Source organism: Carassius auratus, chromosome 8 (assembly GCF_003368295.1).
Source record: "Carassius auratus strain Wakin chromosome 8, ASM336829v1, whole genome shotgun sequence".
NCBI classification, from domain to species: domain Eukaryota; kingdom Metazoa; phylum Chordata; class Actinopteri; order Cypriniformes; family Cyprinidae; genus Carassius; species Carassius auratus.
The window spans coordinates 6471843-6616021 of record NC_039250.1 but is presented as its reverse complement, the minus strand read 5'-3'; the positions used below and the strand labels follow the sequence as shown (position 1 = coordinate 6616021).

The window sequence follows — 144179 nt, the reverse complement described above, 5'->3', positions numbered from 1 at the left end:
GTCCTGGGTCACAAATAATAAGGTTGTAAATCTTAGATTACTAGATATTATGTAACAAGAATTGTAACATTTGGACACTATGGGCCATTTGCACTTGTCAAATTACTGGTATTTGTGCCATTATTTAACACCCAAAGAAAGCTTAACATATTTTGCGCTTGAAATGGCAGCAATAATTGTTGCTAGGAGGAGGCACCATAGAGTACAGATAGCACGTATTAGTATTAGTTTATTTTGAATGCCAGAAGATCACGTTTCAGTTGAATATTTACACATTGTTAATAAATCACCTGAATTAAATTCCCCTCCCACTGGCTCTGTTTAGTAAAATTGGCCCTGTGGATTTTAAGACATGTTCAGTTTTTATGAATCTGTCATATTTTTCATATGAATCTGGCCCTCAGGTCAAAAAGTGGTCATTGTGGATGAACTCGAAGATAAAGAATGTCTAGAAGGAGATACCATCACCTTTAAGTGTAGGATCTGCCCAAGTGACTACACTGATGTCAAATGGTACCTCGATGAGACCTTACTCTACACTAATGATCTTAATGAGATCAAGATGATACCTGGTGGATACCACACTCTTACCTTCAAACAGCTTGCACGTAAAGACACCGGCACCATCTCCTTCGAGGCTGGGGACAAAAGATCATATGCATCACTATTAGTTAGAGGTAACTGTCATAAATCCTAACACTTGACAAGATGCCTGTGGCAGATTTAGTGGATAACTATTAAAGGACACCTTAACAAAAGATACTTTGAGATGAAACTGTCAGTTTCTTTTACTGCTTTGTTATTAAGAATAGAAATGTGTGTATAATTTCTGATGTTTAAAAACATCAAAAGAGGAATTTTAGTTCAGAAAGTTATTTTAAAGAGGCTCATATTTAAACAATTTTATTTTATCTTTGTATTGACTACTATACAGTAAAAAAATTTGAAACAAAATGCAATACAGATCATAGTGTACAGCAGGTGCTCCCAACCCTGTTCCTGGAGATCAGCCTTCCTGTAGAGCTCAGCTCCAGCCCTGATCAAACACAACTGAACCAACTAATTAGGATCTGAAGGAGCACTTGATAATTACACACAGGTATGTTTGATCAGGGTTGGAACTGAACTCTGCAGGAAGGTAGATCTCCAGGAACAGGGTTGGGCAGCCCTGGTGTACAGCATACAATTGAAAAATAAGGTAACACTTTATTTTATGGTGTTGTCACAGTGTAATTATACATTTAAGTACTGAGTAATATTAATTAACTGCACATGTTTACTATATGGTTAGGTTTGGGATTACGGTTTGTCTTAGGGTTACTTGCATGTAATTATGCATAATTAATTGTTATTATAATAGTAAGTACAGTACATGCAATATGTGTAACAAGGACACCTTGAAATAAAGTGTTACCAAAAATTGTTTTTGTAATACAACTTATTTGAATTACAGAGAGACGCCCCACAATAACTAAAGCATTGGAAGATACAGAAGCAATTGAAGGAGGAAGTTTGGTGCTGTTGTGCAAGACCTCAAAGCCATGTCATATTGTTTGGTACAAAGATGGCTGTTTAATCTGGAATTCCTCCAAGTTCTTAGTGAGTCGATCTGGAAATGAGGCCAGGCTGGCCATCCGTGATGTGAAAGACAGTGACGGAGGGTTGTACGAGTGCGATGCAGGTTCTGTCAGCACAAAAGCCACCGTGTCTGTTAAAGGTATTTCAAACATCTCTTTTCTGCAATTTACCATGTTTCTACATTTATTTACATTTGGTTGAAATGTGAAATCTTTATGTTTGTTCCACCTTAGTTATTCCTGCTGAGTTTACAAAAGCGCTTCAGAACCAAGAGGTCAAAGAGGGAGAGAGTGTAACGCTGATGTGCGAATACTCTATACCCGGGGTCCAGTTTGTGTGGCGCAAAGGACCAGAGACGCTAAAATCTAGTGAGAAGTACCACATGAGGCAGAGGAAATCTTGCATTTCTCTTACAATACACAATCTGAAGCCAGAAGATTCAGGGAATTACACATGCATTTGCAGAGACCAAAGAACTATGGCTACTCTTACAGTCAACGGTAGTGATATTGATTGCAAAGAAAATTTTATTTTAGAATTCAACCGTGATCTTGTAGCTTTACTTATGCCATTTTATCCATTCCAGAGGTTCCTATATCATTTATTAAAGAGCTCAAGAACCAAGAGATAGATGAAGGTAAAAATGTGACATTACGCTGTGAGCTTTCTAAAGCTGGAATCCCGGTGGAATGGTTGAAAGGTGAACAAACTCTCTTGCCCGGGGAGAAGTATCAGATGAGGCACATAGTCACCATACTAGAGCTGGTAATCAGAAATCCAGTTCATGAGGACAGTGGAACATACATCTGTGTGTGTGATGATCAAAGGACCAAAGCCATTGTTAAAATACGAAGTAAGACTAGATGTTAAATATATACTGTAGAATTCGATTTTCCAGTACTCTGAATGCTGAAAATGGAACTTATAAATCCTTTTGTATTTCCTTAGCTCAACCTGTCACGTTCAAACAGAAGTTAAGAAATCAAATGGTTGAAGAGGGAAACAGTATAATCCTACACTGCGAGATATCCAAACCAGACATCTCTGTGCAGTGGAGAAAAGGAAGCAGCCTTCTCAGGTCTGGGGAAAAGTACAAAATCAGACAGAGAGGCTGCATGCTAGAGCTGAAGATTTTTAATTTGACGCAAGATGATAGCGGAGTCTATAGCTGTACGAGTGAAACTGCTGAGACATCAGCCAACATCACAGTTAGCGGTAAGTTAGTTCAATTCACTAGTAAGTGTTACCAATAATGAAAAAGGAACACTAAGGAGTTAGAATTTTATGTGCTTGCCCAGTCAGTCAAGTAGTTTAGTAATGCTAAAATATAGTTATTGTTGAATTTTATAGATAAAATTATAAGCACATAGCACATAGAGTCATCTGTTCATCTGTTCATTTGCCAAAGTTGAAAGAACAAAAAATAAGGATGCTCTTATTTGTTTCTTTTTATTCTGTAGCTCAACCTGTTACTTTTAAAGATAAACTGAAAAACCTGGAAGCCGTGGAAGGGAACATGGTAACATTGCACTGCGAGCTTTCTAAAACTGGTGTCCCAGTAGAATGGTGGAATGGAGAGGAACTGCTCCAGCCTGGAGAGAAGTATAAAATGAGAGAACGAGGCACATCAGTTGAGCTGATCATCTGTGAAGCCAAGCCTGAAGACAGTGGAGTTTACAGATGTGTCTGTGGAGACCAAAAGACCAAAGCTACAGTTAAAATTGTTGGTAAGGTTTTGTTTCATTGATTTGTTTTCATGATTATAAAATGTATGTCATTATACAATTCATATGGTGGTTTCACAGGTGCTCCTGCTAGTTTTAAGGAAAACCTTAAGAACCAAGAAGCTCTGGAAGGCAAATCTGTAACCCTTCACTGTGAGCTTTCCAAAGCTGGAGTACCTGTGGAATGGTGGAGAGGAGATAAACCGCTCCTTCCAGGGCCACATTACCAGATGAGGCTGGATGGAAAGACTGCAGAGTTGAAAATAACAAATGTTTTCCCTGATGATGCTGGGATATACAGCTGTGTGACTGGAAGCCAAAAGACCACAGCTGAAGTGAAAGTCAAACGTAATTTCGAAAACATGTTAAATATATACTGTTTAGTACCGTTCAAAAGTTTAAAGTCAGTAGATTTCTTTATTACTAATTTTGTTCAGCAAAGCTGCTTTAAATTGACCAAAAGTGAAAGTAAAGGCATTTATAATGTTACAAAAGATCTAGCAAATCAAGACGTATCATACTTTCTGCAAAAATATTTAGCAGCATTTTACCGTTGTGTATATATCATATGGTTACTGCGTATGAGTTCAATTGCTCATATTAAAAGACCTGTCAATGTTTTCTCAGCCCTTCCAATTACTTTCAAGCGAGAGCTTCAGAATCAGATATCTACAGAGGGTAAGAGTGCAGTATTTACCTGTGAACTTTCAAAGCCTGGTGCTCCAGTTGAGTGGAGGAAAGGTAGAGTGATGCTGAAAAGCGGAGCCAAATATCAGATGACGCTTGAGGGGCGATTAACCAAACTGCTGATAAATAATCTAGTTGAGGGTGATGCGGGAAATTACACCTGCAAAACCAAAGATTCACAATCGACAGCCGAATTGACGGTTCAAGGTAAGATCCAATCCGTTATAAATATAAACAATGTACTGCTGAATTTTCTGAGATTATGGATTTCACATGCATTTCATTTTCATCGCCATTTTATTTTTGACTAGCGCTGAGTGATCAAGTTCTTCCATTTCATTAAAAATGTCCATTTCTTCCACAGCTACAATAGCACTCTGTCATGACATTACATCAGCCACATTCACAGGTTTAAGTCATCTTAACAGTGATATAAATCACTATTGGATTTTCATTACATGATTTTCTAATTCATACCGTCAAATTACACTCATTATTTTACAACAAAAGAGTCTTGCTATCTGAAATCCCTTTATTTGTTATTAGTTGATTTAAACTACAGTAGAAAGGTAGGTTTTATTTTTTATCTTGACCCATTCATCACAGCATGGGCTAGTTATGAAGATATGTGGTGTGTTGGTGTACATAATACATTTATAAAATGAACCTCAATAGATGACATTCCTTTGATGACTTTACCTGATGTAATTATTAAAGGTGAATGCTCTCAGGCACAAAAAGTATACACTGGTACATTTTTGCAGCTCTTTGCTGATGGAAAGACCCATTCACCCTTTTGGCTAGTTTATAACCTTCATGAATACAGGCTTATTCAATTCTTGGCTTCCTAAAGGACTCCCTGCTATCTTTAAAACAAATTTGAAGAACCAAGAAACTCAGGAGGGGAACAGTGTCAATCTGCACTGTGAACTTTCTAAGGCTGGAGTTCGAGTAGAGTGGTGGAAAGGAGAAGAACTGCTCAAGACTGGAGAAAAATATCAGTTGAGACAGAAAGAAGCAACAGTAGAGTTGTTAATAAGGAAGGCACAACCAGAAGACAGTGGAGTGTATCGCTGCATATGTGGAGATTACAAGACAGAAGCCACCATCAAAGTTAATGGTATGATCCAAGATGTTTTCATATGCAGGTTCCTGTATTTAAGAATTACTCAATTTGTTGTTAGAAATTCTAAAGCAATTAAAAAGCTTAATCAGATCATGCAACATCTTCATCGTTCTACTGCTCTGTGTAGCTCTCCCTATCACTTTCAAACAAGAACTTAAGGATCAAGAAGGTGAAGAAGGGAACAACATCACATTGCGCTGTGAACTCTCTAAGGCCAGTGCTGATGTGAAGTGGTTGAAGGGAGATGAAGTCCTAAAGCATGGTGAAAAGTACCAGTTGAGACAGATAGCAACTAAAATGGAGCTCGTTATCAGAAAAGCCATACCTGAAGACAGCGGAGTCTACTTTTGTGTATGCCCTGATCAGACATCCAAAGCTACAGTTAAAATCAATGGTACAAAACTTAAGCAATATATTAAATAAATTCATACTTTCAGGTCAAACATTCTGCTTAGGTGACCCAGATATTTTTGCGATTTCTTAGCTCTCCCGATCACTTTCAAACAAAACTTGAGAAATCAAGAAGTGGTGGAAGGAAACACAGTAGCTTTCCGTTGTGAGCTTTCCAAACCGGGAGCTACGGTGAAATGGTGGAGGGGTGAAGAGGTGCTGCAGGGTGGAGAAAAGTACCAGATGAGGAATGAAGGACGGATTGCTGAACTTCTTATTAAAAATGTCAACTCTGAAGATGTCGACTTCTACAGCTGCACTACAGGAAAGGAAAAAACGACAGCGGAGGTCAAAGTTAGGGGTACGCTATAATACTGCAATATCTGATCTTGATCTTTCATTAATTTCGCAATTACGTAGTAACTTTCCTCTTTTGGATCATTCTCCAACTTCAATACATTTTGTATGGTTTTCATAGCTCTACCTGTCACTTTCAAACGAGAACTTCAAAATGAATTAACCAAAGAAGGTGGGCAAGCTGTTTTTAGCTGTGAGCTGTCTAAACCCGGCGCTCAAGTTGACTGGAGAAAAGGAAGAATTATTCTCAAGCCTGATGATAAATATGAAATGAAGCAAGAGGGCACATTCACCAAACTGGTCATACGTAATGTTGAAGCAAGTGATGCTGGGAACTATTCATGTAAAACCAAGGATTCTGAGTCAACTGCTGAGCTAACCGTTAAGGGTAAGGCATGCAGGCTTTTTGCAGCGGCAGCTTGGCACATTTAGTCTTTCTTGGCTTTCTGCTATTGCATTGTATTGATTCTTGTGCTGTAGTTTTCAGCTTTGCTATGCTTTGAAGGCCTGCATGGCTTTGTAGTAAAATAATCTGGCATACCTATACCTTTTTGTTAACATTTCCAGTTCCACCAATCACTTTTAAAGTCAAGTTGAAAAATCAGGAAGTTGAAGAAGAAAATAAACTTGTGTTGCACTGTGAGCTCTCAAAAGCTGGATGTCCTGTTGAATGGAGGAAGGGGGAAGAGCTTCTTAGGTCAGGGTATAAATATCAAATCCAAGAACATGATGTTACAAGGGAGCTGATCATCACAAAGGCCATGCCTGAAGACAGTGGAGTCTACAGCTGCATTTGTGGAGAGCAGAAGACCAAAGCCACGATCCGAGTATTCGGTATGGATGACATTTTTACAGAAAATGTACCTTTTATTGTCGCTTGAGCTCACTATGAGCTAACATTTTACTGTGCAACTCTTCAGCCACACCAGTAACGTTCAAACAAAACCTGAAGAACCAAGAAGCCCCTGAGGGAGGTGTTGTTATTCTGCATTGTGAGCTGTCCAAAGCTGGGGTACCAGTAACATGGTTAAAAGGGGATGAGGAGCTCTGCAATGGGAATAGATACAAGATAAAGCAGGAGGGATTGGTTGCCGAATTACACATTAAAAATGTTCTTCCCAAGGATGTTGGGGAATACAGCTGCATCGTTGGAGACCAGAAGACTACAGCTGAAGTTAATGTTAGGGGTAGGTCCAATGCCACTTTAATAGGTACACACTCTCAATGGGTAAACAAAAGATCGTTCTGATTTTTGAATAATCGAATTCAGCCAAATCTGATTTTGTCATTGCAAATTAACTAATGTTGTCTAAAGACACCTGTTTGTGTCTACACCCATTACCTTGACAACATTTTTACAGGGCTGTAAACAGTGTATGATACCCAAGACCATAAAAGATAGAATGTGGGGGACCAGATAGTGAATTTAGGGGGGTGCCATTTTGATTCATACTAGTTAGGTTTTTAAGGAAAATGAACAGAATTTTGACTCCATAAAATAGCCCCTAAAAGGTGTACAAAAATATTAAACTGTTTTCATTATTCTTAAGTAATATTTCTTGAGCAGCAAATCCTTATTAGATAGATAAATTTTAGAATGATTTCTGATTTCGGATCAATTGACACTGAAGTCTGGACTAAAGGCTGCTGAAAAATCTACTTCGCCATTACATATAAATATAAACAGTTATTTCAAATTGCAATAGTATTTCACAATTATACTTATATTTTTATATTCTATGTATTTATATTACTCTATTTTCTGTCAAATAAATGCACCCTAGGTGAACATAAGCTTCATAATGCTTCTTTCAAAAACTTGAAAAATCTTACTGACCCCACACTTTTGAATGGTTGTAATTGTGTATTTTTATTTGAATAGGATATTGTCAACTCAAAATTGCCCTGGAATAATGAAAAACATTTCTCCTGACTCCTCAGCTAGGGTCCCCCAACTGAACCTCAGCCATTTCCACCATTATTGATACCCTCATGATCCTTTCATGAACCTTGTATGATACCCTTCATGAATCACAGGGTCATACACACACAGTGTCATATCATATCATAAACTCTACCAATTAACATTCCAACATGACTTCTGAATTGCAATTTTTCTCTCAAAATACTTTTGAGCTGTTGTTGAGATCATACTTCTTAAACCTCTCACAGCTGCTGCCTCTGTGTTCTTTGAGAAAGAGCTTGAGAGTCAAGAAGCAATGGAGGGGGACTCTGTCCTGTTTCGTTGTTTGCTCTCTAGTGATAATGCCCCAGTGACCTGGAGAAAAGATATAAACCAGATCACACAGGGAGGGCGATATACCCTCCACCGTAAAGGTTCAACACAGGAGCTTGAAATCAGGAAACTGAGAATGCAGGATGCTGGCATGTACTCATGTAGTGTCAGGGGCAAGAACACATCTGCGACCCTCAGAGTGATAGGTAAGTCAAAACAAACCCACATAAGAAGTTAACAATAAAGTGTAGCTTGACTTCAAACTTAAACACACTCCAAAGACTCAACAGAGGTGTTCCTTTATTTGGTTTCTTTACCAGAGCGTGTGAGGATTGTGAAAGGACTGCGTGACTTGACAGTAACTGCAGGTGAGAGCGCACACTTTGTGTGCGAGCTTTCACATGAGAACATCCTTGACGGGGTTTGGTGGCTTGGTTCCAATGAACTTCAGGAGAACGAGATGAACCAGATGAGTGTCTGTGGTCGAGAACATCACTTGGTGCTCACTATGACCACAACCGAAGAGTCAGGTGTTGTGTCCTTTGTGGTGGGAAATGAAAAGACCTCTGCCTGTCTTCGTGTGAACAGCAAGCCTACAGGTGAGTGTAAAAATCCGTACTGCAAATAATGTATTTACTATTAACAAGAAGACAAACTGATATATAAGGTAAAGGTGAAGTGACATGCAGCCAGGTATGGTGACCCATACTCAGAACTCGTGCTCTGCATTTAACACATCCATAGTGCACACACACACACACACACACACACTGTGAATGCACACCTAGAGCAGTAGGCAGCCATTATGCTACATCACCCGGGAAGCAGTTGGGGGTTCGATGCCTTGCTCAAGCGCACCTCAGTCATGGTATTGAAGATGGGAGAGAGCGCTGTACATTCACTCCCCCCACCTACAATTCCTGCCAGACTGAGACTCAAACTCGCAACCTTTGCATTGCAAGTCCAAATCTCTAACCACTAGGCCGCATCTTTTTCCATAAAATAAACCCCCCATAAGATAAAATAAACTGATATACCAAAATGTAATGTATACTTTTAACTACATACTCAAAAGTGCATTCTCTCTGTAGTTTTGATAGAGGAAAGACTGAAGGACATGACCATTTTTGAGGGAGATTCTGCCACCCTATCCTGTGTGACTTCTGACACCTGCACACCTGTCACCTGGAAGCGAAATAATGTAACCCTGCTCTCTGGGGAAAAGTATGAACCTCTGAAACACGGGAAACGTAACGTTCTTCTGATTCATAAAGTCAGAAAAGAGGATGCTGGGATTTACATGTGTGATACAGGAGACATGCAGAGTAGTGCTACTCTTACAGTCAAAGGTGGGAACAGCTTGAAAGATTATTTCATTATTTTACTGTAATAATAACAATTATATTCTTAATAATAATCTATTATTTTTTATAAAATAATAAAAATAATGATTTTATATATTTATTTAAAAGTGAATTAAATGATCAGTTTTAGTTTGTCTTTGTTTGAAACATGATTTATTTTAAAATTCATACATGCATTCCCTATTTTTAATTTTTTCAATTGATACTCAAAGTACTTCATATTTTAGTTATAAAGTTTTGAAGTATTGTTTTAGAGAAGGAAATTGTTAAATTGTCACATATACCTAAGGGCTCTTTGCTTACTCTCAGAACGTCCTTTGTTTTTCTGCCGGGAGCTCCAAAATCAAGAAGCAGAAGAGGGTGAGACTACTTTCTTGTGCTGTGAATTGTCTCAGCCTGGAGTTGCAGTTGAGTGGAAGAAGGGAGCAATTCTTCTTAGGCCTGGTAACAAATATGAGATAAAACAGGATGGATGTGAGCAGCAGCTACAGATCAATGACCTCACAAGTCAAGACAGCGGGGCCTACAGATGTTGTGCCGATGGCATTGAGACAAGGGCTAGTATTACTGTAAAAGGTAATAACAAAATAATATAAATTTCATTAGATGGTGAGGATTTGATCTGTGCATGAACTGAATGTCAGTGAATGAGTGGAAATATTCAGTAATACTTAATATAAATTGCACTTAGTACTTTATTCATTAAATTGTTTTTTTTTTTTTTTTTTTTTACTGTTTTTCTTCCCTTGTGCCACAGAGCGTCCTTTATTTTTCCATGAAGAGCTCCAAAACCAAGAAGCAGAAGAAGGTGAATCAGCATTCTTGTGCTGTGAGCTCTCTAAACCTGGAGTAGCAGTCCAGTGGAAAAAGGGGGCAATGCTGCTCAAGAATGGACATAAGTATGAGATGACGCAAGAAGGCAATGAAGTACAACTTCAGATCCATGATCTCACAAGTCAAGATAGTGGTATCTACAGATGTTGTGCTGGCAACATAGAGACACGAGCTAATATTATAGTTAAAGGTAGGAATGCACATTAATAATACTGTTATGGAATATATTTAGATTTGTATTAGTCAGTATTGCATGTTTTATTGTTCGTGGTCATACCCCTATTTTTACATTCATTGTAGATCACTTAAAACACTAATAGTTATGGAACATTATTAAATGTAATCTTTAGCAAATCAAATTTTCATAATGTACATTATAATGCTGCAATCCATAAATTCATTTGTAGCATTTAAAACTATTCATTTTAGTTTGTAATGTTTTTTTTTAATGTGAAAAAACTGATCATGTATCAAGTATCAACCATATAATGAAAAACGTGGTAGAGTATTGCGTTAGCAAGCGCAAGGTTGGGGGTTCGAATCCCAGGGAACACATGTAAGGAAATTGTTTGCTTGAATGCAATGTAAGTCGTTTGTGAAGGTCTGCTAAATGCATTAATGTATTCATTTATTTTAAATGTTTCTAATAGAGTGTTGATATAATCATAATATAGGTTTTTAATTAAGGCATGGATATTGGTGACACCATCTGTCATTGGTGTTTAAGGACATTTAGCAAAAAGACTAAAGAAACCATTTCCTGCAAATCTAATTAGCACTAATTTGCTTTCCCTTTTCAGAGCAACCTCTTTTCTTCTGTGAGGAACTCCATAACCAGGAAGCAGAGGAGGGCGAGACAGCCTTTCTTTGCTGTGAGCTCTCTAAACCTGGAGTTGAAGTGCAGTGGAAGAAGGGGGCAATACGATTGAGACCGGGAGACAAATATGAGATGAAACAAGATGGCTGCAAAGTACAGCTACAGATCCATGGCCTGACACGTCAGGATAGTGGCACATACAAGTGCTGCTCTGGAAGCCTGGTAACTACAGCATCCATTGTAGTCAAAGGTGAGAACCGTGAAATAAGGGCCATACCATACCATGATGTTGTGAAAAAGTATTTGCCGCCTTCTGATTTATTGATATTAATATACAATATTACAGTACATATTTAAAAATGAAAACAAAATGAAATAACATAAACAAATTTGCTTATTTATTCAAGTCTTTTGAATTCCTAAAGACTGAATAATTGAAAGATTAGAATTTATTTTTCAGAACATCCTTTGTACTTCATCAAGATGCTTGAGTGTCAAGAAGCAGAAGAGGGCGAAACTGCTTTCCTTTGCTGTGAGCTTTCCAAACCTGGGGCTGCGGTACAGTGGAAGAAGGGATCTGTGCTGCTAAAGCCTGGAAGGAAGTATGAAATAAAGCAGAATGGAAGTGAACTGCAGCTTCAGATCCATGAGCTCACAAGCCAAGACAGTTGTGTCTACACATGCTGTGTTGGTAGTCTAGTGACTTCAGCATCTCTGGAAGTGAAAGGTATGTTATATTCAAATTAGAGCTTCCAAGATCAGTTGTTAGAGTACACATCAATTAACATACTTATTTGCTGCATCCAGAACAACCTCTGTTTTTCTGTGAGGAGCTCCAAAAGCAAGAAGTAGAAGAGGGTGAGTCTGCCATACTGAGCTGTGAGCTCTCTAAACCTGGAGTGGAAGTGCAGTGGAGGAAGGGAACTGTTTTGCTTCGACCAGGAAACAAATATGAGATGAAGCAAGATGGCTGTAAATTGCAGCTTCTGATATATGAGTTCAACAGTCAGGACAGTGGTGTCTACAAATGTTGTGCTGGTAGCTTGGTGACCACAGCATCTATCGATGTGAAAGGTATAAAAATTACACAAAATTGTTAAATCGACTAACACTTGAACAAAATACAGAAAAGTAAAAATGCAACGATTTATGCACTGGATAGGAAAACCTATGGAGCGATCCAGCAAAAAGATTAGCTTTATTTTAGGTAGTAGAAATTGTTACAATTTATTTGGTGTTCTCTAGAATCACCAGTTGTCTTCCAAGAGGAGCTCCAAAGCCTTGAAGCAGAGGAAGGTGGGACGGCCACCCTGACCTGTGAGCTGTCTAAACCTGGAGTTGCTGTGCAGTGGAAGAAGGCAACAGTGTTGCTAAAGCCGGGCAACAAGTATGAGATGAAACAAGATGGCTGTCTACAACAGCTTCAAATATATGACCTGAAACATGAAGATAGTGGCTTGTACAAATGTTGTGCTGGCAGTCTGGTGACAACTGCTTCACTTGTGGTAAAGGGTAAGGGACATAAAAATATTCTGACTTAAAAATCATCATTCAGCTTTTTTTATCTTTCCAGTTGTCTTTCAGTAAAGCTGGAATGTATAATTTTTGTTTGCTTTCTACAGAACATCGCTTGTTCTTTTCCAAGGAGCTCCAAAACCAAGAAGCAGAGGAGGGTAGGACAGCAATATTGTGCTGTGAGCTCTCTAAACCTGGAGTTTCTGTGCAGTGGAAAAAGGGAACAGTGCTTTTGAAGTCTAGTAACAAATATAAAATTAAAGAAGATGGCTGTCAACTACAGCTTCAGATACATGAGCTAACAGCTCAGGACAGTGGGGCCTACAAATGCTGTGCTGGTAGCCTTGTCACAACTGGATCTCTTGTGATAACAGGTACTTCAAATGCCAGTTTTCTACATTTTGTCCTTTGACATAAGAATTGATTAATTTCATCAAGAAACAAATGACACATGAACAGATTAAAGACGTATATGCTTTCGTTTTCCCTCTACAGAAAAGCCATTGTACTTTTCTGAGGAGCTCCAGAACCAAAAAGCAGAGGAGGGTAAGACAGTCACATTGCACTGTGAACTTTCTAAACCTGGAGTTTCAGTGCAATGGAAGAAGGGAACATTTTTGTTGAAGGCTAGTAAAAAATATGACATAAAACAGGATGGCCGTGAACTACAGCTTCAGATCAACGAGCTAACAGCTCAAGACAGTGGGACCTACAAATGTTGTGTTGGGAACCTGGTCACAACTGCTTCTCTTGTGGTAAAAGGTGAGTGAATTATTCAAATAAATTCTTTCCATTCTTTGATTTTTGGCTTAATCAATTAATTCATGAATTAATATGTGCTGTTTTCTAATGAGCATGCAAGACAGAGATATTTTTGTTTTCCCCTTCCAGAACAGCCATTGTTCTTCTCTGAGGAGCTCCAAAACCAAGAAGCAGAGGAGGGTAACACAATTACATTGCACTGTGAGCTCTCTAAACCAGGAGTTTCAGTGCAGTGGAAAAAGGGAACAGTGCTTTTAAAGCCTAGTAAAAAATATATAATTAAACAGGATGGCCGTGAACTACAGCTTCAGATCCATGAGCTAACAACTCAGGACAGTGGGGTGTACAAATGTTGTGTTGGGAGCCTTGTAACAACTGCTTCTCTTGTGGTAAAAGGTGAGTGAAGTTATTTGAATGTGATAGCTGTAAGTATGGTGTTCGGTATAACCATTTTTTGGACTGTTTATGTCAGTGGTTTCCCAATCACATTCTTGGAGGCTCCCCAATACTGCACATTTTGCATGTCTCCTTTATCAAGCACACCTGATTCAGATCATCAGCTCATTAGCTGGGACTCCAAGACCAGAAATGGGTATGTCAGATAAAGGAGACATGAAAAATGTGCAGTGTTGGGGGGCTTCTAGGAACATGGTTGGAAACCACTGGTTTATATGACGAGTTTTTTCTGTTGAGCATGTAAAGATGTAGATATTTTTGATTTTCCCTCACCAGAACATAGCTTGTTCTTCTCTGAGGAGCTCCAAAACCAAGAAGCAGAGGAGGGTAAGACAGCCATATTGTGCTGTGAGCTCTCTAAATCTGGAATTTCAGTGCAGTGGAAGAAGGGAACAGTGCTTTTGAAACCTAGTAAAAAATATGAGATAAAACAGAATGGCCGTCAGCTACAGCTTCAGATCCATGATCTAACAGTCCAGGACAGTGGGGACTATAAATGTTGTGTTGGAAACCTGGTGACAACAGCTTCTTTTGTGGTAAAGGGTAAGTGAATTATGCAAATACCATTTTTCACAATTTGACTTGAAATAAGAATTCATTTATTTATCTGTTCATGTGTTTATTTGTTTTTGTTGAACATGTGACAACGTACAGTATGTTTTTGTTTACCCTCTCAAGAAAAGCCATTGTTCTTCTCTAATGAGCTCCAAAACCAAGAAGCAGAGGAGGGTAAGACAGCCATATTGTGCTGTGAGCTCTCTAAATCTGGAGTTTCAGTGCATTGGAAGAAGGGAACAGTGCTTTTGAAACCTAGTAAAAAATATGAGATAAAACAGGATGGCCGTCAACTACAGCTTTGTATCCATGAGCTAACAACTCAGGACAATGGGGACTATAAATGTTGTGTTGGAAGCCTTCTGACTACTTGCTCTGTTACGGTGAAAGGTATAAAAACATGTTTAAGTGAAAAACTCTTTCCATTTAGAGCACTCTTACAATCACTCTTACAAACATTTATTAAGAGCAAGTGATTTGTGAATTTAGCCACAAATAGTAGAAACATAAAATTTGTATGTATTGCCCCATGTCTAGAGCAACCAATATTCTTCTGCAAGAACCTCCAAAGCCTTGAAGCAGAGGAAGGTGAGACAGTCACTCTGATCTGTGAGATCTCAAAACCTGGAGTTGCTGTGCAGTGGAAGAAGGGAACAGTGTTGCTAAAAGCAGGAAACAAGTATGAAATGAAACAAAATGGCTGTGTGCTACAACTCCAGATACGTGACCTGAAAAGTGATGATAGTGGATCTTATAAATGTTGTACTGGTAGTGTGGTGACAACTGCTTCACTTGTGGTAAATGGTGAGTGATTTGATTTAAATGCAATTTTCCACTTTTTTTTTAATAGTTTAAACAGATGAATGAATTCATTAGTATATTAATTTGTCCACATTTTCTGTTAGGCATATAAACATATTTTTGTTTTCCCCCACTAGAACATCCCTTGTTCTTCTCTAAGGAGCTCCAAAACCAAGAAGCAGAGGAGGGTAAGACAGTCACATTGTACTGTGAACTCTCTAAACCAGGAGTTTCTGTTCAGTGGAAGAAGGGAGCAGTAATACTTAAACCTTGTAAAAAATATGAGATCAAACAGGATGGCCACCAACTCCAACTTCAAATCCATGAAGTAACAGCTCAGGACAGTGGGGTCTACAAATGCTGTGCTGGAAGCCTGGCAACTAATGGTTCAATTAAAGTGACAGGTACACATATTATTTTAGTGAAACATGTATTTACAGTTTCCAACTTTTTGTCCATGTAGAATTTTTTTAATGCATGGAAGGAACCACACTTTTATTTATTTATTTTTTTTGCATGGACAGAGCAACCTTTATTCTTCTGCAAGAATCTTCAAAACCTTGAATCTGAAGAAGGTGAAACTGCATTCTTGACATGTGAGCTCTCAAAACCTGGAGTTGCAGTGCAGTGGAAAAAGGGATCTGTGTTGATTAAACCAGGAAACAAGTATGAGATGAAACAGAATGGCTCTGAATTACACCTTCAAATCCATGATTTAAAATGTCAGGACAGTGGTGTCTACAAATGCTGTGCTGCAAAGATGGAGACAAAAGCTTCTGTTGTTGTAAAAGGTACATTTATGTGCATTTCCATTTTTTCCAAATTTCATTTTTTGCTTAAAACTTTACTTCAAATTCAAAACAAGTATTACTGCATTTTCTATATTTTTACACCAGAATCTCCACCTAAAATTAAAGACATCCCTCAAGCCCCACCAAGAATAAAAGGAAAAAACATTATGGAAGAAACACACAGTGGTCTAGATCATAAGAAACAAGCTGCAGTCATTGAGGAATCGGATATCTCTATCTTCGATCCATCAGAGGTTCACTTCCAGGATCTCTGTGAGAAACCGACAGATGACCAGGAAGTCAAGCCAAAATCATTGGTGCGACAAAAGGGAGAAGATGTGAGTTCCAGTATGGTTATCAGTGAGTCTACTTGCACCATGGGAGAACCTGAAATTTCTTCTCTTGCAATCAATGTACACAAAGAACAAAGAAAAAAGGAGTTGGACACAAATTCAAAATGGGTTACTAAGATTTCTGTGGACCAGCACAATGAAGAGATCTCAGGGCAAGTTCAAAAGAAAACTCCAAGCATAGATCCAGGTGAACAGAGCAAGGAACCACCCAGAGAGGTTCCCCTGCCTCCACCGCGGTCAAAGGGTAAGGCCACACATCCAGATGATTCAATCCAAGACCAGCACAGTGTTAAAGAGCCAACTCTTGATAAGAGAGGCAAGAAACAAGATGTTGTCGTTGAGGCTACTGTGGAGACCACAAAGGCATCAAAGCATGTTGACCTAACAGTGTCACTCCCTAAAGAGAATGTCTCCCAGCTACATGTTGAAACCAAAAGGCAACCCTATGTTTTGGAAGCAAAGATCCAAGATATGGACATAAAACAATGTGTGGATACCACTTTGAAGATATCAGAACATGGTTTAAATACCCCAGTCTTTGAAGAGATAACAGCGAAACACATTGAATCGTCTCATTTAGAACAACCATGTCATTTAGAAGGAAATAATCAGTATATCAAGCAGAAATCAACTGTAAACAAGGAACCAAAGCAAGAGCAAATTGTGAGCAAGGAAACAGAGTTGGAAGAATTTGCCCCGCAAACAAATACAAATAAGGAACCAAAACAGAAATCATTGGATAAGAATGTAGCACATGAAAATCAAAATGTCCAGTCTGAAGAGAGATCAGAAATTAAAAAGGTTAAATCCATTGATGAACATCATGGACAAATAACAAAGAATATTACAGAACAACCAAGTATTGCAATTACAAGCCAGAAACCCAAAAAGCCAATCCTTTGTGCACAAAGAGACTCTTCAATGCCTGTAAAAGATGTCCAGAAGGAATTACAGGCAGGTGAACTGAATTTACCACACATTGATAGTGGAGAACTGAAACATGTCCAGCAGGTTGTGGATGAACATCATGGAAAAGTGCCAAAGCATGTTACAGAAAAACCAAAACAAATTGCCATTACAAGCCAGAAATTCAAAGAAGAAATAATAACTGCAGTTAAAACTACAGCAATTAAAGATGTGCAGAAATATTCAGAGGAAGGTGAACTGAATTTACCACACACTGATAGTGAAGATGTGAAAAATGTGAAGCAAGCTCTGGATGAAGATAAGGTTAAAGTACGAAAGCCTGTTACAGGAAAAGCAACAAATATTGCAATTGCAAGCAAGTTCAAAGAAGAAACAATTCCTGCAGAGAAAGCTACAACAATGTCCATTAAGGATGTGCAAAGGGTTTCACAGGAAGTGGAACCAAACGTACAACACATTGATAGCGGAGATGAGAAAAATGTGAAGCAGGTCATAGATGAACATAACGTAAAAGTACCAAAGCATGTTAAGGAAAAGGCTCCAAGCATTACAAGACCGCAAATAATTCCTCCAAAGAAAGCTGTAACAATATCTTTTAGGGAAGTGCAGAAGGCATCACAGGAAGTTGAGCCAAACTTGCCACACATGGATGATAAAGATCAGAAAAATTTGAAGGAGGTTGTCATTGAAGGACAGAAGGAAGATGTTTCCAGAGGATTGAGCTCTCAACCTGAGGAGATGATGCCAGAGCAGATCACAAGTGTGGATACTGACAAACAGAAGAGTTTAAAAGCAGAACAAGGTGGTCCTGGTATAGATATAGATTCTGAAGATGAGCCAGAGATGCTTGAGGCTGCGATTAAAATACAAGCTGCTTTCAAAGGCTACAAAACAAGAAAGGACATGCGGCCCATCTTTAAAGAAGTGTTCAAGAACCAGAATATTAATCTTGGTGGCACTGCATTCCTGGAGTGTGTTGTAGAAGGTAAAATAAGCAATGTGCGTTGGCTTAAAGATGGAGTAACTCTCAAGCCTGGGGAAAGGCACAAAATCACCCATAATGCCTATGGAAGGTGTCTTCTAGAAATTTCCAGCTTTACAAACAAAGATGCTGGAATCTACACATGCGAAGTTGCAAACAAGTTTGGAGCAGTTAGTTACAATGGGAATGTGATGGTGGGTAAACCACAGAAGCCATCACAAACAATTCAGACTGCACAAACACCAAGTACAGAAATGGTCACTGAGAAAGAGGTTTTGCCCACAATTAACACGGAAGAGGAGTCATTGAGACTCGTCTATGACCTACCGGCAGATGACACCTACAGCAAGATCCAAGAGAAAAGGAGAAGTCTCATTTCAGTCAGCTCTAGTGAGTTGTCTAAATATTCTGTTTGTTTCAAAGTGTTCATTTTACTTTTATTCTATATAATAGAAGCAAGATTAGGTCTGCACTGATATAAACTTCCGGCTGATGCCACTGAAGACAAAAATTATTCCATGTATTATGTCATGTTATATGACTGATTAATGGCAGCTAATCGAAAAATGTAAAAAAAAAAAAAAAATCTGGAAAATGTGATAAGTATTAGAATTTTGCATACCAGTAGCAGATGAACATTTTAGTTTTTTTTGTAATTCTGGCATCCTCTTTAGTATCCTGTTACTCAGATTATGACACAGCCCCAGATGTTGAGACAGACTACCAATCAAGGTAAGTTTTACTTCGTAAAGACCTCTCAAGGGCTCTTAATTATAAAGAATGATGGCAGCATAAGAGCATCTTTCACATATTTGTATTTTGAAATATTACTTTGCAATGTTTTTTTTTAATGAATATTTTCCCAAACAGAGGTAAAGAGGCCAAAGACGGCAAAAACTGAGGCTTCTACTACTCAGACTTCTAAAGAAGAAAACATAATTACTGTACAATCCCCAAAGAATACAGATCAGCTAAAAGTGAAAGGTCAGTTCTATTGGTAATACAAGTTATGTTTTAAAGCTCATTAAATAATTAAAGATAAATAAATAATATGCACATCAATAGCAGTTTGAGAAGCTTGGAGATGCCTATAACTTGTGGACTTCTGTATTGTTGGGTTTATATTTGTCATAGGTGGCAATTCACAGAGCCAGACACCCTCACCCAAACGCATTCATTCCTACAAGTCCTCTGCAAATGCTGAGTCGTTCTCTGAGTCAGATGGAGATGATGATAGAGGAGAGGTAGCAACGTTTTATAATAATTTTACAATAATAATAATAAAATTCAATTATTGGAACATATTGTGCATATTGTAGCTCAGAGTTAGAAACAAGTGAAAAGTAAAACATAAAAAGCACTGATATGGAGTATATGTGTTTGTCACCTTTTAGACCTTTGATATTTATGTAGCCAAAAGTGATTGTCAGCCTCTGGGAGGAAACAAAGAGGCTTTTGTACTAAAGGAAGGTCAGTTTGTGGAGGTCCTGGACTCAGCCCATCCTGTGAGGTGGCTTGTCCGTACAAAGCCAACCAAGCTCACACCATCCCGTCAAGGCTGGGTATCCCCAGCGTACCTAGAAAAGAAGACAAGGGTGAATTGATGGATGTGTGTGTGTATATATAAATGGAATAAAATGTTGTTACATTATTTTAATAATATTTCTTTTTTTCTCTAAGGAAATATTTTCCTTGGCCCATGAAGCAGAGACTAAAGAATCCCCTGAGAAAGGCAAAACAGTTTTTACAAAGGATGAGCACAGTTTGATCCAAAGGTAAATCAGACTCAAGTCTACCAAAAGTTCAAAGTCTGACTGATCATTTTTTAGTTTAAGTTTTCATATATATTGATGTATTTGTATTTTTTGTATTTTAGCTTTAATACTATTTTATTATTTTACTGAAATGTAAAAAAAAAAAAAAAAGTTATTTTATTATTAGGTTTTGTGAAACCCTAAATTGACTAATTGATGTTTTTTTTTTTTGTTTTTTTTCAGTCGCTTGATCAAGGGACTACTTGATGGTGAGAATAATTTTGTGCGCGAGCTGAACTTCTTTGTGGAGCACCATTTGCAATACTTAGAGACAAGCACTCAAGTTCCTCTCACCATCCTAAGTCAAAAAGAGTACATATTCCGCAATATCAGAGATATTGCAAGTTTCCATGAATGGTAAATACATCTATTTTGTTCTATAATATAATATAATACACATTGTGGTTTAACTTCTTTGTCCCTCTGTCCCTCCATCCTCCATCACAGCTGTATTCTCCCTAAGCTGGAGATGTGTTTCTCAGATGATGATGTAGCCCAGTGTTTTGTCAGTTATGCACTGGACTTTGAGATGTATCTCCAGTTCATTACAGGCCTGCCCCAAGCCGAGGCTTGCATCTCAGAAAAAAACACACAGCATTTCTTCAAGGCAAGAGCACATACTGTTTTAAGTTTGGCAGTATGATTTGAAGTATCTTCAAATAAATTAAAATTATTTTTCTACTGTGTTCCAGCAATATGCAAACACAGAGTTGGCACATTTGGATACGCAGGTCTTCAGTGTTAGCACATATTTGCAGAGACCCATGGAGAGAATTCAAACGTACAAAAATGTACTTAAGGTGTGGTAGCTTAATCATTTTCTTTACACACACACATAAACACACACATAAACACACGCACACACACACACACACACACATATGTATATGTATATTTGGGGTCAGTCAGTGTTTAAATATATTCACACACAGACAGCAAAAAACAAAACAATATTTAAAAAATGTTAATTATTGCTTTCAATACATCTTGTTTAGCAGCTTCCATGTTTGTCTTTTTAGGAGCTGATCAGAAACAAAGCAAAAAGCGGACAGAACTGTTGCCTGCTGGAAGACGCATTTGCCATTGTTTCCAGCTTGCCTTGGCGTGCAGAGAACTTGCATCATCTGTCCATGATTGAGGATTACCCTGCACCTCTCAAGGGGCTTGGAGAACCCATTAGACAGGTACTGTATCATTATACCCTGAACATCTGTGTTTGCAGGTTGACAGGTTGACAAGTGTGAGTAAGGATTTGAAGGTATCATTCTGCTAATGATAGTGTCAATGTGTCTCCAGGGATATTTTACAGTATGGGAGGAAATTCCTGAGGTCAAAATCTCTCAAAGAGGACATCACCGCCACGTATTTCTCTTCAAAGATTGTATTGTCTTCTGCAAGCCGAAGAGAGAACTTTGCACATACACCGAGGCCTACATATTCAAGAATAAGATGAAGGTATAATCAGATATGCATTTATTAATATAGAATTTTTTTGTAATACAGAACTTTTACAGTCTATTCTACATGCTGTCCTACTGAAAACGTACTGTAGCTAAATGTCATTGAAATTAAACCAAAATGCAGTTCAATGAAAAGGTTCACCTTACATTTGAAAAGATATGTGTATAGTACACTGCGCATGTAATATCATGTATATCATGGCAGCACTAATCACTGCAGTCCATTTCACATCCATTCCAAGAGCATTTGCTTTCTTCACAGCTGAGTGATATTGATGTAAAGGATACAGTGGAAGGAGATGACAGGTCATTTGGTCTTTGGCACGAGCACCGGGGAATGGTGAGAAAAATCATTCTGCAAGCTCGATCCATCCTCCTCCGCCTCTCCTGGCTCAAAGATCTGAGAGACCTGCAGCAGCGCAGCAAACAGCCCACTTGGAGTAAGTTAGGACACAGAAGAGCAAACTTAAGAATAAATCTGTTTCGACTGCTTGAAATGATTGCATTTTTGCAATACATCTATGTTTTATATTTACAGCTGCCCCATGCTTTGAGCAGCATCTTAGTGACTATCCAGCAAAGCTTGGACAAACTGTAAAACTGGTCTGCAAAGTCACTGGTACACCAAAACCAGTAATAAAGTGGTATAAAGGTGAATAATACTATCTGTGTGTGTGCATAAATATAGAAAGTTAACATTTACATACAGTGTATAAATGGGTTCTGCTGATGTGCTGTTTGCAGATGGTCATGCTGTGAAAGAAGACGAGCATCACATTACATCAGAAGGACAGTTAGGTGCTTGTTATCTTGTACTGACTGGTGTCATAGAGGCGGACTCGGGTCAATACATGTGTTATGCAACCAATCATGCAGGGAACGCAAGCACTCTGGCTAATATCATGATTGATGGTAAGTTTTGAGAAAATTTTATTATGGCAATCTGTTACAATGTTTGAATTTATTTCCATCTACAGTACTGTTCAAAACTTGGGTAAGTAATTTTTTACTTCATTTTATTCTGGAAGGATGCATTACATACATTGATCAAAAACAAGTATTTTTTAATATTTAATCCTTAAAATATTAGGAAGCACATATTTGCAAAGCTGATCATAAGAAAAATTACTTGTGTACTGAAAAAGTATATTAGGATGATACTATAGGATCATGTGACTGAAGATGAGCGTAAAGGCTGCTGAAAATTAAGCTTTGTCATCACAGGAATAATTATATTTTAAAATGTATTAAAATAGAAAACAGTTATCTAAAATTGTAATATTATTGAACAATATTACTGATTTCCTGTATTTTTGATCCTGCAACCTTGATGAGTGTAAGAAACTATCCAAAAATATAAAAATATATTCCTGATCCCAAACTTTTGAATGCTAGTGTTAAGTAATTTTAAAGATGACACGGGAATTGGTTAGCAAAAATTGAGAAAAAGGTTTTTGTTTCCCACAGTACCTCCAAGTTTTACAACCAGACTACAGAACTCAGTGCTTGTAAAGGGACAAGATGTGCAGTTCAGGTGCTCCACACAATCTGCTCCTTTACCATCAATAAGGTACAACTGGTTCCATTCACTCATATTAATGTAATGGAATTTATATTTGATAAAAAATCTCAGACAATCTATATGCACAGGTGGTTTAAGGATGGCATTCAGCTTGAGGATAACAGGAAACACCAGATTCAATCTGATGTTCAAACAGGAATTCTCACTCTCACTATAAAGAGAGCTGAAGAGGCAGATCTAGGTCAATACCAGTGTGAGGTACCAGAGTCTTCTGCTACTTTTTGATGACTTTATATCATATATGGATCCCATTATATACTTCTTCTCTGTGTTTATGATACAGCTACAGAATGAAGTGGGCAGTGCCAAGTGTAAAGCTGAACTCTGCCCTCCAGCACCATTACCTGTGTCAGTCAGGACCCAAAAGCAATCACAAACTACCCCAACTTCAGGTAGGATGAAGAGGAATGTGAACCGCAATTGCCGTTTAAGGCAGAAAAGGTGTATATTTGGCCACTAAGTCTCACCATGTGTTGGTTGGCACCAGTAGGCTTTGAAGGAGCACATACCAAAGTCATCTCCAACTCCGACTTCCCACCCATTCCTCATGTTCTGTCACTGGAACACCAGATCTTCTGAATATCCATTCCACTCCTCTAACAACTAGCTCTGTAGTCTGGAGACCATTTTCAAATTAAAATCATATGTATTAATAAAATGTACTTTTATGTTGTGCTGAATTTCACCAACAGTTTCCCATTTTCAAGAGCTTCTTGGTCTGGAAGAAACCTTTGATGGGATTGCTCAAACTATCAAAAACTTCATCGGCCATCTTCATTGAGGCATCTGCATTGCATTATGTCATTGGAAACATTTACTTACATTATAATATTACATATTTTATATGTACATATACCTTTCAAAATTTTGGGGTCGGTATAATTTCTTCATGTTTTTTAAAAATGTTTTGCTATGCTTATGAGGGCTATATTTATTTAAAATAAAAAATAGAGTAAAACAGTTTTTTATTTTAATACATTTTAAAATTCCTTTTTTTCATGTGATGGCGAAGCTACATTTTCAGCAGCCTTTACTCCAGTCTTCAGTGTCATATGATCCTTCAGAAATGATTCTAATACACTGATTTTTTCAGGATATTTTGATGAATATTAAATTCTAAAGTTGAGAAGAATTAAATTGGTTTGAGGCATTTATTTGAAGTATATATATTTTTTTCTGTTATTTTTTGTTTTTGTCCCTGCTAAATTAAAGTATTAATTAAAAACAAATCTTACTGACCCCAATTTTTGGAACTGTAGTGTAATGTTTCATTTAATTTGTCTTTAATTAATTTGGGTATTAAATAAAACGGCATGCTACTTCATATATCATACGTACAGTATACAGTATCATATCATGCATTTTCTTTAATATACCTTTGTTGGTTATATGTTTTCATTTATACATTAAGTGGTTCAAAGGCAGCTTTTGGACACTTGTCGATCATGTGCATTTTCACATCCAGTTTAACACACTTTCCATCCCATTTCCTTTATAGTCACAGAGCAGGAGACTTAAGATCTGATCAAAATCATCATGTAAGTGTCTTCACACAGATGCCTCAGCATTTTGCATGCATGCTACTTTACCTTCTTCTTGTCTGTTCCACATATCTGTTTATATACATGTTCTCATGGTTTCTCAGTGCATGCTCCGCTAACATGCCACGTCCATCTTCAAAGCTGGTTATGTGCTAAGACTCGAGCCTTGCTGCAGATAGAAGTGGCTCTTTGCGCTGCTTTTGAGGCAATGTGACTGTATACATGTGATCTGTGACTTTAAAAAACTGGTTGGGAAATGCTGTATCACTTCTTGCTCTGTTTGTATGCCTGTCCTTTTACAGGTAAGTGTTTATATTATTTTACAGTTGAGTTTTTGAGAGGCAATGAAAACAAATATTCTACTTCATTCCTTATTTAAAGCTGATGGTATGACTACAGACCTTAATTTAAGTATTTTTTTATATTTTACTTTTTTATGTTTGCATTATTTAAGTACAGTAATTTATTATAATTTTTTATTATTTATTATTTAGTTAAAGTATTTACTTAGGGAATTATCTAAAGATTTATCTGTTTTTTTTATAAATATGATATATTTTTAATAGATTATATATATATAATATATAGTTTACAATACCATTAAAAGTTTTGTGTCGGTAAGATTTTAAAAAATGTTTTTGAAAGAAGTCTCTTATGCTCACCAAGGCTGCATTTATTTGATCAAAAATACTGTATCTGTACAAATAATTTTACTATAATTTAATATGAAATTTTTTCTGTGATCACAAAGCTGTAACTCTGTTCTTTGATAAATGTTACCCTGGACCACAAAACCAGTCTTAAAATAGGCAAAACTCCCCTAGAGTTAAACAGTTGAGTTTTACCGTTTTCAAATGCATTCAGCAAATATCTGGGTCTGGCGGTAGCACTCTTAGCTTAGCATAGATCATTGAATCTGATGAGACTGTTAGCATCTCGCTCAAAAATGACCCAAGAGTTTCAAAAATTTTCCTATTTAAAACTTGACTCTTCTGTAGTTACATTGGGAACTAAGACCGGTGGAAATTTAAAAGTTGCAATTTTCTAGGCTGATATGGCTAGGAACTATACTCTCATTCCGGCGTAATAATCAAGGAACTTTTCTGTCAAACGATCAGTGCAGCAGGCGCAGTGATATTACACAGCACCTGAAAATGAGCCTATTTTCAAAAAAGTGGAGTATTCCTTTAAAGGGTCATGAAACCCCCCGTTTCAGCACTGGTTAGTTCTTACCACAGTTTTAAAAAATGCAAAAAAAAATGTTGCTGTCTCATGAATGCTGAAAATTTTAAGGAAAAGGAAATTTACTAAATATCTTAATGGAACATGATCTTTACTCAATATCCTAATGATTTTTGGCATAAAAGGCGTAGAATGTTTTTTGGGCTATAAAAATATAACCCTGTGATTTAAGACTGATTTTGTGGTCCAGGGTGACAAATATAAAGTGCAAAAGAACAGAATTAATTTGAAATAGAAATCTTTTGTAAAGTAATTTCTAAAATGTTTTATAAAAAGAAAGTTTTTTTATATATATATAAAAAAGGAAAATCGTATTGATCTTAAACTTTTGAACATTAGCGTATGTAAAATTACATAATTTTTTTATCAGTTTGACAACCTAAAATGTTTCCAAACAGATCCCCAGTCAGATGGTTGGTCAAGTTCCTTTGTGAAGAACCTGTTTCATATACTCTTTCAGACTGGAAACCCCGAACCGTAAGTTTACACACAGTCGGTGTAATCGGTGGGCTATAAGTATAATCAGTTTAATTATACTGCATACATGATCTATTGTGTGGTTCTTTAAGCAGTGAAATTCAGGACCGTTAATTATCTCATTTTACTGTCTGTCAATAAATGTAATGCAAAATATGTTGTACTGAAGATCTGCTGCTGGTGTTGAAGATCCACAAACACTTAAAGAACAGGATGACATGGAGAGGCAGGTACAGGTCGCACAGGAAGAGGGACCCGTGGAGCCTGAGGAACACTTTTACTCAGACACAGAGGAGGAATTTCTGACAGGTACAGACTATTTGTGTCCCTGGACCACAAAACCAGCAATAGCCAAAGAACATTGTATTGGTCATTGGTTATAATTTTTTCTTTTATGCCAAAAATCATTAGGATATTAAGTAAAGGTCATGTTCCATGAAGATATTTTGTAAATTTCCTATCATAAATATTTCATAACTTTTTTTTGTTTGGTAATATGCATTGCTAAGAATTTATTTGGACAACTTTAAAGGCGATTTTCTTAGTATTTAGATTTTTTTGCACCCTCAAATTCCAGATTTTCAAATAGTTGTATCTCTGCCTAATTTCATCCGATCCTAATAACCATACATCAATGGAAAGCTTATTTATTCAGAAAATGTATACATATAGGGTGGTGTTGGCGCAGTGGATAAGACACATGCCTTTGGTGTGTGAGACCCGGGTTCGAAATCCACTGTGAGACACCAATGTGTCCCTGAGCAAGACACTTAACCCCTAGTTGCTCCAGAAGCATGCAACCTCTGAAATATATAGCAATTGTAAGTCACTTTGAATAAAAGTGTCAGCTAAATGTAAATGTAAATCTCAATTTCGAAAAATTTACTCTTAAGACTGGTTTTGTGATCCAGGGTCACATATGAGGTTTATAAACAACTTCTGTGAAAAAATTATCACCACAGGAATTTGTCAATCTACTGTATTATTTATTTACTCAGAGCCTCCAGCTGTGCAAGTGGCCATTGAAGACCTGACAGTCCGGCCTGGTCAGCCTGCAACATTCTCCGCCATCATTACTGGCCAGCCCAGCCCAGATATTCAGTGGTTTAAGGTATTATATATACAAAACGGTAACAGTGATTACTGATTTTGTTATGTGATGTTATGTATGATGGAAACTCAATAATCTTTACTTGTATTTATTGCAGTGAAATGTATTTATTTGGTTTCCTGCAGGATGACAAGGAAATCCTATCCAATGACTACACAGAAATATGTCAAAGTAATGCACGTTGCTCTCTCACTTTGCTAAATACTCAAATAGAGGATTGTGGCACCTACAGCTGCATAGCTATTAATAGTGCAGGACAAGCATCTTGCCTCGCCAAACTCAGTGTTGACACAGGTGAGTTGGAAAGCTTTATTATTACCATCCGTTTTATCTTTACAAACTCTAAATGTCTGTGTACAAGGAATAGTGTTTTAAGAAAATCATTTTTCTTCTTCTTTTTCAGGTCCAGATGAGATTGAGGAAGAAAGAGAAGTGGAGTTTGGAAAAAGACGGAAATTACATTCTGTATATGATGTTCATGAAGAGATAGGGAGGTAATATCATCATATAAATCTTGACGTTTATGTAATCTAGCATTAACTCCTTTTTTAAATATAATAGTTCATGTAATATCTGATTTGTTGGAAAACATACCTTTATAGATTTTTCTCTTTTGTTTTATTTCCTGGATATCCAGGGGCACTTTTGGAGTGGTTAAAAAAGTCACACACAAGGCGAATGGTGAATGTTTTGCTGCTAAGTTCCTTCCACTCAGAAGCAGAACACGGACCAGAGCGTTCCAGGAGAGAGACCTACTGTCCCGTCTAGCTCACCGCAGGCTAGCGTGCCTCTTGGACTTTTTCACCACAAGACGCACACTGGTCTTGGTTGTAGAATTGTAGGATTTCATATTTTCATGCTTTTTTCAGTAATTAACATTAGCTTTTTCAATACGTAATAAATATATATATATATAAAAAAAATTATCTCCCACAGATGTTCTACACAGGGGTTACTTGATCATTTGTTTTTAAAGGGATCAGTTTCAGAGAGGGAGGTAATATTGAGAAATCATTGAATGTCATTCACACTTTCATACAGTAATCAAGAAAAAGTGATAATTATTATTTGTTGTTTTTAGGTCCAGTTATATATTCAGCAGGTTCTGGAGGGCATTGGATACATGCACAGTATGAACATCTTACATCTGGATATCAAAGTAAGTGATTATACTTAATATATATTAGTGGGAATTATAGTTCAATCATGACAACTCTGAAGATTTTAGCATGGTGATGGATAGGACAAAGTTAATGTATTTGGTCTTGGCGAAATAGATCTGATATGCTACTGCTGAATTGCTGTAGTTGTAGATTATTGCTGCTTCTGCAAGCAAGTACAGGAACTTGCTACTGCCAATGCATATGGCAATAAGGTGTCGTGAGTTTTTAAGACATACTGCTGCTGCACAAATAGCATATAAAATAACCTGTAGCAGATCTATACAGGTGGAGCTGGGGAAGGTGAAGTGTTTCAGAGAAACTCTGAAAGCACACTGCAGAAATCTTAAGTGAATGCTGGCCAGCCATATAAATGCAAGGCAGTAAGCTTATTGGCTGCATATGCAGCATGAACCAATCAGCTTGTGCTGAATATCATCAGTTACGTTAACAACCCATCAGCCTGCGCCATCTAGAGTTTCATGACCGCACTAAATATTTATATTGCAGTATTATTAGTATTATAAGTGGCATTGTCATGCTAACATTTTGAAAAACTTATTTCTAAACCTTTTCTTTGCAGACAGACAATATCCTAATGGTGTCCCCTGCGAGAGAAGACATAAAAATCTGTGATTTTGGCTTCTGCCAGGAAATTGACAACTCCAGACACCAGTACAGCAAGTTTGGGACACCTGAGTTTGTTGCGCCAGAAATTGTCCACCAAGAACCTGTGACAGTAACCACTGATATCTGGTGAAACAAACTACTGTGGCTTTTTGCAAATTGTGTTGAACAGAATTTATCATATTCAGAAATGCAATTCTGTCCTTTTTGCTGCTTGGTGATTTTTTTCATTATTCATTTATTCAGGTCTCTTGGTGTGGTTACCTACTTATGGTGAGTGCATTGAAGAAATGGAGCAAGCAGATATTTTTCTGTTTCTCTTTCTGGTTTCTCTGTATGCTGCAATTTTGTATAGCCATAAAATTTAGAAATAATTGTACTATTAGAAAATATTATGTGTTTTCTTAAATATTGCTTTTTTCTGGATAGTTTAACAAGCCACTGTCCTTTCTTCGGGGAGAATGACCGTTCCACACTGATGAAGGTTGCTGAGGGCGTGCTGTACTGGGACACACCTGAGATCACTAGCAGAAGTGTGGAGGCACAGGACTTCTTACATAGGGTTCTACAGCCAGACCCAGAGTAAGCTCGGCTTACTTGCATGTATTGGAAATTTTTTGTGAGCAGTAAATGATAAAGTTGCTTTGTTTCACCTTCACAGAATGAGACCCTCTGCATCTGAGTGTTTGAGTCACGAGTGGTTTCAGGTAGGTAGTCATCTGTGTAGCAAACGTAAAATAAGCTTTGTGCACAAATAAGTTAAAATTGACATTCATCAGAAATATAATTATTTTAAGGGCTATTATGAAGATGAAGAACCTGAGCACATAAATACCAAAAATCTAAAATCTTTTATTTCAAGAAGAAAATGGCAGGTAAGATTTTCTTTGCCATTCATTATCCAGGAAAAATGTCTACTTTCATGCCTTTTCCGTGATTCTTGCATTTTCTTTCAGCGTTCCCTGACATGTCTCGGCTCTGTTCTGACTTTGAGACCAATCCCAGAGTTGTTGGAGGCTCCTCTGCGTGACGTTTCGATTACAGCTACAAGGGAAACCCAGGAGCCCAGCAGCACCTCCCTAAGTAGTGGATCCTCCTCCGAGTTTGATGAAGCAGATTCTTGGGACTTCTTCCAACAGGTGAGCCAGGAGGATGAAGATGATCTGGAAGAAGAGGAAGAATATGACCCATATACTCCTGTGTCAAAGATGCCCACAGTTTTAAAACTGGATGAAGAAGATGTGCTTATTGGTGAGGACCGTTTTCACAGTGGCCCACTGGTGATTCCCATGACCGCACCATCAACAGAGCCAGTCAGTTTGGAGAGGACAGACAGTAGCCCCTATCTTCACCTCTCTGAAAGAGATGAAGGATTGGATCCCATACCACGTCGTAGCCTCATTAAGAGCACTTTTTATTGCAGCTCTGAGCAGCTCTCACCCATGTCTGCTCGTCACATGACACTTCGGGATAAAATTCAAGCTAAAAAGCAAGAGCGTGGCCGTAAACCTCTCCGTGCCAGCCTCTCCGGCAGGTTAAATGAGCCCCTCATAGAGTATGTAGAAGATTCCCCAGACTTAGAAGCTAATCGTAACCAAAGAAGAGGATCAATGCATTCATCTATGCTCAAGTCAAGCTCATTTGATAGTGGAGTGAGTGCTGCCCATCCAAGCATACACACCCAGAGAAGAAGCAGGTCATTAGATGTATACACACAGCGCTCTCCAGCTTCAATTGAGCCAACAGTGCAAGGAGAGGAGGATGAGCATGACGTTGAAGAAAGCCAGAAACCAGATGTCACTGATGAAGAAGAGGAAAAAACTGAAGAAGTCCAAGTGAGAAGGAAACTTTGCCGTCGCTCTGCGTTTTTGTCAAAGAAGGGCCCATTAATTGTGAGAAAAGTCAGAGCACAGGTTTGTGAGCCTGAAGAAGGACATCAGCCAGCCTTGCAAAGTTCTTGTGAGGAGGACGACCAGTTGCAGGTCACGGAAACAGACACAAGACATTTAGGTGATGAGGAGAGTGTGGATGGCTCACAGCTTTCGCTAGCATGTTCGCTTGACCACGGCTCAGAAGCTTCTAGCAGGATAGGCTCACATGAAGAACTCTCCCACAGACACCATCATGAAGAGAGCTTGATCGCTGGATCCTCTGGAAAAACATCTCCATGCTCTTTACTGCAAGACTCTGAGGATGAAGACATGGAGAGGGTCCTGAGATCTCTTCGCCAGGACCTCCCGAAAGCCCCGCCAAGACGGCGCAGCAACAGTTCAAGCTCTGGACTAAATGAGATGCGCAATAGGAGTGACGTCCTTCTGAGAAGAAGCTCCTCTGCGGTTCCTGTTCAGGCTGCAGTAGCAGGACGGGAAAGCATAGAGTTACTTCAAAGACATGCCTCAGCCCCAGCTCTTCAAGCCAAACCCCCTAGTGGGAAATCTTCCAAGGCTGGATTCATGAAGATCTTCCGTAAACATTCGTGGGCTAGCCATTCTTCTCCTCAACTAGAAGGCTCGGAAAAGAAGCAAACAGAAGGAGCATCTTCACAACCCAAGAGCCCTCTTCTAACTCTGAGGAAGAAGATGCGAGCTTCAGCCTCTAGCATAACAAAACTCTTTACCCGACAGCCCAGCAAAGAGGATGAAGAGAAGAAGAAAGGCGGTATGCTACTGTTGAAAATACACTATTCAGTTTTCAAAATACATTAGCTTGTGCATAATAATTATATCTCAAATTCTTTCTGACAGGACCAATTGTGAAGAACTCCTCCCCTGTCATACCAGAGAAAATGACCACAGTAATGACCACCTCATCCGAAAGTCCTCAGAAGAAGTCCAAATTGTTCTCGCTGAAAGTGCCGATATTTAAGAAAACCAAAGGTTAAACAACTACATTTAAGTCATTAAACTGTTCCATATAATTGCTTTTTATAGATACACTACTGTTCAAATATTTGGGGTTTATATATGATTTTTAAAGGGTTTTGAAATAAGTCTTTAATTTCATTTATTCCTGTCATGGTAAAGCTGAATTTTCAGCATCATTACTTCAGTCTTCGGTGTCACAGAATCCTCCAGAAATCATTATGATGTGCTGATTTGGTACTCTTATTATTATCAATAATGAAGCCATGACACATATTTTTCAGGATATTGTGATAATTAGAAAATTGTAAAGAATTTGAAACAGAAATCTTTTGTAACATTTATAAATGTCTTTACTGTCACTTTTGTTCAAACTGTTGCATCCTCACCAAAAATAAGCCATTAAGAAAATCTAACCTACCCCAGACTTTTGGATGGTAGAGTATTTCATAAAGTTCTGAAATTGTTTTCTGATTTCAAACCAGAAAGTCCAGTCAAACCATCCAGGCCAGATGTCATTCAGCTAGCAGGGGGAGGAGCGCTTGTGTTCTGGAAACCTGTGCCATCAAAAGAACTTGTCACATATTGTATTCAGTATAGTGTAAATGGTAAGAATACATACTGAGAATATACAGTACATCCTGTATTATGAGCATTGTTTTTCATAGTTTTTTTCCATGGTGCTTCATAAAGAATGTTTTGTCCTTTATATTAGGTGTGGAGTGGAGAATGTTGGCAGAGAATGTTACAGACAGCTGTTTTACAGTAAATGCCCTTCCGAGAGGACCGGGGTATATGTTCAGAGTGTCCCATAACACCAAGAGAGGGTTGGCACCTTTTAGTGACCCTTCACCACCAGCCTTTATGGCCACACCTTATGAAGGTACGGACTTGCTTGGAATTTACCTTTATCCAAAAGTACTTTATTTATTTTATTACCTCACCCTACATATTTAAATATGTACCCCTTAATTATCTTTAAATGTAATGCAATCATCTCTTTTCATAAAATAAATGGAATATTCTCAGAATATGGTCATATGGAGATAGTTTACTTCAAGGAAATTTAAAGAAAGTGAATTTATTGTAAATAATTACGAACAATTTATTTTATTTCATTTCATTTTTGCAGACTCTCACAATCCTCTCATTAAAATGGAATCTATTGGGTCAAAGGTCACTGTACCTGGAGGTCTTGGCACTGAGAAATCTTTCAGCTTCCTTTCTGAAATCAACAGGTACTTGACATCATACGTGTGTGTGTGTGTGTGTGTATTTTGAATATTTATAACTCTTTTATGTAAACTCAATATATGGGCTAGTTCACACTGCCACAACAAACACCTATAAAACAGTATTTGGGTTTTGTTGGATGAGTGTGTTTTAACCCTGCTGGTGTTTGTTTGGGACAGTATGAACCAGCCTTTGTAGTAGTATTTAAGCTGTAATACTATAATATTTAAGCTCTACATTGCTTTAATGAATCCACATAAATGTGAAATGAAAGCAAAATTGTTGACTCACAAAACACTGATTACAAGTATTTCCAATCCTTTTTATGTTGCTCATTTATGTAATTTTTATGTAAGTACATAATTCTGTATCTCTTTTGACAGAGGCCGTTTCAGTGTGGTAATGCAGTGTGAGGATAGTCGCAGCTCTCAGATGTTAGCCGCTAAGATAACACTTTACAGACCAGAGCAGAGGCAGTTGGTTTTAAAGGAATATCAACTGCTTCGCCGACTGAACCACCCTCGAATCGTCCAGCTGCAGTCGGCCATCCTCTCCCCCACCTTCCTGGTGCTTATAGAGGAACTGTGCTCAGGACGAGAGCTTCTTTATAACCTCGCAGAAAGGTGAGAGCAATACGGTTTAAAGGGTTCTGTTCAGTTATGTAGTCCAATAAATTGCAAATTAAATATTGACAGATACTAATGAAAATCATTATCTTTAACACACAGTGTTGTACAAAATTACCTTACTTTTTACTCCTGATGTCCTACAGGACTCTATATTCAGAAACACAGGTGACTAACCTACTAGAGCAGATTCTGAGTGCTGTGGATTACCTGCACAGCAGACGCATTGTACACCTGGACCTAAAGTCGGACAACATGCTTGTGACGGGCCGGAATGTAGTGAAGATTGTGGATTTGGGCTCTGCTCAGCCCTTCACTCCAGGACAGGCACTAAACATTGAACACATCAAAGAAATAACAGATAATAAAGGTATATCGGTGATACTGGATTATGATCTGGAATTTGTGCTGTGTTTTTATTCAGTCAATATAGATTAGTGTTGCAAAGTTTGGAGTCAGTTTAGTCGAATTGTTTAATGCTTTGTAATGCTTACCAAACTTGCATTTATTTGATAAAAAATACATTAAAAAGCAGTAATATAGTAATCGTTTTAATCTGTTTTAAAATGGAATTCATTCTTGTGATGACATTTTCAGAATTATCTGTGTTGAAAACAGTTGTGCTGCTAATTTTTATTTAAATGGTCGTACTTGTTTATGGTTACTTTTAATCAATTTAATGCATCCTTGCTATAATAAGTATTAATTTCTTTTTTTTAAATCGTACTGATCTCAAACTGTTGAATGGTAAATGTACACAGAACTACTTTCATTTTCTGGGCTGCCTGGCATCTTAAAAGAAAAAAAAAGTATCCAGTATCTTATGACCAACAAACCAATTTAGTTTATGAAAGCTATTTTTGGTTCTGTTTGTTAGGTTATATTGTCCTTCCTAAAGCTCCTGAAATCTTAGAAGGACAAGGAGTTGGACCTGAAACTGATATCTGGGCTGTTGGTGTTTTGGCTTTTATAATGTAAGTCCTTTCATTCTGTAAATCCATAACCATTAGGAATAATTACAGCACCATTAGGGCTTCTTTATTTTTCAATCATTATTCATTGATATCCTCTCATTTCTTACATTTTCATCTTAAGGTTGAGTGCAGACAGTCCCTTCCATGCTGATATAAATTGGGAGAGGGATCGAAACATCAAAAAAGGCAAGATCCAGTTTAATCGTTGTTACCCAGGTCTCTCAGAGGGAGCCATCAACTTTATGAAGAACACCCTGAGCAACAAAGCCTGGTAACATTCACAGATGATGCTTCCTTATTTTGTGTTTCAATCCAAACAACAGACAGTGAGATCTCATGACATCGTAGTCGGATGATGCTTTAATGGTAGACAACTAATCAAAACTAAAACCATTATGACTTTCCATCAGTAGACCGAAAATCAATAGTTAAATGTATCCTGCTTCTAATCTTAATGTGTTGACTGAATCAGTTAATATGTGGACATATACGCAGTATTTGATGTGACTTCATGTTTTACCAGGGCAAGACATACAGCTGCAGAGTGGCTCCAAAACCCCTGGATACAAGGAGACCGTCCACCTTCCAAACACACTGACTCTGTGGTCTGCTTCTCAACAGACAAGCTGCAGGCCTATCTCAGGGAACGAGAGGTCAAGCGAGACCACATCCGCACAAAAATTAATCTGCCCTTTCCATAATTAAAGGGACAAACATATTTGGAGGCTGAAATATATGTGTGAAACTGACATGCTTTTTGTAGTTTTCGAAAAGCTGTGCTGCTCTCCCACAAGGAAAGATTATGATAAAAAAAGCTATAATGATAATCAATTATATTTCTTTCGATATAACATTAACACATGCAATCAGGCAATCTGCTCAACATGGCTTCAGTTGTTGCTTTGTAATAATTCAAAAATGACTTAACTTACATAAACACTGTTTTACAGTAGATTAAATAAATGTCATTTATATAGATCAGTGGTAATAGGGCTTTTGCATATCTATCTATCTATATATCTATCTATCTATCTATCTATCTATCTATCTATCTATCTATCTATCTATGTGAATGTAAGATGTAGAACAGGTTATCACTGCATTATACTTGCTTTTTTTGCCCTGTATTGTTAAATTCTGTGGCGCTGCTCTATCAGGGAAAATTTTACAGTATGATTTACATGATGTGGTTAAATGCAGTATTTTATGCATCAATTATATTTGTTCTCATTTTAATGCAGATTTGACTTAATGTATGAGGATTTTATTGAGTTAGAATTTTACTTAATGTTTAAGGATTTTATTGGTTTTGGACGAGATTTTATAAGAGTGGTAAGATCAGTGTAAGGGTTATTGTTGCCTCTCTGTTGTGACGATAATAGTTTCAGACAATGCATGTATGTTTTTTTGTCTGCAAATTGCCATGCACTTACAATAAATTTATTGTAACACTGTAAAACTTGTTTTGTTTGTTTGTTTGACTCTATGCAGTGACAGATTCCATTTTTAAACGCACAAACTACAAAGTAAGGCATTTTATGAACTCTGGTTGCGGACAGTATTGTAGATGCGCTTCTTCCTTTTGTCCGATAGGTGGCGACCGTTTGCACGAGTGTGTCAAAACGCACAGAGGACTGGAGCTGACCATCGAAGAGGAGATATCCATCCGCCGTTAAATATAGCATTTCAGCTATCACTGTCTCGTAAATAAAGACTAGCGTATATTTTAGATACGCAGTCTACCCGTATTTTTATCAGGTAAGATCAAACATTACTTTTAATATCATTACAGTTCATAAATTGGAGTTCTAGAAAACTATCTACGCTCAATACAGTTCCCGACCCTCAGGTAGCACGTAAGCCCATTGATTCCGAGATTCGAGTTCATTAGCGCTTCGTTTATTAGCTATGGTTTATGTCTTTATCCTCTAACGTTATATGCTCAGACAAACCCAGCAGACACTTTTGAACCCTTAACCCTGATGTATTTTCTATGTTAGGTGGTAACGACTGTCAGATGTAGTTCAGCAAATAGTTCATATAACAAAGACGATTCTTATTTTCAAAAGCAAACCAAATACTTCATTGTATATGTGTATTATAGTGTACCTCTTTGCTTATCATTTTGTCTAAACTATTAGTCCCTCACCATGGCGACCGGTGCTGATGTGAGGGATATTCTGGAGCTGGCAGGAGGAGAAGATTCAGGTCCCATCAGCAAGAAGGACATCATCAACTCAGACAAGGTAACATGTCACAGAGGAGAACCAACACCACTGGGCTTTGGACTATAGATGGAGCTTTAAAATGGGTTTTAGATTTTACTGTGACATGTTTGGCTTTGTATTATTGAGACCATTTTCCTTCTGTTTGTTGTTGTAGAAAAAAGCCAAGAAAGTGACAGAGACATTAACTTTCAAGAGACCAGAAGGAATGCACAGAGAAGTATATGCCTTGCTGTATTCAGACAAGAAGTAAGTTGGCTTTCTCTGCTCAGCATTTTTACTTCACTGCTTTATTGCAACTGTTATTATTACGTATTTACATGGCCTTTTTAAAATTGATTCCCATGTCCAATAATGGCAGATAGTTTTGCAGTTTGAATGTATCATTCTTTGAAATTAGTAAAATGACTAGAAAAAAAATAGCATCTTGACCTGCATAAAAATGTCTTGCTAAAAATAATGTAGCCTATATTGTGTTTTGTTGTGGTATTAGTTCAAATGTGGGCAAGTGGAAGTAAAAATCTGATCTAATAGTTTGACCAAATTCAGCATAAACAAAAACCTTTGGATGCTGATACTGTAACAGTGGAAAGTGACAGCATGTAATTAACTTTTGTATGCTTTCGCTTCTTTCAGTCGGGATGCCCCTCCCCTGTTACCAAGTGATACCACACAAGGCTACCGGACAGTGAAAGCCAAACTTGGCTGTAAGAAGGTGCGGCCCTGGAAGTGGATGCCCTTTTCCAATACAGCCAGAAAAGATGGAGCCATCTTTCATCACTGGAGACGTGCAGCAGAGGAAGGGAAAGACTACCCATTTGCTCGCTTCAACAAGGTAGAACAGAGAGGGTCATACTGAACAGAGTAGGAGAAAATAAAAAATGGCATTGGTCGAGGAGAGAAGAGATTGTGTATTATTCTTGTTTTGAAATTGAAATTTATGTAATTGCATTTTACTAAAAAATAGTATTCCTGTTTCCAGACTGTACAGGTGCCTGTGTACTCGGAGCAGGAATATCAGATGTATCTTCATGACGATGGATGGACGAAAGCTGAAACGGATCACCTGTTCGACTTGTGCAAACGTTTTGACCTACGGTTTATTGTTATCCATGATCGCTATGATCACCAGCAGTATAGAGTAAGTTCCTCATAATGATTCTTCATTGTACTTAACATAAAGTAACTTGATTATTCTACAGTTTACTCCCTTCTAATCACATTGTTTTCACTGATTTCATTGATATTATTGTAGAAGCGCTCTGTGGAGGATCTTAAGGAGCGTTATTACAACATTTGTGGCAAACTGACAAAAGTTCGGGCAGGAACAGGCACAGAGCCTAAGATCTACATATTTGATGCTGGTCATGAGAGACGCAGGAAAGAGCAGCTGGAGAGGCTTTTCAGCCGCACTCCAGAGCAGGTGAGACCAAGACTGATCTTTTTCATTCTACATAACAATTTTTACAACAATGATGCAGTGTTTTTACACAGGATTTTGTGAAACTATGGGGAGTGGAAGAAAAATTCATGCATTTTAAATCCATCAATCTGGTGCACTTTAAAAGCTCCCACCAATTTTCAGTGTCAATTAGAATATAATAATGTTGGTATTATTATTATCATCCCTTAACACAAATATATTAGTATTGTAATACAACTCTATCATCAAATACATTTAAATAAAATTTTTATTTTACTGTTCAGTAGGAAAATTGTCTGCTTTATTTTGCATTCATCTTGGTTGAAAACTGCAGTTTCTGTAAATAATGCTCATAATTAATGGGGCACAGTATAGATACTGGTGTAAGTTCGTTATATCTAATAGGGACAAGCTTGATCTCATGTAGACATTGTGCTTCCTTTTCCTTCCTGTAGGTGGCAGAAGAGGAATACCTGATCCAGGAGCTGAGGAAGATTGAGACACGTAAAAAGGAGCGTGAAAAGAAGGCCCAGGACCTCCAGAAGCTCATTACAGCGGCCGACACGACCACAGAGATGCGCAGAGCTGAACGTAAAGCCACCAAGAAGAAGCTGCCGCAGAAACGAGAGATGGAAAAACCTGTAATTATCTCATTATTTACACCTCAAACTGTCTAAAAAAAAAATATATATTTGAATAGTAATAGCGGAAATGGGGAAAATTTATGGGTGGAATAAATGGTATTTTCGATTGCGATCATTCTAATTTTTCACTTTCTTTGCAATATGTGAAGAAAGAAAAATCAGTGAACTTTATTACTTTCTAGCACTTGCTGCTCTAATGCCCTCTCATCTGTCCAATGGCAGGCTCTTCCTGAAACCGCAGGCATCAAATTCCCAGACTTCAAATCTGCTGGTGTTTCACTACGGAGTCAGAGAGTAAGATCAACTTACACGCTTCGACAAAACTGACCCCTGATCCGTTTCTTAATATACGATCTATGCAGAATATTATGATACATCCCTCTTCGCTGCAGGGGCCTGTGGCGTTTAACTTCTCTCTCATTAGCCAGGAGTTGATTGATTCACACAGTCATAGGTAGAGTAATCTACGCACAGGAAGGCATTCCTCTTAAAGAGTAATGAAGGGAGGTCGCTCTATATAAAACACATTAAGGATGGTACTGGGGTAGTGTATGACTCAGATCTGGCTGGTCATCTGTTAGTCAGACTTGGGTGCATAAACATGTTTTGATCTGCCCTCTCTGAAGTGCATTTCAGGGGTATTATGAATGAAAGATGACCCCATTTTTATTCCATTGCTCCCGAGTTTTTTTTATTTATTTTTTATTTTTTTTATAACCATGTAGCCATCTGAGATTAAAGGTGTTAATGTTCCAGCTAGAGTTCCAACACCTCGTGTATTAAGACACAAGTACACAAGCACAACTTAAGTTTACTGAAAATGTATTTGTAGATTTTGTTAACTAATCCATCTGTGTGCATAGATGAAGCTGCCCAGCTCAGTTGGTCAGAAGAAAATAAAAGCAATTGAACAGATCCTGACGGAGCAAGGAGTGGGTGAGTAGCATTTCTGACTTCTACCTATCGTATGGTTCTACTGAAAGAGTTTTAATGATTTCAATTACAATTCTAATTAAAGTGATTCATTTAGAAAAAAAAGATACAAATATTGATTTTGCTAGCGTATGATGGAATTTAATTTTCTTGCATTTGCATTTCTTGCATAAAAATAATTTTACATTGTATTACATTTCTTATGCTAAATTGCTGAAAATCACATTAAATAGTATAGATACTGAGACCTTTGAAGAGGTTTATTAATTATTTCTTAAAGAATCATGAGCATTATATGAACAGGTTCAAAGCAGTTATTTACTTGTGAAATGGATTGCAATGTTTGAGCTTTGTTTTACTTAAGATAACTTAAAATAATAATTTGTGACTTGGACTACAATGCTGTATGCTATTGCATGCTGCCTCTTGGGATAAATCAATAGAAAAATTAATTTATATAAATATTTATAATATATATATATATTTTTTAAATGTTAAAGTGCCTCAGTTCAGACTTTAAACTCTAAAAATATGTATTGTTTTGCCATGGTGCAGAAAACACTTACATAGAATAAAATGAAAGATTGATCATGGAATTTTTAGAATCAGTATTGGGATTGTGAAAGGTGAAATTCTTAACCCAGGTATAGTGTCCTTCATCTAAACCTTTTAAAATCATCAGTTGCAAATAAAAAAAGATACGTGCTCCTGTGGCTCAGTGGTAGAGCATTGCGTTAGCAGTGCAAAAGATTGCGGGTTCATTTGCCAGGGAACACGCATACTGGTAAAAAAAAAAAAAAAAAGTATAGCCTGAATGCACTGTAAATTGCTTTGGATAAAAGCATCTGCTAAATGTGTAAATGTAAATTCTAAACACAGAATTTGCTTTGAACCATCTCATAACATATCCCCTTTCCCTTTCTTCCTTCCTCGACAGACCTCAACCCCATGCCCACAGAGGAGATTGTGCAGATGTTTAATGAACTTCGCAGTGATCTGGTCCTGGTGTATGAGTTGAAGCAGGCCTACAGTAACTGTGAGTACGAACAGCAGATGTTGCGGCACCGCTATGACGCTCTGCTAAAAGCAGGGGGTGCCGTCACACCACAGAGTGAGAGCGGTGGAGCGCCTGACAGTCAATCTTGGCCCGGCGCTGATGACATCAAAACCGAAGCCAAAGAGCAGATTATTGATGTGGTTGGAGCTCCACTCACTCCAAATTCGGTGAGTTTTCAGGAGAAGTTTGTATCTGGAAATTACCATGACATGAAATGATTGGTTTGGTACTTCATATGATAGAACTACTTTAGGGATAGACCTCACCAGGCATCATCATGCAATTTGATTTTAGACAAACATTAGAAATATTTATTTGAATATTTGAAACCTTTGTGAAATATTTGTTTTTTAATTGTTTTAATTTTTTCAAAACTATAAAAGCATAATTTGTATTGAATTAATGTGATTTAAAATGAAACCAATATCTTCCATAAAATTCTATTTCAAGGTTTTCCTCTTTTCACAGCGCAAACGCAGAGAATCTGCCTCGAGTTCCTCATCTATCAAGAAGGTGAAGAAACCATGACATACATGACTTAGTAAACTCTAAGGAAGAGGATTTTTGGAAGAGGATAGAGAGGTTTGTGGAGCTTCTTTAAGTGATTGCCTGCTTCAGGGTCAGAGGGTGAGGTTGTGGTTGTAGGTCATCTGTTATCTGCTCTTTTGATGACCGCTCTCTCTGTTAATGTATTCATCACAATGACTACCCTCTCTGTCCACCACTCCTCAATCCCACCTGCTTCCGTCCTCTCTCCATGCTCCAGGCCAAACCTCTACCATGACACAGACCACCCTTGACAACCTATTCCATTATACCACCTCTTCTGTCCAACCAGGCAGCCCAAACCCAGATGAACTGTAAATTGACAAAGAGAGCTAATCGGCACATGACAAGACAGAAGCAAGTAAACAGTAAAAAAAGAAGTCTGCTTGTCTGTCTGAAATGAATGTATGCTTGACAGATGGTATGAGTGGGTCTGGTTCCTGTTGGGGAATTTTTTGAAAGAGCGTTTGCTTTTCAGCTGCATCTTGAAACAGCAGTCTCCGGTAAAATGTCTAATTGTTTGGAGGTGCCCCTGTCTAACTAGTGTCTTAACATCTGCCATTCTGTTTTGTCTGTTTTCACCTGAAATTCTGCATTTTCTCAGAAGAGCCAGAGTGTCACCTATCTCAAATAGACGCTATTGTATGTGGAGCTTGTTACCTGTAAAATGTCCTTGTGTTTAATAAATGTTTTTTCAAAGCTTTTCGCAATTAATTTTTTAAAAGTTAAATGCAAGGAAAAAAATATTATTTTGTATTCTATCACTGGTTATCCTCTAGGAGCTAGAATATAAATATCATGTGATGATTCAGTGCTGTAATATGATTGCTATTTCTGTTATGTACCTACTGGTTTATATTAAAAAGAATTAGTTGTAAAAACACTAAAATCCAAGGTAAAATTTTCACCATCATTTGATATTGAAGCTGAAAGCGTTAACTAAACACACCCATGCGTTGATTTGTTACGAGCCATCCGTGTATTTCCCTTCGCATTTGTGAGGCGCTCGGTGCGTTTTAAATTAGCTGTCAAGCGCGCGAATCAATAACGTGAACGGCGCGAGCTCTGCTGCTCGTCATCGCCACTTCATGAATTCGTCGCGATAAAGACATCTCCAGTAAATTCATTACAGTATTGAACATGACGGGAAACATTTATAATTTACATGTCAACTCCGCATAACCCGTGATAAATTCATTCGAGACAGTAAAGAGCGGTAGTGAGCCTCCCAACTGAGGCAGTAGCGTAACAGATACCTTCTGACTTAAAGGTTTGCTATTAAAGTAGCCTAGCCTATATTTTATGTGACAAATTTATTTTAATTTAGAAGGTAATGCCTTTTTTATCTGTAGTTGAAAATATATTTTATTAAAATGAATGTATAATTTGAGTAAAACAAAACAAAACAAAAACACCAAGGACAATAACTAACATTTTAATATTTGTTTAATAGGCTATACTTCTGAATATGAGTAAGTTTACACCACAGCTGTCACGACAAATATAACTAAAAAGCTTTAACAATTTGTAGTATATAATTCTATAAAAAATGAGCAGTGGAAGTCCACAGAGAAACGATTTTTTGGGAGCACTTGCAAAATGATTTAGGCTTTCAGAAGGCCCGTTCTCACCATCAATGGTAAGCAAAGTTTTTTTTTTTTTTTTTTATGGTAACTATATGGTTTTCCATTTTAAATGTGCAGGCTCTGTGAAATATGTGTTCTGATTGGCTGTCGGTGTTTTATCGTGTTAATCGTGAAAGTGATTCCAACTGAACTATATCTTTCCTGTGTGTCATTATCGTTGGACCTGTGGTGTGGGCTTGTTCTCATAGTTTTTGTGAGACACCTAATAAATGTACACAATGTCACACAAACGAATGTCTGTTGCGCAATATTATCAGTCATTATGGACAAAATACAGACAGTATATTTCTCTGCACAAAAGAAAATGCCAAAATGGCTTCTAAAGAAACCACAGCATCAGGCTTTGTGGATTGCTATTTCACAGAAACAGATGTAAGTAATTAGTTTTCTACCAAGTTTTAATTATTTTACAAGCTCCCTTAACATCGTTTTAAATACGTGGTAAGTGGTAGTGTCCACTGAAAAAATAATTAATCTTCTTTATCTTTCTTGTCAGCGGCTTCCATAGTAGGCTACCTGCGGAAAGCTAGCAGCTGTGATCTGTTGAGAGAAAAGAAAGTGAAAAACAGTGGTAAAATTTATTCTTGGTGTCTATATTTCATGTTGGAAATTGGCTCGTAAATCCCGACGTATGATCTATGGTGGCCATCCTTGGGAAAAAAAATCAGTAAGTGTGTAATTTCTCCCTTGACAGAACACAGCCGAAAGACGATCCTTCTTTTCCCCTTCTCTCTCTTCCTCTATGTTTCTTTTCATGACTTTGTGATGGCTCCATCTCATTACAGCAAATCCATTTATCAAACATGTTACTAAGCAAATCTCATTCCAAAATTCTGAATGGGCATTTGTGTCATTCTCAGATGAGGATGAAGGTCATGGGAGCAGTATCATGTCTTTCCTCTTATGCTTTTCATGTTGATTTTTGTCTTGAATGCAGGGTGAATGGCTCGCATTCATGTTAATGTGACTTTGGGAGCCCAAACAGGGTCATTGCATTGCTACCCATGTGAAAATGTAAATGGCTGAGCATTCCTCCTCAGTGGAACACCAGACGTAAGGGGATGGAGAGGTAAAAGGCATCGGGCAGAACCCTGGCGGAGTGGTTTATTATCCCGACGAAGAAGTGATGGTGTGAAACGAGAGCTCTTTATCAGAGGCACTGGAGTGGAGGAGAGCTTTTTAATCATGGCCTAAGAGGGGTGAAGGGTTTTTATCATAATTGAAGTCTTTCCAGGGCTAATTGTGGCTATACGTCATTGTCTGAGAGCACGCCTAGAAGCAGATGCGGTAGGGATATGATGGAGAAGAGTTAGTCAAGAAAAAGACGACTTGAGGTCTGTCATCAAGGGAGCGAGGCTTCATACAGTTTTCATCACTCTATCAAAATGCATAGATCTCCATCACAGTCAGATGATGATAATGAGCTTTTATTGAACTCCACAGTAAATGTTCTGAAAGGGTGAAACTCATTTAAAAAATCAAAAAAAAAAAAAATCTGATGACTTTTTTTTTCTTTTGTAATATCAAGGTGAATTCATTTCCAAAAAAAAAAAAAAAAGACGAAAAACATTAATTTATTTGAGTTACAGTGGAGTTTGCTGACTTCAGATTTGAGAATCAGAAGTGGACATCTGCAGGTAAAGGTCAGTGTAGCTCATTTCAACTTCCTTTTACCTATAAGATGAGGTTCCTGTCCCAGTCACCCGTTAGTACTTACGCTTACGGCCAGTTTTAACCACCCCAGACTGCTTTGGACAATGTTTCATTATCCATGCCCTTAAGATGGTTAGAAAAGGATGTTAAATGGGGGACACTTTGTGTCTCTGGAGAAAACTCATTGTTCACTCAGTAGGACACCTTGGTAAGAGTGGGAAACTGGGGACAGACATAATGCACTTTTCTAGAATGTACTGCAGGAACATTTACATTTGTGAATTACTGAATGCAGCTTGTTAACATTTTAATTGTATTAAAATGGCAAGTGTGTGGTAAGGGTTTTTCTTTTTTTTAAAGGGGTCATATGATACGATTCAAAATTTTCCTTTCTCTTTGGAGTGTTACAAGCTCTTGGCAAAAGCTCTTAAAGTTGCAAAGACTAAAATCTCAAATCCAAAGAGATATTCTTTATAAAAGTTAAGAGTCAACCACCTACCTAAAATGGCTTATTCTGACACGCCCCCACATGTTTATGTCATGATGTGGGAAACATTTGCATAACGTCGCCCAAATGTTCATGCAAAGAAAGAAGGCATTACTTTTATTCTCGCTGTTGCCGCTGGCGCCATTTTGTGGAGAGGCTGTGTGTTTCATTTGTTTGGTATTCCAAAAGAGGACAGAACTAGAAATCAGTGGTTAAGTTGTATTTACAACAATTGTTCTAGAACAGTTCAACAGATTCCTGAACCAGTAGCCTACAATTTATCTGTGGGACAAAGGATATATTTTTAATATCAATCAATAAAATCAATCAAACTTTATTTCTAAAGCCCTTTACAGCAGCCTCAAGGTGTCCAAAGTGCTTCACATCAGATACAAATAACACATCATTTGAACACAATATTCGAATAGAGTAGAGAAAATACAATGTTACAAAGTTACAATGTTACACCGCTACTGCGTATCAAATGCCAATTTAAACAAATAAGTTTAAGTTTGGTTTTAAAGAGTACAACGTCTGTTTCAGTACGCATGTCTGGGGGGAGCTTGTTCCAAAGCTTAGGGCTAGCAACAGCAAAGGCCCTATCACCCCACTGTTTATGCTTCGACTTAGTGCATTGATCAGAAGACCGTAAGCGCCGATTTTGTCCACCCAGAGTTAAAAGCTCAGACAGGTACTCAGGGGCTAGCCCATTTAAAGCTTTAACAACAAACAATAAAATCTTAAAATCAATCCTAAAACGCATGGGAAGCCAGTGGAGAGTAGCTAAAATCGGAGTAATGTGTGCTCTTCTAGGAGCACTGGTTAAAAAGCGAGCAGCAGCATTTTGTACAAGTTGCAGACGGGAAAGAGATGTTTGACTCAGACCGACATAAAGAGCATTGCAATAATCAAGCCTTGAACTAATAAAGGCATGTAAAGCTCTTTCCAAATCGTGCCTTGTAAGAAAAGGCTTAACTTTACTAAGCAGACCAAGTTGGAAGAAGCTCATTTTTACTACATTGCTAATCTGTGTATCAAATTTCATGCTGCAATCGAAAGTCACGCCCAAATTCCTGACAGTTTGTTTGGCACATGGAGTCAAAGCTCCCAAACTTAAATTTGAATTTACTGACATGCATCTTGTATTGAAAACAATGCATTCAGTTTTATCTTCGTCTAAAGTAAGGAAATTGCGAGAAAGCCACAGCTTAATTTGATTAATGCAATTTTGCAAGCGGTTTAATGCAACACTGTCATTTGATTTTAAAGGCAGGTAAATCTGCAGATCATCTGCATAACAATCTAATGACAGATTATGCTTGTTTATTATAGCCCCTAGTGGCAACATATATAAAGAAAACAGGGTGGGGACCAGAATTGAACCTTGGGGCACACCACAATAGAGGGGGGCGGACGATGATGAGCAATCTCCCATTGTAACAGCGAAACTCCTATTTGTTAAATATGTCCTGAACCATTTAAGTGGGGAGCCTTGAATGCCTACACAATGCTCAAGACGTGCAAGAAGAATTGAATGGTCCACTGTATCAAATGCTGCCGTTAAATCCAGGAGCACTAATACAGTAGGGTCCCCTGAATCTACGGATAGTGCTATATCGTTTTGAACCCTTAACAGTGCCGATTCTGTGCTATGACGTGATCTAAAACCAGATTGAAACCTCTCAAACACAGAATTATGTTGTAGAAAAGCTTGTAACTGATTAAAAACAAGCTTTTCTAACACCTTCTAAATGAAAGACAGATGTGAGACTGGTCTAAAATTCGACAAAACATTAGGATCAAGATTTGTTTTTTTAAGCAGGGGGCTAACCACGGCATGTTTAAATGCATCTGGGACTGAGCCAGAACTGAGACAAAAATTTAAAAACGTGAGTAAACTCGGCCCAAGAGTGCTAAAAACTTCCTTGAGCAACCAGGCAGGAACAATATCTAAACTACAACTGGTAGGTTTCATATGGTGTACAACCTGAGAAAGCAACGACAAAGAGATAGGTGGAAATTCCCCAAAAACAGCTGATATACATGTTGATACAACAGCTATATATTAAGTTGGGCAGTGCCAACTTTGATAGGACAGTCTGGAGTTTTTGACTTAAGTAATTAAAAAAAAAAATTATTTAAAGAATTTGCCCCTGATGATTCAAATGCGAGTTTGAGCAGTGTAGAGTAGTGCTTGTTTTATTGTCATTTCTCCGATCACAAATGCAGACATGGTTTTATGTTTACACAGCACAATACGCAGCATGATATGCAACACAATGTGTAAAAAGACAGTATAAGTCATTATAATCAGTAATTATGCCCAGACATATAATCAGAAATGTATACAAATGTCTCGTTTGTAAAGGGTTTTATTGGTTTTGTCTCATCCTGACAGGAGACACAGTATGGCATGGGGCATAACATTTCTGTCATATGCTTAAGGTATTCAGCCAATCCCATTGCACTGGAGAGCTGGGCAATCAGCTTACACCTCACTTTTCATACCGATGAGCTTTGTAAAGAAGGCGGGGCATAAAGGAGCAACAATAATGTACAGTATGTGGAAAATTAGTTTTTTTTTAAAACCTTAAATCGCATAAAGACATTGCATTATACCAAATACACACAATAATGTTCTTTTTAGCGATGTCATATGACCTCTTTAAAGAAATTAATACTTTTATTCAGCAAGGATGCATTAAATTAATAAAAAAAACAAAATAATATATATAATATATATATATATATATATATATATATATATATATATATAATTTATTAATAAACATATGTATCCTTTAGAAAGCATTAACAGTATAAATGAAATGCTTTTGAAGTGACACTGACAAGCTTTTACTCACACTGTTAAGTAAAACATTGTTTAGTGCACTGAGAGAATGCTGTTTCTGTCCCGTCTATAGCAGCCAAGCCAATGAACCAGATGACTGTGAGCAAGACCGAGAGTAGTTATTCTGCTCCATCCCTTTGACCAGCACTGCCTCAATTATCAGACTGACGTTTCATTAGCTCCAGCAGCTGATGCCACAGTGGAGGAGCACTGAAGTGTGGTGAGAAGAAGTGAAGGTAAAAACGACTCATGCTAGTTGCTAACCTAGGCTGCTAATTTTAGGAACCATTATATTAAATCCCAAAAATGCCTAAGCCAGGGTTACATTTGCTATCAAAGCCTGTGGAAATTTAGTTGGGGGTTGAAACAGGCTTTGCGTGTGTACTCTGAGAGAGGTTATCGCAGGGCTAAGCCCAGGGAAAGTGGCAGATTTAAAGGATTCAACCCCAAGATGCTGTTGAGCTATCACGGATGACAGGCCTCTCTTCCTCTGCTGTCAATTTCAGTGAGAGATTAAACCCAAGAATAAAGCTTGGACCATAACATTTGCAAGACTTTGGTACCTCTTGTGAAGACTTTGTCATATCTCTGAACCATCATTTGAATTTCACTTTTAATTCCAGTGATATTAATTGCTTTTCTATCTATAAACAGATTGTTGTTGACATGGCCTCGGGTGAGTGAGGCAGACTTATCAATTCACTAAAGGCACTAAAGCGTAATCTTCAGTCCTTCCCAATGTGAGAAAATCAATACGTTCAGCTGGAATCCTGAGCAGAGGGGTTAATTACAGCTCAGGGTGCTTGTAGAAAAACAAGATGCTTTGGGAATGCATGTCACATTGGTTGGATTTATTCAGTGTGTATCCCAACCTTATTCTGGGATAAGGTTGTGTTTAAAGCATCTTTATAACAGTTAACCAGGCAAACTTTCCGTTTTTATTATTATTATTATTATTATTATTTATGCTTACATAAAATCATGCTTTAAAAAAGCTGAAATTATGGCTTATTATTCATAATTATGAAATAAAAGTAAAAACTTATGAAAAAATAAATTAGAAAATTAAAGGGGACACTTTTAAATTTTGGCTATTTATCTCACCATTTAGATTTTTTAATGTCTTAATTGTGGCATTTATATGTCATAATTATGTTTTGTTTTTATAATGTCAATCTTAATATTTTGACTTAGTATTTCATAATCTCATTATTATGACTTATCTCATAATTTGGATTTTCTTTTTTTTTGTGGCAAAGATGGGCTTCCATAGAAACCTCATTAGCAAGTCTTCATCTTTATATTTCACCATTCACAGTCCATTATTAAGCTATTACAAAATGATCACAAAATAAGGATATAATTTGCAATTTTCATATTTTTGAATATTTGACTTGTATTGAATGAGGGCAGAGAGGAGAATTAGAGCTTTAAGAAAGGCTCATAAAGTCTTATTAAGACAGATCTGGAATTGGTTTAATGATGTCTAATAGAGGGCGCAATCACACATTTAATGCAAAGATCCCTTTTGGCACAGTGCATAGAAATGAGTCAATTACGAATTCATTAGTGGCGCAGACAGACTAAGTGCAGTGTGAATTGCATGAAGTGTTTGTCTTGATAGAAATGTTTAAAAAGCTACTAATAAAAACTGTTTTCACTGCCTAAATGCACAGTTTAGAAAGCTGGATGTTTGGGATAGTTCACCAAAAAATGAAAAATAAAAACTGTAATTTACTCAACCTGTATGATATGTTTATTTTGCAAAATGTAAATACTTTTTTTTTTTTGGTAGAACCTCTTTTTGGGGGGTGTTGTTGTAGGACCCCATTGACTTTCAATTTCAAGTTTGTAATGACATAATAATAAGTAGATTGTAACAAAATTGTATTTTTTTCTTCTTTTTTTTTTTGGTGAACTATTTCTTTAATAGACTCAGCATTTTCCAGAAGTGATATCATGTTTCTCTCACATCTAACTGTTCTCTGGAGCTACAAATAGACCCGTTTTCCTGTTTTGAAGAGTGCAATGTTGTTTTGTGTGCTTTAAAAGAGCTTTCAGCTCAGATGTTTCACTCTCTTTCCTCATTCTTTGTCACTTTTTCTATTCCTTTCTCACCGCCCCTCCCTTGCCTTCTCGCGCTGTCACCCTTTACGCTGTCCGACGGCGGCGCACACAATTACAGGCTCTGATTGCTATCAGCCAAGGTTGGGGGGCTTACAAATTAGGGGATAAATAGGATTTCCTACATGCTGGATGGCAAAGGCCAGGGAATGGTAATGAAAAACTATACATCACAATCAGCATGACAATCCTATTCATGCAGCCAGGCATTACACTCACTCTTTATAATAATAGCCAAATGACAGTCACGGCCGTAAGGCAGCAGCGAGATGCTCCCCATAAGCATCTCCCATCTGATCAACATCTATGCCCAGGCTTTATTGTTATACCGTGGTGTGATGCCATTTGCACACTTTTTGAGAGAACTTGATTTATTTCTTCATTGTTATATCCCGTGAGTTTATAGGAGGGCTTTTTCTCTGTTTCTGTGAAACCAGCTTGTGGTTTATTGAAATATAGCTGGATTTGAGCTGGATTTTTATGATTTAGGACTGTTAAAAAATGTGTCTTGTCTCCTCCGGAGAAGGAAAATATTGCCATGTGGCCATTTGTGGTTTCATTTATAAACATTTTGAGTTCTTGTTTGTCACACAGATGCAGGCTAATACCCTAAAACACAGAAAGTGTGACAATATATAAAAAGTTAACTTTTTACACATCTCCTATGGCTTATTTTGAGCTTCAATTTGCATTGCAGAGCCCCAAAACTTAACAGACAGAGAAAGGAAAGTTAACCACTCTTGTTTCTCTGTCACTCTCTCTGAGGGACAGACATTCTCGAGTAGATGAACACTCATTTACTTCCACAATCAGTCGCAGAAGAGCCAATCTGTCCCACAAAACACACGCACACACTCATTCTCGCACACAGAGGTTGTCAGACTGCTGTAGGACTGAATCCACAGACCCACTCAGACCACAATTACTTGCGCTATAATGAGAAACTCGAGTCTGCCCACTTCAGTATCGGACTGCCACTAGGAGGAGATGGAGTCAATTAGAATGCATTGCACTGACAATGCAAACTCATTCACTTAGCCTGCCTATTGACAACCTATCATGGCATCCCTCAGAGAGGATATTGCAGTAATTGGCTCTATTTTTATTTTTGGTAGTCAGTGGTCTAAGAAGCATCACAAAATGTTTTCTGCTCAGGACATCTCCTCAAACTTGTGTAGTTTCTCTCGACTTGTGATTTGGTGAAGATTTCTAGCTTCTCCGAGCCACTCTGAATCTGTTTTAGCTGACTGGTTTTTAGTATGCAGTATTACTGAGTATTAATTGTAGCTAGTGTAGATAAACACCCTGTGTTTAATGACAAGTTCATTAGCATTTACATTTTTCATGAGCAGTTAATTTGCTTAAGGCATTTGAGTTGTTTTATTATTATTATTTTTTTTTTCATTTATATTTACCTCTCAAATATATGGAAGAAGATTAGGGCCAAGCAAACCATCTCAATATTAAAGTCATTATAATGTCTAAACTAAACTAAAAAAGTCAAAATTCTGAGAATGAACACACTTGTGTAATGTTCATTTAATCTCATTGGACAGTGGTAAACAGCATCTGCAGTGGCGTAGGTTGGAGAGTAATGCTTGTGGATGTAGCATATGATGCAATTGACTAGGTTTAAAATCCACTTTTGACCAAACTCGCTCTTCTTCCTTTTCTCATTATATAATCGCATATCGCATAGGAAAAGTGGAAATCAGTTGCCTAACGAGTGTTTAATAATAACATATTAAATGGGTAGGTTTAGGGTATAGGGAGGGCTTTGTTGTCAGACAATGTTTTTATTCTCAGCATTTTATTTGGATTATTTTATAATCTATTTTTTTCTTGTAATTGAATGATTTTTCATCTCACATTATAATGACTTGAATCCCGAGATGGTTTTATTATTGCTTGGCCCTAATTCTCTTTCGTACAAATAGAAATTTCTACCTTGTAAAATATTTTAGCTTGACATAACTTGAGAAAAATGTAAATGAAAATGACAAATAAAAAATAAAAATGACAGTTGAGAGAACAGATTAAAATAAAAATATAATGTCAGTTTATATCTTGGTTTGTGTCTGTTTTAGATTATTTTAAAGTTTTGTGTGTGTCTTTTTATTTTCGATTATTTTAAGCTATCTTTTGGCCCCCTTGGAAGTATGTTGAGTGCCTCTTGGGTCCTGGTTCCCTGGATTGAGACTCACTGGTTTAGACTGGCTCACATAGCTGAATGTATGGTTTTCCTCTCTTGTTCTCCCTGACTAATCCAGTTTTCTACTTGAGTGATAAAAGATTCCCTGATTTTCTTTTTGGGAATCATTTGATTATAAGATGATATAACAATTGCACCTAGGGCCTCTTTAGCTTCTGGCAGCCTCAAGAGAGATCAATCACATTTTATCAAATTCTCCGAGAGATAAAGGGCACATACACACACAGCACAAATACACACACACTTATAATTTATCACCAAGGCGACAAGCAACCTGACAGCATTTCGATCAATACTGCAAAGAGTAATCGGCGATAGAACGGCTTGGGACAATGGCCCGCACTTCCCATTGTGAGGCCATAATAGATTGACTGAGGAATCTGATGCCACCAAGACACTGAAGAATCTGATGGCATGAGACACAGTGAGGTGACTGAGATAAAGGGAAGATAGCAAATATGTCTAGGTTTTAAATCTAGGACAGCAGGGATTTTGTTAAAGCTGTTATCACCGCGATAGATAAAAGTGCTATCTGACGGTTTGCATGGTGAGTGTACAGTATGTGTAAAATAGATCATTTCACCAGTAAAAGCAATTTAAATTGTCATATTCAGGGCAAAAACATATATTTTTGATTAATTGCTATTTTTATTGGAACAGCATTTTGTATTTCAATACCTAAAATCCCAAGATAATTTTTTACTTTATTTTCAGATGCTGTGTGCAAGCTTATTTGTATAGTGCTATCAGTTGTAAATGCGAGTTTAAAATGTGAATGCGATCAGTGTAGTCTTATTTTAGTACGATTTTTTTGTGAATCACGACCAATGTAGTCAGATTCGCGAACAAATGTTTCTAACGAACTGGCTCTTTGTTGTGAGTCCAAAACATAAACGAGACCAGTGTAGTCAGATTTGCAAACAGTGATTCTAAATGAACTGGTTCTTTGTAGTGACTCAAAACATACAATGCAACCAATGGAGTCTGATTCGCAAACAAATGATTCTTGAACTGGCTCTTTGTAGTGAATCTAAAACATATAACACGACCAGTGTAGTCCGATTCCCAAAAAGAATGGCTGTTATGAGTCGGTTCTTTTAATGTTTTTTCTTTTCAAATAGATTTTATTGATCAGAATCCAGTCGGAAAACTGTATTCACATAGAGACAATGTATATGTGTGGGAAGGGTGTGTATTTTGTTTGTAAAAAAAAAAAAAAAAACAACCCTTGGACATTGTCATTGAAACTTACATGAATCAAATAGAGTGCTTGAAAATATAAATTGCATAGAATTTGGAAATATGAATGGTTGCCTAACCCTAATGTCAATGCCATGACTATTTAATATTAGTTAAAATGATTGTTTGTATATTTTCAAAGAGTACAGTCATGGGTCTTTTTCTTTACTAGTTCAGAGCAGCATACTGTCAATACATCTCAGTGAATCATTATTCCATCACCAGTGGGCAGAAAGAGTGCATGCCTGTGTGTAATGGACTGTGGGAAGGGCCAGAGATGAGACTTCTTTCTTGGGTATGTTGGCTCATAGTCTTCATCATATTGTCCCAACAGAGAACTGACTCATCCATCAGATCCCTTCCTGCTCATTCATCAAAAACCACCAACTTACAACCACAAACACACACACCTGACTTGTTCTAGACCACAGGAACCAATGAAGAACAGCGGGGATTGCTTAATGTCACAATTACTCACTTTCACGCTCTCATTCATGTGTGGTGAGATGGATGCAATCGTTATAACTCGTTCTCCTCAAACTGAAATGGGATGTAAACGTACTCCCTTCACTTGTGAGGTCAGGATTCAGCCAGTGGGATGTTCAAAAAAAGTTTTACAGTGCTCTTGGTCATCGTCACCTCGGCTGCCCTACACAGCCAGAAATCAATCCACCAAAACAGTCCACTGAAGAGATGAGCGAACTGGCTAATTCACTATCGATCTGGACATGGAGCGATACTTCTCTCTCTTCAGTTGTTATGGAGTATCCGTTATGGTTCAGTTCTTAAACCAGGGCAGAAAAAAATATGTTGTATTCCACAAAGCAGCTTCTGCTCTTGAAAGTGTCTTTTGCAATCAACTCTCCAGTACACACTTGAGTTAGTAATGGCTATACTCTAGCATTCAGATGTTTGGGCTCAGAAAATGTATTTATTAATCTTACCTAAAATTTTAGTTTTTAAATGTAGATTTATATTGCAATAATTTCACATTCAATCTTCAAATTAATGTAAAAATAACATAAAGACTGCATATTTTTAATATAGCATCTTTTTTATGACTGAAGAGGAGTATCACTGATACAAATATTACTGATGTCTAGAGGAAATTGCCTATTACACTATATGTAATGTTGATTATACTAACAATGCAGTATAATTATTGAGAGCAGGGTTGTCCAGAGGGAGGGAACTTTTTTTATTTTATTTTTTTTAAATGTGTGTAATATTTTATATACAATATAAATAATAATACAGTTATGATATATAACTATACAGTTATATACAATATATGCCTATTTGTTCCACAGGAGATAGACATTAAAACAGGTTTACAATGGCTTAATGGTCAGTCATTGATGACAAAAAAAAAAAAACCTTATATATAATACCTTTAATACCTTATTTGTTTATGCTTTCCATTTTCCAGATTATGGGTCAAAAGAGTCCTGTCATGGTAATATAGATGTGTTGCAGTTATATCAACATATGATCCACCCCAATGACCTTATCTTTGTGAGTTGATGACATCCTGTCTACAATAATTATAACTGTCTCATGTGTAAACACGCAGTCATCCACAACACAGAGGCATGCTCACCTCTGACCCTTCACTGTCACACAGTTTCCTTACAAACCTCAACACACGGCTTAACATTGTAAAGGTAAGGATCAACACCATATGCCGCTGGAGACCGATTTAAGATAAGATGAAGGTAACATTCTTCAGGGATTGTTTCCATTGCCTTATTTAGTCCCAAAGGATTATTTAATCGCTTTGTTAGCAATGGTTTTGAGAGAAACAGGATTACTACAATGCAGCTCATGATATTTGCTTTAGTCCTTAAGTTTATGTTGGTGAAATGGATAACATGTAATATTCATTCTCAGTCTGTAAACATAAGCTCTCTCTCGTCCATCCCTCGCTCTCTGCCTGCATTCGTCTTTGCATCTCACCTCCGCCCTTCTTTCTCCGGTGTCACCTCTATCACAGTCTAATTGGAATTCTGTCACAAGGTAAATGCTTTGTGACCAGTTAGTGACAGGTGAGTCGTCCCGGCACAAGAATCCTGGAGACAATCACCGTCACCTGGACAGCACAGAGCGGGACAGAGGCATTAGAGCCAGAGGGGGGCCATGCTCGGCACTGACCTGACACCTCCATCAGGACAGTGAGACCCAGTTCGGAATGCCAGTGTGCCTGTAATAGACTGTGTGACTGACTGACTGGATTCATACTAACCATATCCCTACTCATTTCCCTTGCCAATTAAATGGAGGAGATGTGATGCCTCGCTACCTCTCACAGCCCTCCCCCTCAACCGCTACCTATCTTGGACACAGGATAACAGGAGGTACTGTGGTTCTCTCTGTTCTGGATTTCTGGCTGCCCATTATGACTTGCATTACACCCACAGGGCAGAGGAACCATTTCTTTTGCTTTTTCAACAATAGCGGGAAAAATTGGAGATTTTGAGAAGAGTGGTTTAAATACCATTCCTGTCAAAGTAATATTTAAAGAAATGGTTTAAATTAGATTTCTTTAAATATGGTAAACTTTGCTGGCGATAACATTCATTTTATCAATGCCAAATCCAACGCAGTTGCTTTGTAATTTAACACTATCATTTAAAAGTAAAGGTTTTAATTGTTCATATTTTGTGAAGTTATTTTAATTAAATACTTCACATTTGTTCTAAATTGATGTTACTTAGTTTAGCTTAAAAATATTAAGGCAAAACACTACAGGCAAAACCATATTTTCTTAATGCATTGGTAGTTTAGAGATTTTTGTCAAGGTGGTGAAAAAAAACATGTTTATTTTATTAAACTGTATACATCTGTAGATTTGAATTACAATACGTAACTGTCAATGACGTTTTCTGTGCCTGATTGCACTATGCCAGAAATCTCCACTTCAGTAGCATTTACTGTATATACCCTTAACAGTCAAAAACTTTACAGTCTTATTCCTAACTGAATTCTTTAGGGTTTTTACAGAAAGATTTGTCCATGTATCATTTACCTGATTTATATTAGACCAACCTAATAGAGGGCAGTCGTGGCCTAATGGATTGAGAGTTGGACTTTGTGGGTTTGAGTCTCAGGTCTGGCAGGAATCATCAGTTGGGTTTAATGAATAACCAGCACTCTCTCCACCTTCAATACCATGACTGAGGTGAGACAATGCACCAAACCCCCAACTGCTCCCTGGGTGCAGGGCACAAATTGTGAGTATGGGACACCATACTTGGCCACACATCACTTCACTTTCTCTAATGCTATCTACCTTTCCCGAAAACATGGTGACTTTTTCTGACTTGTCGTATGATGTTCTTTTATTGTTACTATACACTACATAGTACTCTAATTTTCAAATACATTATAGATTATTATTTACTTGAATAGTGTATAATGTGAATGTGAATTATTTCATGACTGTTAAAGGCTACTCTCACCTCTGGCCCAGCTAAAAACAGCACAGTTGAAACATATGACAACAATTTACTTTTTATTATGTAGTATCTGTTGTCTGATGTTGTGTATTAATGAAGAATTACATGTCAGAATTATATTTGATATGCTACACTGAAGTAAAATATTTTATTTGCATCTACATGCGTGCATAGAACAAGCAGTTTGGAAAATGGATAGATGTGCGCTTTTCAACCCCATGGCTGTCTTGATACCTACATCGCAACTGAGGTTTTTCATGACTTCCCTTAAGAACAGCAGAATAACAGGTCAGAAAGGAGTGTGCCACAAGGTTCCTGACAGTTCTCATTTTGAAACCCCTCCCATCTGTGACTTTGCCTTAAGGCTCAGAGTTTGCCTCCACTAATTCGTGGTGACATTGGCAAAGGTTCAGGGGCTCATAATGACAGTGAAGTGATGTGCCACAGCAGCTTGTATGTGCTAACATGCAGATGTCCTTAGTACTATGGTAATTAGGCAGGAATAGCTTCCCCTTAGGTGGTGCTGCTCCCACTTAACATTTTACACAAGCCTGAAAAAGAGCAGCAGACTGATGTCTGCCACATTAGTCACACACAAATAGAGGAAAGGTTAAAAATGGCTGCGCTGCATCGCTCCATCAAGCATTCTATACATGAATTAAACATTGTAAGGGTTCGCTTATCAGAGTGGACTGCCAAAGCTATTTGCACACGGTGGAGATAATGCATAGCGCATTGTTTTGTGCATGGCTGAATGAACCGTATAATTCGCCTTGTCTGTTTTCATGTAATTCAAATATTTTGTGTCTGTTGGATTCAAATCTTTTAGATCACCTCCTCCTTGCATGACCCATCTGATCTTCCTGCCTCCTGCAATACTGTGGGCCGCCATTGACTCTCCTCTCGCCTTGTTTTGCTGATTACCTGCCACCTAAAAACAGATGCGACACCAGGCGGGAAATCAAAGCTGAGAGGTAGAAAGCTGCAGTTCAGAGACCTTTTCAACTTTGTCTCTCTCTCTCCCCTCAGAGCAGTGAGGAATTTAGAGGCAGACAGAATGTGATTTAACACAGACCCTTGTGCTGTATATATTCTATGAATGTAACTGGATGCATCTATAAAGTGATGATCGGACGATCTCTTCACTGTGCAGTCATGAATGTGTGTGTCCGCATGATTGTATTTTTCCTCCACACATACCATTGTTGCTTTATTGTACAGACCCCAGATGACTTTATTTTGTTCATTGTAATAATATTAATAAAATATTTCATGACTAATTTAATTTAAGTCAAATTCAAATATGATTGGAAATAATTATTGAAATGAATTAAGGTTATTTTAACCTATTGACACAGAAAATAATTTGTGCCAAAAAAACAACAACTATAAAACTGCTTTAGAATAATATTTATTGTGAAAATTGTTATTCAATTTTTTTATTTTTTTTTATTTTTTATAAATCAACTCTCTAGGTATGCCTTCAACTTAATACAATTAAATAATTAGCATATAATAAATTAAACATTTGCTTTGGATTTCATACAATGATCTAGAAGCGAATTTATTTAATTTCAGAAAGAGCATGTTTATCACAATAACTATTTTTCACATTATAAATGGGTTTGTATATGTGAAAATGTATATGACTGCCTTAATAAATTAAGGAAGGGGGTTCTTGCAAAGGAATCATCTTATTTTGGGGTCCTTTGCCCCAAGGTAAGAGGAGGAGGCAGATTAAACTCCTCCATATGGAAGGTTAAGGAAACATGCATATTAATGACAGCGATGTGGCACATGATCAATGGCTTTTAATTGCTTTTCCTGGTTTGTGGAACAAAGTGCCATTAACTATTGATCTGCTGAAGAAAAGGCAACTCACGTGCCAGCACCAGGTGAAGCCTGCCATAATAGGTATCAAGAAGGATACAAGAAGCAGCGGTGTTAACAAGCCATACATCAGTGTCAGTCTTGGAGGATACTGTTGTCTTTTTATGCACACCTGGTAGACTGCTCGACTGCACGCCAACTGCCACAGCAGGTGCTGCTGGGTTATAGAGAGAAATTCAGATGATGTTTATTGCAGCAGCTTGTTATTGCGCTGCTCACAGCACCAGAGATTCACAATATGAAGATACTGCATGATTAAGAATATTATAAACCAAGTACACCAAACGGCTTCTGTTCTGTGGTATTGATATTTTTCAGGTGAGGTATTAGCCAAAATAGGAAATTTACCTAATTTTTATAAACTGCTCATCCAGGATGCATTTATTTGATGAACACACAGTAAACCAGTAATATTTTGAAATATGATTAATATTTAAAATAAATATAATTTATTCCTTTGATGGAAAAGCAGATTTTTTTAGCATCTTTGGAAGTTTTCAATGTCACATGATCCTTCAGAAATCATTCTATAATATGCTGAGTGATTTGCTGGTCAAGAAACTTTTCTTATTATTATCAGTGTAGACAACACTTGTGCTGCCTAATATTTTTGTGGAAGTTTTTTTTTATAGAAATTTTCTTTCAAAAAGTTACTGACCTTAAACTTTTAAATGGTAGTGTCTTGTGTAATAAAAACGTATATTTCATGCTTTCTTTTTCTTTTGCCTCATAGATACAGTCACCAGTACACTGCAAAGAAGATCTGTTGCGCAGGAAAAATATAATACCACTACAAATGTCTGGCCTTCTCTATGATTGAATCAGTATACAGAAACACCCAGCAGCCCCCCCCCCCCCACCCCCCACCCCCCACTTTTTCTCCTTCTCGTCCCCCTTCTCTCTTTCCCTTCCTTGAAAGAGGCTGTAATCAGAAGTAAGTCAAGCACGACAGAGAAACATTTAAGAGGAGTAATGAAAGGAGATTGGGGAGCCATTGAAGAATAACACCCAGGCTGCTTTGCCACTGTCAAATTGCATCAGACTCTTGGTAATAGATTCTCCAGCAGACACTCAATTTCATTCAAAGGGGAGCCCTCTTTATCCCAGTGCATCAAATATTTAAACACTTGTATTAGAGACAGTGTCAGTTCCTCAACTCTGAGCCCAGGCCACTGATCCCCCCGCCACCTCAGTTCTTTTTCACTTGATGTCACCCATTCTCAAGGTGTTATCTCTCGCTCCGAAGCTGCATATATAGGCTTTCATTTCATTCCCGACACTTAAAACGGTATTAGTCCCTTTTTTCGATATTACAGTCTTTGTTGCTGCCTTGACTTTTCGATTTCTTGGCGAACGGCTTAAGGATCTCTGGAGAAAAGGAGATTGAGGAGTCAGGGTGGAAGAGGAGGAGGAGAAGAGAGAGATTGGCAGCAGCGGAGCGTTTGACCAACGCTGTTCAGACTCAGTCTAGCTTGTCAAATCTTTGGACACAAAATGAATTGGCATATCTGCACCCTGCATAGAGATATCTTTCACAGAGGCTGATGCTGCCGAATCGTGGCATGTGAACCGTTAGGGTAAGTGCTGGATAGTCTGAAGTGTCTTCGGCCTAACATTTATCATTTCGGGGATTCGACTCTCTCAAGAAAGTTATTCATTCACCCTCTTAAATCACATCAGATTGAATCTCTCAGCATCAGGAGCTTTCCACTCTCCTATACATTAGAGCCTGCAAATTAGGAGAAGGTGCTAGACGACCCTCTCCTCTTTTCCATCTCCCTCTCTTTTACCACTCCCCCTTCTCATTTCCTCTCCTCCTCCTCCTCCTCCCCCACGCCTCTCCATCTCATCTCCATCTCTCCCAGCTCCGTCTCCTCCGCCGAGGCCCCCATTAGTTTAGTGACCAACGTTGTATGAAAGCCAGCAGTAATACTGTCCCAATCCTCAGCCGACTGTGACAGCCCGAGGTAATGCCGTCCCCCCGGCTGAGTGGATGGAGCTCTTCCATTAACGCCTCTAACATGGTGACACCTAACCCAGCCTGATATTACGCTCACACACTGATTAGGGACCGGGAATAGAGCCGGCGGAGGTCCTGGGCGACGGTAGACTAGCCGAGTGTGGCTTTAACAGAGCCAGACCTGTCTCCGCTGCCCCCGCCAGTCACTCACACAGCTGGAATTGTTTAATTGGGACAGTGGGCGTGGGAGAGTAGAGAGGGGGAATTTGAGTTTTAAAGGGATATTTCACTTAAAAATGAAAATTCTGTCATATTTTGCTCATCCCATATGTCGTTCTAAACTTGTTTGGCTTTCTGTTGGTGTTTGTGTTGTGTTGTCATATTTGATTTGTATACATGAGGTATGAGGTATACATTTGATTTGATTTGATTCGACTTGACGAGAGTGAATGAAGAGGTCAGTTTCAGTCTTTTCATCACACAAAATGATCATGTCACTCAGAAGACATAATACAGGCTACAAGTCATGTATAATATGAATATATGGAAAAAACAACTTTTTTCAAAATATCTTCCTTTGTCTACATAAGACATAAATTCATTTGAGTTTGGAACATGAGAGTGAGGAAATGTTGTCCCTATTGTATTTTATTTTATTTACTTCATACATAATTCTCATTTTGTCAAAACATTAAAAGTGAAAGTAATTTTTTTGTTATTTTTTTGTAGTTTTGTTATGTAGTTTTGTATTTACATTATTTTTTAAATATTTAACTTTTGCTGTTATTTATATTTATATTTATATTTATTTTTATTTATTTTTACTTCTGTTTTAAAGCAATTTTACCTTTTACCTTATTTAATTGTCCACTTGTTTTTTTCAAGTTGTAGTTTTCATCAAATATTTATATTTTATTTTGGCTTTATTTCTGTTAACAGAAACACATTTTATCAGTTATAGTTAGCATCAACACCAAATGGAACTGCAAAAATAATTTGTTTTCAAACTAGTTTTTCCTGTCTTCCATTGGTCTGACAAACAGGAAGTCTCTCCAAACTCGCTCTATTGGTTGAGCCAATGTTGACACAGTATGCTACACTGATCAGGATGCTCAAACAGTGCATGCTTTGTTAGCAAGTATTTAACATTGAAAATATTACATCACCTTTATGCTTTGATATTTTTTTTAGCTCTTCAATGACAAACTGTCCATTCAAGTCACAGACAGAAATTTACACGGCACTGAAAATCTGAAAATAAAGCCCCACGACACACGCACAAAAACCCTAAGGGGCATTAGCATGTGATAAAAATCATTTGTGTTTGATTTAAGAGTGCTGTCCTCGGGCAAGACAGTAAGGTGTTTCTATCACACAGGCTACACCTCATTGCCTGTGATTATTCAACTCTAGGAGAGGCCCCCTCTGCCCCAACACTTTCAGCCCCAAAATAATATCTCATATATGCATTATCCAGCCCCCACGGCAGCCCCCTCATTACTAAGGATCATTCTGGAATTAGATTCCATCCTTCCAATATTGGTTCCAAGAGCTGGTTCCTTTGTACTGTAGTCAAAGGTTAAAATACCAATCACGATAGCCTCGACTGATGGAGCCAGACATTTTAATATTCGCTTAGCTTGGTAATTGTGGAGGGACGTAATATAGTTTTTTTCTCCTTCTCTGTGTCCTAAAGGTAACATGCAGTAACGTCAGAGAACAGAAGTGCGGCCTGGTGTGTCTGTAGGGCTTTCGAAGACATGAATATGGGTGAGGATAATGACTTTTCCCACACGCTTCTCCTACATTTGTGTTATAAAGCAATATATAGTCTGTATTTTTGCTTCCGGTAACTGTATGAACACAATGGCCCAGTATAAGAAAATTGATCACAAATTTGTTCAGTGCATTCCACCTTCAACTTCAGACCATTGTTAGGTGTTTCTGTCTGTAGTAATGCAGGGGTCTTTGTTAATCACTGCTGACAGTGTGAGGAAGGCAGAAGACCGTTTGCGCTTGGGCAAGGAGTGTTTGTTGATCATTATTTTGGGAGTGTCATGTCAATGTCAGCCCTGTGGCGAGGAGAGACAGAGCTTACAGAGGGAGGCAGGGAGGAGGAGGCAGTGGGTTTGGGGGTCTCAGCCTGTCATTGCCTTTCACTGTTACTCACTTCACAGCCCATACACTCCTGTTCAGCCCCCTAAGCTCTGTGCGCCCGCCTGGACTTGACCAAAAAGACATGAGGATTTGCTGCATGTCCTTGTCTGTTTTAGAAACCCTCATGCATGTTAAATTATTTCAGCATGGAGAGAAAGACCGTTTTTTCTGCTGCATTTCTTGATTAGAAAATACTTTATGATGCTGTATTTTAAGACTGTATTGTTTGCATTCTGTTGTGGTTGCGGGATACTCTGAGTGAAAGAGAATGTGACTATGAATTTGTAAACAGAGGTGCTGCTGGGACACTGAGGGGGAGAGAACAGGGGAGTATCATATTTTAACCTTTTGTTTCCTGGTAGCAGGCGCCAAGACTCCTGGGAGCATTTTATTTCTAACTCCTCCAGAACTAAATATATGCAATTTATATAAAGCTTTCTGCCGGTGCATGACATTATTTGAAGCATCTTTACCTGCGACCGAAAGACGCTGCTCTCTTGCTTGTCCTGAAAACTTACAAACAGCAATTAAACTCCAATTAGGTTCATGGCTTTGCAGAATTAACTGAAGTAATTTGATTCACCACTGAATAAATGAATTTCAAAAAGAAGAGTACGACTCAATATTCAAAAACATGCCTTCTAGCATACAAATTTATTCGTTTATTTTCATTTAAGGACTTGGATTATGATGCAAGAGACTTAAAACACTTTGTTAATGATCTTGGAAGTCATAATTAGCGGGTCTGAAACCTCTATTAAACTGTGATTTAATTTACTCAAGCTAATACCTTAGTTCTTTATGAGGGAGTAACTTTATTTTGTGTTCTCTCTCTCTCTCTATACGAACAGTTTCTCATTATGAGACAGGATGGCCAAAGTCTTCAGTAAATGTATGCGTATGTTTGTTTTTATTTATGCTCAAAGTGTTTATAGCATTAAAACTCGCCTGTTGACTTTAAGGCTGCATTTTTTTTAATATATATATATATATATATATAATAAAATACTACACAATGAAAATTCTGTAAATAGGCTAAATGAGATTCAAAACAGATTCAATTTATCGTTCAACTATGTTTGATAACAGGGAAAAGAAGAAGCATTAATCTTACAGTCAATAAGCCACGTTTTGTCACCGTTTTATATTTATGGTAGCTACTGTTTACACTTACACTGTTTGTAATATAATGATTTTCTCTAAAGGATGGCAGATTAAGTGAATTGAATGCCCCGCTAAAGGTGCTATATGTTGTTTAACCAGCAGATGGACACCAGTGGTTGTGTATTTAGTCCTTACTAACTTATACACATAAAAATGGTATGTTTGAGGCATTGGAAATGTTTGGTGTTTATTTATATGCTTCAGATAAATTGACATTCCCTATAGAGGCGCGGGATGGAGGTCTACATTTGACAAAACATCCGAGTCGGACAGAGAGGTAGAAGATGATGAATTTAAAGTTAACAGAGCGGGACGGGCTGAGAGGAGAGAGAGAGAGAGTACAGTGAGCGAGTCGCCAGCATTAACAGAAGTGCGCGCGGATCGGATGTTGACACATCGCGCGCATCTGCATAATCTACATCACAGCGGTGGCACGCGCTAAACAGCTCAACTCTTTAAACCTCCGTGGTTCTTTTCAAAACCGTGAAAAAGCTTTTCTAAGGCGTCTTTTCGCGGTTTTTCTTTTAGTCATTACCGAACTCTTTTGACTGACATCATCTGGTTTCGAGTTGGATAAAATAACAGTTTGATGTCCGACTGAGATAAAGATGTTTGACTACAATATTGTGAGTACTACAAGAAGTCCTGAATTTATTTATTATATTTTTTTATACTATATTTTACTAATGTGATATTTGCTGGACAATATGTCTTTCTTGTTGTGTCATGCTACATGTTTAGATTTTAAATGATCATTTAGTTATACGTTTTGTTGTTGTCGCATGTTGTGAGTGAACTTTTCCGGAGTGTACTAAAACTTTGAATGCAAGAACGTTGTATGATATTACATTTTTGTGAAAGCCGCATAATTACATCTAACGGAATAAAACCTGTGACATAATCAACTTATAACACCTTAAAATCTGAAAGTTTAAGTTTAAATGTAACATCTGGCAGCAACCGAATGCTACTATTTATATCGAATTTAGTCTAAAGCAGATTTCAGATTCAGTATCATCTCTTAAAGGCAATATTTAAAAGTTTGTTCACCGACAATCACTCACACCGCTTATGCGAACTCGTAAAAATAGTAAGATTTTACTTGTTTTATTTTTATTATACAAACAATTACTCTATATGTATAATTAATTTGCTTTTTGTTTAAGTTTAAAAAAAAAATTGATTCTTTATTTATTATTACAAATAATAATTAATATGATGGGCTATTGTTGTGCTATTGTTGTTGCTGTCTTTAGATACGTAATTATTTTATTATGATCGAGTGTGTATATAAATAACTTGTTATTTAAAACAATATATTCAATATGCATTTTTTTATAAAAATGTCTAGTTAAATATTTGATCCATTTAAAATTTGCAATACAAAAAGTTAGATATTTCAAGTGGGATTGACAAAAATAAAATTAAGAGTAATAATAGAGCTTTGATTAAATTTAGCTTCATTAAAAAACTAAAACAAAGGTAAGTGTAGAGCCGTTTAGAATTGATAAAGGCAGATTAATGCAGAACAACAGCACCAGCACCATGAGACAGGTAGTCTAAACAAGAATAAATTAAACTAATCATTTTATATAGTGATTTATTTATTTATTTTTATGAAAATGCATTTCATTATTTAGCTCAACCTTTGTTTAACTTTGTTTAACATAAAGGCTGTATTAAAAGACAAATTTCTGATAATAGCACCTTGTTGTTTAAATTCACACAATAATGTTCATCCTGCACGCATTATTAGGCATTTCTTTAAGGTCTCATTTGTGGTCTAAATATTTTAGCCACTTAATGTTTTTGTTTTTTCAAAGAAAGAAAATTACTGCATGAAAATATAGACTTTAAGGAATTGCTGCCTGTTTTCTTAAATAACTGCTGTTTTTTGTCCACCAGAAGTTGACTCATAATTGTGACTTGCATTGTTTTTTGTTTGTTTTACAGATTTCCGTCAGAGAATGACTGATCTGTAAGACTTAAGTCTATAAGCATTGAGTCGGGTGCTCTTCAGACCTCTTCATCACATTACACTGAGTTTGAGTGGACACTTCATTGCTCAAATGGACCTCCATCGGACTGCCTTTAAGATGGAGAACTCCTCCTACATGCCCAGCCCGCTGACCTCCCCTGCCCTCATGGTTTTGGCATCAACAGCTGAGGCTGGACGAGATGCCTCTGTACCCTGCCAGCCCCCTCGGCCGTTTGGAGTGCCGGTCACTCTTGAAAAGGACATGCACCTCCCGTTCCCCAGCGGCTCATACACCTTTGCCTCTATGTATCATCGGCAAGGAGGCTTTCCCACTCGCGACTTTCCAACCCCTCTGCTCCACCTTCACCCACAGTTTGCCCCACCCAATCTTGACTGCTCACCACTGGGTATGCTCAACCACGGAGCGGTGGGGGCCTTCCGGCCGTTCTCCTCCCCACCCGAGGAGCGTGATGCAGGGGCTTACCAGTCTGCCTTCCTCCCTGCCAAGCGCTTGAAGGGCTGTCTGGAACCAGAGGCATCACCCCACCTCCGCTACAGAGATGTGGAGGGAAAAGATTTTGACTTTGGGGGTGCTCATGTTCCTACTGGTTCACCACACACCCTAAAGGTAGCTGAGGATGCAGGGAAGAAGCTCTTTGGCTTGTCTGGGCTGTTGGTAGAGGGTTCATCTAGCCCAGAGGAGCACAAAGAACCAAGTAAGTATCTAATATCACATGATATTCTGTGTATTTAAATGTAAAAAAATAAAAAAATTATATATATTATATATATATATATATATATATATATATATATATATATATATATATATATATATATATATATATATATATTGGGTTGTTTTGATTAATAATAATAACTAAAAACATATAGCTAACACAGTAAAAACATAACACACCAACAAAACAAAAAAAACACGATTTAAGAAAAAATTAATAAATAGTTATGTTTTTGCAAATAAACTCTCTCTCAAAATATATAAACTTAGAGAGAGCACAAAGACAAAAAAAGCTCCTCTAAATATGTAAAAGTGTAAAATTACTGTTTTATTAGTTTAATGTATTATTATCAGTTTCAAATATATATAAATTAAGTATATTGTATACGTTTATACATCATACAATATTTAAATATTAAACATTATTGTTTAACATTAATATTAAACTAAAAAATTTTATATATTATTTTCGAGGTCTTTTGCCCTTATTAATAGGAAAGTAGTGTGCATATAGATAAGCTGACGTGAGAGAATGGGATTTGGACAGCAGCCTAGAGCTATTATACGTCCTAAGCATGTGCAAATCCCACTGCTTCACATCTATACATATCTACTTTATGATTTATATATTATTAAATAATTAATCGCTGCTATTGGAATGTGTTATAAACAATGGACACATTAATATAGGTCGACCTTGGTGGATGTAATTACACCAAGTACAACATATTCCTGGATCAACATCCATGTTGATCCTGGAACAACATTCCAATCAACCAATCAGAATTGAGATATAACTTTTCAGGTAATATCTGTTTTAGGCTTATGATCAGGGTTCGGTTTAATCAGCTATCATTTCCCACTGATTTTAGGAATAAATTATGGCTAGGGTTAGGTTTAGGGGTAGGGATTGGATATTTTTGGACAATGATGCCGATCCAGGACATAGAACATAGAGGATAGGCAAAATCACGGCGACCGTCTACCTTAGAGGACACTAAGATCTGCGACTATTTCTTGCGTGACTTTCAGAAAACTAAGTTTTGTTTGTGTGTGTTAAGTGTAACTTACAGCTCCTGATTTTGTTATATAAGTCCCATGCAGTCCACATATAAATGCCAAAAGTAGAACTAGTCTACCCGAGTAGGCTATAACCGTTAGGCTATGCACAAAATAAGTACCGAATCACGCACAAATGATCTAGAGATGACAAAGGCGAAGGATTCGCAAATCTCTCAGCTCCAGACAACTTGTCAATGATAACGAGCAGGAGATGCTGCTCGGCAACCGCGTCTCTGAGTGCGACACCTCCAACTCAATATCGCCCCCACGCCATCCATCCTGATTTGTTGACAAATGAGTGGGAGAGAGTGTCAATCTGGGCTGTAAGGAGAACGTGGCTGCTCATTACCTTGCTCTGTAATTGGCCGCCGTGGCGAAGGACCCCACGTTCGTGCGGCACGGCGGGACGGGGAAAAAGACGCGCAGGTTTAAATTCGTAGGACATCAGAACTCCTTGTGGGGGCGGAGGGGTAGAACCTGCAACATGAAAGCCACGACAGAGGGGGCTGATGAGCCACGCTATATCAGAGACGAATGTCAATAGGAAAATAATGACTGACTTTGACAGGTAGAAGAGATATTGCAGGGAAAAAGAGCCCCACATCAAGGCTCTTTTAGAAAAGTTTTCGCCTTATCTAGAAGTGGGTTACCGACATGCTCTTTTTTGAGACAGAGGATTGGGTGCATCCATACACTTCAATATGCCAAATTATACTTGGTTGTGTATGTGAGTGTGTGTATGTGTATGCTTGCATATTGGGCCATATTGTCCTTTCATGTTTATATATAGTGTGTGTGTGTTTGTGTGTGTGTATGTATACATACATATATAAACGTGTGTGTGATTTATTGATTATCTTTGTTTATTATTATATAATATATTATTATTGTATGTTATTTTTCTTTAAGATTCAAAAGAGTTTATGTTCAGTAAGTACAGCTGTTATGCTTGGGAATTATTTAGGTTCATGAACTGTAAATCAGAGTTTAGATTCATGTGGTCTGATAACCGGTACACAACCTCACACACATGCTGTTGTGTCATCAGAAAGAGATTTGTCATTTGTCTAATATCTGACCCCTGGGCCATGACTCTGAGCACTGTGTTATTCCAGTGCTTGTCTCTCAAAAATGTTCAAAAGGACAGAGTATCCTCACAGCTGTTTAAACAGTTAGATCTTTTATATTCTTTTCGAAGGACAGATGTCTTCACTGGGCCGAATCTTGTTTATTTTCCTTCGGGAGGCATTTTACATTTTTTGAGCTGATGAGAAAGAAAGAGCAACAGTAAGTGTGGGTAAATGCCTTGTGCCCCGCTGCTTTCTGGGCTTAGGCGGTGTGTGCTTGGCATAAAGTTTCTCAGACAGTGTATTTGTTGAAATTTGCCAGTTCATACAGCATTGTCAGACTCAGATTGTAAGTGACTTTTTTTCCCGCCGTTTACAGAGCCGTGCCTGGGTTTCTACAATAATTTTATGTATTAATGCCATTCGCAAAAACTCTTGACAAGATTTTGTGGAATTTAAAGAAAAAGGGGCAGAATACTTTTTTGTCAATGCAATGCAATGGCTAGGAAAGGAATGGAAATAGTAAGGTATTTCGGGTTTAGTATGTGCAGTATGTATGCATATACACTACATGGTTTTAGTGAAATATGTATGTACTGTATTTATTAGGGCTGTCAAATCAATTAATGATTACTCACATCCAAAAAGGAAGTTTTTGTTTACGTAATATATGTGTGTATGCTGTGTATATTTATATGTATATAAAAATACACACACATACATGATTATATTTAAGAAAAATTTACACATATATATATGTATTTAGAATTATATTTGTTTTATATTAAATATAAATAAGTATTTTATATATTTCTTAACAGATATGTGTGTGTTTACTTATAGATGTTATTGTTTTTCTGCGCCAGTATAATACCAGGAAGTACCAGTTTCAATTTCCAAAAATTCATTTTAAAATCTAATAATCCAAATAGATTTTAGCTGAGCACAGCTATCTCTGTCCATTTGTCTCTCTCCGTCTGTCTGTCTATATTACACAGGATAAAATCTTCAGTGATGGTGGTAAACATCAGGTTTTCAGTATGGCAGTATGTTGAGGTTTAGTCTGGGATCATATATCAGTGGCGCTCAAAGTCATCAGCAGGCTCTAAACAGAAAGCTTGAAGAAGTGAGTGTCACGTTCTTTCTATCAATTACCTCAAAGTTGAACATGTGTTGAAGTTATGTGTTAATCTGGTCCGGTCAGTCTAAGGGTGAATTTGCCCCTTCTGTTAGACGTGTGATCAGCGAATGTGTAGAAGGAAGAAACATGTAGAAATACATCTGAGCGCTGTTGCAATTGCTGCTTTATTAAAGAAGATTGTCTTAATTTCTTAAGATAATATTAATGTTCCTTACATGTTCCATTGAAATACAGGAGTGCCATTCCATACTATGTTCAGCTTTGGAGGGTTTTCCCAGGAAACAGAGCTGCCAGTGTTTGGAATTCTAATTCTAATTGGTTGTTTGGATCATCCTGCCAGTTTATCTGGAGTGATTCAACGATTCACAGTCAGAATGACACTTTTATCATTTAAGCTATTTGTCGTGTATTCTCTCTGTGCCAGGGACCGCTGTAAGATGTCTGGTTTTCATTGATGTTGGAAATTACATGGATCACCTCATTCAAAGAGAGAGACAGAGGCAAACAAAAGTCAGAAGATATAAAGCTTATCAGTGGGACAGTAACAGCTCCACTGACTGGTGCTGATTTAAAACCCGAAAAACGCCTCTGTTTATTGCTGCTTATTAGTATAGATGAGCCCAAATAAGCAGCCACAGCCAAGGTGGAGGTGTACATCACCTTACCCTGTTGGGTTTGACTTTATTGCCTAGGGTGGTGAATAGAATTTGCCATTGTAAATATTAAGTCTTTTGTTTCTTATCATCAAGCAGGTAGTATCTCTAATCCCCATGATCAAACATGAATGGTAGAGGTGGGGCACATTATAAATCTGTCCAGACCCTTAAAAATGTTATCACTGCATTGCCTGCTCCCTCTGTATGTGTGCCAGGAGAAGTTGATTCTTGTCTCCATGGCAGTACGGTCTTTATGGAGCAAAGTGATTGGCCGGCCTAATTAAGGGTGCCTTCAAGGGACAAAAAGAGCATATGTATGAGCTACAGCTGGCAGATGCTGTAAAATGTGGCTCATTGTGAAAACTGCAGATGGACTGTATTCAACTGGCTGCCACACAGATCATAAATCTGGGGAGATTGTCCAGAGTTGTATTGATCTACTGAATGTTCCTCTCATCCCCACTCAAGGGGATTGCAAGGGCCGTTTTGATATTAAGTTGTGTTTTGTAGAGTATATATTAAGATTTATTTCAATATTAATTAACCAGCAGGTTTTGTACAAAAAGTCCTGTAATAATATAATATAATATAATATAATATAATATAATATAATATAATATAATATAATATAATATAATATAATATAATATAATATAATATAATATAATATAATATTATTTTTGTATGAAGTACAATAATATAATGTAATTAATAATGGATATGTTGAATTTATATATTTTTGCAGGTGAAAATAACTTGGGGGGGGGGGGGTCATTTAGTTCCACTTATTCTGTTTGATGTTAAATGAGGCTAATTTGATATTTTGTCTCCTGCTGCTGAAGTAGTTTACTCTCCTAATATTCTCTTAAGTGGGGGAGCTTTCATCCTGGTCGGGGGCTTGATGTTCTTCTCTTGTTTTCTTCCTAATTCATCTTCTCCGGATGGAAGGAATGTGAATTAGAAGGGAGGTCTGTGTACCACCCATACTGTCTTAAAGCAAACTCCAGTCAGCCCAGCTCAGTTATTTCTTAGTCTGTGTTTAGTTACTGTATCCCTTTTTTTTGTCATGTTAATTTTATTTGATAATTACAATATTTAACACAATGATTATTACATCTGGTTCAGTTTCAGAGTTTATAAATAGGTTTTAAGTGCAATGTTTTGTATTATTTAAACAGACCCTAACCCAAGGAATACTGCTATGAAACTTGAATACATCAAGACTATTGGCATCCTAATAATTTTCTTCAGTAGCATCTTGGACTAACACTTTACCACAAATGCTTCATCAGTTGGAGATCATAGTCTTACCCTTTTAAACCTTTGGTATAAAAAAATTCCTTTTTGTTTTCACTGTTGACTGCAGATCCGATGCATTAACATGCCTAACAAGGAGCTTGTTGGCCCATTACTGGCAGGATCAGCATGCTTGTCGTCTGAGGGCTTCACAGACTCGGGGCTCTCGTTAAAGCAGCGCTACTCCACCCAGGGCTTTTATGTGTTATTGGGAACGTGAGACAAATAAAATAGGGGCTTTAACCCCGGAGGCTCAGTCAGAGCTACGATAACAGTTTCTCGCACCCCATTATTAACAACTTTCTGTGCTTTTCTGCTTTTTTGAAGTAATCCAATGTAGATAAAGTACAGATTCTGTTTTGCATTTTTATTTGGATTGCCTTTTAATCAATTATTACATATGTTAATTACATTTTATAATTACCTATGTCATTATTTACTCATAAAACAAAAACAAAAACAAATGAGATGCAACATATAATTGTAGCGGACAAACCCATTGAAGATACACCACAAAAAGTGGCTTTTGAAGTCAAAATGTCTTGTTTTATTTCCATCTATCTGTTTTTGAATGCAATGAAATGACTTAATCACAGTGTTAATACAACAGCCCATGGGAAATCTTAATTAAATGCTGTTAAATAGTAATTTGGACTTATTTAGGCAATAGACGGCTCTAAAGTACATTGACACTGCACCTGATTGACCAGCACTGTGTGTGCCAAAGCAGCCCTCTCTGATCTTACATCAAAGAGCGGCAGGAAGAAGACTGGAAGCATGTGGGGCAGGCCGAGGCGGAGAGGGAGGGCTGCAAAGACTGTTTGGCTTAGTACAAAACAGCACATCTCGAGTCCCATGAGCCCACGAAGCAGTCAAGCAAATGCAGAGGGCAGATATTTCGGATTTTAGATTAGTTCATGACTGACATATTTCTGTGTACGGAGGTCTTTAGAGAGCACCGATTGGGGCACAGTGTTGTTTCTGTGAATGACCCTTCAAATGCAGTCCACCTGTAGGGCCTCTAACATCTGGGGCTGTCATTAGTGACTGATGCTTGGCTGATGTTTGTAATAATATCCAAATGGCTTTTCAGCCTTTTTACTCAAGTCACACTAAACCCACAGCTAGCACACCACAAACCGTGCGTTTTAGAGGTTTTTCTACACAATATTGAGAAAATATGGCACATGCCACTTTTTTGTGCATGTAATGGAGGAAATTGGTTTCACTTACTCCTGAACCTTAAATGAAAAGCACAGTAAAGTAATGCTGTTTTAATGAACAGCACCGAGGGTTTGTAAGCTCTTCTCATTTAATAGAAAAATGCAGTTTATAGTTCATATAGCTCATATTTTTCCAATTACTTAAATTGAATCCCCAAAAGGTAGGGAAAATACTGGCCATTGCATATGAATATTTTTCAGTATCTACTGTATATACAAATGTAACCTAGAGTAAAAAGTGGCTCATTTTAAACACGTCAAGGTTTTTGGCCTGTCCATTCTCTGAGGTCATGACCTTCCCAATTTTAGCCATTAAAATCATGAAACAATGGTATAATTAGTTAAGTTTAAATGCATTTTTTTTCTAAAATGCATATATAAATACCTATTTATTTTATTCATATTTTGCTGTTTACCACATTATCTATATTTTAAAGTGTAAATTCCTACTGTATTTTTATTAATATATTTGATTTAATTGTGCATGCTAATTTCCCCTAACAATGTTTTTTTTTTTTTTTTAGCAAATCTCAAAATGAATGTCCATTTTATGATGACTAAATTCACTTGCAACATTTTAAACTTTTTTTATTTACATTTTTTTATATTAGAGGTATGCCCTTTTCTGAAACTTTGGCTATGATTTCAAAGTCTTTATAAACATTAAACACTTGATTCAGTGGTTTGCAGAATTTCATGGTTGACCCCCCATGCATCTTGGGATATGTGTGTATTTGCATGGGGGCATGACAGAGCCTGGGGAAATGTAGTTTAAAATCTATTGGGAATTTCTGTCATAACCATAAATCAGTCCTTTGCTAATTGGTAAGAAAACAACAGTCAAGCAGTATATAATGTTTTATGTGCCGCTTATGTTTTTTACTGCGGTACTAACGAGGGTCTGTGTCACAGAGTGGACAGGGAATTAGCCTGAAAGATGGCTGCTGTCCATAAGCTACAGTGTTCTTCAGCTTCTGTTGCTTGAGATGCTCCTGATTTGCATGTGGCAATTAGTATGCTAATTGGCCTAATTAGCCCATGGGACCACACAAGCACTGTGGCATTAAAAGGTTTAGTCTCATTATGACTCAACAATTCCCACGAGTTAGCGGAATCAAACGGCCGTCACATTCTCCAGAGCATATCTGTGGTGAACTTTTTTTTTTGCTGAAGCGTGTTTTGTTTTAATTACTCTTCATCTGAAATTTATTTGAAAGTGTGATGCTTTGTAGGCATTCAGGCAAGACCTTGTCCAATAGAAAGAGAATTTAGCCTCATTAGCAGATGCTAAGCGGGCATTCGATAGCTGCGTCCTGAGCAGATGAGATCGGAGATTGAACTTTTAGCTCAAAGTGCCCTTACTGCTGATTTGTTTCATGACCTGATTGAACAAGAACAGAGACCTGTGGATCTATATACACTCAGCTGGCAGTGGCCTTTGTTCCTCTCTGCAGACACGGAGTATTGGCTCATGGGATTGCTGGGCTATTGATGGGGGAAGGATGAGGTGAGCACACACACGTACACACCAGGAGAATGACTTTGGCAGGCTGGGCAGATGAGGAGCGTCGCCTATTGTGTTTATTCAGGGCTGTGTGAAGGGCTCTGTATGTTTGGTTATCCTTGGCTAGGTGAACAAGGCAGAGACGCTGTCCGGCCATGACCTGAAATAATGTCACCTGTTTACTACAATTAAAAAAGGTAGACAGACGGGACACATTGTAAAATGGGACAAATACATTACCTTAGACTAAACGTACAATATAATAAAAGCACTTAAAAAAAAAAGAATAAATTAAGGCAATAAGGACTTGATTTTTATTTTACTTTTGCAGCAAAATCACTTAACATCAGGAAAATTTTTATTGTGAATCTATTATATGAGCGGTTTTACTCTTCTATTCATTTTACATGAGGCTTGCATATTACAGTATATTGCTTACAATAACCAATAACCATTAAATAAGCATCAAATAAATTAAATAGACAAAATAGGTAAAGTTTAAATAAAATAGAAAATAAAACATGGGCTGTGTGTGTGTGTGTGTGTGTGTATAACTTTTATATATTGCTAGTTTTTAAAAAAATTATGTGTTTGTTTGAACTTCAAACTTTGATTTGGATTTAGTACAGTAATTGTAAAATCTGAGAAAACTGAACAAGATTTCTTTTTCACTTCCTTTAATGCTGTAGAAATGGATGGTTTTACTGCCTCCAAGACAACACAATCTGATTCTGTCACTCTCCCTCCTTGCTCAGAATTTCTACCCTACACTCGTTAGCTGTCTAATTAGCCTTTAGCTACTTAATGAGCTGAACAATGCAGCTTTAGTGGAGCAACAAACTCCGGGCATGTTAGTGGGTTGGGGTTAAGGATGTTTGGATGTTGTGCTGAACTGGTTGCCTGGTGGCCGTGTTCCCATTGGTTGCTTGAATTATGCCTTGATCTGTGGTCTTTCTCAGAGTTAAGTTTTGTAGGGTGATGGTGTGTTGCTTTTGTTTGAGTTAAAATGGTGAGAGGAAGATTTGAACTGGCTTCTTATACAAACTGCAAACATGTATTTATGTATTCATTTAACCATTTTACTTAGCAAAGTACTATCGCATAGCCTGACTTCAACCAATCAAAATAAAGTGTATTACACGGGTTATTCTGGCCATATAAATATATATATATATATATATATGTATATATGCACTTTGTTCATGATGCAATTGGATTCAACTAACCCAGAAGTTGCATATTAATTCATGCAGTCTGATCAGAGCTTGTGGAAGAGGAATACATGGGTTTGTTGCATGTTGTTGCAAACGCAACAATGCATGTAACATATAATTGCATTTATCCGTCAATGTGCCTCTAGGGTTTAAATCTGCCAAGCCACACTGACATATAACGTCTTACGTAAACTGTCAAGAATCGAATTCCCAAGCATACATGAACAAAAGTCGTCCAAAACACAGATGCCGTTTCAGCTCATAATGGGCTTCTAGACGTTCAAGATGAAGTCATGTTTTTCTGTGCCGCAGGAGCTCGTCTGTGTTAAACTCTCTTCAGACTGGGTGGCCCAGTCCTCCCACAGCAGGTGGAAACCAAGAATTGCTATTAAACGAAGGTCAGAGGACTGTCATTAATAACAAAGCGTTTGTTTTTTTCCCTACGTCATGAAAAAAATGGCTACATTTTATGGAAATGATCCAAAGCGAGGTTATGGGAATTTCAACATTAGTCGAAATGGAGTTAAAGGGACAGTTCACCCCAAAATGAATTATTCTATTATATTATTATTATTATATGATCCCCTAACACATCCTCACAATTCGTTTTAAAATGTTTGTTGATTAACTTATCGTTCCAAAGATTTTAAGACCCTCAGATGATTGTTTCATGGCCAAGGACTATACCAGTGCCCTGTATTACATATCTCAGAAATACATATCTTTTTTTTTTTTTTTTTAAATCTGAAACATTCACCCAATTATTTTTGAATCATTTCATCAGCTATTTCCTCTGTGGAGCGCAACCATATAACCATCTTGTCCAATGTTAGACTTTCTCTCTCTCTCTGTGTGTGTTTGGCTCTGGTAGAGACTCCAGTGAGGCAGTTGTGTGCTCAGGCTGACTGTGTCTCGCTGGCTGGCTCTGAACAAGCACAGACCTGTTCTACCCCGGTGGCCAATAAAATTAGAAAATCAACCACTGTGCCACCATCCACAGGCCAGCCAGATAAATACACTTGTCTCTGTGTGAATGTGTCAGCATGGCTATGTCGATCCAAAGATTTCATCCAACTGAACTGTTCAAAGAATGATACAGGAAATCATTAAAGGGATAGTTCAAGCAAAAATGAAAATTCCGTCATTATTTACCCATGTCTTTCACCTTTTCATTCAAGCTGCTTTTTTTCCATGCAATAAATTAATGAAAACGAGAGAATGACACATGACTTCAGAAGAATTCTTAAATATTTTCATTATGGTATATGGAGCTTGAAAGCCCCTGGTCACTGTCCACTTTTCATTACATAGAAAAGAGCAACATGAACATTATTCAAAACATCTAATTTTTTCACAGGTGTTAAATGACTTGAGGGAAAATTCTTTTTTTTTTTTTTAAGTTCCACAGTGCAGAACTGTACTCAGGTGTACATAATCAGGGTAATCAATTTTGCTCTTTCATCATTGGGTTATTATTAATTTTCAAAGAGCTTCCGACTTTTGTGAAAGCCCTGTTTCCCTCTTTGAGGATCCTCTGATCACATCCTCCAAAAGCTGTCACAAAATCTGTGTTATTCCAAAACAAGTTCATCTTCAAAGCATCACAGGCTTTCTTTACCTTGTCAAGGTATCTTTATTTGACACAGCGAGTACTAGGCTATCTGATCTTATCAGCACATATGTGGGAGTTGGTTGCATTAGATTGAAATGGATTATTATGGTCTATCGGCGTCATTAGTCTGAGCTGCTCACACCTGCTCCATAAGAATGTATTGAATGTGGGTGGTTGATACTTATATTGAGGCAAAATAATGACAATCATAAGGTTATTCTGTATTATAAGAACATAGCTTAGCACTGTAGAGATATGTGAGCAATACTCAAAGACCTGCGTTTGTGCATTAATACATGGATTTAAGAATATTTGGTTGTGTGTGCATTTCTAATTGTTTGTGTGTGTATGTGTTTTACAGTGAGGCTTAGTGCAGTTCAGCCCCTCAAGCTCAAGGTTTATGAGGTGTTAGCTGTCACTTCATTGACTCCCGACTGGCCCATTACAGGCTCACATAATACACACATACATATTATACATAAATATATATAACAAGCACATACAGTCGGAAGTATTTTGATTGAGTGTATAGAGTGTATGTAGATTTAGTAGAAATTGCTAATACAATTTCACACAATTACAAAGAAACAACATAACATTGAATTAAACATGAAATTATGAAATACTGAGACATTTTATAAAAGGATTTCCTTTTAAAAGCATTTCATTGATCTAGGTTAATGTTAATTTATAAGTATGCTATTGTTTATTGTTAATACATGTTTGTTCATAATCATGATACATTGATTCTACTTTATATTAGCTGACATGTAAAAAAAAAGTATAGTGTATATATAGAAATTAACCTATCTATATCAATAAATGCTTCAAATGAATTGTTAATTCAAGATACCTAATGCCATAACTATTCTTAATATATACCCAACCTTGTAGAGGATAGTGTGGATGGGCGGTTGTTTGAACACTAACAAAAACCTTAAACTTAAAATTTATATATATTTTTATTATTATTATTATTATTATTATAAATGTTATATTTATATATATAATTTTTTTTTTAAACAAGCTTACATACCACTAGTGGCCTTCTCAACAAAATGTTCCACAATCGCATTAATACCCATGTGTTTACACACACACACACACAGGTGTAGGACACAGACTTCAGTTACTCTGTCTATGTGGACTTTAGACAGGATTGTCTCTCCTGTCCTCTGGTTTGCAGGTGTGGGTCTTCATCTTGGCCAGTTTCTCAGACTTGGTTTATTTGAAGTGTCTGCCTTCACAGCTTGTAACTCCTGCTGATGAGTTCTTGGGGAGACCATAAAAAAGCAGCACCCACCCATCAAATAATGGGAGTTTATCTGAGAGGGGAATGGTGGTCTATGACCATCACATCACAGATGAGTCACGACACAGGGATGGATGAGGGTCAATGAGTGTCATTAGAATATCATGCTGACTGCATCATATTGTTGCTGTGTATTGTGTAATTGTTCCTCCAAAGGTTTAACCTCACACAATCTTGTTCATTTTCCCCCAATGTTATTTTCTTGGGGTTTTCTTGCTCCCTTTTGAACACTCTCTTTCACATAGTGCTCTCTTGCTTATCACTACTATTGATCTGACTGTCTCTGTTATTTAAGATTCCCTGAATGCTCATTAATTAAGCCTGCTGAGAAGATCTAGAGAATAATTCCCACCCTCAATATCAATTACTGTGAAAATAACCTTTTGAAGAGACCCACTGTATTGCTGCATGCTTTGGATTAGCAGCTATAAAGATATAAATATTTTGCTTATAAAATAAAATGGATATATATATATATATATATATATATATATATATATATATATATATATATATATTATTATTATTGTTATTATTATTATTATTTATTTATTTTATTCACAAATTTTTTCAAAAAAAATAAGAACTTATTTACTTACTTAAAAACTTATTTTACTTACTTATATATGCCTTAATGCATATATTTTGAGATTTAGCACAGCACTGGTGGTCTATAGTAAGCTTTGAGTATCTTAAAGGATTGCATGCCTAAATATCTGCTTTTCTTGATGATCTGGACACATTGTATTGATTTTCTGTAGATGAGCCGGAGAGCCGTGGTTACAGAGGTTTGTTAAAAGATTTCTCAAAAGGATAATGCATGTATGGTCACACAAACAGGTGTAATTGTGTTGAGTTATTTAGGAATACATAACATATGGCTGTGATACACAGGGTCAGGATATTGCAATGATCATGCTTCTATATTGTTTTGTGTGTGTGTGTTTGTGTGCATGAAATGGAAATTCAGTTTTTTACGATTCATCTGTGCCACAGTTATTATAGTTCACTAAGACTAAAATTATAAAAAATGATAATTACTCCAAATAAAATAAAAACCTTATTAATTTTATGTAATTGCCAAGGCAACTTTTTTTTAAGTTTAACTACAGCTGAAATAAAAATGAAATACAGTATAACATCATGAAACTGTCAATATAAAATAGAAACTATTTCCACCATTATTGAAAATATAATCATATCATAATGATAGTATAATTAAACGGATCCATTTCATTGGGTTTGTTTACTTATTTGAAGTGTTTATGTATATAGTGATTGGTTGTTTAAATTTGACAAAAAAATAGCATAACTCAATCTTCTGGTGAGACTACAAACTATGCCTGACTTGTCCAGTTAATTACTTTGCGCAAACTCTCATTCATCCAATCACTAACTTAAAACCTACCCCCCCCCCCCCCCCAAAAAAAAGAAGACTTTAATTTCATAAGACATTCACTTGAGTCTGAGCTGAGTGAATCATTTGTATTTGTTGTCACTCACTTGTCTGCCTGTAGAGCTGAACCTGGTCTTGAATGTTTCTCCAGGGCTGAACTCTTTGACACAGCACACAGTTAAAGGCAGCAATCAGCTCTCCGGAGTGATGAGTGCCACAGCTTTATCGGGCAGCTGTATAGATGTCTATCCCTCATCTTTATGGGGACATTTATGATAGAGGGATTTCCAAGACACTGATCACTCTTCTCTGTATCCAGGACCATAACCTACAAGCCCAACCTATAGTTTCATACTCTTCCTGTGCCTTATGTTTTATTACAATAATATATATTGTTAGTAAGAGCTGGAAAAGACATTTATATCAAAATTAAATATTTCCAAGGTCTGTGTACCACCTGCCTTTCTGTTGTTGTTTCATAGTCATGTCAATTTTCCTTTTGACATTTGAGGTGTTTTACCCTGGTTCACAAAGGTGTACATTTTTAGATAAGCTTTCCATTGATGTACGGTTTATTAGGATAGGACAATATTTATTTGGCAGAGATACAACTATTTGAAAATCTGGAAGTTCTTAGCAATGCATATTACTAATCAAAAATGAAGTTTTTATATTTATGGCAGGAAATTTACAAAATCTAAATGGAACATGATCTTTATTTAATATGCTAATGTTTTTCGACGTAAAAGAAACCTCTATATTTTTTATTTTTTTTTTTTTTGGCTATTGCTAAAAAATATACCCCAGTGTCTTAAGACTGGTTTTATGGTCCAGGGTCACATATTTAAATATTCAGTAAATGTTCATTAACGAGACAATGATTGTCCAGTAAACGTATGTGGGGCAGGAACAGAACAGAAGGAGCTCATTGACTTGACAGTAAGGATGTTAATGGAAGCCATTTTCGCTTTAATCTAATGGATCGCTTTATAATATCGAACATGCAAGCGTGCAACATCTCTTTCTCCTAATTGTAGACGAGCTCTAGGATTTAACGTGGTAATATTTTCTCTCTTCCTTCTATTTCAGACATTGATTACCCTCAATAACAGCAAACGTTGACTTTTTTTCCACATGTACCTGGTCCAGTGCCAGAGTGATTATGCTGCTTCTAAGCCGATTAATGAAATGTCTGAATAAAGAATGTCTGAATCAAGAAAATACCTTTTGAAAATGAAGGAAATTACTTTCCACAGCAGATGTGTTGCTACATTGCCTATTATGTTGCCTATTAAATAGCCTTTTTCAATGGCCCATTATTTTCCTCAATAAAAACACTCACTGGAGCTTGCATACTCCTGCACTTCAGAAAGCATATTGAAGGAACGATGAAATCCCTTGTATAAAATGAAACATTTGATGTGTTAAACACGAACCAGACGGGTTTAGGCTACTTGACGGGGCTTCATGGCAGGTGTGGAGTTGGCCAATTCTGTTTTATAACTGCCACTCTCCTCAGAAAGTCTGCCAGGGAACAAGCCCCCTGCCAGTCGCCTGCCTCTCGCATGCCCTCGGATTACTGAAAGGTCGCGCCCATTACAGAGTTATTGAAAGGCAAAATCATGGCAGAAATCGTTAAGGGACCTACCTTTATACTTGGCTTCAAATGTCACTTCTATTCTATTCTATTCCATTCTATTCTAGTTTCCCAATTGAAAAAGTTTCTCATGGATTACTGAACATAAGAAACTGATACGTGATCTCAAACCTAGTTGGCTGTCTGAATTCTGAATTCTGACATTTTGAAAAAGCCATTGCAACCAATACAGTCCACGTCAATCAATTACCAAGAGGGCCACGTTCATCTGGCCTCCAGTAATATGACTGTTTACCCCTTTGCATGCGGCTCTGTGAAATACAAGCCTCTTGTATTGTCTCTTTCGGGCTTGTGACATATTGTCGTAATGTGACAGAAAGCCAGGATGAAATGTGGCATTTTGGAAAGGTCAGTTCATGGCCGTCTCAGAATTCGTCTCCCATCATGACGGCGGCAGTTGTCATATGGATGTTGGCATGTGCAGTCATCCTATAACTTGGAGAAAAAATTCAAGTGGGACCATCTAAGCATGATGACTTCCTGTTTCCTTCAGACATACTTAATTAAAATTAGTAGCTTTTAAAGTAATTTTCTGTTATTTTTCGTGAGTTTTTTTAGTAAGAGTATGTTAACAATTTTATTTTGTTGTTTTTTTTACAATTCACAATTATTCTAAAAATTTTGGGTGAAGTGATATATATGTATATATATATATATTTTTTTTTGTTGTTGTTGTTGTTGTTGTTGTAAATTAATACTGTTCTTATGAATTTTGTTTCATGCTTTCCACATATGTTAAGGAGTACATTGAAAATAAGAAATGAAAAAAACTCACAAGAATAACTGAAATTAAGTATTTTAAATTATAAAAGTTATTTTAAATTGTGTTTATATTTCACAATATTAATGGTAGTGTAAATATAATTAAAGTTTAAAACAAACAATATGGGGGGGGGGGGTATTTATCAAATCTTTAGCAATATAGTCTAGATATAGATTATACAACATAAAATATCAGAATTACAGAATTAATATACATTTTTTCCCACTTTGATTTATGCAGCTACACATTGGTTTAGGTTTAAGTTTTTCCATGTATATTAATTAAGGCAGTGTATCCGTGTTAAGGTATAACATTATAATTTTGGAATTTCTCTGAAATTCCCCCGATGAGATTCCATCCAGCAGGAGGAGGGGGAAAAGACGTGCTTGTCCCAGAATCAAATCAAATTCCTCTTATCATCTTGTTATTTGCCGACGTTATCGGTGCAGGTAATGTGGTTATAAATTCAATTTCAGCCATGGGATTTCATTGTTTACTGATGCTGGTTGCCTTTAGGCAGAGATGCAAGCAGTTAGTACTTGTCACTGAATTTATTTGAGCTGCACCGTAGATGAAATTTAAAAGAGAGGGGACTCACAGGGGGCCGACTGGTAAGGGCATGGCTCCAGGTGACGTTTACATGCAGATCCATAGTTTATTCGCATAGTTTTATTAGCTTTCATTTGGCCACTTGTTAGCCTGTTATGGCCTCACTTCGAGACAGTTTATATCTCTGCAGTCAAGTTGATAAGCTTCTTTTAAGTGACACATCTGCCTGGACTAGATGATTTTTATCATGTATAGAATTCTATTTAATGCTCATTGTTGGTTTATAATAATAAAGCATGTCTCTTTTGTCTCTCCCCTGTCTCCAGGTAAAGTCAAGGCCTTATATGACACTCAGACGCCCATGTGTCCCATCTGTCATGCTGTGCTGCGGCCAGGAGAGCTGCAGGAACATATGGAGCAGGAGATGGAGCGACTGATGCAGCTGCAAAACAGGTACATCGTCCACTTCATCCTCAACACACCATTGACAGCAGTCATTTATATATATATATATATATATATATATATATATATATATATATATATATATATATATATATATATATATATATATATTATTTTAGGGCTAGGCAAGTTACATGCTATTATCATCTTAACGCATTAATTAATTAATGGCGACAATTATTTTATCACCCATTAACTCAGTTTTATTATTATCAATATTTTGAAAGTTTGTTGCTCACTTGCTCCTACATATATATATATATATATATATATATATATATATATATATATATATATATATATATATATATCCATGCATAAATTAATGCATTTTATTTTATATATTTATTTATTTTATTTTAATTTAATTTATCATTTAAATCGAATACTTAAATCGAGAGTATCCCAATGGTGACCCAAATTTTGTGGCTTTTGGATCCATTTTTTTATAATAAAAAGAAAAACCGAACAATAACTTGATTTATTTGTTTATGTAAACCATTTTGAAATAAATAAATACATTTTATCTGATCATAAATACATTAATATCTAATATTTAATTATTTAAATCGAAAAATAAAATAAAAATATTATAATATAATATAATATCCCAGTGTTGTCTCAACTTTTGCTTATCTTGAATGTATTTTGTTGCCACAATTAAAAATGTCTAAGAAAATTCAAACAATAACTTTATGTAAACCATGTAGAAAGAAACTAATACATATAGGAATATATTGATATCTAATATTTAATTATTTCAACTGAAAAATCTAAAAGAAAATGATATATATATATATATATATATATATATATATATATATATATATATATATATATATATATATAAATTTTGCCCCCCAAAAAATTAGTTATTTATTTAATTTGCTTCGTTACTATAGTTGTTAACCATATAGAAATAAATCCTCCCAGTCATTAATTGTTCAAACGGCTTGGTTGCGGGGATGATGAAGCCTAATGTAAATGCAATAATTGTATTATTTATTATTTTTATCAATACTAGTTTTATTTAACATTTAAATAAATAAATCTGCTATCACACTCTTTCCCCCCTAATTCTTCACCTGCAATTCTTATGGAGATGACAAAATGAAACCTGTCATGTTCCTCTGTAATAAACAAGATACAATCCATATAATGACTGAGACAATCAATAATCTATCAACCTCCCTCAGCTTCGCTCATGTCTTTTGTTTTTTCCATCCATCCAGCTCAATCTGAGATCATCAGCCGATCAGTTGAGAGTTGATTTGATTTTTTTTGAACTGCCTCAGTCTCTTTGTGTCGGCCGGAGCATGTAGACCGTAAAGTGCCGCTGACAGTCAGCATGCTCTTCTGTCACTCTTATTCAAATCTCATCCAGGCTCATGAAAATGCATCGCTGCCCATAGTAAAGAGATCAAAACTGGAGACAAGAGCAGGAGAGATGGAGGAAGGGCAGAATTAAAGCAGATTGAGCCAATGAATACGTACACACACATGCAAATGCACACAATCTCCCTGTAGCCTGTCCCTTCCAAAGGCACATTAAATGCTTCCAGGTCTTGATGGCATATTTATCTACAGCCTCTGGGCATGTGCACCATGCTTCCACCCTTCTCCCTGTCTCCTCCATCATTGCAACATCACAAATTACAAGCTGTTACATTGTTCCTGACATTTCACAGCCAGTCAAGCTCAAGGCAGTCCCTGTGAAAATCATAGCAAGCTAATAATGCGTTTCCTCAACGTTTGCTATCAGCATCAGACGAGGCAGGGCGGCACATTAGCCACTCTGAACACATGAAAGATTTCTCCAATAAAGAAATTATAGCCATAATCTGCTTAGTGACAGAGCTGTGGACAGTAATTGTGTCAAATTGAACTCAGCCCCAGGGTGTGTTAGAGCCTTCCTGCTGTACAGGACCTGAGTGGAGACAGCTTTTTTTATACACTATTTTTATTTGACTGTGAAGGAAATGTTGTTTGAGAAAAATATGCAAACTGATCCTTCGTTTCTGAGCATTATTCTCATTATTCTCATTATTCTCATTATTATCTTGCATATTCTGATTCTGAGTTTTGTATTTAATGGGATTGTGGTGATGAAATATGTGTTAATAACACTCTCTCCTGTTTACAGTCAGGGTCCTGCTCAAAAGGAGTGTTTCGCTGCTGGGCCACATAAGGTACAGACTCTCCAATGTACTTCACAACACTTGTTATATACAATTTATTTATGTCTACAGGCAATAATAACTGCTCTACCTCTCTCAGTCTCTGTTCTCTATGCACATAAAGAGAGAGGGTTCCTCCTCCGCCTCTTCTCCTCGTCCCGCTGATGAGGCAGTGCACTCCGACAGGTACCAGGTGAGCACGAAATGCACGTTATATACATCTAACTTCATTAGCTTGCACTTCTTTTGAAGAGCATATTGAAATTTAATCCGTTTGAGGTAGAAGAAAACAAATTAAAGTGGACTTTTCCCCTTCCTGATCTACATGTCAATCAAAAGTTTGAGACAGACCTCAGTGTAGTGCTGCCATCTATTGGACTTTAATTGAATTCAAAATAATATTAATGTTCTAAAAATGTTACATTATAATTTTAATCTACTTACAAAACTTGAAATTCACTATAGCATTTATAAAGACCTTTCAATGTGGAACTAACCACAATTAGACGGACCTTCTCAAACCTTGTAAACGGTAACTTAAACAATGCTCGCACTCTTTTTGCTACTATTGAGACACTGTCAAACTCCCAAAGTCAGATTCCTCTCTGAGAGCAAATGCAATTTGTTTTCTTTCATCTTTTCTGAGAAGATCAATAATATCAGAAAGGCGATTAACATCCTCAAGTTATGCAGAGGTCAGACAGATTCAACCGCAATTTCAAAAATAAGTTACTGTCTGTTTTTTAAACGATTGATAGCAACATTTTGGAAGAAATAGTACGGCACCCTAAATTGTCAATTGCTATCTTAACACACTTCCCACATCTTTTTTCAAAGGTGTACGTAACTGTTTAGATGCAGATCTCTTAGAAGTGAACGCCTCACTACTTTCTGGGACATTTCCAAACTCCCTGAAAACTGCAGATGTTAATTGATGTTTTGTTTCCAGTCAAGACTCTGAGAAACTTGTTCATATCACATCAGTCCTCAGGTCCTTACACTGACTTCCAGTTACATTTAGGATTGATTTTAAAGTACTTTAACTTGTTTATAAACCACTCAATGGCCTACCTAAATACATTGCAGATATGCTCACTGAATATAAATCTAACAGACCACTCAGATCATGAGGATCGAGTCAGTTAGAAATACCACGGGTTCACACAAAACAAGGAGAGACCGCTTTTAGCTGTAATGCTGCCCGCAGTTGGAACCAGTCTCCAGAAGAGATCAGATGTGCTAAAACATTAGCCACATTTAAATCCAGACTCAAAACTCATATGTTTAGCTGTGCATTTATTGAATTAACACAGTGCTACGTCTGAACTGATTGTACTGTATTTTATATATAATAGTTTTCTTTTTTTTACGGATTTAAATTAATTTTAAACCAATTTTTAAACCATTTTAAATGGTTTAAAATTCCTTGTTTTATTTTTTATTATTATTTTAATTTATGTAAAGCACTTCAAATTACCATTGTGTATGTAATGTGCTTTATAAATAAACTTGCATTGGCTTGACATGCCTTACTTTCTAAAGACTGCTGATACATTTTTCTGACAAAAGTTTTATATAATTTATACAACATAAAACCTAAAATGCATGATATTTATTCTAAACATTATATATGATCACTTGATATTTTAAGTTGTTTCAGCTTTAGTGCAATGCCTGTATAAGTCAAATATATAATTATTTTTTTATTTTTTTATTTACTATATACCTGAATTGTTGTTTATAACCAATTTTCCACAATATGACATTTGTGAAATTGGATATTCTGTGAGAACAAATGCTGTATGATGGCTTAAAGGCTTATCCTTTAAAATAAAATGTTGGGTGTAATGTTTTATGAGATTATGGATTTTGAACCTTCCTTTTTGTTTTGTTTTCATCAGACATTTTTGCGAGTACGAGCAAACAGGCAAACAAGGCTCAATGGTACGTTGTCAATTACTTTCAGTATCTCAAAATGCTCTCACTGTATTAAGTTTTTTTGTATATATATATATATATATATATATATATATATATATATATATATTACACAAGTTCCATAATAAGACATTCTTTGAAAATGACACACAGTTATTAATTACAAACTCTAACACAGTTTGAACATTCAAAATTAAAGCACCACCCCTGACCTTTGACCTAGCACCCTCACAAGCAGAGCAGATTATTGACCTTTAACCTTTTTATATGTTAACAGTTAAGGAGCTCTGCTGGTGCAGGTGCTACGCCAAACAGAAAGGGAAATCTGTTCATGTTTGGCCTGACTGTGGATTCCCACATTTATCTTCTTGCCCACTGTCTGGTAAGCTGTTCTCCACGCACTGCACATGACGGCAACTCAACTCTTTATAAATTTATTTAAATCAAGTTTTGCATTTTTTTAAAATTAGGTATGTGAAGAACTTTATCTAGAATGCCAACCAGAACTGATTTAAATTCATCTTAAAGGAGAAAATGACTTTAGAAACTTCTACAGATGTAGAATGAGATGATGAAAATTATATTTAGTAAATTTATATTTAAATTATATTTATATTATATTTAATTATATATTTAAATTATATTTAATTATTATAGTATTTAATGTAATATTATGTCCTTGACACAGTTATAAAGAGTATTGAATCTCTGTACTGTGAAATATTGATACTCTATCATGTTGAATTTTTGATAATTTATCAGGACTGTTAATTTTTATGTTATTTCATTAACATCTAAAAAAGTTGCATTGGACGATTGGTCACAGCTAATTGATCAGATTTTCTCTCTAATTAATGATCCCCTCTCTGTTATGCTCATCTTCATTGTGATTGTAACCGCCTCAGCTCTGTTTCTACTGTCTTCTTTGACTATATTATGAGCTGAGACTCCTAAAGATTAATGTCCCTTAACATCATTAGCAGCTCGGCAAAACAGAGATTTTAATGGAGTGGTGGATACCGTTCCACAATGCTGAATTTGACTTCTTCTCTGTGTGTGTGTGTGTGTGTGTGTATTTGAGAGAAGATGCAGAGAATTCTGTATATCTTGTATTTGTCTTTATGTTATAATCAGATAAACAGATCAGTCCAATTCCCTTGCCATTTATTTATCTTTTGTAGTCCATAGAGGCCTTTCTGTCTTATCAGTTTATGACAGCTTGAGATCGTATATATTTCCATCGTAAAACTGCCACTGGAGAAAAATCAAATCAAAAAATGTATTTATGCTTAATATTTTTAGATAAGATAATATGAAAGTGTCAAGCATCAGTAAAAAAATCAGTTGTTGTTTTTTTTCATAGTTTGTTTTATTTTACAGCACGCATTGGGAAACTTAAAAGACGGAAAGCAGAGGAAGACCAGGTATGATGAAAATGCAGCTTATTTCTCATTGTGCATGTGTTCATTCAGAACAATGAACCTTCCTTCCCCTGAAGTCTGTATCTTCTCTAGATTTGCTTTCACTGACAGATCACAGACTGTTTGTCTGTACTTGACATAAGACCTGTTCTGCTAAGTCAGTCGTATGATGCACAGAATAGGACAGGATGTGGCCAGAAGGATCAGACATAATATTTTCTGTTTCTTTCAGCTGTGACCTAATGCCGAGAGGTATTCAGGGCAGGTAGCAGATGAAAGCTTTGTCTCGAGGCCGGTGGAGACATTTCTACCAGAGATTCTGATATGTGTGTGTTTTCTACAGAGAGACGGCGTGTGTGCTGTTGAAGACGGCTCTGTGCTGTCAGCTGGGAGGGAGTTTGAATGGGCCGAACAGAGAAGAATACAGATGGTTTCTGTTCTCAGAGGCTTCAGAGGTACAAAACACAAACAAACACTTCACAGTGATTCAAATACATGCCAAATCCTCAAATACATCCTTATAAATCAATCCATGTTTATAAGGAGTCAGATTGGAGTCAGGTATCAGATTAGAAAAGCAAAAAATAAATAATAACTAAATAAATAAATAAATACTACAATAAAAAAGCAACTTAACTTAATGAAATCAGTTGCTAACAAGCTCAGGGAAAAAAAAGACAAAAATAATAATGCAGTACTGAAATGTATTAATAGAAATCCGGTGCAAATAAAAACAGATTATTTTATCCGATCTCCATGTGCTACACTGAAAAAAAAAGTGTAGTTTTTACTTTGAAACTATTTTCTCTCAGAAGTAATTGCAAGTAAAGCAATGAATTAAATCGTTTAAGTAGAAATAGTGTTTTCTTGTAAAAGTGTTCTCCAATAATTTAGGGAAAATATTTTTTTACAGTGTATATATTTTTATGTAAACTAGTATGCATCATGCTAAATAGAATAATAATCTATTCAAATTGAATGCAAACATCAAGTCTATATGTAGAGTTAATGCAATGCACTGTGTTTCCAAATTGTTTACCTACTGTATGAGGTTCAGTGAGTGCCTATGTAAGCAGCAAGGCAGCTCACTTAGTTTTGCAAGAGCTTGTGTGTGTGATTAGTTCACAACAGACACGTGAGGTAATGGGAGTGGTGTTAACCTCTTGAGAAGGAGATTACTGTAAAATCACTTAGACAGGGGTCAAAAACAGACTCCGAGTCGATCACAAAGGACTCAAAGGTCATTTAGACCCTTGTGTCCTTAAAAACACTTTTAATTTTATTAGCACTTTGCAGTTCATCAGTAGGGCGCATTTGTATCTCAACCTATTTGTGAATATGATACGCTATTCCTTTTGTCTGTTTTTTGTCATTTAATCAATTCTCATATGAAATCTCTAAGGTTTGGTAAGCAGCACACTGAAAGAACATCAGGACAGCGATGCAGATCTGGATGTGGACGGTGATGATACTTTGGAATATGGAAAAGCACAGTATCCTTGTTTTTTGCTGTCAGTCAGCACAATTTATGGCACAGCAAGGACATGCAGTGATCTTTTTTGTGTGTGTGTGTGTGTGTGTGCGTGTGTGAAAGCATTTTTGATAAATGTTTCCTTAGCAAATGATCTCAGATACACAGAGGCGGATGTGATTCCCTGTTCAGGAAATGAACCCAGAGATGCCGAGGAGAGGCAGGCGTTAAGAGGAGCTGTTTTAAAGTATGCACACACACAAAGAATATATTATTCGTTTTTCTTTGCTACTTTAATAATACTGATTCCTTTTTATTTATTTTTTTCCTTTAAAAGTGGCGACACAACCAGCAGGTCATCTCCAGAGCAAACCAAGTTGGCAAACCCAGGTGAGCCAAATTTTTTTTTAGAGATGCTAATTTAGTGAAAAATGTTTAATGTAGTTGGCTTATACACACACACACACACACACACACACCATGTGTGTATGTATATACATATATAATACATGTGTTCAAATTATTCACAATACTGTACTATGTCTGCAGAAACTCCTACTACAAGCAATGGAGAGTTTGAGAACAAAACAAGCACAACATCTCCAAGAACCTGCAAGAACAGCGAGTTAGAGATGTAAGTATACCTTGAAGTCAGCATAAAAAGAAAATTCATCCTATTTTCTAAATCTAAGTTTTACAACTTATTGTGAACTATTCATTCATGCATGTTTCATTTGTAATTATTTAAATCACAATACAAAGACGGATCTGTCACTACTTCTGTTTTATCATGACTTCAGTGCACGATTTTTAAAAGTGGTTTGTGCATATATTCCAGACACTCTGAGCTGTGATGCTCATGTGAGAGATACACAGGTTAATATTCAAGTGCCTCCACCCATTCCCCTCCATCCTTCTCCTTCCCCACATCCATGTCATTTTCTTGGAAGAGATCTCTGCAGGATCATGATACAGAACTTCCTGTTGGGAAATTGTAACTTCTTTCCTAGTGCACTGGGACAGATTTTCAAACTTTACTAATCGTGCAACTGAGGTCAAGTTTGCTCATGGAAGGGACACATGAGGAATTAATTTATGGGTGACCCTTTCAATAAGAGCACACGAATCGGTTCTTTCTCAACGGGGGCTACATTTTGCCAAGTTCACTGAAGCGTGTTTGACTTATGTTTCGGAGTGAATCATTAATCAGCTTGATTAATCCATCTATCAGTCGAGGAGTGTCATATTGCAGGGAAACTATGAAATACTTTTTCTAAATGTAATTATTCTGAATGTATTATGTGTGAGTGATTTGTATGTATCTGCATGTCCACCCGCAGATTAGAAAAGTTGCATCATCACAAGCGAAAGAGAAAGACTTTTCCCTTTTTCTGTCACACAAATTATATTATATTATATAGGCCTTTATCCCATGGTGCCTCATAATTTTCATATATAATAAAAACAAATATCTGTGTGTGTGTGTGCGCGTGTGTGTATTTATGTGTATATATTTATATATATATATATATATATATATATACATACAAATATTACAATTTTAAATTTAACACAAGACTTCTGTTTTGCAGCATATTTTTGTACCTGATCCGTCACCACTCTCCAGTAGGTATTTAGCCTGAGGACGGGGGCAGTTATTTCATATTTCCAGCAGACAGCTACAAGAGAAAACCAGCATTCATTATGCTTATATTTGGCGGCTATTACATGAGGCATTTTTGATGGATCACTTAAACCCCCTGCTGTCATAGTTCAATTCCTGAGAGCTGATTAAATGGGGATGCGTTGGCCAGGATGTTCCTACCGGGGATTAGGGGGCTCTGAGCGAGTGTTATTTAATTGTGGTGAAGTGGAAACACTCGAGTGAGGAAGGGTTAGTGAGGCGGGAAGCAGGACCGTTCCTGACAAATGACTGTGTGCCGCGGGGCGCTTGCTGCCCGGCCCTGTGTGGACACGCTAATAAAGCAATTACACTGAGACAATGTTTGCACACTGCGGTGACATGTCTGTCCCTCACCTGCTGTGGGAAAGGCCAATACAAGGGGCAATCTTAAGCTGTTTCTGCCCACACTAAAAGTTAGTGGAATTGTATTGTACTTTTATTAGGTTTATTAAGTATGACAATTCCCATAGTACCTTTTTGTGTCTTTTCTTTGATTATTTAACCGATCACACTTTGCATCAGTTTACTTGCACACAGACCTATGCAGTCAGTGTATGCTCTTCATTTTTACTGTTCAATATGGCAATACAATAGGGATGCTGACTCTCATGTATTACAGTGTTGAATTTTGCTTCTGAATGTACCTCATTTAATGATGCAATCTGTCTTCTGATTACCGTTCATGTGTAATTTAGAATTCATAACATTTGGCCTTCAGCGACAAAACCCTCAGCACGCTGTGACTTTCTAATCAATCTCTGATGGATTTGTTCTTTGTTTCGTTTAGCTTACCAGATGACCCCTCCCTCAGTACGCTGGAGGCCCTGAAAACACGCATCAGAGATCTGGAGAAGCAGCTCACGCGAGGGGACAGATTCAAGTGTCTCATCTGCATGGTAAGCTTCACCTTGCATATTAATTCAAAACGGACTAAAATGAAATTAATACACATTAATTACTTTGCAAATGTTTGTGGTCAGTAATAGGTTTGTTTAATGTTTTGGAAAGAAGTCTCTCATGCTCACCAAGGCTGCATTTATTTATCCAAAAATAGAGTAAAAACAGTAATATTGTAAAATATTATTCCAATACAAATAACTGTTTTCTATTTTAATGTTTTGAAATTGCATCCTTTCTAAATAAATCATTGCAACATGCTGATTTGCTGCTCAAGAAACCAGTAACTAACAGAAAAATATTTTTTTCTTGTGCACATCATTTTATTGTGTACATAAACGTTTTTCAGGACTCCTACACAGTACCCCTGACCTCCATCCAGTGCTGGCATGTCCACTGTGAGGAATGCTGGCTTCGCACCCTGGTGAGATGAACATGTATCTTACTATACTTAAAGAAAGCGTTAGCACAGGCATGTGAATTCAACACGTGAAGCCTTTGTTACTATCAGTTGTTATTGATTTGTCAAATTATCTTTCTCGCAGGGAGCAAAGAAACTGTGTCCACAGTGCAACACTATCACCTCACCTGGGGACCTGAGACGAGTGTATTTGTGAAAAGTTACAGCCGTCCTGTCATCTGCCTGTTTGCACTCTACACAGACAGATCATTTTAACTGAGGAGTACCTTTCTGGGCTGCTGCAAAACTTAGAGGACATTTTGCCCAACAGAGTCATTGCCCGAAGGTTCATGTCGGAATGCAACCCAGTTACTGTACATGAAGACCACTGTGTTCATTTCTTAATGAAATGTTAAAGATTTAAAGCAAAGATCTGCCGTAATAATATTGTAAGGACAGTAAAACGATCACCAAATGTTGTTTCTATGTAAAAAAAAAAAACGTTGTTTTATAAAATATTGTTAAGTTATTCTCAAAGAAAATGTTCTAAAGCAATTGGTCAAATAGTTTTGTGAATGTTTACACTGAAGAGTTCTTTTCTAATTTGGATCTAGCAGTGTTAATATTTGAAATCGGAAAGCGGTTAACTTTGAAATCATTCATAAACAGTGTTTTGTGTAGAATGTGCAGAAAAGCAATGAATCTTGTACATTTATTTTCCATGCTTATGTAACTGTAATTTAATAGTGAATGGGATCTTTTAAATATGGTTTAAGATAAATGATAATTTAAGCTGTTACATAGGTGATAGTGTAATCGTTTATATTATGCATTTTTTGTCTCATGATGCCTTTATCCTAAGCATGCGTTAAAAACTCAAAACTCAAAGACTAAATATGATGCAAAATACAAAGCCATTCTCACAAGGTTTGCAGATCCAAAAAGTGCTACTTTTATCAAACAGTACACATGCATAAAATAAAATAGTTTTTACTATAAGGTTCAGCAATGAATATTCTGAGTGGAAGTAGTCCCCTGTGTATTTCTGACCTTTTTTTTTTTTGCTCTTCTACTTCAATGTAAGATGCTGTGTAGATGGAATTGTCTGCATTCTTGTAATGAATTAATATTTAACCCCTAGCAGGTGATTGGCAGGTTATTGTATTGATATGTACTGTACAGCAGAGCTGGACCCTCAGCAGGTGGAATTGATTCTTAATGCAGGATATGGACGATGAGGCTGATCTCTGCTTAGCCTTCCCTCCTCTCCACTGCCAAGCAGAATAAAGGTCTGTTGACACTGAGTTACTATAGGTTACGACATTATGACTCAAGGAACTAAGCTCAGAACTAACAGAAGAGGAGCTCAGTTTCCTTTGTGGTATTTTAGCAATAGTTTTGTTACCGTCTAGACACTCTAGTAAAGTTACTACAGGTAACTGAAAGATCGTGAAGCACTTTTGATAGAACTGAAATAGAATGCAACATAAAACCAGCTTTGTTTTATGATGATGCATTTTGTACAGACTCATCTGTTTTTCTTTGACAAAAAAATAAACTAAAGTTGTTGTCTAACAGATGTCATTGTCAGCCTTAAAATGGTTTTCGTTATATATACATAAGTCACCACCAAGGCACCGGCATTTGGACATAAATGTGAAGAGGTCGTTTATGCATTTTACAGACATTTTATTCTTTAAATGTATAAATTTCATCCGTTATTGTACTGTATTCCCTGGGAATCAAACCCATGGTGCTGGCATTGCCCACACTTCTATTGTTTGAGATGAGACAGTAGCAGACAAAAAATAACCAGCTCTTTCCTTTCGGTCTATTTATTGCATCTGAAGTATTTTAACACCACCTGGCCAGTTCATTCCTGCCATTCTTAAAGATTCCTTTAATGAATGACCTGATAAAAGGATGTCTAAGGCTGATGTCCTGACATATCTCTAATTAGCAGCAGTATATGGACACTCGTCTGTGTGGATTTAGGTTAGCGCTGGATTAGCCCAGCCTTGTGTCTAATGCAAAAGGAAGTGAACTGCTGCACTACTCTCACAGTGTATTTTACTTTAAAACTCCCAAATGCACTCAAAAAATATATATTTACACGTCCAGCTCCAGAAACCTAACTAATGGGATTACTTTTTGGATGCTTTGTAAGGGAGCAGAAATGCCATGACTCTACTAATACACAGCCAGTAGTGAGGTGATGTATGTAGAAATATTCCGCTTTTTTAATGTAATTTTATTGCAGACTCTGTGGAGACTTATGAAGTAATGTTCAACTTTATTTGACAAAATTAGTTTTTTAATTTAGCTATGTGAAATTGCAGTTCATTACTCAGAGTGAGCAATAAACTCAGGCCTACACCTTTAAATAACATTTGGCTGACTGAATTGTATGATATTATATGATAACAATAATATAATTTCAATAATTATTATTTAGCACATTGTATCTTTTTTTTTGTTGAGAAAGATCAGAACTCAAATATGCTAGTGAATCATAGTTTTAAAATTACAGATTGCTTAAAAATACACAAAATATGATTCAAGGTGTAGTTTGAATTTAATTTAATTTTAGATTTCCATAATAATATATTTAGAATTTACAAAATCATTATAGAATTCGAATTTTGCCTTATTTGGTTTATTTACAATGCATTACAGGCAAGACTGGAACTAGTTGTCACAATTTTTAGTTATATATTTATTTACAGTGTACAGTAGTTATTTTATATACTACAGCCTATTTAGATTTATATAACATTTCTCAGAATGGATGTTGGTCTTGTCTACAAAATGCATTTTCACCATTATTTCTCAGGAAAAACAAATGATTATGGCTTTTCTAAGTTTAGTATGATTATAGCCTCTTATCTCTGTCATAACAAAAAATACACTAGACCTGCTATTTGATTGGCTGAGAGAGAGTAAACGGAGGAGGTGGTAACTGTCACTGGCAGTAAGCTGTGGCAGTAAGTCAGTGAGCTAGAAACACACACTAACATACTTCACCATTTAACCAGCACAGAAAAGGTAAGAGCTGTCTTTCCTTTTTTCAGTGTTCAAAATTTAGAGGTCAAAATGTATGGTTTATTGTTATATAAATTACTTTAATAACAAATGGTTTTATTACACAGTAATCAGTCTGAAAGGATACTGAACACATCAGATTTTTATTAATTTAATTTGTAGATGCATATTCATTTGTGCTTTTAAATACATTTTTTAATTAAAATATGAATTTTAGTTTTGAAATTTTATGTTGTCTTGAAAATAAAAGCACACTTTAAATATTTCAATGTTTAATAATTTTATTATTAAATATTAATTTTATTTACATTTTACATTTTATTTATTTAATTTTTATTATTCTTTATCATCATCATAAGACAGAAACACTTGAAGATGCAGTAGCCAAAATATGTCATTATAGGGATATATGATAGAATAAAGAAAGAAAAGTGAAAATGAACAAACTGCTAGTAGGCAACTGTATATTTATTCTAGAGCTGTGTCCAGTGTCCAGTTGGTTTGTCTAGTCTCCAGCAGAGTCCCTAAAAAATAGGCCGGATATGATTCCGGACATGATTCCAGACAGACACTGTAGAAAACATTAAGACAGGCTTTAGGTCAGTGGGCCTTTGTCATTAGGCTAAGGGTAATCCTCTTCATTGGCCTAACCTGACTTCATTAAGATATTTTCATGGCACTTTACATGAACATGTAAATCCTTTTCCACCATGCAAATAATGTAAATGCTTTGCTAAATTGCATTATTATGAAAGACAGACTCTCCAAAGTTCATTTATAACACTTCACAACTTTTTTCTTTAATCTGTTTTAAGCCAGCTGGAACATGAACACATTTAACATTTTAAAGTTATATGATGACTTCCATGGTTCCATTCTGTGTTATAAACTATGCAAAATAACTAAATTAATAATAAAGGCTTCTTAGCCAGGAAATAGGGTTATATTATTTTGTTTTACTTTGTGTGCCCTGTTCTCAATTACAAGACCCAGTCCACAGACCTCAAAACAGAATCACTAATCACCCGGATCAGTGGATTAGTTCCTGAGCTTCTCTCTTGGAGGGACGCAGGCGTGCAATAGGCTCAGTGTCCGCCCATGTTAACTTCTCTAGCTTATAGCACTCTCTCTCTCTCTCTCTTTCTCTCTCTCTCAGCTGAGCACCAAGACAAAAGCATCCTACTTGACCTAATCCGTGCTCAGTATGAAAGGTTTTTGTTTGTTGTGATTGAATAATAAAGGCTTGTATGTACGATTTAAGAAATGACACATCTTTTCTAGCATTTTATGTCAGAGTGCAGTACAATGCTACAGTGTACATTAGAACTCTTAAAACTAAAACTAAATCTCTCTTGAACTATTATGGTTTCATGGTCCTCAGTACAAGTTCATCTGTAATTAATGTGTAATCTATTTTTCATTTTCTTTTACATTTACCTTGTTCGCATTGTGAGGATGAAGCATGTCACGCAACCTACCCGTGTGGGCATCTGTCTACTTGGCTGCTATTGTAGCGACAGATGGATTTCTACCAAAATACTAAGTCTGATTGAACACGTGACTTTTGATGTCAAAATATATGGGTAGCATTTCACCTGGCTTTTAAAAGATGCTATGCCTTTTTAGCTGCATTTAATTACACTACCTTAATTTACATATATATATATATATATATATATATATATATATATATATATATATATATATATATATATATATATATATATATATATATACTTTTATTCAGCAAGTATTCATTGATCAAATCTGACAGTAAAGACGTTTATAATGTATAATTTATTTTATACTGTTCTACTGAATATTCTATTCATCAAGAATCCTGAAAAAAAAATGTTTAACACAGTTCACAGAAAAATACGAATTCGCACAATGATTTTCAACATTGTTGATCATTTAAAAAGTGCATCAAATCAGCATATTAGAATGATTTCTGAAGAATCATGTGACACTGAAGACTAGAGTAATAGCTGCAAATTTAAAATTGTCATAATATTTCACAATATTGCTGTTCTAACTGTAACATTTGAACAAGAGTAGCCTATACATTTTAAAATATTATTTTATTTTTTTAATTTCCCTTTTATCTACAGACTGTGACTTATTGAATTTTTTTTTTTTTTTTTTTTTTGCATATACTAGGTTTGAAGATTTAATCACCAAGAACTTAAAACATCTTACATACCTTTTATCTAACAAACCTGTTTTGATTGTCTCACAGAGAAATGTCAGGACCCAGGCCTGTAGTTCTGAGTGGCCCATCAGGAGCCGGAAAAAGCACCCTGTTGAAGAGACTCATGAAAGAATATGAAGGGGTTTTTGGATTCAGTGTCTCGCGTATGTGACATTACAGACAAATTAGACAGATGGTTAGACAAAATACAAGTAAACAAACAACAAGAATGCTGGATAAATTTTTTTATACCTTGATATTTCTTTCTGCAGACACCACCAGAAATCCTCGTCCAGGAGAGGAAGATGGGAGAGGTAAAGCAGAATTCCCGACTTAACAGCTATGAGAGGCTTGCTTTATCATAGAAACAATGTCAAATATGAGTTCAGAAATAGAATAAATAACAAAAAGAAATATATACCTGATTGTACTTGCCCAGTGTAGAAAGGGGGGTTTTTCCAACTACATTCCCATCCAATTTGAAAGCCCCTTCAACCTTAGTCCATAACTGTCTTCTTTGTTGCTTCTTACTCCCAAGTGAACTGTTTAATTTCCAAACATATTACCACATTTCACGGGGTAAATTTCTCTTTTTATTCCCCAAAGTGCCTTTGTCATTTTCTCTAGGGCTGAATTGTCTCCCACTGCTTCTGGGGGCTACCTTACTTCCTGTAGCAGACATCCTCTCCTCTGAGACATCTGAAGGTGTAGATTTGGTTTCCATTATTGGTCATAATTAGTTATTATTGGCATATGTAATGTGATGAGAAAGTAATGGGGGTTACTTTCATCTTTTAAAATCTAAACCTTTGTAAGTGAATTACACTTCATGCCAAAATGACAAGATGCGATTGTGGACATCACATCACATGTTCTCTCTGACATGAATGCCAGTGTGCACTTTGGAGTAAAAAGCCTTTGAAAATAGCCCCCTGGGTTCCCCTGGTTTTCTATGTGATGTGAACTGACATCACACTCCTCACAGCATAAAATTCCCAGAGACGATCATTAGCATCACTACAGAACGTTAAAATCATTTAATGAACAAAAATATTTCTAAAATCTGTTTAGGTCACATGGGCAAATTGTTTTTTATTTTCTCTGCACAATTTATACAAATTCAATGGATAGGCTGTTTAAAAAGCAAATAACTGAAAGCAGTACAGATTTATTAGAGATATTTAAGGTGGAATTGAGAAAGACTGCATCTAAAAATTATTTTGTGACTATAACCAGCTAATTGTTGGCTTGCTATTCTTAGGATATTTATTTACAGATGTTGTTATGCTAATAGGAGTCTCCATTGCAGTGCTGCCACGGATGATGTCAGTGTTTTGCCCTCCTGTAGTTGTGAATTGTTTGTCTTGTGCCTGCAGAACCATTAGGTCCCGCTTTAGATCCCCTCTGATGCTCTGTTGTGGAGTTAAACCAGCAGAACGGTAGGAATCCAGCACTGGAGCTTTCTCATGGACTTTACATAAAGGACATCTTCGTGAGATTATTTTATGTGCAAATACAGCTGTTTTTGAATTTTTGAAGTTTAGATTTTAGAAGTTTCATTCACACCATTCCCATCATTTAGTAAGCGCAATCATTTTAACTTGGTATCACAGGAACAGATATTCTGAAATAAACATTTGGCGCCCTCTGCTGAGCATAAAGATTTCTGTTTTGATGTGCAGTGAAAAGACTTAAAATGTCACATAGAAATTATTTTTTTAATTGTTTTATAAACCTTTCTTTTAATAGTTTACGAGTACATGGTCATTATAATATATAAAATGAACACCCTTTCAGCACATCTGATGAATGTCTCCTTGTTAACAGCCACAATTTGTTTGGATTTACAGTTAATCTTCATTCATTTCTGTCCTCAACCCAGATTACCACTTTGTCACGAGAGAGAAGATGCAAGATGGAATTGACAATGATGAATTCATTGAGAATGCTGAGTTTTCTGGGAACATGTATGGAACCAGGTACATTTTATTTGTAAATCGACATTTGTTATCTGATCCCATTATCCTCTTAATTCAACACAGGTTTGCTGCTAATTCTTTGTCTTCATACCAATGCCCAAAAGTAATTATTTTGAAGTAGCTAAAATTGCCCATTAGCGTATTGTTAATAACAACAAATACATTTTAATGTTATTGCTCATCAAATTTACTATCACTTGCAGCAAAACATCCATAGAAGATGTTCAGGCACAAAACCTCATCTGTATCTTGGATGTTGACATACAAGGAGTGAAAAACATTAAAAAGACTGATTTGAACCCCATTTATATCTCCATCCAGCCACCTTCAATAGAGATCCTGGTAAGCTGACAGAAACATTCTCAGTTTCATTATACAGCATTTAACTGTCAAAATACAGGAAGACGTTTTATTGTCCTACAGGAAAAGCGTCTGAGAGACAGACAAACCGAGACGGAGGACAGTCTACAGAAGCGTCTGGAAGCAGCGAGGATTGACATGGAGCTCAGTAAGTGACACTTCCAGTAAGTCGGTTGTGCTTGAGCAAAACCTTTGTTCGCTTGCACTTTTGCTCCTCTGTAGGTAAGGAACCGGGAGTTTTTGATTTGGTGATCATTAATGATGACCTGGAAGAAGCCTATGAGAAACTCAAAAGTGTTCTTATTGAGGTAAAACTATTTTATATCTGATTCCATATAGTTTTTCCTAATTTCAGAAATAAATAACACTGAGTGGTTGGGTTTTTCAAACAGGAAATTGAGAAGGTGCAAGATGCCAAGAAATAGGAAAGGAAAAACTGCACTTTTGACCATTCTGCCCGACAACACAGGACATGAAGCCTTTTTTTCCAGCCTTGTACGGTGCAATCATGGTGTTGGTTCTCATGTCAGAATATAAAAACTCTATTCACTTAAACGGCTGATCAAGACGGGTGCTATATTCAAAGGAGCGTTCTATAGAGCTTTTCTCTGTGGATGAGAGAAAATCTATGCATGTATGTTAAAATCATCTCACTTCAATTGAAGACTCTTCTCTTAGTCTCTCGAGCATGTTTGCAACTTGAATACCGAAGGGAGAAAACTGTAATAGATACGAGTTCAGTTGATATTGATAGTTTGTTTATCATCAGCATATTAGTTATAGTAGAGAAATGATTTTTTTTAATATGTATGATATTTGTAGAGAGCTAAGCTATTACAGCAGGCTTGACTCTCAGTAAGTCTTTTACAGGTTTGAATGTATTCAACTGAATGGTTAGTTTGAGTGGCACCTTCATGTTTCTAAAATTGTAATGAAAATAAAATAATATCACGTTGGGTTAGCTGAAATAAAATAAAATGAGCATTAGATACATTAAATCATTTCTCTATTGTCGTTTTTCTAATTCTCTTTTCTCTTTTAATGTCAAAGTGTAAGTTAAGTGAAATTAAGTAAGTTAATAATCTCCTGATTGATTGTGTTATTAATAAATCTAACATTAAAATGTGCAAAGATATTAAACAGCACAAATCACATTTTACTCTGACATCAGCGGTTCAAACGGACACCGTGAGCGTCAGTAACCATGGCAACTGCCAACATTGGCGGAAGTGAAGGTGAGAAACATGTCGTGGTTTCTAAATAAGATGTTAGCTGAAAAACAAATATGCTATAGATTATAAAAATGCTATTGTCAAGATAAGATTTTTCTGTTTTAAGTGTGCATTATAAAACAAATGGTAAACAACCACAATCCGACAAAAGCTGTTTTATTACTGTAAACAAAACGTGTAGGCTACTGGCAAAGTAATTACATTCGCGTCCTTCTACGTATTATTGGATAGTGTGTAATAGCTGAAGTTTTTGATGAATTTCTTCAATTATGGTAAGTTTTTATGTTCACACAGTAGAGCTTTTCTAAATGAACCAGAAATAATGTATGACTTTTGCTTATACAGTTGCAAGCACTGTATCTCATAATGTATGACACGTTTTGATAGAGAAAATGTTGTGAATTCGTACATCTGAATCTATTCAATATATCTAGATATATCTTTGTTCTGGATCTGGACAACTGTTACGAAAAGAAAATCGGGATATGCTGGTTTATTTCGAAGCATGGCTGCTGGTTTGAGCTGGTTCTGAGCTAGCTGATACTGAGCAGGAGTTAGTTACTAAGGACCAGCACATGACGAGCTTAAACTAGCCCATGACCAGCTAAGGAGCAGCTCAAACCAGCTGCCATGCTTCAAAACATACCTACCAGCATATGCTTTTTCCAACAAGAAAAACGTAATATAATATATTTGTCCATTAGTAACACGTACATTAGCTGATATTGTTCATCGTCTCCCACAGTTTGTGAGATGCTTGAGTCATGTCTAGCAGTAAGGAGCAGGCCTCCATCAGTCAGGTGATGTGTTTCCTCCACGAGTGGGATCAGGGCAGTAAGACGGTGCGCAGTCGAATGCTAAGTGACTTTCTGGCCAAGAACACTGGAAAGACGTGTCCTGAACTGGAGCTGGAGTTCGCACAAGTTGCCAGCCTGTTCCTTGCTCGGCTCACTGCCTGGATAAGACTAACGTATCCACACCTAGGGTCATGTTTTCTATCTGTGCTCTAAAAATGAGATACCTTCTGAGTATCTGACTAAAACTTAAGTTGAACTGAGAGACATCAGTCCTGCCATGTATGCCTCCTTACATTTTTTCTTTCCAGTTATATGTTTGGTACATGTCTAGACCTTCAGCTGAGAGCAGTGGGGGTTTTCCTGTCTGCTAACAGCAGGTAAAAGACAAAATTAATGCTGTTGTTATAATTTTTGTATTAAGCATGCAAGATCTTTGTGCAAATAAAACTCGCTAAAAGAAACAGTGTCTATCCTAACATGGTTTCATTTTGTTTGTTTGCATGATCAGTCATCAGTACATGATTGAGTTTCTGGAGGTGGGTGGAGTGCTTACCCTGCTTGAGATTCTCGGACAAGACAAACTCAAGGAAGGGAATAAAGCAGAGGCTCTTCACCTGCTCCAGATCATCGCCAACGCAGGCCAAAAATATAAAGAGCTAATCTGTGAAAGCTATGGTACTTACATAGTATTATGGAATGTATTATGGAATTATATTTTGCAACATTTCCATGAAGTGTTGTGAGGTATTGTGAACATTGCATGATGTAATCAGGATCAATTTTAAAGGTTGGGGATTTTGACAGGCAAACTCTGACAACTTTATATACACATATACTCATTCTGTATACTGGCTCATGAACTGATTTCAACTCTCACATCTGTTCCTCTCTGATTGACAGGTGTGAAGGCCGTAGCTGAATGTTTGGCCAAATCTGAGACAGAGGGGACTCAGGAGAACGCAGCCGCCCTGCTAGAATCTTTGGCACATGGAAACCCCAAATACCAGAATCAGGTGTACAAGGGCCTGATCGCCCTGCTGACCTGCACCTCGCCAAGAGCACAGCAGCTTGTTTTACAGATCCTACGTATAATTCAGGTACAACGGTGATGCAGGGTGACAAGAGCACCAACGGAATCTTGAATAGTAAAAAAAAAGTACATGTACTATTGTTTATGCATTAAGTTTGCTTTAACTTTATTATACATATATAAAAAAAAGATTTTAAATTAATTTATAAGGAAAAAGTATATAGCTGTTTTGCAGCTCACTTTAATTGTCTTGCAATTTGACAGTTTAATTTTTGAAAGTACAAACATTTCAGATAGTTCTGGATAGAATATGAGTTCATGAAAACTGCACTAATAATACTTATTTAAGGACTAGATACGTAATTGTATATATAATTTATACAATTTGTTTTGTCCAGCCCATTGTAAAAACAGCCCATCACAGCATAGTGGAACCCTTATTAAATATTCTGAGGTCCCTACATTTAGAAGTGCAATATGAAGGCAAGTGAACATTTCAAATTTGACATTATTTGTTATTGCTTACCCTACTGTGAATCCCAACTTTTATTTGTACTTTTGTTTTTACTTCCAGCAATAGAACTGATAACGGAGCTTATGCAATCAGAGGTTAGACTGGCTCTGCTCAGGGGTCTGGTGGCTTTTCTCAAACCAACTAAACAAAGAAATCCCAAACACAACATCCTGGAGGGTATGATCTGTTGCTCATTTTCTTTCGATTAAAGCAAGGCATAAATGTTGTGTAACTGCCAAGGTTTTTTTTTTTTTTTTTTGCAACTGAAATAGTGGTTCTCCGATGACTATACTGCTTTGCATTATGATCACGTTGCAGCGTGGAGATGTCCTTAATTCAACCTCCCAAATGTTACCTTTTGGGCTTTGTATTTTAATTTAGAGCAGATGTAGATGAGACATGAAACAAATATGGATTGTGGCTTGAATTTGCATATTTCTCAGTTATTGATTTGTTTGTCATAAGAGTAATGAAAAGTCCTGTGTTTCATTTGAAATTCAGCTGAAACAATTAGATTGTTTTGTTAGATCCAGAGGTGGCCAGAATGACCGATTCACTCCCTGTGTTTCTCCAGCAAGCAGCTACTGCTAAAACCATCAGGTACTTACATTCAAGACATACTGCATGGAAAAAATTCTATAAGGCATGCTGATTAGCATGATTATTATGTACTGTATATTGACATGATGTTACAGGATTCTGGCACAGAAAAGTGAAGAGATATCCAAAGAGCTGCTCTCTCTCAGAGTGATCCACAACTTACTGTTTGCAATGGGGAACCAGGAACATGCAGATTCCCAGAGACAAGCCAGCCTGGCTTTGGAGGTTCATTTAAAACTACCTCCTACCCACACTCACTCATTCTTACATATGCTGATTCTGCATCAGTCAAGTAAATGCAGTACTGGGCAAGCAATAGACCAATGAGAATCTGATATTAATGTGTAATGTCTGTTTAGCATTTTGTGCGCATGTATCCAGTGGTGGAAGAGCATGTACACAGAGCAATGGGCACCAGACTCTTTGAGTCTTTTATGGTGAGGCCTTATTGTGTGGTTTTATATCAAATAAAAATATCAAGTCAATATAAAGTTAGTTAACTTTAAAATGTGTTTCTCTGCATGTTGTTTATAGCACAATGCTGATGTCCCACATTTGAACATGGATGACATTCAAGCTGACATTTTATGCTCAAATAAAGTGAACATTTCATGTGGTGAGTTGACATACAGTATCTAGAGAGAAATTGCTAGGTTGTATGTTTTTTTTTCTTTATTTGAAAGAAACCAGTGCTTAATTACAATGTCCTTTCATTTTCCTTTTATTTTTCTACAGTGCTTGAGGATCTGAATTCAGATTCTTGAACACAGCTTGAAACAGCCTTTTCTTGTTGTTGGTGTTTTTATCCATAAAATAAGGGATTACAAATAAGAGTCTTCTATAGCATATTTCTTTGGTTCAATTAAATATGGGTGCACTAGAAAACTCAAGCATTACATTATAAAATAGTAATATTTTAATGATATTGTAATGACTTTAAAATAGATAAGATAGATTGTCATGTAAGCGTCATAACAAATTATGCTAACTTTAGCTAATAGCTAAATTTAGCTATAACTCTTGAACGTAATAAGAAATTTGGTACTCATCTGTATGAGCTCATTTTTTGGTGAAATAAAACATAATGGAACTTTTAGCCACTTGGTGGTGCTATAATAACGAAAAACTAAAAATGGCTACAATTACTGTACACTATGTTAGTCCGATTGACATGCAATGTATTTGTCAAAGGTGCCACGAATGTCTAGGAGGACATTTGCATATCTTAAAAAAAACATGCCCAATCAATTTAAAGTACCTATTAGACAGGGTTCAATTCGGAATGAAACTTGGCAGTCCTATTTGTCTCCTGGCCATAGAGGTCTTTGGGAAATTTGAAAGAAATCGGTCAGCAGGTATTAACAAGTTTTGCGCCTATTGCAATCATGGCATTTTATGCATGTGCACAATGTTCATATCATATAAATTTCCTCATTCTGGACAACTTTGCCTCAAGAACCACTGCTGTCAATCAAATCGTTTGTTAATTAGTCGAGATTCAAAAAAAAAAAAACCCTTTTGCAAATTAGTCCAAGGTTTTTAACTCACCCTTAAAAAAACCCCACTGCAGTGTAGCCGCACTGGGTTGTACATAATAATTAACTCAAATGATATATAGGGAATTTGAATAATTAATCAGGAATATGATTAATATATATCTCATATGACAGTTACACTAAATTTTATTGAAGATGAAAAATAGCTCAATTGCCTATACCAATAACTCATTACAGGGCACTGTAATTTACTCATTAATATGTCAATATTCCATTCTTCATAACAGTTATAGTGATATCTCTTACTGTAAATTACTGCAAATCAAACAGTGGTTTGTCCAGCAAACGGCCGTAAGATTAACTTATAAATTTTCAATAAAGTTATCACTTCTTATAATTCAAGGAAAAATATTCTCTGACCATGAAAACATTATCCTATCATTATGATAAATTTAGTTTCTCAATTTAAACAGCATGTAGCTAAGATCACACTTCATTGACTCGTAATGTGAGCGGTGTAGAGGCAATCATGAATATATAGGTTTTTAATAATTGAACTAATAATACATCAAACTACAAATCAAAAAGAGTAAATACGCGTACGACAATACAGACAGTAAACTTTGTACAAAACATAACGGAATCCAAATAAGGGAGAGAGAGAGAGAGCGAGAGAGAGGTGAGAGAGAGAGTGAATGAGATCACAGAATGAGCTCAGGTATGAAAATCAAAGACAGTAACCCTTAGAAACCAACACGAATCAAATCATAGACCAACTTTAAAGCAGCATTTAAATCTCCATAGAGAAAGATACTTGCATGGCCCAGCGTGCGTGAGCATGGTCTTTTTGTGACGCTTTGTGCACTGGTCTTTTGAAACGCTGGAGCAGCGTGGTCCTTTGCCTTCCGGCCCGGGGCTGCTGCGGAATCGCGTGGTATTTGAAAGGTTCAACAAACAATGTTCCAGAATTCCTTGTGTGGAGAGGCGAATAGTTGAATAAACTTAGTAAAGAAAAGAAAACAAAACAACGAAAACGAAAGCTTCCGAAGGGAGAGGGACGGCGATATTAGAGCAAACAAAAAAGCAAGCACTACCTAGAAAGGACTACATAAAGGCATCAGGCTAGCAATAGAAGTCTCTTCAGATGCTTTTTGAAGACCGAATAAGAGGACATTGATCGCAACGATGGGCTTAAATCACTCCAGAGCTTAGGACCTCTAAAATAAATATTAAATTGATGTCTTTAAGTTTGTGTGTAGGGTAAGACAAAAGTGTTATTGCTATGTCTAGTTTGAAATGAGTGTACATGTGAGATAGGGATAAACAAACTCTGAAAGGAGTCTGGTAGATCTTGTGTCCTATATATAGACTTATGCATAAATAGACATGTTTGATAAATATTTACCTTATCAATAGGGAGAACTTTAAATTTATTGTAAAGGGGTGCCGAGGGTGCATATCTATTTGAATGAGAAATAAATCTAAGATATTTCTTCTGTATGACTATTAATTTCTTCAGATAAGTAGGATAAGTTGCTGCCCAGACAATATTGCAATAATTAATGAATGGAAACAAAAAGCTATAATATAAGGTTAAAAAAGCTGAGGAATGAACTAAAGGACAAACCCTCCTCAATATACCCAACATTTTAGCTGTCCTCTTAGATACGAAGTTGATATGGTTAGACCATTTAAGACCACTATCTATAATGACTCCCAAAAACTTGGTATGCTGAACCAATTCGATTTGAGTGTTATTAATAAAGATTTTAGATAATTCTATAGGGTAATGTTTGTTAGTATTACAAAAAATCATAAAGTTTTTTTTTATATTAAGAGTAAGTTTATTCCATTGAAACCATTCCACAATGGAAGATAGTTCCTCATTGACCGTTTTGATTTAAATATTAAAATCTTGGTTAGAAGCTACAAGATTTGAATCATCTGCAAATAGTACTGGGAGGAGTTTGGTACAAATAGTGGCCATATCATTAATATAAATTAAAAATAGAAGAGGCCCCAAAATTGATCCTTGAGGGACCCCAATCATAATTTGTGACTTCATGGAGGTATAGCCTTCCAGGTATACATATTGCTCTCTGTTAGCGAAGTAGCCTCTAAACCATCTCAAGGCAACATCCTCCACTCCATATCTACTAAGTTTAGCAATCAAAATATTGTGATAGACTGTATCGAATGCCTTACTCAGGTCCAGGAAGACTCCAAGAGCAAATTTTTTATTGTCAAGAGCTGAAGAAATATAGTTCACAAGTTGAATGAGGGCATGCTCAGTAGAGTGTCGCTTCCGAAAACCATATTGATGTTTGTATAAAATATTATTGGCATCCAGGTGATTAAATAATCTAGATAAGACAAGTCTTTCCAAGATTTTTGATATACATGGGATAATTGATATTGGCCTATAATTACCAAATTCCTTGGAGTCACCGATCTTCAAAATTAGTATAACCCTAGCAACTTTAAAATCCCGAGGGACAATTCTAGTTTTCAAAGACAGTGAGAGAATATGAGTGAGAGGTTTAATAATATAGTCAACTGTCTCTTTAATAAGAAGACTTTTAATGCCATCATGACCATAAGCTGCATTTTTAAGTGATAAAATAATATTACGAACTTCTTGAACAGTTGGAGGGTCAAAATTATGGAATGAAGGATACTGACCTTTAATTAAAGAACAGGGATGTATATCCGAGCCATTAATATTAGATGTTAGTTCAGAACCAACCGATATAAAAAACTCATTAAAGCCATTAGCAATATCAACAGGGTTGGAGAGAACCCACTTCTTACTGTTCATTACTACAGGGGCAGTAAATGGGGATTTAGTACGGTTCAGTAAGTGATTAATGAGGTGCCATATTGTCTTAATGTTTTTAGAAGCTTGTGCAAATTAATTTGAATAGTATGCTTTCTTTACTTTTCTTACTAAAGATGTGAAGTGGTTTTTACATTTCTTATAATTTTCAGTATTAATGGAAGGAGGATTAAAAATAGACCTCCTATAAGGTTTTTTTTTTTTTCTCGGCAAAGCTTTTTTAGTTCATCAGATATCCACGGCTTCCCCTTAGAATATTTATTTCTGGATTTTATACTCATCAGCGGAAATGATAAATCTAAGGCCTTATTAAAAGACTTTATTAAGAATAAATTGTATGCACTATTAACGTCTTGTGACACAAGTACCTCATCCCATATGATATTGCCAATGGCAGACTTAAAATTATCAATGTTGTTTCTAGAGAATTTACGATATGTATTTGGCCCATTCTTAGGATAACTAGACATTAATTGGCTGGACTGGATAAACTGAAAGACAGGAAGGTGGTCAGAGATATCACACATCAGGAGGCCTGAAGTGACCTCAAAATTATAAGAATTAAACAAAATAATATCAATCAGAGTAGCAGATGAGGAAGTGATTCTAGATGGTTTTGTAATAAGAGGGAAAAAATTAAAAGAGAAAATATAGCTGCAAGCAGCAATTACGGGGCCAAGCACTCCAACGGCAAATGAAGGAGCTAAGCATCGCATGAAGCATCACACCAAATACATTAATGAGCAATAACAGCAAATTTGGAATTATTGTAATTGAAATGGCTAAAAAAAATCATAATACCACCTCTAGTAGCATGATTACTTGGCATATCAAGCTTGACCAATAGGTGGCACTGTTATAAAATCAATTTGGTGTACTCTGTGTGACTTTTCAATGACACACACAAAGTTTGGTGTCAATATGCCACAGCATTCCAGGGATACAGCATCAAGTGTCATTTTCTCATTGTGCCTCAAATTTGTCGATGTGGTATGCGAAAACGGTTTTGTCTATCGACTCAAAATCCATAACTTTGAGTCAGCATAGTCTGAAGATCATTTGATTCGAATTTGGTGAAAATCGGACATACGGTTGATGAGGAGTTCGAAAAAGTATGTTTTCAACATAAATCAAAATGGCGGACTGGAAGTTCAGCAAACACTGGCATATTTGGTATCTATGTTATCGGCATAAGCCAGGGAATATTTTGAGCCCAGTTTCATTCAAATAGGCTAATGCAATAAAAAGTTATTAGCATTTTTATAAGTGTAATTATTCATGGTTAATGAATGGTTTATTACTCTTGACCAATAGGTGGCGCTGTTACCAAATTTATGTGGCATGGTCGGTTTGAGGTGGCGATGACACATACAAAGTTTGGTGCAAATATGTCAAAGCTTTGCAGAGATACAGCCTCAAATGCATTTTGGCACCTTTCCAGCAAATTTGTTGATGCGCTAAATGAAAACCATTTCGAATATCGACACAAAATCCATAACATTTTTGCCAGCATGGTCTGAAGATGATTCACATCAAATTTGGTGAAAATAAGACTAACGGTCTAGGAGGAGTTCGAAAAAGTAGGTTTTCAACATTAATCAAAATGGCGGACAGGAAGTATGGCAAATTTTTCGCATAATTGGTATCAATGCTCTCGGCATGACCCACAGAATATAGGGAGACCATTTTAATTGTAATAGTCTAATTTATTCAAAAGTTATTAGCATTTATGTGATATTTCATTATAACTTTTGGCCACAAGGTGGCGCTGCCACCAAACTTTTTTGAGTACCTTCAGGGCATGGAGCCGAATATTTTTGTAATTATTTTCATAATGATACGATGCTGCGTTCAAAAAATACAGCATTTTAAATCATAATTCAAAATGGCCGACGCCTAAAATGGCCGACACGGGAAAATTTTATATCATTCGACTCGCCATGACGCACTGAATCTAAAGAGACCAGTTTTGTGGTTTTTGACCAAACCATTCAGAAGTTATAAGCCAAAATATGCATTTTTCATATCTCCTGACCACTAGGTGGCGCTGTGTCTAAACACTGCAGGTAGTCTCAGGTCATGGTTATTATAACACTCACCAAGTTTGGTCTCAATATGCCAAACCGTTGCCGAGATATAGCCTCACATGCATTTTTTGCGTGCTTTTCGTCAAATTTGTTCATGTGTCATTCGACAACGGTTGGATGAATCAACTTGAATTCCATAACTTTTTGCCAGCATGGTCTGAAGATGATCTGAGCCAATTTTCGTGAAAATCGGACAAACCGTCTAGGACGAGTTCGAAAAAGTAGGTTTTTCGAAAAAAAATGAAAATAGCGGAAAAACTAAACCTTGCGATTTTTGAATTTCGGGATTCTTTCGACTTGGCTTGAGCCAAGGATTCAGAGGAAAAAATTATTTCCATTTTTCTGGCTTACGGTTCAAAAGTTATTAGCATAGAAACATTGAAAGTTTGGACAAGTGGTGGCGCTAGAGAGTTGGAGTTAGAGACTTCAAATTTGCTATAGTTAATGGTGGGACTGTCCTCTATCAGTGTGCCAAATTATACAACTTTCCCGCAATCGGTTATATGGGCTGCCATAGACTTGCGGCGGAAGAAGAAGGAGAAGAAGAAGAAGAAGAAGAAGAAGAAGCAGAATAATAAATATAGCTGCAAGCAGCAATTACGGGGCCAAGCACTCCAACGGCACATGTAGTAGCTAAGCATCGCATGAAGCATCACACCAAATACATTAATGAGCAATAACAGCAATTTTGGAATTATTGTATTTGAAATGGCAAAAAAAAAAAAACACCAATACCACCTCTAGTAGCATGATTACTTGGCTTATCAACCTTGACCAATAGGTGACACTGTTATAAAATCAATTTGGTGTACTCTGTGTGACTTTTCAATGACACACACAAAGTTTGGTGTCAATATGCCAAAGCATTCCAGGGATACAGCCTCAAGTGTCATTTTCTCATTGTGCCTCAAATTCGTCGATGTGGTATGCGAAAACGGTTTTGTCTATCGACTCAAAATCCATAACTTTGAATCAGTATAGTCTGAAGATCATTTGATTCGAATTTGGTGAAAATCGGACATACGGTTGATGAGGAGTTCGAAAAAGTATGTTTTCAACATAAATCAAAATGGCGGACCGGAAGTTCAGCTTACTGTGGTATATTTGGTATCTATGTTATCGGCATAAGCCAGGGAATATTTTGAGCCCAGTTTCCTTCAAATAGGCTAATGCAATAAAAAGTTATTAGCATTTTAATAAGTGTAATTACTCATGGTTAATGAATGGTTTATTACTCTTGACCAATAGGTGGTGCTGTCACCAAATTTATGTGGCATGGTCAGTGTGAGGTGGCGATGACACATACAAAGTTTGGTGCAAATATGTCAAAGTGTTGCAGAGATACAGCCTCAAATGCATTTTGGCACCCTTCCAGCAAATTCGTTGATGCGCTTAATGAGAACCGTTTCGTATATCGACACGAAATCCATAACTTTTTGCCAGCATGGTCTGAAGATGATTCATGTCAAATTCGGTGAAAATTGGGCTAACGGTCTAGGAGGAGTTCGAAAAAGTAGGTTTTCAACATTAAGCAAAATGGCGGACAGGAAGTATGGCACCTCGCACCTTCGGTGCTTGGCCCCTAATAAGAGAGGGCGGACCTTGTTCGGTCAGCTTTTATGGCTTGAGATGGTTCACACCTCTGTTCGCGTGAACAACCAATGAACGCCCGCGATCTGAAGCGGGAAAAAGTTCCTTTGTCTCTGGGGAAACACCCACCCTACTAACTTTGGGGCTTATCAAATTTCAGCAGTGATATTCTAGCAAGTTCGTAATTCAAGATTAATACATTTTACATTAATTTGCTTTAGATAAATGGGTCCGTCAAAGCATGACGATTAAACAGATACCAAAAATAATATATATAAATGATCAAAACATGAAGTTACATTCAAATGCAGAATTACACACATTTAAAAATAAACACACGCTAATAAATTGCAGATAGTCCCAATTTATATGGGAAACATCTCAATGCACCAACAAAACAATACTTAATACGTTTAGAATGCATTTGAGTAGATTTTACTATTCTCTTTCTAAGAGTCAGCTTTGATTCCTGTTCTGTTTTCCAGTGGGATCATAAAGTTTTACGACCTGGTCAGGAGTAGAGTTACAACCCATGGTTCTATTTGAGAACATTAAAATTAGGAGACACATTTCCAATTTATAAGTCAGCAACTTTAACCATTTACACAGGATTAACCATTTTTATGCAATACACAAAAATTCTAAATACATATTAATAAAATGACAAAGATAAAGAACTTTAAGAAAGGTTTCTTTTTGTGTGTGTGCTTATGTGTGTGTGAAATGTGGGGGGTTTCGTGTCCCCTTTGAGGCTCGCACGGGTATCGTAAATAATTTAAATCCAGCCAGGCTGGCGCCAGGCCAGGCATTTAGTGTAAAAAGGTTTCATGTTATATGCCTGAGTTTAACTGATGAATTGATGACCTGCATATGCGTTACAGCAGTTTGAATTTTTGACAGCTATAACAGGGTCATTTAAAATTTAGTTGTTTACCTAGTTTACCCAAAAGCCTGTAAATCCTAAATGAAAACTACAGGATATTATGCAAGTTCATACATCATATGATTCCAAACAAGCTTGGAAATTTTTTTGGAAATCGGGCATAAACTCGTACTAAATTACCTTGGCTCCTCCAAGCATTATCATTTCAGTAGGTGGATGTGTTTTTTTTTTCTTAAACAGTCCAAGAGATGTCAAATAAAGTGTGTGCATCTGTAATAACATGTGCCTCACATGGCTCCGGCCTGAATAAAGACCTCCTGTAACGAATCCATATTTTTGTAAGAAAAATATCCATATTTCGAATGTATTAAACATTTCTCTCTCACTTCGTCTGACTGTCGTATGTGGAAGTCACTCCGGCGGATGACATAGGATGTTGGTGTAACGTGATTAGTGATGAACGCAGAAAGAACAAAAAAAAACTGTGATCACGAATTAGGACAAAACGAGAATTTGTAAAGGAAAAAAAAGTTCAATATGTGCCAAGAGGAGACTTTGCTTTGCTAAAGCAAGAAAACCTTGCTTCTGTATACAAACTTGTGAGACTAGCATATCTCAGAGGAGCATGCTGCGCATACAGTATATCCTATGTCATCCGACAGAACAGCTTGCATGTATGACAGTGAGCGGTGGAGAGAAAAAAATGTGTTTATTATGTTTGAAATATAGATTTTTTTTTAATACATCAATTTAATACAGCAGGCCTTTATTTATATATCTTTCTATACAATCATTAATTTTACCTTTATGTTTGGATTTAGAAATTCATTATATCTTCTGTATCTTCTGCTCCATTATTAAAATCTAAAATAAAGTGCATCCCACCAACACCAAACAAATTTTGGATGACTTGTATGCTGGTACCCAGTATCCATTGCGGCATAAAGCATTTTTGTAGTCATCATTTTATAGACTTTGTCATAACAGATATACTGCAGCTCACTAACCTGAGAGAGAAGCAGAATAATCTTAACAATAAATTTCAGGGTTCAAGAACCCAACCAATGCAAGCACTGCCCAGAGGAAAGTGTTATTGCTCAGATGTTTCCCTTTCATAGCTCAGGAGATAAGATGGTGATCTCAGTTGTTTCATTTAAGTATCAACTTAGTCTCAGTAAAATTGCTTAGAATAAATAAAATGGATAAAAATTAAGATTGACAAAATACATGACGTATGAAGTCACCATATTTGTTGGTTGTTGAAACCAATCAGCAAATGTTTTCTCAACACATTTTTTGAGATGAAAAGAACATTCATTAGTTGCATCAAGGTTGTCATATAATGATTTTGCTTGAAATTGATTCAGTGCTAGTAAGTTTGACTGCAGTATGACATCCAGTGGTTTTTGGGACCTGACCATCAATGCTGCAGAATTATTTTTCTGTACCTTCCCCCAGATCTGTGCCTCAATACAATCTTATCTCAGAGGTCTATGAACAATTATTTGGATTGGTTTGTGCCCTGGCATGCACTGTTAACTGTGGGACCTTATATAGACAAGTGTGTGACTTTTCAAAATCATTTCCAATTGACTGCTTTGACCACAGGTGGACTCCAATCTAGTTGTAGAAACATCTCACGGATGATAAGTGGAAACGAGATGCACATGAGCTCAATTTTGAGTGTCATGGCAAAAGCTGTGAATACTTATGTATATAAATGATTGTTTTGTTTTCCATTTTTAATACATTTGCAAAGATTTCAGATTGTAGAATTTTAAGCAAAATTATGCATTTCATAAATTTTGGAATAAGGATTTAACATAAAATGTGGAAAATTTACTTTTCAGTATGCAAAAATTATTAACTTCTGTGTGTCTGACACAGATATCATGAATAAGCATATGAATCTCAACAATAGTGACAAACTCAAACGCTTCATGATGCAATGCATTCTGGGTACATAAACTCATCCATGACTGTTTGTCGCCACTGCTGATGTTTTTATGTGGAGTGTCTTACGTTTGTCTTGCTGGCCAGAAAAAAGATTTTGACGTACATTTTTCCATCATGAAAGCTGATTAACCAAACATTTCTATAAACTATTAACAACATGTCTTTATTGCACACTAATTCAAAAACAGCACATCCATCATTCTCTATTAGCAGTCTTCATTATGAAATACTACTGTAACTGTTGACAGAGAAAAATCTGTCTAACAAAAACACACAGATGAGTCTGGATGAAGCCCAAATCCAGCATGTAGAGGCTGTGTGAATGTTGTGTTGAATGTGTGTAGATGTGTGAGTGTGTGTGTGTCAGAGACGCTGTAGAAGGACAGAGTGCCGGCCGGACAGTCCACATACACTCCTACTCTACTAGATGGGAACGGAGCAGGTATATCTGTGCTACTTTTAGCATGTATTGCACAGTAACTGCTATCTGTGCATACAAGAGTCCAAACCTTTTCATTGTATCCAAAAAAACAATCATTATTGTCCCCTTTTCTCTTTATAGATTTATATACAATCGATGTATAAACCACGCCGCTCCATTCTACCTCCCAGTAACAGCGTCCAGTAAGACTCTCTCTACTCAGAACATTACAATATTCATCAAACCTATCTGGATGATCTGGATACACCTGCTTCTCTTTCACATGAGTCGCTAAACAATTTCTGTTAGACAAAGCAAGATGATGATGTGCCGTGTTTGAATCCATAGTGAGACAACAGGAGTCTGTAGATGAGACAACAACATGGACATTAATAACACAGTGTAGGCGCTGAGTGAGTCTTCATGTGAAAACGTCAAAAAACAACAACTCCCACTTTAATCCGAGGGTAGGTTGCACCAACTGGATATAAAAAAATCTGCATGTAAGCCTTATGTGGTGTTTAACTACATCAAGATTAGTGATAAAAATGTACACTTGTTGACCAATCAGGGTACAGTAGATGATGCTCCTCCTAGCAAACTCATTGTGCCACCATGATGTTGTCAAAGACTTTCAGTTTATTTTAATCTTCACAGACTATTAGTTTTGTTTTCATGGACTTCTGATTGGTTATCTTCAGTCACATATTTGTTTAGTTTTCCTGCCACTATTTATTTTGTCATGGTATCTGTCTGTCTACTCAGCTCAGGTGTTAATCATTATTTAATTATTTAGTTTTTTATTTTAGTTCCTGTCTGCACACTCTTCAGTTGTTCTGAATTTGCTTGTGTGCTATCACACGGTTACACTATTTGAAGTATACTGGACTTCTTTAATGAACCCTGTTTGATTTTTATTCATCATCTTTTCTTCATCTCCACTACATGTGACAGATGCCAGTGTGTTACTATGGTAAATTTACATTTACTTCATCCGATGCTACATGAAATATGGTGAGAATAGTAAAAATAATTGCTTGCAGGATGAAATGAGAAATTATAGAAAATCTGCAGTGATAATTTGTTGATTTATTAGTTCAAACAACTCTGCACTGCTGAAACCAAAGATTTTAGTAAAATGTTTTAAAACATTGGCGCAGTCTCTCATGACTCTTTCACGTCATTGTGAGACATGTCATTGTCTCAATGTTTTAATGGATTTTATTTTATCTATAGGAAACTCAATATGCCTAGATGGTACAACAGTTAAAAATTTTAAGCAGGGCATTTTGTTCAGAACAGTTTTACATCCAGGGCCCGTATTCATTAAGATTCTAAGAATCCTCTCAGAAAACTTAATTTAGCTTAAAAACTTTTACGTAGGAGTCTTAGCTTAAGAGCGATTCGTGACCGATCTGAGAGCAGCTCTGAGTAAGGAAAAGACAAAAACTTTCATCTTAGTGAGGAGGCGGGGTTGACCCCGTTGCTATGTATGACACAATCTTTTGAAGACTGTGATTGGTTGGTTGTACAAGAAGAAAAAAAAGAGTGATTTTAAGTATAGGGTCTATTCTTATTCTCACTTTGAATTTACATGCATCATTTTTCCTATTTGACCGTTCTCTCTCTCTCTCTCTCTCTCTCTCTCTCTCTCTCTCTCTCTTACACACACACACACACATTATTTGTGTGTATATAAATCCTTTTTTTATTTACCATGCTTTTAATTTCCTATAAGGTATTTGATTGGCTTAGAATGATAAAAAAATGTCCACTCTTTCCAGTTACAGTGATGCGGTCCTATTTAAGTGGTGGTTTGAATGTTGGTTTTAATGTATCCAACATGGAATCAAAACCAAGAAGGACGAGAAAGCCAAACTGGACAGAGGAACAGTTTTTACTATTAGCCCAGTTAGTGGATGAACACAAGGCCATTCTTAAAGGAGAATTCGGGCTGGGTGTCACAGCAAGGGACAAGAAGCAGACATGGGAGCATATAGCACAAACTATTAACGGTTCATTCCCCCTGCTTGTGCGCACCTATAAGCCTGCTATATTCATAAATGCAGTTTTTTAAGCCTGCAAGGTGGGAATGTCCAGTGGAAACTAAATGAACTGCGACACAATAAGATGTTCTGAAAGTGCTGTAATTGTTTGTGTGATCACTCTGCTTACAGAAGGTTGTGACAGACCCAAATCATCACTATTGCATTGTTGCATTTTCCCAGTTGCCAAATATCATAATGTAGTGATTACTTTAATTTCTGGCGCTATGGCATTTCTGCGCTGTCAGAGATGTTAGCACGTCTCTAATAAGATCAGTCACAAACAGTGTTAATTTCGTTGACTAAATATTTTCGTCATTATTTTCGTCACAAATATATTTTTGCGGAAGAAAACGAAACGAAAACTAAAAAAGAAGGCACTGATGGAGACTAAAACTATGACTAAATTGATTGACATTATCGTCAACGAATAAAGGACGAGACGAAAATAGACTGTGACGAAAATCAAATCAGCAGACGGGAGAGATGCGAGGAATGAGCAAAAGAACCGGCAAAATGGAACAGGCGAGACTGCATGAGAGAAGAGAACCAATCCGAGCCTGACTTATTGAGACGTGAAGCGAAGGTTTTCAGTTTTTAAATGAGCTCCCGGGAAGACGACATTCGAAGAGGTGATGTCTAAAAGAGCGACAAAATGTCCACAGCTCACTTCACGTTTGACGACGAACAAAACAAAACAAAGTGTAAAGCACGCGGAGCGCTCATTCGTGGCAAGAACAACCAATTTGAAAAGACATTTACAGACAAGCCACCCGGACATTTTCTCAAATGTAATTTCACAACGATGTTCTTTTGTTTATTGAGCTAAGCAAAATTGGAAGACTGCAGTGCGTGGATGTTGTAGCATTAAATATTACGAACTGAAAAGTACTTTAAATTAGCCCCTATCAAGTTAGATGAGAGCACAATACTAATACGTAATATTATGATACATACATTTGATTAATACTAATGTTTAGTATATTTTATAATGTTCTACTTGTTGACAATATCACAAATATTTCTATATTAGTCATGTGAAACGTGAATGTTCACATCCTATCATTATACATACTAATCTAGCAATATTGTAGTATTTAAAACATACAATATTGCTAGACAAATGAATACCTTATAAAATCTTGTTACTTTTTTTATCCACCCAACTTATTAAATATTTACTTTAAATGTATGCACTTATTGTTCAGCTCAGCTGTAAGCTTTAAGGTCCTGGACCTAACTTTATTTTTCTTTTATTGATGGTCAATTGGCAGCTAGTTATTGTTTACATTATCATGACAGTGTTTGTTGCTGCATAAAAGCTTTTGAATCGAAATATAGACACAGTTGTGTTGAAATAAAGTTGAATTTGTGTTTTATATATTTTGGGTAAGTTTGTTTCCTATACCAGCTGTAAAAAATTGTCTAGTAAATCTGTTACTGATTTTAGTCTTATTTTAGTCGACTAAAATACCAAGCAATTTTAGTCGACTAAAATACCAAGCAATTTTAGTCGACTAAAATAAGACTAAAATTAAAACAAATCAGATGACTAAAACTAAAAAGAATTATAGTCAAAAGACTAAGACTAAAACTAAATTAAAATTTCGTGTCAAAATTAACACTGGTCACAAACATGATCCCTGCACGATCTAATCTATAGCGTCTTATTAACTCACTGTCATACATTGTCTGCAACACATTTCTTCTGCCTCTTCGTCTTTCTGCCATTTTCTCCTCTGCTAAAGAAACTCTTAAGTCCTCGTCTGTGCTCCTAACAAGTTTGACCTTAAGACCTCTTTTAAGGGTTAAGATGCTTTCTGAATTACTTTTTTCTTTAATTTTAAGAGTAAACGGCCACATTTCTAAGAATTTTCTTAGAATTTTGTCACTAGGAGCTACTTTTTGCATTAAGATTCTTTATGAATACGGGCCCAGGTGTATATCCAGCTAGCGCAACCTGCCCCAGATGACTGTCATTTGATTCCTCCTAGACTGACCTTTTTATATCCTTTCTGTTTTAATTACAGGTAAATACATCTAATTATAATACATCTTATGTGCTGATGTGTTAATTTAAACTTACATTTTTTCAGTCCTAGTGTTAGTCTGCTCTCTCCGCCGCAATCCAAACTATAGACACAAAAATGGTCATACACAGACATGAATAGATATAGATAAGACAATGAAATGATGCTGTATGCATGTTTACAGACTACATTGTACATACCGGAGTGTCTCCAGTTTGTAGTTTGTATCATGGAGTCTCTGAGAGAGAAGCTGAACTCCTAAATGTTGTGGGTGATTGTAGCTCAGATCCAGCTCTCTAAGGTGTGACGGGTTTGTACTCAGAGCTGAAGCCAAATAATGGCATCCTTCATCGCTCACCATACAACCTGACAACCTACAAAAGAAAAACATAATCTTTACATACAATTCATTGTATATTTTACTTTGATTAATCAGTGTAAAGAGATAAATACCTCAGTATGTGTAGTTGACAGTCTTGACTCTTGAGGGCATCAGAGATCAGCTTCACTCCTGAATCCTGCAGGTCATTGTTACTCAAATCCAGTTCTCTCAGAGGAGAGTTTGATGACTGGAGAGCTGAAGCGATGATTTCACACGACTCAACCGTGAGATTACAGTCTGCAAGTCTGCAAAAAATACTATTTTTTAGACTATTACATATATATTTTTTTATCAGTTAGGTTTTGTTGTATAACATCAAGAAAAGCCAATTACTCTGCCTCATTTTTGCTAAACTTGTATTAGATATAGTGGGCTGGTTAATGTCTTAAAGTCTTCTGAAAATAAAAAAACCCAACTGAAACTCAGATGACGACTGTACCTTAGATTGTATGTGCTTATTACATTTATACTAGGGCTGCACGATTCTGGATAAATTGAGAATCACGATTTTTTGATCTCATATAGAGATCACGATTCTCCTACGATTATTATTATTATTACTATTATCATTATCACAAGTATATAAATTAATTATTTTATTTTGCAAGGATTCTTTAAATTGATCAAGTGTGACAAAGACATTTATAACAAAATATTTCTATTACACACAATAATTGTTCTTCTGAACTTTCTATCAAAGAAACCTGAAAAGAATCTACTCATCTGTTTTCAACATAATAATAATAATAATAATAATAATAATGTTTTTTATGGCAAATCATCATATTAGAATGATTTCTGAAGATCATGTGACACTGAAGACTGGAGGAATGATGCTGAAAATACAGCTGCACATCACAGAAATAAATTACATTTTAAAATACATTCAAGTGAAAGCAGTTATTTTAAATGGTAAAAATATTTCAAAACTTTACTGTTTTTTGCTGTAATTTGGATCAAATAAATATAGTTTGATGAGCAGAAGAGACTTTAAAAAAACATTACACATCTTAAGGTTCAAAAACTTTTGACTGGTAGTGTATATATAATATATTTAAAACCGCAGTTTAGATATTAGAATGATGAAAAAGTTGTTTAGATCACGGATTCAAAGACTCACTCATAAACCTACTACACTTGTTTCATTACTAGATGAATCAGCGTTTTTGAACGATTCTCTTGAATGAAAAATTAATTCATTGACAAATAAATTAAGACACTTGTCGCCACCTATTGGTGAAACAATGCAATCAACACAAACTTTATTTAAAGCGCAGTACTTTCAAAAGGGGATTTATTATATTTTGATCGCTGCCATCTGCCATAGAGACATCAATGTTTATATTTAAACTATAAACTTTATCCCAGTATTTCTGTGATAATATAAATGACTGTAAGATAGAAATAATACCGTGTAGTTGAAAAGACTGTTTGTGAAGATGTTTCTTAACCAAACATGGTAAGAGCTCTCTCTGTGTCAGCGGCAGTGCGCGCACGGATTTGAATGATCCGGTAAGACTTAGTCAAAGGTTTAACAGCCTCGGGGAATCGTTGTCTTTTAGAAATGAGATCGAGAGGGTGTCTGAATCGAGATCGCGATCTTTTAACGATTAATCGTGCAGCTCTAATTTATACTTTGATTGTTGTTTGCTAAACTTGTATTAGATATAGTGGGCTGGTTATGTCTTAAAGTCTTCTGAGAATAAAAAACCCCAACTGAAAATCAGAAGACAACGGTACCTTAGATTGTACGTGCTTATTACATTTATACTTTGATTGTTGAATATTATTTGCCTTTATATTTTGTATATTTTAAAAAGCAAAGTAACCAGTTAAAATTTATTTAAAAAAAAGAATAAAAAAATATTGTTCTTCTACAAGGCTCTATAAGCATGTTTCTCTTCCAGCATCTAGCGGTTTGCTCCAGTAATTCCATCACAAAAAGAAATGACTGATTCAATCTAGTGGGAATAACTTGAATGATCTGCATAAAACCCAAACCTGAACCCAGCTGAACACCTTTGGTATGACTTGCAGGCTCTGAGCAAAAAACAAAACAAAACAAAAACAAGGATGGCCAACTCGGTGCACTGCAGAGTTTAGCTCTGAAACATGCAGGACAGTGGCCCTCCAGGACCAATGTTGCCCATGCCTGACCCAAACCCATCAGAGACTAGTTTACAAGATTACAGTCATTTCAAAACAGAAAAAGGCCTTTCCAAAACTCTTGAAATTAAGATGGAAACAAAAGTCTTTAAAATGATATTTAATTATATATAATTAATATTGGTTTTGTTTGGATTTGAAGAAAAATATAAACATGTTTATTTGAAGGGAGAAATGCATTTAGCAAAATAGTGCATGATTTTATTTTCCACTGCAGGGCTGATAACAGAGCTCTCATCTTAAAAGTGTGATATCCTGAGGGGTGATGTCACTTCTCACATTTTCTAGCACAATTCTTAACAGTTAAAAAAACATGCTGATAATTCAAGGCCAGGAACGGTCTGTAATTCCATTGTAAGTCCATTGTAGAGCATTCTTAAAATGGTTCAACAAGACAATGGAAGTGCTTAAACTGACACTGTCTCAACAAGAGAAAAGCCCTATTCGGACGGGACTAGTTTTACAGGGGGTCGTTAGAGAAATCTATGTTTCGCAGACGTACTTGGTGATTTTAATCCCGTCCGAATCTGCCACGTCTGTGTTTTTCTCACACAACCTCTGTGATAATTCCAGAGCAAATTACCTACTGTTTTTCAGCAAACTCAGTGATCCTCTGAGAAAACTAATCCCGTCCGAATGCGAATGTCTGTGATTGCCGGTGATATTTTATTTCACAACGCGTTTCCTTGTGTGTTTTGGCCAACATGAATTACCGTAGATGCTCTTACCGCACGGATGTTTGATATATTTGCTTAGCGGCAAATAAATAATAAAATAAAATAATAAAATCAAGAGCAAGATCACGCAAACTGTTAATACCGGCTATTGTAATATCAGCATCAGGTAAGATTACTGACGTTCATTTATGTACTCAGTTACATAAATTTTTAATTACATTTAATAAAATAAAAAAAAAAGGAAAACAAGTTAAACTTAAGGAACCACACATTAACATTGTTTTGTTATACTAGCCATTTAGTATTTATTGTGTAATAATACTAAGGCAATCATTCTAAATGAATGCAATGCACGCGTACGTGATCTCCGTGACGCCCAGATGCACAAATCAGACCCTCCCACCTCTGTAATAAACACGGAGATGTTAGTCCCGTTCTAATTGGTACATGAAAATCACAGACGTCAGGTGGTAAGAATCGAAACTCAAACGTAGTTTAGAAAACTAATCCCGTCCGAATAGTGCTAAAGACTACCTAAAAGTAGAAATTAAATTAAAATATACTCACAGAGCTCTTGTGCAGTTGTTGACAGCTGGTATGAGTCTTCTTCTGCCCTCCTCTGTTGTGTTGTATTTCTTCAGATCAAACTCATCCATCACTTCCTCTGATACCTGAAGCATGTAAGCTATTGCTGAACAGTGAGCAACAGATAGTTTCTTCTCTGATTGTTTGTCCGATCTCACAAACTCCTCAATCTCTCTGTACAGAGTCTGATCATTCACTTCAAGCAGACACAGAAACAGATTAATGGACCTCTCAGCAGAGATATGCTCTGAAGTACTCATGGTTTTGATTTTATCTTTGATGTGTTCTGTGATTTTTTTGATGGTTTCTGAGGTGTCCACCATGTGTGTCAGTAGATCCTGTAAGAGCCTCTGATTGAACTTCAGTGAGATCCCTAGCAGAAATCGCAGGAAAAGATCCAGATGACCAGATTCACTCTCAACAGCTTTATCTACTGCACCTTTGAGAAAGCTATAAACCAAATCAACAAACTGCAATGTGTCACGTTTTTTGCTTGCATCACAGTAGAATGCATAGAATGCAGCGAGGAACTCCTGAAAGCTGAGATGTATGAAACAGTAGATTTTCCTCTGACCAATGACCGATTCCTCCTTAAAGATCTGAGTGCAGATGCCAGAATACAGCGAGGCAATGTCAGTGACCTCTATCCCACACTCTCTCAGATCCTCCTCATAGAACATCACATTCCTCTTCATCAACTGTTTGAAAGCTACTTCAGCCAGTTTCACAATCACCTCTCTATTGAACTGCAGGAGTTGCTCTGGATCTCTCTCTGCATCATACTTCTGATTCTTCATCTTCATCTGAATCAGCAGGAAGTGGATGTACATTTCACTCAGAGTTTGAGGGATTTTTGTTTCCTCATTGTCTTGTTTAAGGATGTTTTCAAGCACAGTGGATGAGATCCAACAGAAAACTGGTATGTGACACATGATGTGGAGGCTTCTTGCTCTTCTAATGTGTGAGATGATTCTGCTGGCTTGATGCTCATCGCTGATTCTCTTCCGGAAATATTCTTCCTTCTGCGCATCATTGAATCCCTGGATTTCTGTCACACGCTGGATGTATTTGGAGGGGATCCGATTGGCTGCTGCTGGTCTGGAGGTGATCCAGATGAAAGCAGAGGGAAGCAGATTACCTTTTATGAGGTTTGACATCAACACAGACACTGATGAATTCTCAGTCACATCACAAACTTTCTCACCGTCATCTGAAAACGTCAGCGCCATTCTGCTTTCATCCAGACCATCAAAGATGAACACAACTTTACAGGCATCATAAATCTTTGAGTTCAGATCTTGAAGTTCAGGATGAAAGTCCAGCAGAAGTTTGTGAAGACTGTAGTGATCAGGTCCGATCAAGTTGAGCTCTCGAAACGGAAGCACAAACATGAAATCTACATCCTTATTGGCCGTTCCCTCGGCCCAATCCAGAATGAACTTTTGCACGGAGACTGTTTTCCCAATTCCAGCGATGCCTTTAGTAAGAACACTCTTGATTTTCTCTCTTTGATATTGTTCTTCAGGTAAGGCTTTAAAGATGTCATTGCAGTAGATTGGAGTGTCTTTTAAGTGTTGTGTTCGGGGCTTTTTCTCCATGTGTAAAACCTCATGTTCTTCATTCACTCCTTCACTCTCTCCCTCTATGATGTACAGCTGTGTGTAAATGCTCTTCAGGAGGGTTTGATTCTCTTGTACTTTTATTCCCTCGAATAAACTCTCATACTTGCTCTTCATGCTGGTTTTGTGTATGTTTTTCACTATCTGCAGTTCTTCTGTCTCATCTAGCAGGTCTGATTCTGTCTTGTTCTGGGTCTGCCAGTAGAGGCAAGTGTGGTTTTGTCTGGAAAGCATCTTCAGACTGCTGAGAAAAGAGCAGCAAAAAACAGTGACTGTCATGTGAGCAATGTTCAGTGTTGGGTATAGTTACTTTGGAAAGTAGTTAGTTAGGTTACAACGTTACCATCAATTAAAAGTAATCAGTTATGATACAGCGTTACCTATTCATAAAAGTAACGCGTTAGAGTACTCATGCGTTACCAAAAATTAAAAGCCATTTGCAGCGGCTCACACATGACAGACACAGCCCCCGGCCCCTTTAAATGCACCTAGAAGTCGTGACTCCCGACAATGAATAACGTCAGTCATCCGACTAAATTAACACAGCAGGATAACAATAACAGGAAAGACAGTCAGCAATCGGCTATTCCACATGGCGTTTTATTTATTTATTATCACAGAACATATTATTAATCAAAATTCGCACCTAACGTTAACCAGCCCGGGTAGCCGAGGCTACTGTATATTATGAGCACCACAAGATAACTCCTGATTTTTCTTTAACTTTACATAATGCAGTTATCAAAGTACAAGTATGCTTACTTGTAAACACAACCTTAAACAGGCTTGCAGATTTAAATCCATTTAGAAATGATGAACAACCAGTCAGCCAATGATCTAACAGAAATTAACAGCTGCCTGTCAGACAAAAATGATAACAAACCGAATTAAATCCTTCACTGCCACACAGGCAAATGACAAATCGCTTAATAGCCAAACTAATTATTATTAAAGTGTCACTCACAGTCACAAGCCTAAATTCGCTTTAACACAGTCCTCTTACATTTACTCTTCAAAGTAGTGATTAAAACGTAGCGTTAAATTTGAGGTAGAATTTTTGGCGGTCGACAGAAGCTTTTCACCAAAGCAGAGTGTGCATTTTACCGTTATGTTCTTTTCTTTTTCGTTGACAAATTGAAAATAATGTATGTACTTCCATAAACCAAACGCTGTCCTCTCTGCTATCTTGCCGGGAGTTCGAAATAAAAAAAAACCCCACACACACACAGGGTCAGGCGCAGGGCACAGACGTATCACAGCCATTGACTTTACGATTACAGAGCTTCGGCTCCGCTGATACATCCGCAGGTGGCACAGTAGACCTAGGCCTACTGTCTGACAAAAAGCAGGCTGCAGTCGGGATTTTCCTTTCCTTAAAATAACGGATTACTTTTTTAAAAAAATAACGAAGTTACTGATTACTTACGCACGAAACTAACGCGTTAAGTTACACATTTCAGGAAAAAAGTAATTAGAGTACTCTAACGCGTTACTTTGTAACGCGTTACCCACAACACTGGCAATGTTTGACCACCATCATGGAAATTACACACAAGGATAGCCATTATGGATGGTGCTATAAGGCAATGTTCACAAACAGTGGAAAATTATTTAAAGTTATATTTAGGACTCACACACACTTTGCTGAGTTCCCAATTTAGTCCCAGATGCAGAATTGTGTATGAACAGTAGTAAAGTGTAGTATAAATTCACTGTGATCGGTTTAAAAAATGTCTGGCAAATGCATAAATGACATTCTTTCTATACCTGGGGTCAGAGGTCACCACTTTATCAGTTAGTTCTGGGGGTTGCATTATAGATCTCTCACTCTTCATTGACATGCAGCTGGATTGTGGAGATGCTGATCTTCCTCTTTTCCTGTTGGTAATAGTAAAAATGCAAACAGTGTCTTAGACCTGTATGCTGTACATCTATAAATCTCATCCTAGACTGCTAATCATAATAGTTTTTCTTACTGTGCTATTATATACTTTCCCGTTCTAGGGTTGGGAAGGTGTAATAAAGAAAGTGGTGGAGGAATCGAGGGAGCTTTCCCCTTCTACTGACTGACTGACAATACAAATCAGAATAAAATGTATTGAACACAAAGAAGCAAACGGAACTTCAGGAGGGGTCAAGGCCAAAAAAAACAACAACTAAATTTTGACCTTGACAGAAAAATAAAATAACTCACACATTTAAGTTAAATGAGTCCTCCCACAAGATGATTAAAGACCTTTCAATACACTTTTGTCAACAACAAGTTAAACACGAACACAAGCAAAGTCAACAGATAAGACTCTTGCTCTAAGACTCCAGCTCTGCCATTTAACTCCAAACATTTCCTCTATTGGACCAATCAGGATAGTGCAGTCATCAGCAGAATCATCAACTAACTGTACTACACCTGTTAGTCCTTAGTGTTGAGAGAGGGAGAGAGAGAAAAGCAAAACAAAAACAGAGCACATGCACAAAAGAGAAGCTCCCACTTATGTCCTGGGATGTAACAGTGCCCTCATAAACACAAAAAACAGGTTTAGTAGGATCCGTGTGGCATGAACTTAGCATCATCAAGTGTCAATCACTGTCATGACAGTAAAGTAAGGGCCAACTCTACGAAACAAGGAGTACATCCTCTTTTAAAAGCCACTTTTTTGGCATTGATGGGAAACACAATCAAATAAATGTTGTGTCCACACCTTCCAAATCTAAACATCAGCACTTTTTAGTATTTGTTGTGGGCGTTGGGATAGTGTGAAGTAGCATTTACTGTACCTGGGGCCAGAGGTCATGGCTCCATCACTGAGTTCTGGGGGTTGCATTATAGATCTGTTGCTCTTCATTGACAAACAGCTGGGTTCTGGAGATGCTCCTCTGGGTCTTTTCCTGCTGATGATACTGACAAAAGTTTGAGACCTGTCTGCTATACATCTACTAAACTACTGTTCCAAGCACTTCATATTGTTGTACAGCCAGGGCGGTGTTGTGTACATACATTTTGAGGGGCAGAAAAAAAAGAGGACACCCCTTTCACAAATGTATAGAAATGTTATTTACAAATCCACATCTTAATTATTATTATTATTTTTATTCTTACAAATTAATTTAGAATAAGACATTACAGAGCCATTATCAATAAATCAGTATCATTACTGTCATCAGTTCCTTGCTGTACCTGGTGTCAGAGGTCATGGTTCCATCGCTAAATGCAGAAGGAAAGTCTTTGATGGACTGTTTGCTCTTCATTGACACACAGCTGGGTTCTGGACGGGCTCCTGTAGGTAATTCCCTGCTGATGACAAATCTGCATTTTAAGCCTGTCTGCATTTTGTCTGTTATTCTCTTGTTCCAATGTCCAGTGTAAGTATCTGTAGTTTTATGGTACTTTTCCACTGCATAGTACGTCTTGCCTCAGCTCGACATGGCTCTGCTTGTGTTACCATTTCAGTATACTACTGCTATAGGGTAGGTAGGATTATTCACGTCATTTTAGTTGTTCCGCCTCTACTGCTGTGACTCCTGAAATCTTGATCTTGCTGGATCTGCTCCTCTGCTATCAATGAGAGGAATGTCTGTACTTCCTCAACAGAACATAAAACCCGTTTTTTGGTTGTTTAAAAAAAGGTATGCTTGTTCAAAACAGTTAGATTCGATCCTTCGCTGGCTGTGCTGATTTAAATCTAGCGGTACTGTTGTGTCTTTTGTCGCAAGTTCAGTGATGCAGGTAGTTACAATTCTCTCCAGCCAATCAATGATTAGCAAATTTACACATCACATTCTGTTAATGGTATGGCTCCCTTGGAACCTCAACTGAGGTGTACCAGGTACTGTACACAGTGGAAAACCCCCCAAAAGTGAACTGTACCATGCAGTGGTAAATTGCCATTACTGTCTTGCTCTACCTGGGGTCAACGCTGAATGCAGAAGGAAAGTCTTTGATGGACTGATCGCTCTTCTTAGACACACAGATGGGTTCTGAAGATGCTCCTCTGGGTATTTTCCTGCTGATGATATTGACAATAGCACTTAACAGCATTAAAAACCTGTCTGTTTTCTCTTGCTCCAAAGATCAGTGTAGGTTTCGGTAGTTTTACTGTCTTACTCTACCTGAGGTCATCATCCTCTTTGTTCCCCTCCTGTATCCCCTCACGGTCACTCATTTTAGAGTGTTACGCTCCTCTTTTTTGTTTAAGGTTGTTAAAAGTTTTAAAAAGACATACCAACAAACAGACACAAAACAAGAATACAGAGTGTTTATGACTGATTTAGTGTGGAAGAACGTTATCTTTAAATGTACAATAACAGCAATCCCACAGTAAAATCTGCACACACACACACACATCAAATACCTTCAGCTTGCAGTTAAAAAGATGAAAAAAAAACAGGTTCTTCTCCTTCTCTTAGAAGATATTCTGTTGATCATGAAGATCTGTCAGACATCTGGAAAAAAAAATATAAAGCTGAACGATTACATGCAACTATATGTATAGGTCTAGTCAATTAACCCCAGAATCCCCAGACTAGGGGTGCAAAAATATATCATAATATTCAAGGATCCAGACTGCAACCATTTTTTCCTCAAATGCAAGTCATTTTTGTAACCATGGTGTTGTGGTAGAAATAGCCGAATGCATTACATCATTCATTTCGGGGATTATACAACCTTTTGAAAGAAAAATTCAAGCACTTTCTAATGACTTTCAAGCATTTCACACAACAGTTTCAAGCATTTTAAAGCTCTAAAATGCTCCAGTTTGAATGTTATTTTTAATGGGATGACCAAAATATATGTTGTAGTAAGCAAACACTTGTGTAAAATTTAAAAACAATAAATTAAATCACAATTATAACCAGTAGATGACAGCAGAGGAGCACTTATTGGCTTGTTAGTCATTAATTTCTCTTTTCTCTATATCACTGTAGTTGGGAAGTTACATATACTAGATAAATAATTGTGCATTTAATAAGAGTGGAATATGTATTTTTTCTACGTAAAATAGTTTTTGCATCTGTTGTTGTTGTTAATATTTATCTATTTATGATTTGACGCCATGTCTGCAGCAGTGGCTATATTCATGGCAATAGGAAACATTTCAATTTCACAATTCAGTTGTATATATCATTTCAAAACAATTATATAAAAATATTATTTGAAAATTATATATATAAATAAACATGTATACAAATATACAAAACATACATATAATAAAAATAATAACAAGAACTAAAGTAATAAGAACAATTATATAGTCTTTCAGCTTAATGCATGACAAAAAAAATTAACAGTTAATTAATAGGAGAATTATATATATATATATATATATATATATATATATATATATACATATAAATGTCCATTAATATATTTTCTGAATAAAAAAAAAAGTTGACTAGTATTATTTAAAATTGAACATTCAATTAAAATGTTTTATACTCAAAAGATTTTTACACCTTTCAAAGACCAGTTTCTCTTCCCCTTTAAACAGATAAGAATGAGTCTTGTATGACTAATTCAACACCAGATCATATTGATTTGCAAAATTATAACAATACCTTGATTCAACAGTGGGTTTACCTCATACAGTTTGTTATGTATACATTCATCCCACTCCATTTGCCATTTATTGTTAAGGTACTAAGTCAACAAGGGTTTCAAGTCAGTTGCTGGTATTTTGAATTCTGTCACATTGAACTGGAGTGCTTCTTTTGCTGATTTATCAGCTTGTTCATTGCCAGAAAATCCCATGTGTCCCTATATCCAGCAAAAAATATAATATAAAAAATAAAATAATTGTTTCTTTAAAATATCCACATTTTCTACTATACTGATTATTATAGGATGAAACATTTTAAAAGTCTCAAGTGCAAGATTTAAAATCTGTGCAAAAATGACGATGATGCTCTTTTCTATTTGTCCCAGGGCTAAAAGCAATGTAAAAGCTTCAGCTGTAAAGATTGAACTTTGTCCAGGTATGCACTTGAAAAACATTTTGACCCAATCACTACTGTAACAGACACATGACTGTCCAACTTTGATCCATCTCTATAGCTGTTACTGGTTTAGATTTTGTAAGAGTACATTTTGTATGCAAGCTCAGTGCTTTACTGTCAAATGTGTATAAATAATAATAAAAAAATAAATAAATTATCTAAAAATAAACCTTGAATGTGGTCAATGTTTAATCAAATAAAAAAAATAGTATTAATAAATAAATTATATTAAAAAACAAATGCTATCGACCATTGAAGGGGAATGTAATTTGAGTGTCATCTTAATTTCTTTCTTTTTTTGTATCGTGATACAATCGCAATCGGGCAAGCATTATCCTGTATCTGTCTTGAGTAGAGCATGTTACACATAGACATATTAAGTTTATAATGTTACACCCATACCCAAGAACATTTCCTGCGAGTAGTTTTTTGTGAGTGAGATGGCCTCTACTTCAATGCAAGCAGTACAATCATACCCTTATTTACTTACTTGTAACCTTACATCATACATAAATATTCTGCTGTTTTTATTTGTAATGGAGCGCTCGCACCCTCACGTACGAAGCACCGTTTACAGCTGCCTGACACTTAGGATCAGAGCACGGGAGCACAAATCTGCAACAATGCCTTTTTCGTACCTATTTTCCACCTTACCCCATGTTTAATTCCGCTGTTTTAGTCCGTAATGATGTGCACGTTTGGTGTCGTACGGACTGACAGATATGGTTGTAAACGGCTAGAGATGTTGTGAAAAGCGTTTGGTTAATGGCAATAATTGACTTACTCGGAGTACCGTATTGCGGGCTAGCAAAGAGATTAAGCTGCGGACAAAATCTCGCGAAATCTAGGGGTTGGATCCTTTCTTTGAGACTTAGGTCTCTGCAGAGCAAAAGTGGGCGTTTATCACCATGTGGGTGTTTTAAAACTGCTGGGTGTTTCTGAATCATGCAATCTAAATGATCCCCCCTACCCAACCCCACCCCTAAACCTAACGTCACTATTACATCAACTAATCAGGTATCATGGTGTAAAAACACCTAGATCTCGTAACTCCCATTACTTTCCTGCAGAGACCTAAGGCTTGTTTGAGATGAGCAAAATCTGCGCAGAACCGATCACCGGTGATCAGCGCGAAATGCATGCCGGTTAGAAGAGTGTCCGAGTTACGTCCGCCTTCTTCTTCTTCTTCTTTGTTTCGTTTAATGGCGGGTGGCAACCAGCATTATGGTGCATTACCGCCACCTACTAAGTTGGAGTGTGGGCCAGAGTTTTCCTTCCCTTGAGTAAAAAATAAATACATCTAATAATAGTACTAATAAAAATAATAAAATATTTCTTGCCCCTAAATTCTATTTATCAATCCAGTTTCTCTCAAATACCAGAATAACTTCCCTACTTCAATATCAAACACATTTTTAAACTTAATTCTTCCTGATCAAACTTTCTACCTTCCTCCCTTAGAACTTCCCGCTCTCGATAGAATTTTTTACAGTGAAGAATTACATGCTCGACTGACTCCTCTATTTGGCAGTGTTCACACAATCCTGAAGGGTTCTTATTTATTAAGTGCAAAGTTTTATTAAGCCTAGTATGTCCTACCCTTAGCCTTGTCAAAATGTTCTCCTCTTTATTGTTTCTTCTGGCTATCCTTCCTGTACCCACATTTTGCTGTAATATATAGAGATGTCGCCCTGTGTTTCCTGTATCCCAACTGTTCTGCCACTCCTTAATGATGTTTCGTTTAATTATTCCTTTTGCTTCAGACTTACTGAGTGGAACGTACAAGACCTCCTCCTGCATCAGCGCCTGTTTTGCTAATGTATCCACCTCTTCATTTCCTTTAATCCCTCTGTGTGCCGGAATCCACATAAATGTTACCTGAATGTTCATAATTCTGTACAATATTTCATAGATCTCATTTACTATATCTTGTCTGCTGTTAGATGTAAATGACTGCAGTGACATTAATGCAGAGCATGAATCAGTACATACAATAACTTTTTTAATTTGTAATTCTTCTACCTTCTCTAATGCTATTACAATTGCCAACATCTCAACTGTATACACTGATAGATGATCTGAAGTCCTTCTCTTACCAGCAACATGTAATGTAGGAATACTAAAATCAAAACCTGCTTTCCCTGTATTAGGATCCTTGGATCCATCTGTATATATTTGAACATATGTTTGATATAGTGTTTGTATTCTATCTTCCACCAGTACTGCTATATTTCCAAATCCTTTTTGTCCCTGCATTTTTTCCAGGAAATATAAATCTACTGACACTGGAGGAAACAACCAGGGTGGTGTCACTGATAATGGCACTGTCGGGATATATCCACCTTGATTTAATGTCATGTCTCCAGCTATTTCTTCACATCTCCATGCAAAGCATCCCCGTTTAGCTCTTTCACTCTCCCAACATGGGAGAAGTATCTTAGTTGTAGGATGTCGATCCCCAGAATGCCCCTGTAAATTTATCCAGTAGTGCATCATTAACTGCTTACGTCTAATGTGCAACGGCATTTCCCCCATCTCAACCTGAAGAGCAGCCACAGGAGTTGTTTTCATAGCCCCACAGCATAGTCTTAAAGCTTGAGCTTGCACCACATCCAACTTCTTTAATGACGTTTTTGCTGCCGATCCATAAGCGATGCACCCGTAATCTAATACTGATCTTATCAATGCAATATACACATTTTTACTTGCAGGCCTACTTGCCCCCCATTCTGACCCTGTTAAGCATCTCATCACATTTAGTATCTTTTTACACTTGGTATTTACCCTTCTGATATGTTCATTCCATGTTAACTTGTCATCAAACCACATACCCAAAAACCTAAAAACTTTTACTTGCTCTATTTCTATACATCTTTACCTGAGCTTCAACCCCTCTGTTTCTAGTGAAAAATACTGTCTTGGTTTTCCCAATTGCAAACTTAAATCCCCATGCAATTGACCATCTCTCCACCACATTAATTGCCTCTTGTATTTTACCTTTAATATGATTAATGTTCCTTCCCCTTTTCCATAAGGCTCCATCATCAGCAAACAGTGACTGTCCGATATCCCCCTGTACTTGCGAAAAAACATCATTAATCATTATGGAAAAGAGTATAGGGCTAATAACACTGCCCTGAGGAGTACCATTTTCTACCATGTATCTTCTTGAAACAGCTGTCCCAATTCTTACTTGTATACTTCTCTCATCCAAGAATCCCTTAATCCAATTATATGTCCTACCTCCTATTCCTATCATTTTTAATTTTATCATTACTCCCTCCTTCCAAACCATATCGTAGGCTTTTTCTACATCAAAGAACACTGCCAATACAGATTCTTTATTAACTTGAGCTTTCCTTATCTCTGTTTCCAAACACATAACAGGATCCATCGTTCCTCTACCCCTCCTAAATCCACTCTGATGAGGTGATAAAATTCCTCTACTTTCCATATAAAAAGATAATCTATCTGTAATGATCCTTTCCATTATCTTTCCTACATGTGATGTAAGTGCTATTGGTCTATAATTCATTGGGCTTGATAAATCTTTCCCTGGTTTCCTGATAGGAATAATTACTGCTTCTTTCCACCCAGCTGGCAATTTCCCTAAATCCCATACTTTATTATAAAACCCCAGCAACTTTGTAGATGCTAAAACACCTAAATGTTCTATCATTACATAGCAGATATCATCTTTACCCGGAGATGTTAATCCAGATCTTTTTATTGCCCTTCTCATTTCTTCCATTGTAATTGGTGCATCCATTATACTGTTACTATCCTCCCTCCTTTCAAGTAAATCTCCATATGCTAATCTTGTCAATGTCCTTCCTCTCTTGCCCTCCTCCGTTAAGTTATCGGAACTATGAATAAGAGTAAATGCCTTCGCTATCATCTCTGCCTTCTCCTGGTCAGACACTGCTGCTTCCTCCCCCATCTTCAATATTGGATACTTCCATTCCCTTCGAATTCCTCGCATACTCTTAATCATGTTCCACACATCTCCAACAGGTGTTGCTCTACCAATTTTGTTACAGAAAGTCTGCCAGCTTTGCTTTTTTGCTTTTCGTATAATTTTCCTAACCTTTGCTTGTGTTTCTTTATATTTAATCAAATTATGAAAATTATGTGTTTTTCTTAATAATCTGAGTGCTTTATTCCTTTCTTTCACTATTTTCCCACACTCCTCTGTCCACCAGGGAACTGCCTTTCTTTTCATTTTCCCTTTGCTTTTAGATATCGATTCTTTAGCAACTTGTAGTATTGTTGTTCTAATATTTTTATCAATCTCCTCTATTTCCTCATTAAGATCTATTTTATCCATTTCTATCTCACACATATATTTATATCTTTCCCATTTTGCGCTACTAAATATCCATTTCCCCACTAATTCCCTTTGATCCTTATTTACTTCCAATAAAACACTACACCATACTGGAAAATGATCACTACCTACCAATGATTCTTCAGATAGATCCCACTCACATATTCCCGCTAAATTCCTAGAAACTGAAGTTAAATCTAATGCTGAGATATTCCCTGTATACATCTATTCTAGTCCCTCTCCCATCATTTAAACACACCATGTTTCTCTCTTCTAATAATTCTTCTACAACCACACCATTTACATCTGTTTTTACTCCTCCCCATAACGTACTATGTGCATTAAAGTCACCACATACCACCACCTTATTACCATCCAACCCTACTATTTGTGTTATCTGCCCCAACTCTAATTTCCTACATGGATTATAATAATTTATAATTACACACTCTCCCTCATTTGTCCATATCACTACACTAACATATTCTTGTTCGTTCCCCCCTACACTCACTTCTCTGAATGAAATATCATTTCCAATAAATGTAGCACATCCTCCCCCTACTCCATCCCCCCTATCACACCTTACAGAGGCATATACATCTATCCTGAATTCTAAATTTGGTCTCAACCAAGTTTCCTGTACACAAATAATGTCTGGTTTATTGGGAAGATCATCAATGTACTTTTTAAATTCCTGTCCGTTGGCCATCAAGCTCCTAGCATTCCATTGTAGCAAGAGGACCATTATTAATACTATCCAGTCCCTACTTGCTCCTGGCTTGCTTGACTGTTTAGCTCATTCCTCACCTCCTCCCATGTCAACTCCCTGATATCTAGGTGATGAACTGCTGCTTTTACAATTATTTGTATTCTCTCCGTTTTAGATTTAACCTCCATAGTTGCATTTATCACCCCTGCTATGAAAGTGACTAACTTCTTTAGATCAAAAATTAGATGAATTTTAGCTCGTTGTACTTCCATTTCCCTTTTCATCACCTCACATCCACCGTAAGCCACACTATGACTACCCCCACAATTACAACACTTTGGTTGCTCGTGATTACAATGACCATACTCATGATCATCTCCACATCTTGCACACCTTCTTCTGCCTTTACATGTTACCGCTGTATGTCCAAACCTTTGACAGTTATAACACCTCATTGGCTTTGGAACATACTCTCTTACACTAACTCAAAAAACCTAGTGTTACATTCTTTGGGAGCACTTCCTCCTCAAACTCCAGAATCACAAGCTCACTGTCCTTCCTCACTCCCTCCCGAGTTATCTGCATCCTTCGGACACCTTTTAGATATCCTCCTTTAAGATTTGCTTTGATTTCCTCCATTGTAACCCCGACTGGTACCCCCCATATCACTCCCTTACTCCACATGTTTCCTTTTTCAATTTGACTTGTACTTATTACTTTAAACCTCCCAATTTCTTTAATCCTTCCAGCCCGCTCTCTCTGTTCTTCATTTTTACAACCGATCATTAGATTACCATCTCTCAAAACCTTGGCTACTATAATATCCCCGATCTGGTTTCTCAATACAGTTGTTAATTTCACCGGACTTATTGACGAAATTCCCCTCTCCTCACCAAATCTCAATATGATTTTAAACTCTAGTCCTTCCATACCATTATCGTTTATTACTTTCCCATAATCCTCATTACTCCTTGCCCTCTTTGTACTGATCCCAGCAAAAGTATTTCCTCTTTTGTCCCTCTTTTTTTTACCTTCTTGACTTATATCCATACCCCCCTCACTATCACCCATATCAGTCCACTCTGACCCATTCTCAACATAGTTGTGCCTACCCGCTGCCTTTCTCCCTCTTCTCCATTTTTAGTTGACCTCTTTCCAAACTCCCACTTCCATACGCTCCTTCCTCCCAGGATCATCCCCAACCAGCGTTTCCTGTAGCAGGTCGCGCCAAATTTTGACGCTTTGTGTAAACCTACGTCCGCCTTGCTCTGATGTCATGCTGATGTATGCCCAAAATCTCTCGCGAGCGCAAGGCGCACGTGTCGGATTCTGCAGTCGGGCGCAGTTGCTCCCATAGACAGTAGGTTGCTCCCAGGGGGCAAGGAACTCGACCGGAAGTTGAAGTCGGGTGGGGGCTGCCATCTTTTAGCAGAACTTCACTTGCGTTAGCATTCCCATTGACTCCCATTCATTTTGGCTTCACTTTGACAGCGAATAACTTTACATCTGAGGCGTTTAAAGACTCCGTTTGTCCATTATTTATTTCTAAAGATACACGACAATGTATAAAGGGCTCCATTACCTTCTTTGTTACATTATGGCCCCGTATAAACAGTTTTTGTAAAAAATAGACTAACGATTGCGTCATAACCACTCGTCTCTCTGTCGCATTACTGTACAGACAGGAGTAGTGATGGCCGATTCGTGAACGAATCGTTCAATTTAACCGGTTCTTCTTAGTGAACCGGTTGAACCAGTTCACCAAATCGAACTGAATCGTTTGAAACGGTTCACGTCTCCAATAAGCATAAATCCACAAATTACTTAAGCTGTTAACTTTTTTAACGTGACTGACACTCCCTCTGAGTCAGAATAAACCAATATCCCGGGGTTATCCATTTACTCAAACAGTACACTGAATGAAATGCTGTGAAGACCGAACTGAAGATGAACACCGAGCCGAGCCAGATAATGAACAAACACGCCCACTGCTGGAGCAGTTCTCGTTCTCGAGTCCAGAACCGGTTGCTTCGGTGTTCGGATCACCAGTACACTCAACCGAGAATCGTTTCTGTCGGACGCGTCCGATTTGAGAACCGATGAGCTGATTCTCGTTCTCGAGTCAAGAACCGGTTGCTTCGGTTTTCGGATCACAGTACACTCAACCGAGAATCGTTTCTGTCGGACGCGTCCGAATTGAGAACCGATGAACTGATGATATTGCGCATGCGTGTAATTTTGTAAGTATTTTGTTAAACATCGGAAAGTGTGATAAAATAACTATATTTTATTTTGATTTTTTTTTATTATTATTTTTTTTAGATTAATGTTTCCAATCTGTATATTGTATGTATAGGCCAAATGGGTTTTCAGGGAAGTTGGACAATAATTAAGACTCTAAAGACTCTTATGTTTAATAGGAATAAGGGATGATTTATGAGATATCTGTACTGTATTTATAGTTAATGATGACATTCACAAATTGAATTTGTAGTAAACAGAACATGAACACGAGTAGAGCAGCTGATGACACTGAACTGCAGCACGTGCCGGTTAGAGCGATTCTCGTTCTCGAGTCAAGAACCGGTTGCATCGGTTTTCGGATCATCAGTACACTCAACCGAGAATCGTTTCTGTCGGACGCGTCCGAATTGAGAACCGATGAACTGATGATACTGCGCATGCGCGATTCAGCGTGAAGCCAACTGACTCACAGCATGTCTGAACCGAAGGGATTCTTTTGGTGATTGATTCTGATTCTGTACTAGTAATGTTATGAGCGCGGGTATTTCGAGGGCTTGGTTGAAGGGCAATCTGGCAAAACGTAAGTTCATTTAATAACAAATACATCGCAATGGATTATGTTTAGTAAGTGGATCATGGTTCCTGCGCTGATGACACCTAATTTATTTACTTTATATCTTCAAGACTTAAATCCTCATATGCACATTGTTGCTGTTACTGTATTTAGGTGTTGTTGCAAAACTCAAATGTAAACTTTTCATGATTATGAGGTTTTAACTGACTAAAGTTATGATTACTGACTTTATATATTTGAATGTTTGATAGACGTGACGCCATTACGTCATCACCAATGACGTCATTACGTCGAGCGTGAAAGAACCGGTTTTTTCAACCGGTTTATTGAATCGAACCGGCCGAAAGAACCGGTTCGCGGAAAAGAATCGAACTTCCCATCACTACTCTGCAAGATTAACGATGGCAGTTTGCACGCACAGCCTCTTAGAAGATTTACATCTGTTAGACAGGTTGCTGACGTCGTCAAGCTTCGTTTGAGTCTGCGCGTCAGAAACGGAAGTGCTAAAAAACTCTAAAAATGGGCTTCACTTGTCTCAATTGAGTTCGAATGGGGTCGCTGTGTCCATTTCTCTTACTGTCTATGGTTGCTCCCCACCGACTGAGCAGACCAAAAGCACGATGGGAAACGACTTGCTGACGACACAGCTTAATGCTCATTGGTTTAAACAACTGTGATGTATTGTTCTCTTTTAAAATGTTTGATTTTAAAACTCTGATATCAAGTTTTATGTGTATATGTTATGTGTGAATATTACCAAACTATCTGAAAGTGCAATCTCTTTTTGTTATGCAATTTAATTTTTATAAAAAAATAAATAAATAAATAAAAACATTATTTCTGAATTAAAGAACTAAATATTGATAAACACGTCTTTGGTGTGTAATTAAATGCGTGTCTTGTTCATTTTATTTATTTTCATATAAAAGCATCAGAACTTGAATTACATCCAGTTTATTAGCAACACTGTGCACAAGCGTGAATCCCGCGATAGCTATCTTTGATCTCACAGGTCTCAGATCCACTACGAGAAGAGAGATCTGTCCGGCTTGCCTGCGCTTTGTTCACTCCTCCTCTTGCTGCAGCCGCCTACTCTCGCTTACATTTCAGGCGAGGAGCATCTCAAACAAGCCTCTATACTTGCTTTCTTTTACTATCTATGGGTTGGATTAGGAACGAAACAGCAACCATCCGGCGAGATTTTGCGAGATTTCGTCTGTAACCCTTTCTTTTACTGTCTATGTTTTAGACACAACCCCGCCAGATACACAAGATGTGGTAGCCTATGCTTAACGCAGTTTTAAGAAATCAAATACTTATCTGTTAAAAATAATAAAAGTGTGATAGATTATAATATAGTAAACGGATATTGGTTGTTTTTTATTTGTATTTCCCTCCTAAACTGTTTTCTCTCCCTGAGGGTAAAACGAATTTATTCTATAGTATTTAGTAAATGTAAAACTTCCTGGATGCAGAACTGTCTGTTCTGTCAGACGTTTCCTGTTGTTTTAGGTCTGATCGAAACTTTATCACATCTTTTGTAGGGGTGTGAAGAATATGTACTTCTGCTTAGCTGGGTCTTTCTCCTGCAGAAGTGCTCTGATCGAAATTCTTGCAAGAATAACATATCAGATCTCAGTGTTAATTTCATGTTGAACACCGTTTTTCCACTACAGAAAGAACATATTTTATTTATCTTTTTAAACTTTTTAACATGAGTCTAAAGCATTAAACTATTAATCAAGTTAGGTATAACCTAAAATTATAAAAGTTACTGTATAACCTTATATGCGCTTATGAGATATTAAAGAATCTTGCTTTATGCTGTATTTCTACTCTAAGATTATGTCTTCATAGTGAGAGTGTAAAGAACCATACAGTACTTATAAAATTTTAGCTAGAGCTAGGCGGCCTTGAAGTTCTGATAAGTGCTCTCTCTCTCTGTGTGTGTGTGTATGTTGTGTGTTTGCTGGGAGCCCTCTTTCTCTGTGTTAGAACAATGTCTCTGTCAGCTGCCACCATCTTGATCAAAAATAGGTGTCAGGAAGACACTTATCTTGTATGATCCATGATGGCTGACGTCTGCCCAAATCAGATGATATGCTTGAAGCGTATACGTCACTTGATAGCAAAATTCTGGAAGACATATTGCAGCGCCTAAAATCAACCTGTTATCTTGACACACTTCCCACATCTTTTTTCAAAAGTGTGCTTAACTGCTTAGAAGCAGATCTTTTAGAAGTGGTGAACGCCTCACTTCTTTCTGGGACATTTCCAAACTCCTGAAAAACTGCAGTTGTTAAGCCCCTCCTGAAAAAGAGCAATCTTGATTACACCATTTTGAGCAATTTTAGATCAATATCTAATCTTCCTTTTATAGGCAAAATTATAGAAAAGGTAGTTTTTAATCAGCTGAACAAATACTTAAACTCAAATGGATACCTGGACAATTTTCAATCTGGTTTTCGACCACATAACAGCACAGAGACAGCACTCATTAAGATAAATTATATTAACTTAAATTGTGACTCTGGCAAAATATCGGTGCAAATATAGCTTGATCTCAGTGCTGCGTTTGACACTGTCGATCATAACATACTACTAGAGAGACTGGAAAACTGGGTCTGGCTTTCTGGGATGGTACTCAAATGGTTCAGGTCATATTTAGAAGGGAGAGGCTATTATGTGAGTATAGGAGAGCATAAGTCTAAGTGGACGTCCCTGACATGCGGAGTCCCACAAGGGTCAATTCTTGCACCGCTCTTGTTTAGCCTGTATATGCTCCCACTAAGTCAAATAATGAGAAAGAACCAAATTGCCTATCACAGCTATGCTGATGATACCCAGATTTACCTAGCCTTATCTCCAAATGACTACAGCCCCATTGACTCTCTCTGCCAATGCATTGATGAAATGAATAGTTGGATGTGCCAGAACTTTCTTCAGTTAAACAAGGAAAAAAACTGAAGTCATTGCATTTGGAAACAAAGATGAAGTGTTCAAGGTGAATGCATACCTTGACTCTAGGGGTGAAACAACTAAAAATCAAGTCAGGAATCTTGGTGTGATTCTAGAGACAGACCTTAGTTTCAGTAGTCATGTCAAAGTAGTAACTAAATCAGCATACTATCATTTAAAAAACATTGCAAGAATTAGATGTTTTGTTTCCAGCCAAGACCTGGAGAAACTTGTTCATGCCTTTATCACCAGCACTAGGACTATTGTAATGGGCACCTCACCGGCCTTCCCAAAAAGAACATTAGACAGCTGCTTCTCATCCAGAACGCTACTGCCAGGATTCTGACTAGAACCAGAAAATCTGAGCATATCACACCAGTCCTCAGGTCCAGAGCAGATGAAAAGAATGTGTAGGACCAGGTACATAACAAATCATAAATCCATTAAAGATTAAGGTATTGCATTTAAGATCAGAGCATTGCAACTGTTGATTTCCTCTTTAAAAATATGTTTGTTTTCTGCATTCATTTCTCATATAACGTCATCTGATCCTCATCAAATTGACAACCTTGTTGGAAAAAGTGACTATACCTTGTTGTTAGCTAAG

The 144179-nt window shown here is 36.8% G+C and overlaps 6 protein-coding genes across 14 annotated transcripts in view; 5 read left to right on the top strand and 1 right to left on the bottom strand.

Moving 5' to 3' along the window:
- Positions 1–36407, top strand: part of obscna (obscurin, cytoskeletal calmodulin and titin-interacting RhoGEF a) — a 42949-nt gene extending 6542 nt beyond the window's left edge. Inside the window, exons 13-86 of the mRNA XM_026270761.1 lie at positions 405–677; positions 1454–1717; positions 1812–2078; positions 2165–2431; positions 2527–2793; positions 3039–3305; positions 3384–3650; positions 3930–4196; positions 4816–5109; positions 5243–5509; positions 5600–5866; positions 5984–6250; positions 6430–6696; positions 6783–7049; positions 8035–8304; positions 8419–8697; positions 9190–9447; positions 9772–10038; positions 10220–10486; positions 11097–11363; positions 11574–11840; positions 11921–12187; positions 12359–12625; positions 12736–13002; positions 13124–13390; positions 13520–13786; positions 14123–14389; positions 14525–14791; positions 14939–15205; positions 15340–15606; positions 15727–15993; positions 16099–18645; positions 18930–18987; positions 19035–19044; positions 19128–19239; positions 19390–19499; positions 19650–19850; positions 19936–20030; positions 20253–20426; positions 20517–20676; positions 20762–20869; positions 21089–21253; positions 21366–21524; positions 21792–21969; positions 22068–22181; positions 22274–22441; positions 22997–23099; positions 23180–23309; positions 23395–23503; positions 23804–23890; positions 24904–24954; positions 26293–26371; positions 26541–26680; positions 27370–27482; positions 27608–27776; positions 27886–27976; positions 28120–28320; positions 28419–28479; positions 28564–28641; positions 29226–29398; positions 29516–29542; positions 29699–29851; positions 29931–29976; positions 30067–30144; positions 30226–31927; positions 32014–32145; positions 32616–32738; positions 32846–33013; positions 33263–33368; positions 33747–33986; positions 34136–34359; positions 34867–34963; positions 35085–35234; positions 35487–36407. Of these exons, the coding sequence (XP_026126546.1) occupies positions 405–677; positions 1454–1717; positions 1812–2078; positions 2165–2431; positions 2527–2793; positions 3039–3305; positions 3384–3650; positions 3930–4196; positions 4816–5109; positions 5243–5509; positions 5600–5866; positions 5984–6250; positions 6430–6696; positions 6783–7049; positions 8035–8304; positions 8419–8697; positions 9190–9447; positions 9772–10038; positions 10220–10486; positions 11097–11363; positions 11574–11840; positions 11921–12187; positions 12359–12625; positions 12736–13002; positions 13124–13390; positions 13520–13786; positions 14123–14389; positions 14525–14791; positions 14939–15205; positions 15340–15606; positions 15727–15993; positions 16099–18645; positions 18930–18987; positions 19035–19044; positions 19128–19239; positions 19390–19499; positions 19650–19850; positions 19936–20030; positions 20253–20426; positions 20517–20676; positions 20762–20869; positions 21089–21253; positions 21366–21524; positions 21792–21969; positions 22068–22181; positions 22274–22441; positions 22997–23099; positions 23180–23309; positions 23395–23503; positions 23804–23890; positions 24904–24954; positions 26293–26371; positions 26541–26680; positions 27370–27482; positions 27608–27776; positions 27886–27976; positions 28120–28320; positions 28419–28479; positions 28564–28641; positions 29226–29398; positions 29516–29542; positions 29699–29851; positions 29931–29976; positions 30067–30144; positions 30226–31927; positions 32014–32145; positions 32616–32738; positions 32846–33013; positions 33263–33368; positions 33747–33986; positions 34136–34359; positions 34867–34963; positions 35085–35234; positions 35487–35664 (17681 nt within the window). The 3' untranslated portion in view covers positions 35665–36407. The remainder of the gene's footprint in view (positions 1–404; positions 678–1453; positions 1718–1811; positions 2079–2164; positions 2432–2526; positions 2794–3038; positions 3306–3383; positions 3651–3929; positions 4197–4815; positions 5110–5242; positions 5510–5599; positions 5867–5983; positions 6251–6429; positions 6697–6782; positions 7050–8034; positions 8305–8418; positions 8698–9189; positions 9448–9771; positions 10039–10219; positions 10487–11096; positions 11364–11573; positions 11841–11920; positions 12188–12358; positions 12626–12735; positions 13003–13123; positions 13391–13519; positions 13787–14122; positions 14390–14524; positions 14792–14938; positions 15206–15339; positions 15607–15726; positions 15994–16098; positions 18646–18929; positions 18988–19034; positions 19045–19127; positions 19240–19389; positions 19500–19649; positions 19851–19935; positions 20031–20252; positions 20427–20516; positions 20677–20761; positions 20870–21088; positions 21254–21365; positions 21525–21791; positions 21970–22067; positions 22182–22273; positions 22442–22996; positions 23100–23179; positions 23310–23394; positions 23504–23803; positions 23891–24903; positions 24955–26292; positions 26372–26540; positions 26681–27369; positions 27483–27607; positions 27777–27885; positions 27977–28119; positions 28321–28418; positions 28480–28563; positions 28642–29225; positions 29399–29515; positions 29543–29698; positions 29852–29930; positions 29977–30066; positions 30145–30225; positions 31928–32013; positions 32146–32615; positions 32739–32845; positions 33014–33262; positions 33369–33746; positions 33987–34135; positions 34360–34866; positions 34964–35084; positions 35235–35486) is intronic.
- A 172-nt stretch (positions 36408–36579) lies between these two features.
- On the top strand, positions 36580–42494 carry LOC113107115 (DNA methyltransferase 1-associated protein 1-like). The gene is made up of 11 exons (XM_026269355.1): positions 36580–36721; positions 37105–37209; positions 37346–37437; positions 37825–38023; positions 38171–38329; positions 38444–38611; positions 39067–39252; positions 39478–39549; positions 40119–40191; positions 41126–41412; positions 41714–42494. Exons 2-11 carry the CDS (start codon positions 37114–37116, stop codon positions 41771–41773), a joined length of 1392 nt encoding a protein of 463 aa, XP_026125140.1. The 5' UTR covers positions 36580–36721; positions 37105–37113; the 3' UTR covers positions 41774–42494.
- A 22508-nt stretch (positions 42495–65002) lies between these two features.
- Positions 65003–94715, top strand: rnf220b (ring finger protein 220b). Of its 2 annotated transcripts, XM_026268762.1 has the most exons (16): positions 65003–65255; positions 66583–67323; positions 84125–84251; positions 86407–86452; positions 86541–86633; positions 88342–88384; positions 88656–88760; positions 89759–89802; positions 90143–90254; positions 91202–91292; positions 91431–91517; positions 91608–91660; positions 91820–91904; positions 93742–93850; positions 94201–94275; positions 94397–94715. In XM_026268762.1, exons 2-16 carry the CDS (start codon positions 66699–66701, stop codon positions 94466–94468), a joined length of 1767 nt encoding a protein of 588 aa, XP_026124547.1. In that variant the 5' UTR covers positions 65003–65255; positions 66583–66698; the 3' UTR covers positions 94469–94715. The 2 variants fall into 2 exon arrangements, with proteins under 2 accessions (XP_026124547.1, XP_026124548.1); XM_026268763.1 differs by lacking the exon at positions 88656–88760.
- Positions 94716–97233: 2518 nt separating this feature from the next.
- On the top strand, positions 97234–102805 carry LOC113106721 (guanylate kinase-like). Its single transcript, XM_026268761.1, has 8 exons — positions 97234–97296; positions 99533–99648; positions 99757–99798; positions 101367–101463; positions 101667–101805; positions 101887–101971; positions 102046–102131; positions 102216–102805. Exons 2-8 carry the CDS (start codon positions 99537–99539, stop codon positions 102246–102248), a joined length of 594 nt encoding a protein of 197 aa, XP_026124546.1. The 5' UTR covers positions 97234–97296; positions 99533–99536; the 3' UTR covers positions 102249–102805.
- Positions 102806–103040: 235 nt separating this feature from the next.
- On the top strand, positions 103041–106984 carry LOC113106720 (armadillo-like helical domain containing protein 1). 2 transcript variants are annotated; one of them, XM_026268759.1, is made up of 12 exons: positions 103041–103058; positions 103801–104025; positions 104161–104229; positions 104361–104527; positions 104753–104949; positions 105281–105365; positions 105457–105573; positions 105924–105996; positions 106092–106221; positions 106356–106433; positions 106531–106612; positions 106732–106984. In XM_026268759.1, exons 2-12 carry the CDS (start codon positions 103820–103822, stop codon positions 106758–106760), a joined length of 1233 nt encoding a protein of 410 aa, XP_026124544.1. In that variant the 5' UTR covers positions 103041–103058; positions 103801–103819; the 3' UTR covers positions 106761–106984. The 2 variants fall into 2 exon arrangements, with proteins under 2 accessions (XP_026124544.1, XP_026124543.1); XM_026268758.1 differs by lacking the exon at positions 103041–103058 and adding an exon at positions 103125–103327.
- A 9772-nt stretch (positions 106985–116756) lies between these two features.
- On the bottom strand, positions 116757–133629 carry LOC113107113 (NACHT, LRR and PYD domains-containing protein 3-like). 7 transcript variants are annotated; one of them, XM_026269351.1, is made up of 12 exons: positions 133415–133609; positions 131119–131209; positions 130877–130948; positions 130672–130773; positions 129945–130061; positions 129545–129667; positions 128537–128647; positions 125133–127010; positions 121794–121967; positions 121541–121714; positions 121397–121443; positions 116757–117628 (listed from the first exon to the last, which is right to left on the bottom strand). In XM_026269351.1, the coding sequence occupies exons 3-12, from the start codon at positions 130927–130929 to the stop codon at positions 117105–117107; spliced, it is 3303 nt and encodes a 1100-aa protein (XP_026125136.1). In that variant the 5' UTR covers positions 130930–130948; positions 131119–131209; positions 133415–133609; the 3' UTR covers positions 116757–117104. The 7 variants fall into 7 exon arrangements, with proteins under 7 accessions (XP_026125136.1, XP_026125135.1, XP_026125133.1 ...); XM_026269350.1 differs by having other exon boundaries at positions 125133–127013; positions 129945–130058; XM_026269348.1 differs by having other exon boundaries at positions 116758–117628; positions 125133–127013; positions 133545–133629.
- Positions 133630–144179: the final 10550 nt, after the last annotated feature.

What these genes read in the sequence shown, in the direction of transcription:
- LOC113106721 (XM_026268761.1), top strand. Translation starts at nt 99,537, where the DNA reads ATGTCAGGACCCAGGCCTGTAGTTCTGAGTGGCCCATCAGGAGCCGGA. An exon ending in TTTTGGATTCAGTGTCTCGC is followed by an intron (nt 99,649 to 99,756) that starts GTATGTGACATT and finishes TTCTTTCTGCAG; the next exon opens with ACACCACCAGAAATCCTCGT. An exon ending in TCAAAAGTGTTCTTATTGAG is followed by an intron (nt 102,132 to 102,215) that starts GTAAAACTATTT and finishes TTTTTCAAACAG; the next exon opens with GAAATTGAGAAGGTGCAAGA.
- rnf220b (XM_026268762.1), top strand. Translation starts at nt 66,699, where the DNA reads ATGGACCTCCATCGGACTGCCTTTAAGATGGAGAACTCCTCCTACATG. An exon ending in CAGGCAAACAAGGCTCAATG is followed by an intron (nt 88,385 to 88,655) that starts GTACGTTGTCAA and finishes ATATGTTAACAG; the next exon opens with TTAAGGAGCTCTGCTGGTGC. An exon ending in GGAAAGCAGAGGAAGACCAG is followed by an intron (nt 89,803 to 90,142) that starts GTATGATGAAAA and finishes TGTTTTCTACAG; the next exon opens with AGAGACGGCGTGTGTGCTGT.
- LOC113107113 (XM_026269348.1), bottom strand. Translation starts at nt 130,929, where the DNA reads ATGAGTGACCGTGAGGGGATACAGGAGGGGAACAAAGAGGATGATGAC. An exon ending in ACCATGACCTCTGACACCAG is followed by an intron (nt 129,668 to 129,944) that starts GTACAGCAAGGA and finishes AACTTTTGTCAG; the next exon opens with TATCATCAGCAGGAAAAGAC. An exon ending in AACACTAGGACTGAAAAAAT is followed by an intron (nt 117,629 to 121,396) that starts GTAAGTTTAAAT and finishes TCTCATCTACAG; the next exon opens with ACTCCTGTTGTCTCACTATG.
- LOC113106720 (XM_026268759.1), top strand. Translation starts at nt 103,820, where the DNA reads ATGTCTAGCAGTAAGGAGCAGGCCTCCATCAGTCAGGTGATGTGTTTC. An exon ending in ACTGCCTGGATAAGACTAAC is followed by an intron (nt 104,026 to 104,160) that starts GTATCCACACCT and finishes TTTTCTTTCCAG; the next exon opens with TTATATGTTTGGTACATGTC. An exon ending in AGATCCTACGTATAATTCAG is followed by an intron (nt 104,950 to 105,280) that starts GTACAACGGTGA and finishes TGTTTTGTCCAG; the next exon opens with CCCATTGTAAAAACAGCCCA.
- LOC113107115 (XM_026269355.1), top strand. Translation starts at nt 37,114, where the DNA reads ATGGCGACCGGTGCTGATGTGAGGGATATTCTGGAGCTGGCAGGAGGA. An exon ending in ACATCATCAACTCAGACAAG is followed by an intron (nt 37,210 to 37,345) that starts GTAACATGTCAC and finishes TTGTTGTTGTAG; the next exon opens with AAAAAAGCCAAGAAAGTGAC. An exon ending in TTTCACTACGGAGTCAGAGA is followed by an intron (nt 39,550 to 40,118) that starts GTAAGATCAACT and finishes CTGTGTGCATAG; the next exon opens with ATGAAGCTGCCCAGCTCAGT.